At 41.0% G+C, this 144,179-nt stretch overlaps 1 protein-coding gene across 4 annotated transcripts; it reads right to left on the bottom strand.

Annotated features, from left to right (window-relative positions):
• Positions 1 to 34,418: 34,418 nt before the first annotated feature.
• DCLK1 (doublecortin like kinase 1) lies at positions 34,419 to 116,635 on the bottom strand. 4 transcript variants are annotated; one of them, XM_061628415.1, is made up of 4 exons: positions 115,754 to 116,635; positions 107,726 to 108,114; positions 90,543 to 90,889; positions 34,419 to 35,963 (listed from the first exon to the last, which is right to left on the bottom strand). In XM_061628415.1, the coding sequence occupies exons 2-4, from the start codon at positions 108,099 to 108,101 to the stop codon at positions 35,886 to 35,888; spliced, it is 801 nt and encodes a 266-aa protein (XP_061484399.1). In that variant the 5' UTR covers positions 108,102 to 108,114; positions 115,754 to 116,635; the 3' UTR covers positions 34,419 to 35,885. The 4 variants fall into 4 exon arrangements, with proteins under 4 accessions (XP_061484399.1, XP_061484401.1, XP_061484402.1 ...); XM_061628417.1 differs by lacking the exon at positions 34,419 to 35,963 and adding an exon at positions 44,405 to 44,431; XM_061628418.1 differs by lacking the exon at positions 34,419 to 35,963 and adding an exon at positions 87,414 to 88,964 and having other exon boundaries at positions 115,754 to 115,857.
• Positions 116,636 to 144,179: the final 27,544 nt, after the last annotated feature.

Here is a 144,179-nt window from a genome sequence, read left to right as displayed (position 1 = left end):
ATTTATCTTTAAAATTTTTTGCATCATCCTACCTATCTGTGCCCAGAATGATTTTGCCTGTTTACACAACCACCACATATGATAAAATGATCCTTCTTGTTGTTTACATTTCCAACAAACATTAGGAACATTACTATACATTTTTGACAACTTTTCTGGAGTCATGTACCAACGGTACATCATTTTATAGAAATTTTCTTTAAGATTATAGCATAACGTAAATTTCAATCCTTTTTGCCACATATTTTCCCATTGATCCATTTGTATGTTGTAACCAAAAATTTTTGCCCATTTTACCATACACTCTTTTACTTGTTCTTCTTCCATTTCCATTTTTAACAAAAGTTTATACATTTTCGCAATTATACATTCATCATTTGTACACAGACCTATTTCAAAATCAGATTTACTTATTTCAAAACCATACATTTTCTTATCCATTTTATATCTTTCTAACAATTGTAAATAGGCAAACCATTGAGAACTATATCCTTCCTTTATTAGTTGTTCTCTCTCTTTCATTATATATTCTCCATGCACATTTTCTAATAGTTCTTGATAAGTTAACCATTTCTCTTTTCCGGCCATTTCTCTTCTATAAAACACTTCTTGACTTGAGACACATAATGGTGTTTTGGAATAAAACCTTGGTCTATATCTGTTCCATATTTTCAACAAAGGACGTCTTATAAAATGATTGTTAAAGTCCCCTTCCAGTTACTTGGAGAAAGCAGGGGAAGTCTGCTCTTGTGATTGGTGGGCAACAGACATGTGACTCACACTGGCCTTCTGCTGAGCTTGCTCTGTGTGATTAAGCGAGAGAGAGAGAAAAAAAATGACCAAAAATGAAGGGAGAAAGCAGCAGCAGATGGGAGGTGAGTGGGAAAGAGTTAAAAAATGGGGGAAGGACTTTCTTTCTGTTCTTCTCCAGTCCTGTTTTAAAGCAATTAGGCAGGGCTTACTTAGGTATTACAGTTTTTTATTATGTAGGAAACTAATACTGATTTGTTTAAAATTAATACTGATTTTTTGCAATGACCAAGTGGTTTAACAATAAAGTATTATATGGGCTGTATGTATTTATACATCTGCAGTGTGTGTGTGTAGTCTTTCTAACAACTCTGTGATTGGGTTGGTGATTGGAAACCAAGACAACTCACAAGAAATAAATCCCTTTAAAATGCAATAACCAAAAAGCAAGAATAAACAGTTGGAAAACAGCCTGAAGAGGCATGATTCTAAATTTTGGGTTGGGTGAATGAAGTTTATTTATTATTTGATTTATATCCTGCCCTTCCTCCCAGTAGGAGCCCAGGATGGGAAACAAAAGTACTAAAAGCACTTTAAAACATCATAAAAAACAGACTTTAAAATCTATTAAAACATCTTTGAAAACATTTTTAAAAAGCTTTAAAATATTTTTAATAATAATAATAATAATAATAAATTTTATTTGTTGGTCGCCTATCTGTCCAGGTTAGTGGACACTCTAGGCGATTTACAATAATAGAGAGCAGTACATAATACAAAATAAAATACAAGCAAACACAATCATAATCAATTTAAAACCAATTTCTATTTAAAACCTTATAAAATTAATCCTCCCCAATCCCATAGGCCCGCCTGAATAGCCAGGTTTTTAAGGCTTGGCGAAAACCCATCAGGGAGGGAGCATGTCGGAGATCAAAAGGAAGGGAATTCCAGAGGGTGGGGGCCACAATCGAAAATGCCCTCTCTCTGGTCCGCACCAGCCTAGCTGTTTTAACCGGTGGGACCGAGAGAAGGTCTTGTGAGGCTGATCTTGTCAGGCAGCATAATTGGTGATTCTGTAGGCGCTCCTTCAGATAGACTGGGCCGAAACCGTATAGGGTTTTAAAGGTCAGCACCAACACCTTGAATTGGGCCCGGTAAACAACTGGTAACCAGTGAAGATCTATTAACACTGGCGTGATATGGTCACGGCGACGGCTGTGCTTAATCAAGCGTGCCGCCGCATTCTGTACCAGCTGTAACTTCCGGACCGTGTTCAAGGGTAACCCCATGTAGAGCACATTACAGTAGTCTAAGCGAGAGGAGACCAGGGCATGTATCATGGGGTTACACTCCCCTTGAAGGAACAGGTGTGTAGCTTGGGAGTTCTTTTTGATCCTTCCTTGTCACTTGAGGCCCAGGTGGCCTCGGTGGCACGGAATGCTTTTTACCATCTTCGATTGGTAGCCCAGCTATGTCCCTATCTGGACAGTGACGACCTCGCCTCAGTTGTTCATGCTCTGATAACTTCTAGACTGGACTACCGCAATGCGCTCTACGTTGGGCTGCCCTTGAAGACTGTTCGGAAACTACAGCTAGTCCAGAATGCAGCGGCCAGACTGCTGACGCGGACCAGAAGGTCCGCTCATATAACACCTGTTCTGGCCCGTCTGCACTGGCTTCCTATTTGTTTCCGGGCTAGATTCAAAGTGCTGGTTTTGACCTATAAAGCCCTACGTGGCATGGGACCGCAATACCTGGTGGAACGCCTCTCCCAATATGAACCTACCTGGACACTGCGCTCAACATCCAAGGCCCTCCTCCGGGTGCCATCCCATCGAGAAGCTCAGAGGGTGGTGACTAGAACCAGGGCCTTTTCTGTGGTGGCCCCCGAACTGTGGAACAGCCTTCCCGATGAGGTGCGCCTGGCGCCGACGCTACTATCTTTTCGGCGCCAGGTGAAAACCTTTTTATACTCCCAGGCATTTTAAAGTGTGTTTTAATAGCATTTTCATTATTATTTTGTATCCTGGATGTTGTTTGGTTTCTTTATTATTTGTTTGTTTTGTTTTTTGATTTATTGTATTTATTGTATTTATACATTGCTTGTTTTTATCTTTTTGTACACCGCCCAGAGAGCCTTCGGGCTTAGGGCGGTATATAAATTAAATTAAATTAAATAAATAAATAAATAAATAAATAAATCACCCGTGGGAGCAGATGAACAGGAAGGTAGGGTCGCAGCCTCCATATCAGATGTAACTGATACCAAGCTGCCCGGCTCACCGCCGAGACCTGAGCCTCCATGGACAGCCTGGAGTCAAGAATGACCCCGAGGCTGCGGACCTGGTCCTTCAGGGGTAATCTCACCCCATTAAGCATCAGGTCCGTAATACCCAGCCATCCTCTGTCTCCCACAAGCAACACCTCAGTCTTGTCGGGATTCAGTTTCAGCCTGTTCTCTCCCATCCATCCACTTACGGATTCCAGGCACTTGGACATGGTATCCACAGCCAACTCTGGTGAGGACTTAAATGAGAGATAGAGCTGAGTGTCATCCGCATATTGGTGACACTTCAGCCCAAAACTCCTGATGATGGCCCCCAGCGGTTTCACATAGATGTTAAACAGCATGGGAGAGAGGATAGAGCCCTGTGGCACCCCACAATTAAGAGGCCAAGGGTCTGATACCTCATCTCTCAAAGCTACCCGTTGGTGCCTATCTGAGAGATAGGAATGGAACCACTGTAAAACAGTGCCCCCTATTCCTAATCCCCCTAGGCGATCCAAAAAAGAAAAGGCTTAAAAAAGCAATTCCAACACCAGACTCAGACTGGGATAAGGTCTCAGCTTAAAAGGGTTGTTGAAAGAACAAGTTCCTTATCACTTGAGGCTGTAGTTCTCTGCACACTTCCCAGTTTAGTAAACCCCATTGAATACATTGGGACTTGCTTCTGAGTAAACAAACATTGGATTGCACTATAAATATATTTACAGATTGTGTAATTAATAAACATATTTGATAGTCATGTTTATATAAATATTTCTTCATACTGCGTCCCAATAAGTATTTGATTTCACACTATGGTTGTAGATGATTTTTTCTCTACATTTTAAGTGTGCCCTTCTTCCTTGGGGTGGTCATGGTACTCTGTTGTTTTCATCTTGAGGGGAGGATAGGTTGAGAGATGGTGAGTAGCACATGGTCACCCAGTATACTTTATAGCTCATTTCCATTTTGAAAAATTAATTAAAACGATTTACACGCAGGCAAAGTTGATTAAGTAGATCAACACATTTAAAGCACATCCAACTCACATTTAAAGCCCATGACTTCGCCTAAAGAATCCTGGGAAGTGTAGTTTCCTCCTCACAGTTATAGTTCTCACCACCCTTAACAAATGAAAATTCCCATGATTCTGTGGTGGAATTCATGTGCTTCAAATGGGTGTTGAATGTGCTATAAATAAATGTTGTAGGTATGATGTGCATTCAAGAGTGAATTTCAAAGAAATTTTTTAAAAGATACTTTTTTAAACGGGAAGGGTTGTAGCTCATCGTTAGGGCATATGCTTTGCATACAAGGTCCAAAATTCAATTCCTGGAAAAGACTATTGCCTGGAATCCTGGAGAACCAATGCTAGTCCATGTCATGAGTACTGAGTTAGATGGTACAAAATGGCCTGAGTCAGTATAAGGCAGATTCCTTGGTTCCTAAAAGTGAGAAGAGACTCAAGGGCCACAGTGACTCCAACATTTATTGATGTATTTTTATTTGCAACATTTATATACCGCTTTAGTGTAAAAAATCTCAAAGGTGTTTACAGAAAGACTTAAAACAATAAAATTATTGGCAAAAGCGTTAAGGATAGATATTTTAAAAAGTTCAAAATAATAAAACCAACAATGAGTTAAAACCAGATTTAAAAACACAATAGCTTCTACATGCCTGGAGAGGCTTGCCTCAAGAAAACTGATTTTAGCAGGTGCTGAAAAGAGGCGTCTGCCTAATGTCAGTAGGCAAGGAGTTCCAAAGCATAGGTGCTGCCACTTTACAGGACTGATTTCTTACAAGGGCAGAACAAGTACTATGTGGCACCCATAACATGGAAAGCACAGCTTGAACTTGGCCTGGTAGCAAATCAGCAACCAATGCCGATTTCAGAGCAGAGGTGTAATGTGCTGATAGGATCTCACTCATGTCAGCAATCGTGCTGCAGCATTCTGCGTTAACTGAAGTCCCCAGGTCAGGTTGTGCTGCATGGGGATTTCTGTGACCTTGGCTGACTGGCTGCTAGGATTTTTTTAGTTTTGGTTTTTGGTTATGAATCCTGACTGGTTGTGGGATGCGGAGTTTTCTGCCTTATTCATAGGAATCTTGTTGTGGTTGGTATGGTATTGCATTTAGGAAAGTGTTACTGGCTTTTGTGTTGTTGTTTTTTCTATTTGCATTTCACTTATCTTTAACCTCACTCTGTTACAGCCATAGAAGCAACAGCAGTGGTTCCATGTGCTCAGGACAACCCCCTTAAACCCACTGGTGATGCACCTTGTTGGTTGCATGACAGTTTGCCCAGTAGTGGTAAAAGAGAATTCATATATTTGGAAGTGTGGCTGCAACTGTTGTTCCCAAGCTGCTGCTTATGAAAGTAGACCAAACCATGTGTGTTTTCTCTCTGTCCATTATTGCTCACTGGAACTGGGTTGGCTGTCAAAGTGAGTTTATAGCAGTCCACAGGGTAGACAGAAAGGGTAGAGAACCTTCTTACTCTTACTCATTTCTCAGACCTCTTTCTGAAGGGTCAAATCTGTTAAGAATTTTGGAGCAGCCATGTTAAAAGATAAGGGCAGGGCACTGCAGGCAGGAGGTTGCCAACCCTGTTTGGATATGGATGTCTTTGCAGAGGATCCATAGTCAAGGTTTACCGACATCACAATCCATACTATATCTACTCAGAAGTAAGTCTTGTTGAGTTCTGTGGTGCTTAGTCCATTAGTAAGTGTGTTTAGAATTGCTGCCTTTGGGGACATCCATCTTTACTCCTGAGTGTTCCCATCTAACATCTCCACAACACTAGGCTCCTTTCTTCCTACAATGGCCTTCTGGTGACTGGCCTGGGGGCACTTAAACCCTTCTTGCTGAAAGCAAATGGGCTAGATTAAATGTTCCCTACCCGGGCTTCATATTTTAGCTAAGATTTCTGTCTTAATTTTCAATCAGAAAAATTTTTTTTTTCATTGTATGCTCTACACAACAGTGATTGGTGCTTAATGTATCATGCTTAACGGCAGCACTAGGGCCCATCCCTGTGACATCACTCAGGCGCACCCCCTGACATCACTCAGGGGTACCTCCTCTGGCCCACCCCTGAAATTTCAGGGTTTGGGATGCTTCTGACCTGGCAACCCTAATTCCCGCCTTCCATTGTTCTTAGCCAATGAGAGACACCACAGTTGTCCTGGAAAAATGAAGAATTTTAGTCTGCTTGCATGCTGCATCTGCAGAATCTAGTAGGTTAAAAAACTGCACATGCCCACTTGATCAACACATGCAGCTGCTCCACCCCTTACCTATACACTTTCTGGTTGCGTCAGCAAGGAGAAGCAGCTTTCATCTCAGTTGCCTGTTTCTCAGGATATGTGTCTTAAGTGGTGAATGCAATGGGTCTGCCTGTCATCATGGAGGGTGGAATAAAAGGGTTTGATTCCACTAAACACTCCCTCCCATGAACAGATACAAGATATAAAAGCAAACCTCTCTGTAGAAAAGGCAGTGATACTAGCATTTGCATTTTTCAGCCCTGTACCCACCTTGTTAAATGGTGGTTACTCCTAAGTAAAGTTGCATTGGAATGCAGCCTCACTCACCCTGTTGCGTGACAGAGCCATTGTTCAGCAATTCAGAAAAGGCTAAAAAGTATTTTTTGATACATACCCTTCTTCAAAATGACTGGCAGGCATCTCTCCACCAAAGATCACCCTACTTCCATCTCCCCAGGGATGGATATGTGTGTGTGTGTGTGCATGTACATGTATATACATGCACACAGAGGCGCTCCCTCACTCTGTGCATATATTCAATGCAGTGGGGGGTGTAACCTTCCCCCCCTTAAGGAATGGAACAGCTACCCTGTCTAATGCTACCACAGCTTGCCAGGTCTCTAGAATTCACTGCATTTTTATTTTCTTTTTTAAAAAAGGTGCCATCACCCAGGTCTCCACCATGCTCTAGCCTTTATCATAGAAGGCTCCATTTCCCCTCTCTCTGATCGGATATGTGAGAATCGGTGTACTAAAGACACTTCTTACATGCTCAGACATGCTCCCTTTAGATAAGATGATTGACAGAGCTGATAATATTGAAATCTTGATTTCTATTTGCGTTAAAAGTTGTATGATTTTTATAGTGCTGCATTGACTTGTTTTATGTTTGTTATGTTTGTAAGCTGCCCTGAACTCTGTTTTTAACAGTGGAAAGGCAGGATATAAATCCTCTTAATAAATAAATGTTCCATAATAGGCATTTAAGTTTGAAAATGAAGGATTTTTTTAAATCTTCAAATCCTCCCCCAGTTTTTGGTGGTAATTGCTAGGCACAAAACAAAACTGGACAATGCAACTTTTAATATGATTAATTTGCCTAATCAGGACATTATCTGCATACTGTGCAAATTATGCAACTAATTTAAAATTTGCATAATATGCAAATCAGCCTGCCCGAATTTGTGGAATTGGAATAAGCAGCCCTACATGTGACTCAACTGGCCTTCTGGTCAGCGTTGCTGTTCCCCCGTGCTTTGTGTAAGGAAGCACGAGGGAGGAAATGGACAGCCAGACAGTTAAGAGAGAGAGAAAGAGAAAAATGGATGGTGGAGGGAGAAAGGCACAGGGCAAGGATGATGGAGAAGGCAGCAGCAGAATGGAGGTGAGTGACAGTGATGTCTGTGTGTGTTCCCACCCACGCTGTCTCCCGCAGCCTGCTCTTTCCTCTGGCTCAATCGCCCCGCCACCCCCACCCCCTATCCTTAAATGGGTTTATAAATGACAAAAGCTCAAATACTTTTTGTTTGCAGTGTGTGTGGCTGTTTGACCTGTGCTCATAACATTGCTGTAGTTATTTTGAGATTGTATGAGACTCTTTGTTTGTAACACTTTAATCCTGAATTTGGCTCTTGGATCTTAAATCTCTCTCTCTCTCGCACGCACGCACGCACACATAGTGGAGCAGTGGCGAGGGGTGGATATAGTGCTGGAGAATGCATAGGTTGGGTTAGGTTTTATTATTGTTGTTGAGATTTTTAATGTTTTAATGTATTTGTATGTTTTTATTTTGTACATCGCCCAGAGTGGCTGGACAGCCAGCCAGATGGGCGACTAATAAATTTAATAAATAACTAAATAAATAGGTTACAGCAGCCATGTTACAGCAACCCTGCAAAGTAGCCTAGTATGGCTGTACAGATATTGGGGGGGGGCTGAGAGGGAGTTGTGTATGTCAACCCTGAAGTGTAGTCCAGTGTTGTTCAGTCTCTTGGTTTTGTGTTTTTTCTTTTTCTTTTTTGAAAAGAACTTTTAAATTGACTGTAGCAGCAGATTTATTTCTTTAATTTACTAAATTTATATCCCACCATTCCTCCTAGAAGGAGCCCAGGGCGGCAATGGGTGGAGGGATCATTGCTTTCCCACTCATGGGAGAAAAGTAGAGGCTTCATGTGTTTGGGTTGATGCTGGTGGTATAAATCCTTTAATGGGTTTATAAATGACAAATGCTCAAATGCTTTTTGTTTGAAGTGTGTGTGGCTGTTTGACCTGTGCTCATAACATTGCTGTAGTTATTTTGAGATTTGATGCTACTCTTTGTTTTTAACACTTTAATCTTGAATTTAGCTCTTGGTTGTTTAATCTTAAATCTCTTTCACTCACTCACTATCTGAAATTAGTCCTGTGTTGAAGCCCCCATCTGAAATTAGTGCTGTCTTGGCCACTGCTTTCCACTTTTGTGAAAGCCTTTGGTGTATAGGGAAGAGGCATTTTCATTTTCATGTTTTGCAGAGAATAATAAATAATAAATAATAATAATAATAATAAATTTAATTTCTGTGTCGCCTATCTGGCCAAAGGCCACTCTAGGCGACGTACAAAACAGTTAAAACACAATGAGATAAATACAATAATACAATAAAAAACAGTATGAGAATAATACAGCAGCAACAATATTAAAACAGGGTAGGAGGCATTTCAGTCACAGTAATTAACCCTCCCCGGAGATCCCAAAGGCCTGTTGAAAGAGCCAGGTCTTTAAGGCTTTACGGAATACATTTAGGGAAGAGGCATGCCGGAGATCTTGTGGGAGGGAATTCCAGAGAGTGGGGGCCGCCACTGAAAATGCCCTCTCTCTTGTACCCGCCAATCTAGCTGTTTTTGTCGGCGGGATTGAGAGAAGGCCTTGAGTGGCTGATCTTGTCGGGCGGCATAATTGGTGGCGTTGAAGGCGTTCTGTAAGATAAACTGGGCCGAGACCGTATAGGGATTTAAAGGTTAATACCAACACCTTGAATTGGGCCCGGAAAACAACTGGAAGCCAGTGTAGATCGAACAACACTGGTGTGATGTGATCCCGGCGGCGACTATTCGTAAGTAGTCGAGCCGCCGCATTTTGTATAAGTTGTAATTTCCGGACCGTTTTCAAGGGTAACCCCACGTAGAGCGCATTACAGTAGTCCAAACGAGAGGTGACCAGGGCGTGTACTACCAGGGGCAGCTGATGAGCAGGAAGGTAGGGTTGCAGCCTTCGTATGAGGTGTAGTTGATACCAGGCTGCCCGGCTCACCGCCGAAATCTGAGCCTCCATGGACAGCCTGGAGTCAAATACAACCCCAAGGCTGCGGACCTGGTCCTTCAGGGGTAAACTCACCCCACTGAACTTCAGGTCAACATCTCCCAACCTTCTTTTGTCCCCCACAGGTAGCACCTCGGTCTTATCGGGGTTCAGCTTCATCAAACATTTGCAGGGGCATCAAATATTTGCAGTTAGTGTAATACCATATTACACTAATGAGGTGGCCAAGTGGTTTTTCTGTTTGTGACCAGTAGTGCAGTAGCAAATTAAAAAGTGCAGGGTCTCTTCATGATAGTCACAGCCATGCCCCTCCTTCTTTTTTTGCTGCTGCGTTGAGAATAAGATCCTTTTTAATGCCTTTTCCTATAACAATAGACGTCCCTAGCTCAGTATTGACTGACAAGATTTCAGATAAGGATCTCTCCCAGCCCTAATTGGAGATGCTGGGTATTGAATGTGGGGACTTTTGCATGCAAAGCATGTTCTCTGCCACTAAGCCATGACCCTCTTGTAAAGGTAAAGGCATTCTTGATGGTAATATAACATTTAAAATACACTGCTGAACTATTTCTGTTACTGCTGGTGCTAATTTGCACAGGATCCCATCTCTTACCTCCCGGATTAAAAAGCAGGGAAATTCACTAATAGGCAAAAAACCTTGCGGTTTAAGAATGTACCTATAGCCCACAGCTATTTCTATCAAACTTTAAAAAGCAGGGAAATTGAGCAGCTATAGTGAATGCACCAGGGGAGCAGGAGACCTGAACTCCTCTCTGAGATATTGTACTGCCCTACAAATTGGTCAAAATGCAAACACCATTTGGGTTGGTCTTTCACAGTTCAATCCACTTCCTGTGTAGCTTGGAAGAATTTGGTAACATGTGCCTCTGAGCATATGGTGAGTGGTGGCAACACCTGCAATCAGCCCAAATAACAGAAACAAGATATGTGCTGTGCTGATCTTGTTTTAGCAGGGAGGAAGCAACATTATTCAGACAGTTGATATAGTTCAGATGGTCACTTTGAATATGTCTGATTTCCTTTGCAATTTTAGTGAAGTTTCCTATAGGAAATCATTTTCTTTTGTTTCTTTTTCTGCAAATATGTGAAGTACAGCCACACTTTGCAAAATTTACACTAAAAAAACTCCAAACATAATAATGGCACTGACTTCTGCAGAATAGTCTCCAGTGGACCTCAGGAGTGTGTCAATTTGCACAAGATAAAACAGTGGGAGGTGAAATATATTCTAACAAAATGCTAGGTGTGCTCTATGTTTTTAATTGACCGTGCCCACCTTGCCTTAAATGAAGTGGTTTAAACATAGCAGGCTGAAAACATGCATCCTCTTTTCCCCAACAGCTAGAGTCACTGCTGAAGTAGCAACATATTAGAATTAGTCTGATTTTACATCAAACTACAGTTTCAGATTCAACTGTTAAAGCACCCAAAATAGAAATAGAAATTAACCTCCAATTTGAAACACAAAAGGTGTCTTCACCATCATATGACACTGACCACTAAAAAGGCTTTGCAATTAATTTTTAAAAAATTGACACAGATTTCTGGGATGAATAATGAGGAAAATAAAATGTTCTAGTTTAGATTTTCTGTACAAATAGTAGTAACACAGAAAAGAAGCAAAGTAAGAAGAACAGCAACAAACATACAAAAATATCATTCTCTATCTTTGGAGATGGTAGGTGTTGCCACCACTCACCATATGCTCAGAGGCACATTACCAAATTCTTCCAAGCTACACAGGAAGTGGATTGAACTGTGAAAGACCAACCCAAATGGTGTTTGCATTTTGACCAATTTGTAGGGCAGTACAATATCTCAGAGAGGAGGTCAGGTCTCCTGCTCCCCTGGTGCATTCACTATAGCTGCTCAATTTCCCTGCTTTTTAAAGTTTGTTAGAAATAGCTGTGGGCTATAGGTACATTCTTAAACCGCAAGGTTTTTTGCCTATTAGTGAATTTCATCTAAATTCAACTCTAAACATATGTAACCAGACGCTGAATAAATGCTGTCAAGTGAAACAAGGAAAAACAGAGATAGGCATCTTCTTAACAGCACCTTACCTTTCCAAACTATACAGCTTATTTAAATGTTGTATTTAATGGGGGGGGATGAGGATGTTCAGAGAGGATAAAATCCACTGCTTAAGACCAAAGCTCCAAGTGTAGTTTTAATAGCAGGCCCCAAATACAACTGAAAAGAGGTGATTGTTTTAAGGTACTTTAATTGTGTTTGAAACCGCAGAGAAACAACCTACCCTACATCATTTCCCAGAAGCTAAAAGGCTGCAACTGGAAGGAAGTCAATGCCAAGATTTGGCAATCTGAAGGGCAAATGGTGGTTTCCTTCCAATTGGAGATGTTAGGATTGAACCTGACCAAAGCAAAGCACATTGCCTACCACTGAGCCATGTTACAACATGAGTGAAGCTACCAAGTGAATTCACAGCTGAGCTGATATTAGAAATGAGGACTAGTAGCCTTCACTACAAGCTGCACCTTTCAAACCAATGTGGTCTTGTAGTTTAAAGGGTATGGGGCTAGGTTCAGAAACTGTGTTCAAATGTGTTCAAGCTCACTGGGTGGCCTTGGGTCAATCTCTCACTATTTCTCACCATAACCTACCTCACAGGATTGTTGTCTGGATAAAAAAGGACAGAGGGGAGAACTATGAACATTGCCTTGAGCTTTTTAAGACAGGCAAAATTTTATAAAATGCAACAAATAAATAAAATATGTTCTACCATAAGTCATTTACTGTTATTTGCAATTTTATTCCTATGGTAAGTTTAAACATATGGGACCAAGCTGATAGCCCTCAATGCCAGCATGATATCATTGCTTTATTTAGTTCTTTTACTTCACTGAGAATGAACACACTTCACGTTCCTTCGTTCTGCCACATCACCTCATCAGTTTCCAGTATTTGCAATGAGGTGCTAAAAAGGCAGATGACCTGATGTTCATTTTCTTACAGCAATGCCTTTGCTTGGACTGTCAGGACCAACCTTATCAGTAGCTTATATATAGAAACCTCTTCCCCATCCCCACCATTCCCTTTCTTCCCTCCTTCCCACATCTTCTCCTCATCAGAATGACAGTTGGAACAACAGTCTGCGACAATGGCAGGTGCTCTTCCCACACATTCTCTCCAGAAAAGATTTCCTGACAACTTAGGAACTAGGCAGTCTTCATTAGAGATCTATAAGGAGTAACTGCTCATAGGAGATAGGTATCTTGATCAGAGATTCATTTTGGTCTGATGAAGGCAGGGAGAACATTATGTATTTAAATGCTATACAGGGTAAGATTAGGAGGAGGAAAGCCACAATTCTATAAAGATTTATTTTATTATTTATTTATTATTTGATTTATATCCCGCCGTTCCTCCCAGCAGGAGCCCAGGACAGAAAACAAAAGCACTAAAAACACATCAAAACATCATAAAACACCAAAACAAAACAACTTTAAAAACATTTTTTTAAAAAAATATTTAAAAACATCTTTTTAAAGGGTTAAAAAAACATTAAAAAGCAATTCCAACACAGATGCATGTCATGAACCTGTATATGTTCATGAGTTATTAAAATCCATAAATGTAAAATCTTGGCTCAAGCAAAGAACTCTGGGAGTTTTAACCGTTAAGAAAGACAGGCCTCTGACAGAATAACACATTAAGTTTCGGTTTCCAGCTGAGGACGGTTAAGAAGAAGCCTAAACAAGAAGCACCTGGCTATCTGTGCTGATTAGCAAGTGCCTGGCACTCAAGGCCATTCTTGGCCTGTGAAGTTTGAAACACCGTTTGGGAGGGGGGCCTGGAAGGCGCGAAAAAGTGAGAAACATCTAGAAAGGGGTTACATCAGAAATCTCCTGATTGGTTAATGAATCCTGGACCGTTAGGATTCTTTTCCTTAAGTATAGGGCTGGAGACCCATAGCCTTTGTTCCCTCAGGAAGGTTCTGAAAGGTTCCTTCTGAGTGTTGCCTATGGGAGGTAACCTATGCAGGGTTCCATTGCTTTGTGTTTAACATCAATCTCTCTTAGGAGAGACGCCACCTCAACCATCTACCTCATGTGTAAGTATTAGGTTAGAAAGGTTGTTATTTTCCTGTTGTGTGTATGAACTCTCTTGTATGTACCTAAACCCCTGTTTGGGTGTAGGGTCTTAAAGGATTACTTGCTGCTATATTTTGATGTGCACTTATATATTTTTAATAAAGCTACTTCTATTTAACCTGGTGTGTTCATTGAGAGAGAGGGTGGTTCTGAATTCAGCACCTTGACCATTTCAGTCACGTAACTACCGAAGAGGGAAAAAGAAGTTAAAAGCTTGATTCTACTTTGTGGGTTTTACCAGAGGTTTCCTGACAAGGAGTGTAAGTTTGGCTCTTGTCTTTTAGGACCTTGGTCTACCTATTGTTTGGGCTCAGAGGTCCCCTAACTCTGAGTGGAACCAGTACAGGGGTGGTGGCAGCCTACCTTCTACCTTGCAGGGTTGGTGTTGGACTACACAGCCTTGGCAAGGGTGAATTGGTATATTCCGTTCCAGATCAATTGCCCTAAGGGTGGGGAATTGGGTCTGACGCATGGTCCTTGTGCCTTGACGGCAGGGATTTATGACAATGCAGACTGGGATAGGTCTCAACCTAAAAGGCTTGTTGAAAGAGGAAAATCTTCAAAAGGCATCGAAAAGATAACAGAGATGGCGCCTGCCTAGTATTTAAAGGGAGGAAATTCCACAGGGTAGGTGATGCTACACTAAAGATCCTTTTCCTAGGTTGTGCAGAATGGATCTCCTGATAAGATGGTATCTGCAGGAGGCCATCACCTGCAGAGCGCAGTGATCGACTGGGTATATAAGGGGTAAGACGGTCTTTCAGGTATCCTGGTCCCAAGCTGTATAGGGCTTTGTACACCAAAACTAGAACCTTGAACTTGGCCCGGTAGCTAATAGGCTGCCAGTGCAGTTTTTTCAGCAGTAGGGTGACATGTTGGCGATACCCTGCCCCAGTGAGCAGTCTCGTCGCCGCATTTTGCACCAGTTGCAGCTTTCGGACCAACCTCAAGGGCAGCCCCACAAGATGAGAGAAGTTCTTATTTCCTTGCATTCTGGACTTTGTTTCTGAGGCAAAGTCTCTTGAACAGAAACCTAAGGACCATTTCAGACATTGTGAGGAGTACGCGGAAATAAAAGCAAGAATCACTTCTGACCTTGGAAAATACATACATAGGAAGCTGCCTTGTATCGAGCCAGATCATTGGTCCATCTAGCTCAGAGTTGTCTATACTGATTGGCGGTGCCTCTCCAGAATTTTAGACTGGGATTTCTCCCAGCCCTAACTGAAGATGCTGGAGATTGCCCTTTGCATGAAAAGTGTGTGCTCCACCACTGAGCTGTGGCCCTTTCCCCTCTCACCATAGTCCATGTCAGGTGTTTCTGTTTGTGCAATAGAGACCATATAGAGACACACAGCAGGGCTATATGCACTCTCCTTGCAGGGTCCACTGCTGTGCCCCTACATTACCCCTGAGCTCTCTACATGGCAGGGCAAGGTCTGAAGGAGAAAGGCTTGGCAAACATATGTAGATTCTCCCATGAGCTGGAACCATGTGCATACAGAATCCCAACTCATGGGGAGAGTCTATGCATCTTTGGCAGGCTTCCTGCCCTTCAGAATTTCCCTTGACCCCTGACTGATAGCATTAGAGGGACAGGGTGCCTGATGCACGACCCTGCAGAGAAACACTTGAAGAGAAGAGGCAGGGCCAGATTTAAACTTGTTGTGGCCCTAAGCTATAACATGAGTAAAGCCCTTCCCACTTCAACAAATAATAAAAAATTTAAAGGCAAAATACAGGCTGTACAATTAAATGGAATTTGATAGTCATGTACTACAGGTATTAAAAATGCAAGTTATATGTGTGCACATTCTTTATGTAGGAGTTTGTCAAACACAACACAATTACATAATATAATATAAGGTTATAATATATAAATTAGATACAATTTATATATACACGCAGGCTGTTTTCTGCAAGAATCCAAAAGGCTGCATGTGTACAACATTCTATAGAACTGTTTACTGTTGTTGGCAAGTGAGCCACAACAATGATATTCAATACCTACCAAACATTTTGTATGATGTTTATGGTTTCCCAGTGGCAATGTTGTAATCCCTCTCTCTCTCCCCACGAGGCCCCTCGTAATGTGAGGCCCTAAGCTGTACCTTGTTTAGCTTGTATGTAAATCCGGCCCTGTGAAGAGGGCTTCTCTCTTTACCAAATCTATTTCACAGGCTCACTGTGTGAATAAAATGGAGGGGGGAGCCATTTATGTCTTCCTCATAGAGAGGAAGAATAGAAACATCACTAATACTCTCTCTCTACATTGCTATTCATCCATACAAAGCTGCCTTACAGAAAAATCAGACCATTGGGTCCATTTTGCATAATATGCTGGATAGACAACAGCTCTCACACACAGATAACGTTCACCATCCCGCTGTTTGTGGTCCTTCTAAATAAGAGGTCAAATCCGGGAGTTTCTGAAGTAAAGTATGTGCTCCACCCATTATCATTCATCTGTAGCCTTCTCCATAAATGTGTCTTTTTTGCTCTCCAGTACGTAAAGGGAAGATGCTATCAAATCATGGAATTATATTTGTTAGTGGATGAAGTGATTCAGACAAAGCTCAGAAAAAATGGCAAGAAGTTGGAGCCACCTGTCTCTATCCCATACTACACCCCAATGCCAATAAACCCATGCGAACATCCAGGAATAAATTCAGCTATGTGAATGTTGCTTTCCACTCTGCAGTTGTTCCAGAAATTCTTGAGACTTAAAGAACAACTGGAAGAAAATTGTCTACCAGGTAGGGGAGGGGGCTGAGATGGCACTGTTAGCAAGAGCAAATAAGTATCTCCAGAGTCACTGCTAACTGTGTAAATGTTATTGATGAGAGTGGGAAACCTCATTGTAGTCAGAGTTACTGTCATCACCCAGAGTTAGAAATACACTTATAGGAGAAATTCCAATATGAAAACAAAATGCAAGTACAACATAAAACAGGACAGTATATAACCAAATAGAATGGGCCCATCCAGTTGGTCCCTTATGTAATATGCAGCTGTCTTAGGAGTGGAACTATCTGCCCAAAGGAGGGTTGCTAACAGGGAGAGGGGGGTCAACAACAGGAAATTCCTGGAAGCAAGGCAACACACACAGTTGGAAAAGAATGATATAAAGAATGACTGCATCAGGCCTGTAAGAGCTTCAGCAAATATTTTTTTTTAAATAATTTTTATTCAAATTTTTCCAAAAACAAACAAAACAAAGTCAAAAAAACATAACAATACATCAACAAAAAATGAAAATAAAATAGTTGACTTCCGATTTGTCGCAGATCAGCTATAAGTATATAATATACATCAAACCTGTCCCTTAATGTATACATACAGAGTCCCTTTTCTCCGTAGGCTGTCTTAATTAATCGTCAAATCCCAGTATCATCATTTTATTTTGATCTTTCAACAAAAAGTCTAAGAGAGGCTTCCATTCCTTAAGAAATGTATCTGTCGATTTTTCTCTAAGTAAACATGTCAATTTGTCCATTTCTACTAAATCCATTAATTTCAATAGCCATTCTTCCATTGTTGGTGTTGATTCCATTTTCCACTTTTGTGCATATAATAATCTTGCTGCCGTAATCATATATAATATTATTCTTCCATATTTCTTTTCTATTTGTTTATCCATAAAACCCAATAAAAAAAATTCTGGTTTTGACTGAATATTTATCTTTAGAATTTTTTGCATCTTCCTACCTATCTGTGCCCAAAATGATTTTGCCTTTTTACATAACCACCACATATGATAAAATGATCCTTCTTGTTGTTTACATTTCCAACAAACATTAGAAACATTACTATACATTTTTGACAACTTTTCTGGAGTCATGTACCAACGGTACATCATTTTATAAAAATTTTCTTTAAGATTATAGCATAACGTAAATTTCAAACCTTTTTTCCACATATTTTCCCATTGATCCATTTGTATGTTATGACCAAAATTTTTTGCCCACTTTACCATACACTCTTTTACTTGTTCTTCCTCCATATCCATTTTCAATAAGAGTTTATACATTTTCGCAATTATATTTTCATCATTTGTACACAATCCTATTTCAAAATCAGATTTACTTATTTCAAACCCATACATTTTCTTGTCCATTTTATATCTTTCTAACAATTGTAAATAGGCAAACCATTGAAAACTATATCCTTCCTTTGTCAGTTGTTCTCTCTCTTTCATTGTATATTCTCCATGTACATTTTCTAATAGTTCTTGATAAGTTAACCATTTCTCTTTTCCAGCCATTTCTCTTCTATAAAACGCTTCTTGACTTGAGACACATAATGGTATTTTCGAATAAAACCTTGGTTTATATCTATTCCATATTTTCAACAGAGGACGTCTTATAAAATGATTGTTAAAGTCTACATTTACTTTTACTTTGTCATACCATAGATATCCATGCCATCCCCACTTCAAATTATGGCCCTCCAAATCCAATAGTCTTTTATTCCTCAATAAAATCCATTCCTTTATCCAGACTAAACAGCAGGCAGCAAAATAAAGTCTCAGATTTGGTAATCCCAGTCCTCCTCTTTCTTTGGCATCTTGTAGTAGTTTAAATTTAACTCTTGGTTTTTTTCCTTGCCATACAAATTTAGAGATATCTTTTTGCCATTGTTTAAAAGGTAAATCAGAGGATATTACAGGTATTGTTTGAAACAAAAACATCATTCTCGGTAATACATTCATTTTTATCACAGATATTCTACCCATTAATGACAGTTGTAGTTTATCCCATCTTAGCAAGTCTTTCTTAATCTCTGTCCATAATTTTTCATAATTATTATGAAACAACTTTGAATTTTTATTTGTCATAATGATACCTAAATATTTCAACTTTTTCTCTATTGTAAAATCTGTCTTGTCCATTAACTCTTTCTGTTCCCTTAAAGTTAAATTTTTCACCGACATCTTTGTTTTTTGATTGTTGATCTTAAATCCTGCTAACGGTCCAAATTCTTTTAATTTGTCCATCAATACATTAATTCCTTCCAAAGGATTTTCTAGTACAATTATCAAATCATCAGCAAATGCTCTCAATTTATATTCTTCTTTTTTTATCTTTAATCCCGAAATTCTTTTATCTTGCCTTATATCTCTAAGCAGCACTTCTAAGACCAGAATAAATAAAAGGGGAGATAAAGGACATCCCTGTCTTGTACCCTTTTGTATTTCACATGAATCCGTTAAATCTCCGTTAACAATTATCTGAGCCTTCTGAGATGTATAAATCGATCTAATCCATTTTATAAAATTGTCTCCAAAATCCATTTGCTCCAAAACCTGGAACATAAATTTCCAATTCAAATTATCAAATGCTTTTTCAGCATCTAAAAAAATCAAAGCTGCTTGTTTATCATTTCGTTGTTCTAAATATTCCAAGACATTCAAGACATTCCTGACGTTGTCACGTAATTGTCTTTTAGGTAAAAACCCTGATTGATCTTCCTGAATAAATTGTTGCAATATTATTTTCAATCTTTCTGCCAAGATCATTGTAAATATTTTATAGTCATTATTCAATAGAGATATTGGTCGATAATTTTTTGTTTTAGTTAAATCTTGCTCCTCTTTAGGTATTAATGTTATATTAGCATTTTTCCAACTATCCGGTATCTTTCCCTCTTGCAGAATAAGATTCATTGTAGACTGTAAAGGTAGTAAGAGTTCTTCCTCCAAACATTTATAATACATTGCAGATAACCCATCTGGTCCTGGTGCCTTTCCTAATTTAATTTTGTTTATAGCTTCAGATATCTCTCTTGACGTAATAGGACCATTAATAGCTTGTCTCTGAAAGTCTGTAATTTTAGGCAAATTCTGTTTAGATATATACTCTTCTATTTTTTCAGATGGAATTTCCTGACATTTGTACAATGTTGAATAATATTGATGAAAAATCTTAATTTTTACATTATCTGTCAACGTCTCATCTCCTTCTTGTATCTTTAAAATGATATTTTTTGACGTTCTTTTCTTAATTTATATGCTAACCATTTCCCAGGTTTATTTGCAAATTCAAAAGTCCTTTGTTTAGCAAAATTTAGTTTTCTTTCAATTTCTCTAACTGTCAGCATTGATACTTGCTTCTGTAACATTTTGATTTGATTTACAATAGAAACTTTAGTTGGATTCTTTTTCAATTCTTCCTCTTTTTGTTTTATTTCTTCCAAAATTAATTGCATTTTCTGTTGTTTCTTTTTTTTTAATTCAGAGTTACATTTAATAAGATATCCCCTCATAAATGCCTTACTTGTATCCCAAACGATATTTTCACTTGTTCCTTTATGTAAATTATGTTCAAAAAACTCTTTTAATTTCTTCTTACATTCTTGTACTACTTTGTCATTCTGTAATAAAGATTCATTTAGTCTCCATCTAAATCCAAGATTTTTCTTTTTTAAAGTTAATATCACAGGGTTATGATCCGAAAAAGTTTTTGGTAATATATACATTTTAAAAGTGTCCTTCACTAAAATTTTAGACATCCAAATCATATCAATCCTCGAGAATGTTTTGTGTCTTTCTGAAAAATAAGTAAATTCCTTTGCATTATCATTTATATATCTCCAGGTATCCACCAATTCTAAATGTTCCATCAGTTCAAAGCAAATCTTTGGTAATTTACCCTGTGTCTCTGATATTTTTTTCAGAAAGCCTATCAATTTTTGGTGAGATTACCCCATTCCAGTCACCCATAACGCACCAATGGTCATATGAAAACTCTGACAATTTTTCCATAAGTCCTGTGTAAAACCTTGTTTTATCTTCATTGGGGGCATAGATACCCACTATCAAAATGTTTGTACCCTGTAGAGTAATTTCAACCCCCACAAATCTACCACTATCATCCAGTAATACCAATTTAGGAAGCAATTGTGGGTTAATGTAGAGAACAACTCCATTTTTTTTTTTGGTCCAGCCGAAATAAATTCTTCACCCAAATTTTTACAAATCAAATATTTGGAATCTTTCTTCTTAATATGAGTTTCTTGTAAACAAATTATATCCAATTTTAATTTTTTCAAATAATGAAACACTTTCTTTCTCTTCTGCACCGTATTGGCTCCATTTATATTCCAAGTTAGATATTTGTAGTCCATCTTTAAGCGTGTATTTTAAAATGTGCCTGATGCTCCTTTTAATCCATCATCTTCCTTCCCTTCCTCTGCATATCTTGTTGACTTTGTTCCCCAGGAATTATATCCATATCTTTGAGTTTATCTTCATCCATATCTTTTGAAGCTTTTCTCAAGAAGTCCCTTGCTTTTTGAACAGTATTCAATCTATATTTCTGTTGTCTGAATGTAAAGATCACTCCTTCTGGAACATCCCATCTAAATTGAATTTTGCGTTGCTTAAGTTTCTCTGTAAGGAAAGCATATTCTTTTCTCTTACGTAAAAGTCTAATAGGAATTTCTTTCATCACCAGTATTTCCTTACCATCAATTTTAAAGGTATTTTTAAAGTGTTGCTGTAATACCATATCTCTGGTCGTCTTCTTTATAAAATGAACAAGCACATCTCTTGGAATTTTATTCATTGTTGCATATCTGGAATTAATTCTATACACTTTGTCTATTTCAAATTCCATCCGATCTTCATTCAAATCCAGAAATTTTACTAGAGCATTAACAATTTTATCTCTGACGTCTTCACCTGTTTCCTCAGGAATTGCACGGAATCTCAAACAATGTTCTTTATTTCTCACTTCAGTCACAGCCATATAGTCCAAGTTTTTTTCTAATTCCAGATTTAATATATCTGTTCTATTCTCCAAGATTTGTACCTTTTCTTTAGTGTTTTTTGCATCCTCCTTTATTTGCCCAATTGTCCCTTTAATCTCATCCACTTGTGTTTTAATATATTTTTTTATATCTGTCAATTCAGTTTTCATATCCTGTTTTATATCATTAATCCCTTCCATTATTATTTGAAACATATCTGGGGGTATAGCCCCTTCCTGTGGATCAGTAGAACCTCTTCGCTCCCGGGCCTTAGTTGCTTTTTTAGTTGTCATTTTCAAGAAAAGCCTTTAATTTCTGATATTAATCACTGTTCCAAAACCTAGAGGCAGTCTATTTCTTTTTTTTTTCCTCCACCAACAAAAAAGTTAATATTCCAGGCCTGTTATTGAAATCCAGCCAGCACAGCACAGTTCTTATCTACATCCAAGAATGCAAAACAATTCTGGTTCCCAACACCAAGCAATTAGTAACATATACGAGCAGCAGATTCGTCCAAAAAGAAATAGTCCAAAGAGACTTCAGCAAATATTAAAATAGTTGTAAGTTCAGTGTGTAACTTTGTAAGTAGAAATATTTTATTTATTTTAACAACTTAGTCTGTTGAAGGATACAAAAGCTTTAGGTTCCAACCATGTCAAACCTCGACAGCTAGCTACAACTTCCAAGTTTCTTACATGATGTCACAGTCAATTACATTACAGCAGAGGTCCCCATACTGTGGTCCATGGATCACCAGTGGTCCCCAAGCTTCATTCAGGAGGTCTGCAGCATAACTGTGGATTTGTGACTAAAGATGGGAGGCGGCACATCCATTGCATTAAATATTCATATTGATTATTAATTGTATTTTAACTGCTTCTCTTATTTCTTGTATAGTGTTTTATTGAATTTGAATTCTATGGAATATAATAAAATACCATATGTAAGATATAAAAGAAGCAATCAAAACACAATTAAAATGTATCTAGCACAGTGCATTACTGTTGCTTCAAAAGGCAGAAAAACCATTAAGTGATCCAGTAAGACCCTCAGCAATTTTCAAGTGGTCCGGGGGGGGGAGTTTGGGAACCACTGCATTACACCATCCAGGAGAAACTATTATAGTACAGCACTCAGCAGGCAAAAAGAAGCCTGCTCTGATGATAATTGGGATACAACTTTGCTGGCATTTTCTTTTCAAAACTCTTCCAGCTTCCAGCAGTGCCAATTACAAATAAAATCTCCAATGGCAATTAGACAGAGGTGTCATATGCAAGTGCCTTGTACTGAGTCAGGCCATTGGGCTCTTCTTGCCCGGTATTCTGAAATAGTCACTGCCAATAAGGTCATCCTAGTGTTTCACTAGCTGCCTGATCCTTTTGACTGGGAGACTGATTTAATCTGGGCCCTTCTACATGCAAAGCATGTGATCTACCATTGAGCTATGATTGCTCCCATAAAGGGTGCACTTCCTGTTCTCCCCAAGGAGAAAGAACTTGAACAGTTGAGCATCCCAGGCAGGGTCATTAGCCAGCAGCCACATGTATGTGAAGCATTTTGAATTCTATTTAAATGATCATTATTATAATATTATTATCCCAATAAGACAACCATGATAAGTTGTAACATGGCTTTCTTGGCCACTTAACTGCCTGCATAGCAAAACTCTGAATTGGTTCAAGAAAGCATCTCCATGGATGGAATTCCTACCACATTTTGCATAGAATGCATTTAAACCGATACTCCTCTTTGACACCATGTTTGCTCTTGAACCTTATTAAGCAGTAACTGATATCACTGAACAATGAATTGACAAAATGGTGATCACTCACATCTCAATAGCTATCATGTCTATCTTTGTACTAGGATGTGTACTGGAAAAACAAAGAAGAGCAAATCACCATAGAAAGAAAGAGTCAAACCAGAAATCAATGTAACATATGCAATACACAGAAGTATGTTACTTGCCTGGAAATAAAATGAGGAGGTGGAGAACCATGTATGCCATGCTGAGCTTCTTAAAGGAAAGGTGGAATTATGATGATAATAATGCATATACATAAGGAGCCACAGTGCATATTATACAGTGAGCAAATTGATCACCCAGCAGCCTTTCCACAAGAGAAGGGCCACCTTCCCTTTATCATCATCATTGACAGTCTAGCACAGCCTTTTCCAACCTGGTGTTATCCAGATATTTTAGCCTAAAACTCCCATCAGCTTTGTTTATCTGTTACATATCAATAAAACATAGGAAGCTGATTTATACTTGGTCAAACTATTTGTCCATCTATTATATACCCTGACTAGAAACAGCTCCAGGGTCTCATGCAGACAACATTCCCATCTCTTATTACCTGATCCTTTTACCTGCAGATACTGCAGGGATTGAACCTAGGAACATATGCATACAGAGCTACCACTGAGCTGCTTTGCCTCCCCGAGAACAGTAAGCACTTATACCAACATTACACCATAGGAGACAATGGGTAGAGGTAAATTTGGCATTTTTTTATGCATCATCTTGATAATACAGAGTTAACAGTGGTATAGTGGTTAAAATATTGGACTTGGACTGAGGAGTTCCAGGTATGCATCTTCACTCAGCCATGAGGCTTAAAAGGTGAATTTGGGCCAGTCACCATTTAACCTAACTCACCTCATAGGGCTCTTATGAGGCTAAAATGAACAGGTGGAGAACCACATATGCAGTCCAGCTGGCTGGGGCTAATGGGGAGTTGTAGTTAGGTTGAGGAAGTGGGTATACATCAAGGGATCAGTGACTGCTTCAAAAAAGAATATTCTCCCCTTGGAGACTTGCCAAAATATCAATTTGACTATTTCTTAGAGTCGCAAAAAGACTTGGTATGGATTGTTTTGTTTGTTGGTGAGATTATGTAAATCTTGTTTTCTAGTGACTGATATTTAAAATTTGGAGAAGGTCCATAGCTCAGTGGAAGAGTATCTGCTCTGCATGTAGGTCTCAAGTTCAACCCCATCATCTCTAGGTACAGCTGGAAGAGACTCCTACCTGAAACTCTGGAGAGGCTGCTGCCAGAAGGTGTAGAGAAAACTGAGCTAGATTGACCAATGCTCTGTTTCAATATAAAGCAGCTTCCTATGTTCTATAGTAGTTGTGTTTGCAACTGTTTCAACTATATATGTAGTTCCCCAAGATGTAGGATGTCTACCAACTTGAAAGATTTGACATATTCATGGATCATAAAGCTATCAATGGCTACAAGTGATGATGGCTATGTACTGTTTCCGCTATTGAAGGCACTATGCCTCTGAGAATGAGTGGGGAGTATAGCACTATGTCCTATTTGCAGACTTCCCATAGGTATCCGGTTGGCCACTGTAAGAACAGGATGCTGAACTAGTGATGGGTTCCATTTTTGAAGGAATCAGAGATGCCATCAGATTAGTATTTCTTATATTCTCTATCTCTGCAGAGAGAATGTTGAAGTAGCAATTCTCCACGCCTGTCTTCCAATTCATTCTTCTTCATTGCTTCCAATTCATTTTTTAAATCACTTTGAAATAATTGATACTGTGAGTGATACTTCTATCAACTTACTTTCTATGTGAGCTCTTCAAATGTGTATTCCCTTTCACTGATGTCAATGAGGTGTTGATTGCAACTGACAGACAGAAAGCAGCAGGGGGGAATGAGGTGTTGATTGCAACTGACAGAAAGTGGCAGGGGGGAAGACACTAACTTGATTATCTGCCTTAATCTTTCTGCAGTGCACTTGAAAGGGAATGTAAACAGGCAATCATTACAGAGTTCAGAATAAAGATCAATGCCAGTGGAGACTCATGAATAAATAGTGATAATAATATCGATAATTCTCTGTAAAGAAAATAAATTGGATGAAAAATGAAAAGATACCATAGGAGAAAATAATTGAATCATTAACAACCACCAGGGGACCACAATTAACAGAACATTTCTGAGTAGACATGCATAGAATCAAGCTGCCTGTAAGTAAATGTTTACATGGATTTGTTTACTGAACATAGGTGGAATGGGGATCAGGGACACAGCTTTTCCCAAGCAAGTGAAATCAGAGTAAGTTGCAGCTGTATTTCATCACTAACTGCTAGAAGCAGACACATAAAAAGCAGATGAAAAATGTGAAAAGTGTGAGATGAATTAATTAGGTGCTATGAACATTCATCCAGGAGCTGTTTTGAGAACCTATTACCTTTTCGTTCCAAAGCCTCCTTCTACCATTTGTTTTGGACTACAGCAAATGAAATGCATTTAGTTCTAGACTAGTTTTCTCATGATAGTTATGACATTTCAGTGTATATTGCACTCATTTACCCTTTCCACTGTCTGCCTTGCCAGTCACCTCAGAGCACAGACTCTTTGGGGAATCTCTTTAGAATCAGGCCATGTCTCAACTGCTATTTTTTCAAATCCCACCTTCCATTACAGTGAACAATGTTCCACCCTCTCCCAAGGACTTGCCTCCTATTTCCATTCGCTCTTTGCTCTGAGTTCCTGCAAGAATTTTTGAGCTGATTTTTGAACACAGCTAAATAGATAACATCCAAAGAGAGTTCAACCATGCATACAAGGAGATTGAACTCTGAATGCAACTCATTTTAATTTCTAATCCCCTTTCACTGAGCATCATGTTGAAAGGTTGCACTAAGAGGAAATATTTTAACTGGTTCAGTTAGCACTGTGCATCCTTTTGCTGTTGCACTACCACAGGGCTTGGGAACTTTTGGCCCTTCAGATTTTGTTGGACTACAACTCCCATCATCCCTGATCACTGACCATGCTTGCTAGGCATGATGGGAGTTGGAGTCCAGTAACATCTAGAGGGTCAAAGTTTTCTAAGCCACCAGAACACACGTTACTAGGAAAGGCAGGCTCCCTGTTCCTCTGTGTGTCCCACTACAAAGACAACTATGTCCCATATAGAGTCCATTAGTGGAAACTAGGCCAAGTGCAGATTTAGCACCCACCACTGCCATACAACTCAGTGAAGCATTTAATTTCCCCCCCAGGGAATAAGCGGCAGGAAGAGAGGTTTACTGGGATGCTGCTACTGATAAGGATCAGGTATTACCCCCTCACTTCTATGTCTTCCATTGCAGCAAGTTAACTCAACTGAAGGAGCTCCTTTTTGCAGAGCCCTATCCCTTAATCTACATATCCATGCTTTGGCTTCCATTGTGACTGCATGACCAAACTCCTTTGTACATATTGATGATATCTACTTGAGGCTCTCGGAGCTAGTGAGAAGACTTCTATAAATGAGGCAAGGTTTGATTATATCAGAGGAAGCATTTATTATTACTGATATCTATACATTACACACAAATCTAATAAGGGCCTCCAAGGCAACTTGCAAATGAATCACATATTATACAGCTGGTATAATAAAAGTCCAAGAGCCGTCCTGGGCTCCCGCTGGGAGAAAGGGCGGGATAGAAAACAAATAATAAATAAATAATTTAAAAGACCCCCAATAAAACCATAACATACAGAAGAGAGTGAATGCATCCAGACATGTGAGCTGCAATGGGTGCTGTTTTGCAAACAACATAGCACAGGATCTCTCCCTCTGCCAAAGAGCCAGGGGAACAATCCTGGGGGATGCTGTTTTGCAAAGGGCTTTCCTGGGGACAAGCCCTTTGCAGAACAGCATCATGAAGGATAAATTAACCCTGCTGTCAGTCAGGGGATGGAAGAAGGGGACACAACATCTCCTTCCCCCTCCCTATCTATAATTTAATTAGGGATTTTACCCTAATTAAACATGACCCCCCCAAATTAATTTGGAAGTGGCTCTGAGCCAGGTTGGGTGGTCCCTAGATCAACCCATGGCGCATCATCCTGATGACCCCGTCCGGATTGGAGCCACAGGGTGGATAGAGAGGTCTATGCCCAGCCCTAAGAAATACAAGATTTCAGAACACAAAAGCTTTTTAGTTTAGGGAAAAGGCAAGTAAAAGATGATATCACAGAAGTGTATAAAATTTTGCATGGCATGGAGAAAGTAGATAGAGAACAGTTTTTCTTCCTCTCTCAGAATACTAGAACTCAGAGATATCCAACAAAACTGAATGCTGAAAGATTCAGGACAGGCAGAAGAAAGTACTTTTTACACAGTGCATAGTTAAACTATGGAACTAGAAGAGATACTGATGGTCACCAACTTGGATGGCTTTAAAGAGGATTAGACAAATTCATAGATGAAAAGGCTATCAATGGCTACTATCTACAATGGCTATGTTTTATCCCCACTGTTAAACGCAGTACACCTCTGAATAATAGCTGCTGGGAGTTGCAGGTGGGCTTCCCACAGGCATCTGGTTGGCCACTGTGAGAACAGAATGCTGGACTAGATGGGCCACTGGCTTGATCCAGCAGGGCTCTTATATTTTTTAAGCATCTTGGGTTTTTAGATGTGTTTTTCTTCTCTTTCTCTGCATGTGCCTGCACCTCAGGAAAAACAGAGACAATCACATACTCCAAGCAGTGGAACCTTTTCTTCTTTTTTTGCTGCTCAATAATATAGCACTAAATTAAGCACTCATGTGGAACTTTGATTTTAATTCTACTTCTAGGTAGTTGCCAAAAAGCAATGCCTCAGCTGTGCTAAAGGAATGCAGTGTGGAAGCAACCACAGCATACTTTGCACATTATATCTGCTATGTAAGAGCTATAACTCTGATACTCTCTCTTCCTTCTCACCCAAGTGCAATCTGTGTGCGCACGCGCACACACACAGTTATAATATGTGAAGGAAACTCTGCTTAGAGTCCCATCTGGGAAAGAAGAGAGACCTGTTTGTTATGTGCCTTCAAGTCAATTAATGCTTATGGCAACCCTATGAATCAGTGACCTCTAAGAGCATCTGTTATGAACCACCCTGTTCAGATCTTGTACGTTCAAGGTCTGTGGCTTCCTTTATGGAACCAATCCATCTCTTGTTTGGCCTTCCCCTTTTTCTACTCCCTTCTGCTTTTCCCAGCATTATTGTCTTTTCTAGTGAATCATGTCTTCTCATGATGTGTCCAAAGTATGATAACCTCAGTTTCATCATTTTAGCTTCTAGTGACAAGAGAGAGCTGTAGTGGGGCAAAAATAGGGACTCCCAGTGGAGTCTGCAGAATGATCCACCAAGGGAGGTGCACAAAGTGTGTACTGCTACTAGCTTTTCATAACCAACACAAGACACATCTGCTCTGCCAAATATTTTGCTGAGGTTTTATATGGCAGATGGTTTATGTCCTGTGCACTGTTTTCACTGCTAGGTTTTACAATTCTATTAGTGTTTTTAGATTAGGTTGCTAGCCTCTCTGGGTTTGGAAAGGGAAGGACTGGATTAAAATTAAATTAGATCTTAAATAATGTTTGGTTGATTAATTTCCCCCCATCTAACAAATTAAATGAACAACTGAGTAAATTAAAAATAAAATTGCACATTTAATAAAAACTGCACATTATCAAAATCTCAAACAGTTGCCTTTTGGGGAATACTGAAGTGTGATATATGGATGCAAAAAAACCACTAGGAAGAAGTTTACACCATTTTTACCTCATCTTTCACACACACACACCCAAAAAAATCAGCTTAAGAAAATCTGGTAGCTAGTGGTGTCAGAGAAGTTAACACAGCAGAACAGGGTTACAGGATGGGGGTTCCCAATATGATTGCTCTCTTTTTTTCTTTCATGAACAGTGCAGCATAGGAGCAGAGACCTAAGTCTCAGAAGACTGGAAGAACTTTTTTTCATAAGTCATAACAAATTTATGTTTATCAGGAAACATACCTTGGTGATAATCCTTATGCTGCTCAAGCTATGTATTATTAGCATGCACAGTATATTCTGTTTGCTTGTTTAGTTGCTGTTTTATTAAAAATAAAGATTTGTGTTCCCTGTTACAATAACATAACAGATCCAAAACAGTTTGAAGAAATATACAAGCGTGCTGTGAAATTACACATCCATTGATTAACATACACCCTCTCATTTGGCTGTCACTAAAGAATCAACTAAGAGCTCAATCCACTTGGAAATTCTCCTGCATACACGCCACAGAGATTAATGCATTCTCTTAATTTGGAATGTGAATGTGCCCTAAAAATGTATTAAATTAATCTAGCGATTGAGACCTACAGCCCCAAAATAAATAGAATTAAAATATTAAAAGAATCTGGAAATGTTATAATGTGTCCTCAAGGCACACTAGGCAGAACAAAAGCAAATCAAGTTATGAAAGAGGAAGTGGTTGCATTTAACATTCAAGCAATTGTGCTTCCCTCTCCAACTGCAGACTAACTTTCTGTTTCAGGATTGTACAGTTGCCCTTGTGGGAAACTAAAACTTCAGTGCTATGGCTAGAATACTTATACACATCCATTAACAAGAGAAAGTGAACTGCACCCACAGCATATTTCAGCTCTGACTTTGCACTCAAAACTAGCAGGCCCTGAGGTCAAGTGGAATAAGAGTAGGTTTGTCTGCAAAGTAGCCAGCAATACCCAGTGGGTAGATAGAGACTCAAAACATCAAAGAAAAATTAGCCCAGATCCACCAAGCTGGTTGCCAACCAAAATACTTCTCCCAAATTTTGATTTGCAGAAGCATCAACTGGGGGTGAGGGAGAGAAGAGATATTTTCTACCACCTGCTGTCATGGTAAAGCTTTTTTTAAAAAAAGATAAGCCATCCAACAATTTGATTTGGTATTTTCCTTTAGATACCAGAAATTAGAGTCCTCGCGTAATAGGCAGATTCCTTGCCTGCTTTTATCTTCCCAATATCCATCCCATCTTATCTCCATGGTTATAACTGTGTAGACAGCTAGAATGCTGCCTTATACAGAGTCAGACCATTGTTTCACCTAGCTTTCTGTTGAGGTGTGCCTGATTCCTGCCACATTTCATGCCATCAAGAATACTGCATATTAAAAGATGAGCAATATTACATACAGTATCTTAAATAAATTTAAGGACTGCACATAGGCTAGCATTTTTTTCCCATTTTTATTCTTGTGTTATATTTGGTGGAGGCCGAAAATGACAGGTCTGTTGGGGAAATATTAACCACACCTGTTAGAACTGCTACTAGTCTGTTACCAATTTTAAAATCCAATCATGAGAACTAGAAGTTTGCCCTGCAAGGGAAGGTGTTCCCAATTCAAATTTCACCTATTTCACAAACTCATTAGGTAGCCTTAGGCAGGCCACTCTCTCAACATCAATGTCAAACTAGGCAAGAATCACACAACTAACAACTGCATGATTACACTAACAAAAACAAAGAGCAGCCATGGAAGGAACATTGGGGATGCTGCAGGTGTAAAGGGTTAGAATCCCTCTCTCCTCTGTTGCAGCTGTGAAGCACCTTGGAAGCTCCTTGAATCTTCAGACTAAAACCTGGAGTGGATTCCACTGCCCCATGACATGGAGCCACCAGCCGCCACAGCCACTAAACTATGATGTCATGTGATGTCTGAATATGGCCACAAAGTTCTAATCAACTATAGTATTTTGAGGAGTTGCATTTTACCTTTCGGCATTGGGATTAATTTGGTATTTTACCACAAACATGTTATCTGTAAGAAAGCAGCTGTTAAAATGTCAGCCACTATACTGCCCTGTATGTGGTAAGGGCTTTCATTCAATCCTGTATTTTGTGTTTCATGACTTCTTTTAATTTAATTGCCGCATCATGTTTTATTTTTTATCCATCTTTGCAAAAAAAAAAACCCATTTATTCTTCGGTGCATTCTGCCTGATCATTAGTTGATAGCAAAATATCATCAAAAGCAGCAGCAACAGCCAGAATTCAGCTAAAACCAACATACCGTATATTCCGGCGTATAAGACGACTTTTTAACCCAGGAAAATCTTCACAAAAGTTGGGGGTCGTCTTATACGCCGGGTGTCGTCTTATACGCCGGAATATAGTACCGTATTTCTCCTGCTTGCAGCCTGGCCCGGCGTCCCCTCCCCTGAGGGGAATCCCCATTGCTCCTCCGTCCCTGCCATCTCCTGCGTGGCCTCCTCCGCCGCAAAATGGCGGCCGGGGCGGGGAGCAGCAGCAGCAGCCTCCCCGCGTCCTTCTCCTCCGTGGCGGCCTCGCCTGCGCCGCCTCCCGCCGCCGCCGCCGCCGCCGCCGCCGCCGCTGCTGCTCCTCCGCCCGCGGCTGCTCAGGCGAGCGACGGGGCCGCGGCGGCGGTGGCTGCTCCTCCTCAGGCGGCCAACGGCGGGCCGCTTTCGTTGTTCTCGCCGCCGCAGGCCGCGCCGGCGCCTCCGCTGACGCACAACCACCGGGCGGCAGCAGCAGCCTCCCCGCGTCCTTCTCCTCCGTGGCGGCCTCGCCTGCGCCGCCTCCCGCCGCTGCTGCTGCTCCTCCTCCACCCGCGGCTGCTCAGGCGAGCGACGGGGCCGCGGCCACGGCGGCTGCTCCTACTCGGGCAGCCAACGGCGGGCTGCTTTCGCTGCTCTTGCCGCCGCAGGCCGCGCCGGCACCTCCGCTGACGCACAACCACCGGGCGGCGGCAGCAGCAGCGGGAGGCGGCGGAGGGGGGAACCCGCTGCCGACAGCTGCCCCTCCGGCCTCCTCCTCGGCGGCCTCCACCGCCGCCGCTGCCTCCGGCCTGCTGGCGCCGCGGGAGCCGGCCTACAACTGGCAGGCGACGAAGCCGACGGTGCAGGAGCGCTTCGCCTTCCTCTTCAAGAACGAGGTGCTCAGCGACATCCACTTCTTGGTGGGCAAAGGTCGGTGCGGGCTATGGGGCGAGGGGGCGCTGGCCACGCAGGGAAGAAAGGGGAGAGGGACGCTGGCTTTTTAAACGGGGATCAGGGTCTTTCTTGCGGCTGGGGGCAGGTTGCTATGGGGGCAAGCGGGTTGAAGAGTTGTGGCTGTGGTTGGGGGGCTGTTATTCCGGCGTATAAGATGACTTTTTAACCCAGGAAAATCTTCTCAAAAGTTGGGGGTCGTCTTATACGCCCAGTCGTCTTATACGCCGGAATATACGGTAAATTGTCCATCATTAAATATGACTGCTATCAACACCATATAGCTAACGCAACTATCCAGCTGGCTTCACACTGCCATATCTAGTACTCTCTAATCATAGACAACTTCTTCCTGATCTGCCATCTTACTTACCTACTGTATAATTTGGGAAGTTGTGTGTCTGTTCACAATGCATGTGGATACCTCTTAAGATTGTTACCAAATTTTGTATGATAGCTCCTGAGATCAAGGAGCAGGTTTTCATCTATGTTTGGATACAATTAGATGCCATTCTGAATTAAGATCGCAAACTTTTCAAAACTGCACTGATTTAAACCACCAATTTCAAAACTGCACTGATTTTTTTTGTTTTGTTTCTTAAAAGTCCCGACTAATGCTGGGTATGAGACTGCTAGTATCAGAATAAAGGATGAAGAAGAGTATGTTTTTATTTGTTAAATTCTTCTCCAACCTAAAGCTTCAGAACAGCTTACATAATTTTTCAAACAGTTCTGTTCCCAAGGGCCTTACAATCCCTTCTGCCTAATTAAATGGCCTTTACAATAAAAAGAGGCTAAATGAAACAAACAAAAATTCTATAAAATACCAAGAACAAATGCTCATCCAGGTCTGCCTAGCAAACACAAAGTACTTCATTCCCAGGTTCTGAAATTTTATTTCTCTCTAGCAGCATCCCAAATTTTTACTGGCATCTTTCAGAAAAGGAATAACTGGGTGAGAACCACAGTTCAATCTCACATGTGGTAGTGATGGTGTGTATGGAGAAGAGTTGAGAAGGTAAGTAAAACTTCATTCCCAGGTCCTCAAATGCTCCTCCTCTGCAGCAGCAGTATGGAGATACTGGCCTCTGAATATGTGGTGAAGTCTGCTGTAGTCCAATCCAGGTATACCCGTGAGTGGCAGCTATATAAATGAATACTTGCATTCTGTCCTAATTGCATTGCTTACATTTTGTTCTGTGGGAATTCATAAATTGGCTTTGGGAAGCCCAAATTTTACTGCAGCCCATATTTGTATTCCACCACCACCCTGCCATCTATTACACCCCATTCATGCTTGCTTCTTCATATCTTTCCCTTCTAAGAATAGCTGCAAATTCCTGGGGGTGCATTGTTCTTTTCTGTACATCACATAAAATGCTACTGTTTACATTCAGTAATGACAGGGCAGGGCACTGCTCTACAACACCACAGGACATTCCATAAAACCATTCAGTAGCAATTTACCTTCCACCTAAATTGGAATTTTAACACACAAACATACATGATTGCTAACCAAGGGCACAATCTGTATTCACACCAGGCTGAGAGGAACTGGATGTGGCGTCTCTCCAGCTGAGCCTGCTGGGCCCCAGCTTAGCTGGGCTACGTCAATGTAAGTCCCTTAGCCCGGCTCAGCCAGCTCAGCTAAGACCGGTGTAAGTGAAGCTGGTGTAAGCTCTGAAAAGGGAGTATTCTGGGGGCAGGGCTGAGATTAGGGGACTTAGGCTACATCTAACTTGTGTTCAGAGCACTCCTGCAGGTGCCAATTCAGGCAAAAGTTATGCTAGCAAAAAGGTCAGTTTAAGAAAATAAATACAACAGAAGTCAATGGAGAGGGCTTACTCCCCAGTAGGGGTATTTGGGAGAGCAGGTTTTTATTTTCTGGTCTGTGCACACACCTCCCAGGTGAGCTGGCGTTCAGCCAACCCAAAGGCTCCTGAACAGCAGTTGGATGCAGTTGCTCTGGCACCACTTACGGTGGCTTGCCCTGAGTTGGAGTGCTCTGTGGGTCAATATAAAGCCCTTATCAGGATCTATAGATAATGTTCCCCTTCCACACTTTTTTTTTTTAAGTATCTGGGGGAAAATGGGGGGGGGACAAGAATAGATATGCCTTTAGTATTTCAATAAACACAAAAATTATTCTGACAGCCCTGAAAGCTATTTCTTTGGAATGAAATGTGGAGGCATTTTATTTTATTGGAACTTTTATATTAAGGTGACCTTCAAAACAAAACCAAAAAAAGAAAAGGGATGTCCAGTGAATAAATTCTTTAGAAAGCATAATCAGTATTCCTCAAGACCATGAACTTCCATACTCATGGATACACCTTCTTACTTATGCCACTTTTGCTTACTGCATTCTTCAAATTCAAATGCTACATCAGTTATGCCCAAATTGTGTGTCATGAAAGAACTGCTAGTACAGCACAAGGAGAAAAGGATTCCAATAATTCAGGGCTCTCTGCCAGTCCAGAGAACTCAGAGGAGATTGCCTCCTGGGTATCTGCATGACTAAGTCTTCTGGCGTTGCTGCCCTTTCCAATCATTCTTTGCTGTGGAGGAATTACTCATTAAACCATTCTCAAATTGAGCAAAAACAAAATTACCCGCTCTCCTGTTGCTCGGGTGTACAAGTGTCAGGAACTGCTCGTCCATGTGCAGTTGCCCAGTGTAGTCAACCCCTCAATTTCAATTGGCAGTAAATTTCTTTCAGGCCATAGACTGACTCTGTCCATTGAAGCTGGCTGTTGAATCTTCCTGGGCAGGGAGGAGTATAAAAGTCTTCCAGCCAAGACTTGCATGAGCAACAAGGTTGTCCTGGTGCATTCCTATGTCCTTGGTTATTCTTTGGTTCTGACTTTTGGTTTGGTCCTCAATCCTGCCTCCTAATTTGTCCTTTGGTCTTGACTACAGGCTGGTCCCATGGCTTCTGGCTTCTAGCTGACACTAGACTCTTGCCTATGGGCCAGCCCTGACAATGAGGCACTGGGTGCAGTGTCAAGGCCGGAAGAGTCAGGAGACATGCTCAGATCAAGTGATACGCACAGGAGTGGGTTCCTCCAAGAGGTAGTCTTAATTCTGCAATGACACATTGGGGCTGGATTGGATGATCTTAGATCACTTCCCTCCTGCATCATTAGATATTCCCACAGGGGCATAATGGTAGATGAGGAGCTATGTCCTTATAATTCACACCAACAGGTAGAAGTTTGGCTGGACAGTCAGGGACATCCCAGGCCTTTAAAAAGGTCTTCTCAGTGGCTTATGTTTATTGTGTAGTGTCCAATTTGTCACATCAAAACATGTGATGGCCCTTGCAGGAACACTTTTAAAATATTAGTCCTTGCCAGTAAACTCTGCTTAAACTTAATCTGGGTGTTTTACTCCCATACAAATGCAACAGAAGGTTTAAAAACATTCAAAAAGGGATGTATTAATTGATCAAGAGAAAACACGTCAAGTCACTGTTGCTGCTAAAGGCTAAGAGATGGCTTATCTGCAATATCACATACAAAACTCATTTGCAGAGTTACTCTCTCCTCCATTCAAATTAGGCTGATGGATGATTTTGAGACCTTTCAGTAGTGATGCAGACAAGCAATTATTCTAGTTGCACTCTCCCTTCTCAGTTTGCACAAAGTGTAATTAACCAGCTTAAAGATGAAAGCAACAGGTCATAAAGATCAATATCCACAGGTAGAAGCTGTTGGAAGAAAAGGCACACCTAGTTGAGAATTAGAACTAGCAGGAGCGATAAATGAGAATAGGATATTCATTCTAAAGCACAGTTCTGAAAATAATTATAGAATAAATACCACTGTCTAGACATGGAAGAGCACATAAAAAGGACTAATGAAAAATGTTATGTACCTACTCTGAAGCACTTGAAAGGAGAGGGGGATGTAACCAGTGGCAGCTGGTGGCTCTATGTCAGCTGGGTAGTGGAATCCGCTCCATGTTTTGGTCTGAACTTTCAGGCTGTCCAAGGTGCTGAAGCATGTTGCTGGATGTAACATGAACCAGATAGCTAAATCCAGTCTCCCCAGCTGATGCCCAGATAGAGCAGCATGTGGGATTTTTTTTCACCACCACCTCTATTCAATTCTACCTATGGTTATCAGTTCTACACACCCAGAGGTTCATGGGGTGCTGGGGTGCAAAACTACCTTCCATGGGGGCACCCAGGCTCTGAGACTCCCTGCCTTTAGATGTGCACCTGGTGCCATACATTTAGAAGGCTTGCTAAGATACACCTTTTCCCCAAAACATTTAGTAATTCAGATTGATTGTTTAACTTTCTGTTTAGTAATTTTATATTGTCTATGGTTTTAGTGACTTATTATTTTGATGCCTTTTTAATATATATATATATATATATATATATGAATTATGACATTGCTCTTAAATTTCAACAGCGGATCTATTTATGAGTAAATATAGATTTGTGATGCTTAATTACTTAAATTACAATGGGGTACAATTACTGTATAGAATGCATATTGATGGCCCCACTAAAGGATCTCATTTTTATACCACTGCCTTAAATTTAATTATGACATAATTAAACTCCTAATTTTACTGTAGCTTGTATGCTTTATTTCTGAGGAGGGAGTAATAATAATAATAATAATAATAATAATAATAATAATAATAATAATAATAAAATTTTATTTATTAGTCGCCCATCTGTCCGACTTAACGGACACTCTGGGCGACGTACACAATATAAAATACAATATCAACATATTCATAACAATCACAGTATTAATATCATATCATCTAAAAAACCATCCTACACTGATACAGTATAAAACCTAACCCATCCCAGAGATCCCATAGGCCTGCCTGAAAAGCCAGGTTTTTAAGGCGCGGCGAAAGGTCATCAGGGAGGGGGCATGCCGAAGGTCAAAGGGAAGCAAGTTCCAGAGGGTGGGGGCCACGATCGAAAAAGCCCTCTCCCTGGTCCGCACCAGCCTAGCTGTTTTCACCGGTGGGACCGAGAGAAGGTCTTGTGAGGCTGATCTCGTTTGGCGGCATATTCGGTGTATGGAAAGAACCTAGAAAGCCTGCCTAACACACACTCGATCTGAAGGAACATCCTAGCTGCACCAAATGATTCCGAAATACCCTAAGGTTCTGCAATAAGATCAGGAAACTTCACCTTAAGAAATAGATCTAAAGGCAAGAAGTCTAGATAACTGAGGCCCATGGTTTTACACATTACACAAACACAAACGCACAGTACAAGAATACTTTTTGTAAAACTGACAATAAAAATCAAACATTTTGAAATATATAAGAATAGGTGTTAGCAGTGTTCATTTTTTCTAAATGAATTTAAAAATTAAATTAATGCATTCCTATTAGTTTCTATGAAACAATAAATGAATATAGACAAATAGAAGAAATGAATGAAAATGCTTGCATTTCATTTTCGTCATAGAAAGGAAACCTAAACTGACAAGAGATGTTGCACTGCATAGTTTAGCAGGCTCATTCATCTGTAAGAAAGCAGGATTTTGGGAGGATCCTAAGAGTGAACCCTATTCAGACAGTTGGTACAGAGAAAAGAAAGGTCTTGCCAAAATACACATGCACTACTGAAGATAAATTCAAAGTGTTAACTACTCACTGCCAAATAAATGGAATTCAGGCATGATAACATCTAAATCCTTGTTACTATATATGTAAACTGAAATGTTGCATATCTTTGCTCAAGCGCAAAGTATACAAAGCTTCTGGATGCTACTGCTCTGGCACTGAGCACAATCAGAAAGACAACATAGGCCCTAGGACAATAAATGTGAAGTGCTTGGAACATTTTTTTGAAATGCCACATATATAATATTTGTTATGACAAATCTTGCCAAGAGGATTGTGAGTGGATCTACAAATGCTATGCCTTTCACCTCTATAGAACATGTGTTGGCACATTCTTAACCCAAAGTATACTCATTCATTTTTCAACCAAGGGAAGAGATGGGAAGAGAATAGAAGGAACAGAGCTACCCACATTGATATAGGAAGACATTATTAGTTAGGATTTCAACCCTGCATCCCCCAATGTAGTCAATGTTTCAGATGTTGTTGGACAATGTCTATTAATGCCAACCATCATGGTCAATGGTCAGGGATGGAAGCTGCAATCATAGAATCATAGAATCATAGAATAGTAGAGTTGGAAGGGGCCTACAAGGGCATCAAGTCCAACCCCGTGCAATTCAGGAATCCAAATCAAAGCATTCCTGGCAGATGGCTGTCCAGCTGCTTCTTGAATGCCTCCAGTGTCGGAGAGCCCATTACCTCTCTAGGTAATTGATTCCATTGTTGTATGGCTCTAACAGTTAGGAAGTTTTTCCTGATGTCCAGTCAAAATCTGGCTTCCTGCAACTTGAGCCCATTATTCCATGTCCTGCACTCTGGGACGATTGAGAAGAAATCCCGGCCCTCCTCTATGTGACAACCTTTCATGTACTTGAAGAGTGCTATCATATCTCCCCTCAGTCTTCTCTTATCCAGGCTAAACATGCCCAGTTCTTTCAGTCTGTCCTCACAGGGCTTTGTTTCCAAATGCAACAACATTTGGAGAGCACCATGTTGGCTACAGGAGAAGAGCCACGCCTCAGCAGCAGAATATCTGCTTGGCATGGAAGGTCACAGGTAGGGCTGGCAGAAGCTCCTTGACTACCACCCAGATGTGGAGAAGTACACATTTGTTGAGCTGGTTTGAATGTCATGATAAACCATGATCAATGGTGATGGGAATGAGTGATGGGAACTCTGGTTTCCTGTTTTGGTTTAATCACAGTTTATAATTTCTTCCAAACACAACTACAGTTAAGCTTAACTATGGTTTGTATGAAAAAAGCCAATTTCAAATCATGGTTGGCATCACCTATTCAGCAGAGATCTCTCTCCCATCATCTAGTGCGGTATCTGATGCTTTTAACTGAAAATGCCAGAGAGTGAACCTGGATCCTGAGTCTTATTTCACAGTTTCCATAGTGACATAGTATTATTTCAGTAAAATAGTTATATTACTGCTCTGCAGTTAAAAGGTAAATAGGACATTTTCTGATCTGACACCCAAACATTACGTAATGGGGGGAGGTGTGTGACAGCCAAGACAAAACAGTGTAATCTATGAAAAAAGATTGCAGATGAAACAAATCAAATACACGTTAATTTAGGAAGAGTCATTTAACTGTGAAAGAGAAAATCACTTTCTTCCCCATCAACCTTCCAAATGTTAATGAGAGATTGGGGGTGTATGTGACTGACTCAGAGCTCCTTGGAAGCATGAAAGACTTCTCAGTCTTTTATTAGTGATGCACAAGCTGCAACATTATGAAAACTGCCTGGCATGGTACATAGACCAAAATGGTCTTCCTTATCAAAAAGGATATATAGTATGGCATAGTCAGAAGAAAAGAATGATTGTGACTGGTGAAGCAACAGAGATTGCATCAGTAACTCATCTAATATTGATTTTATGAACTCCTCTCACTTTCATTACATACTGATAAAACCATTGGGCAGCAATTCCATTCAAGGATTCTGTATTTAATCAGCTACTATCCCAATGAAAAGAGCCTTCCTTCTCATTTTTCTGCATCCCTATCTATTTTGAAATCAAATTTAAGAACAGTCCTCAAGGTTTGCAAAGTTTTTTAGGATCCTGCTTTTGTCCTATCAAATTAGTCTTCCAGTTTCTGATGCTCACTAGGGCAGTGTCTTCCATGACATTACAATTCTCCCTCATCATAGAATGTGAGCAGAATATTATTTTGCTCACCCTTATAGTTCAATCCAGGCTTCTCCTTCAGCAAAACCCAGTACATCGCTGGATGTACTTTAGCTAGTGGGGGCGGGGGACTACTCTTTATCATGTTGGTTGTTTCTACAGTTTTTCAAAACTCTAAATTCAACTAGCATAGTTTTTCAGTTAGGAATGGGGAAGAAATTAGATTCCGTTCACATTTAAAAATGAACCTACCTAATTTGCACTTACCAATACAATATGCATACCTAAACGCAGCCATCCTTCGAAATTCACATTTCTCTAAATTTTGCAATGCAAATACTAGAGTAAAGTGTGCATATAAATGCATATATTAGTAAAAATAAATGCTGAATGTACAAGATTGTTCTTAGACTAAGGAAAACAGAAATTGTGAATATTAAAAGCCACTGGCCACAATTCAACAGAGATTTCAGTGTACTTGAAAATCAACAGATTTCAAGCACACCGAGGTCTGTTTTTGGATTGTGGCCCTGCCTGACAAAAAAATGGATGCTGAAACCATCATTTTTGCTGTTATGTGAACCAGGTAGTATCAAATTATTCATATAAATTATAGTGGGGAACTGCTGAAAATTTTATCCCAGAATGCTGCCTTCTTTAATTGTGTTCTGGTGTAACTATAGAAGACAATATAGTAAAAGCTGCCTAATACTTAAGCACATGCATAATTTTAAGCCTCCCTGTATAATATGGATCCTATAGAACATCATTTATTGTACCTCACTGAGCAAAAATATACTTCCCTAGCTTGAATATAGTATTGAATACTCTCTAAAGTCAGAAGAATTCATCTGCAGAGATAGCAGCAACAGTAGCTGAAAAGAATATTGAACCCCAGATATTATCTAAAGACCTACAATACTGCTGAACTCTCAGCATATCCCACATGCTTATTATTTTATCGAAATGCAGCAAGGGCTGTGTTATGGAACAACTGCTCATTCCAGTTTATATTTCTCCTGTGTTCCACACAGCATTTGAAATTTCACACTGGGAAATAATCTGAGAAGACTCTTTGCTTTGAAAATGTGATAGGGTCAGTTGTGCTACCAAGAGGCTCTTCCAGGCACCCTATTTATTCAGCATTCACCCTGATCTGCTTGCACAAAGCTTCCATGGAAGTTAGATTATATTCCGTTTTTAATCATTCTGATTAGTATGTAGGGAGGTTATACCACAATAAGCATTCATCCTCATTTGCTGGCTAGATGTTTATATGTCTTCCCATTAATCATTAATTCCACACTTTTCAATGCATTTCTGTCACTTTTCCTAACTGCAAAAAGTCAGTTCTTTTTTTTTAAAGTGGACCTGTTGCACTCGGACAGTGTGGGGAATTTTTGGATCTCCAGATGTTGCTAAACTACAACTCGCATAATCTCTAATCATTGGCCATATTTGCAGGGGGCCTGGGGCTGATGGGAGTTGTAGTTAGCAACATCTGAAGGGCCAAAATTTCCCCATCCCTGCCCTAAGTCAACAGAGTGCTTTAATCTGCTTTATGTGTGCAAATGTAAAGTTCTCAGCATCTGCTTGAATCCCTCCCACAAAATACTGAAAGTTTGGGGTTGCCCTAAGGAGAGCCTTCCAGCCTAAACATAGCAACGAGGGTAAAAACACATGTATTTTTCAATCCTTACAGGTAAGCAAGATCAAAATCATATACATATACATACACATACAAAGAAAAAAATTAAAAGGCAGATCAGGAAGAACCAGTTAAAACTAATTGCAACATGTGTCAGCTTCTACTGTTACCATAAAACTGGTCTACTAGTTGGCTTCTGGACCCAATTGAAAGTGTCAGTTCCCACCTTAAAGCCCTTCTTAGCTGGGGACCCACATTATCAAAGGGCACTTTGTCCTATGAGGTCAGCTGTGAAGACTCTGCCACAGAATTCCTCAATTCAGGATCAAAATATTCTCAGAAGTGATACTGGGATTGGGAACACATGTGCTATTATGCACTTTTCTCCTGGCTTTAGGGCAATCATGTAAAACTCCTGTGTTTAGGAAAGCCTTTAGAGATCGAGATAATCTGCCAATTTTTTTATGGTACATTACAATTAGGATTAGTGCTTGCTAGGAATGTTGTTTAAGTTGTTTTGGTTGTAATGAGCTTCTATTGTACTTTTGAATTTGGACTGAAAGCATACAATTTTGGAAACGTAGGATAAAAATATTTAGAGTAAGACTCATGCAGTTTTTTGTTCTACATGTGCTAAATACATATTGACCGTGCAAAAGAACAAAGAACACTTTGATAAGTACAAGTCGCTAGTACATGCAACATCATCCAGTCAAGTCCAGGCATGGGGCAGAAGCTGGAAGGATCTTAAAACTGTGGGTTCAAGTCCCTGGTGGTGCAATATCTTTTAGACGGAAGACCCATTATCCAGTGACAGAATCTGCTTTGCATGCAGAAAGTCCCTGGTTCAATCCCGGCATCTCCAGATAGGACTGAGAAAGATTTCTGTCTGAAACGCTGGAGAGCCAGTGCCAGTCAATGTAAATAATACTGAGCTAGATGGACTAATGGCCTGATTCAGTACAAATGCAGTTTCCTAGGTTCTTCAATATTGCTAGTAATGGACTTCTGCATTTCTAGGAAGAAGAGGCTAAAGGCGTGGTCGGTCATTGCCATTGTCGCTGCCCCGTCCCCCAGTGTTTTGGGAGAAATGAAGGGAGTGGGTAGCAAGAGCTTGCAAAGGACTTATATTTCTTCAGGCAAAAAATAATAGGAAGACAACAATAAGGATAACTCCTTTTGGAAGGGGAAATGAGGGGAGCAGCGTGACCATAAAGCACTTACTTTGTGGCATTTTAATAAGTATTACTCGACTGACTGGATCAATACTGGATCAATGTGTTTTTAAATTGTTTTTAAATTGTTTTTAAAGTTTTTAAATTGTGTTTTTATTATTTTTTTTAAGTTTCTATATATTTTTTAATGTTTTTAATTGCTGTAAACCACCCAGAGAGCTTCGGTTATGGGGCGGTATATAAATGTAATAAATAAATAAATGAAGGAAAACTAGGTTGAAAAAATGAACAAGCTTTGTACAAAAAACAAAACCTCTGTGGGTGAACTGAAAGGTTAGTCTGAAATGGAGACTGACATGATCAAGCAACCTGCCGTGCGGGGGCATTCTTTATTTGGTTCAGTCTCAGGCTTCAAATTTCACAATCATGTGGTAGACATCAGCTTGCCACGTCCTGGTGCAGTCTGCTTTTAGAAAGAGGAGGTGAGCTGCTGTCCCACGTGCCTATTGACCAGAGCTTGGAAACGTTACTTTTTTGAACTACAACTCCCATCAGCCCCAGCCAGCATGGCCACTGGATTGGGCTGATGGGAGTTGTAGTTCAAAAAAGTAACTTTTCCAAGCTCTGCTATTGACATACCAGAGCGTTCAGAAAAACAGTTGCCCTGCCAACTGCATCCAACAGATCGCAGGCTTCTTTACATCAGTCACAACCATAAAGAGCACAACACTGCGCCACCTGAGGTGGGCTGCCACCACCACCACCTACTACTACAATTTACTCTTCCCGCTCCATCTTCTACCACCAGCCTTTTCTGCTGCCCTTCCTCCTCTCCTGCAGCCTCCCAGAAGTTCCTATGAGTGATGTATTGTGCTTGGAGTTGGCTCTGGAGACCACCTGCACTACCACCACTTTGCTGCAACAATAGCAAATACAGGCTCTGTTAAAACCACTGCGAGAAAGCATCACCAGCACAGGCACTCTGCGTGGCTACCTCAACCACAATGCTTCACTCCAAGGAAGGACCTCTCCTTGAGGGTGAGTAGTGGTGGGCCTGTGAATCTCTGGTGGTGCCCCAACAAGGATCTTCAACATCAGCAGCACTTCATAGTAGGCCAGCAGGCTAGCAGCACCACAATAGCTGGAGGATGCTCCAGAGCTGATGGGGGGGCATGCAGAGGAAAGCAAACTTTATTTGGGCAAGTGCTAACTACAACTACACTAACTACTCAAGGGAAAAACACCAGACTAGAGGCAGCTCCACACTTAATGTAGCATGTGTGTTTGCTTTCCAGGGCTGACCCAAGACATTTTGCTGCCAGAAGCAAAGGACAATATGGCATCTCCCCATTTCATGTACATAAGCTGACCAGATTGGCAGGTACCTCTTACTCCAATACTGACCACATCCTCCAATACAGGTAAAGGTAGCAGGTTAGCTTGGAGGTCCATGCACAGGCTGTGTGGCACACACAGCACTATCATTTAACACTTTGCTGACACTTGCTGTCCTCAGTATTTGTCCCCCAAGATGTCCATAACACTCATTTCCAAAGGGAAAAAAAGTCAATAGGTAGCTGGAATGGGGCTTTTCATAAAGGTTCCTGCAGAAACAATTAGTGGTCCATCAGTTAAAACATTTAGCACAAAGTCAAGGAAGCAAATACTCTACAACAACCCTTTATTTCTTCTCCATGACTGAAATAATTACAAGTGCTTCAGAAGTAAGAGCATGTGCTTGCATACTATCTGAAATAGTCCCACAACTGCCTACCTTATAAGTGCCTTCAGAACTCGAGCATGCTCCAAGTGGATCCTTTTACCTTCCATTTCAGGACCTCACATATCTTTCCCCTGAATTAAGTAAAGCTCACTATTTACAGGCCTGATACCACAGCAAGACAAAGCTGATACAGGTTTGTATTGTTTCATAAACCTTTAGGCAGCCTGGAACTAGTGTTCTATGCTTGATACATTCTGCCCAATTTTTGTGAGATGCCAAATGATTTTAGCTCATGTTGTTTGACTCTTTTTGCTTTTCCTGGAGGCAATGAATGCACACACGTTCTCTCTGCATTATGAATCTGTTCTTTTTAATTATGTAAACTTTGCTGGAGAGCAAGCCTCCTCATTTGTTTTTAATTTACAGCTCACCCATCACAGAGGACGTTTGTTCACAGGAAAGGTATTAAAGCCATTCTTCTTGAAAGCCAGTATCCGGATGTTATTGAAGACAGTCTGTTTCAACACTAGTTTGGCCTTTCTTATGAAAGTATAGCTGTGACTATCCATCACAGGACACCACAAGTAACACAGAAGAAAATCCTATTTAATTAAATGTGGCTTACTCTCAGGTAAGTAGGGTTAGGATTGCAGCCTTACTATCCTTTGAACTGAGAGGCACATTCTTCTTAAACATCTAATCTACCTCTAAGAACATTCAGAATGACCCATCTAGCTTTAATAACAACCCTGAATATTATTGTTTTGTTTTTAACAGTTTAGGACATATGTAATCTCATCTTTCCTCCCAGAAGATCAGGGGTTATCCCATTTTTATGTGACAACAGCTCTTTGAGACCAATTAGGATGAGAGAAGGTGACAGGCCCAAGATCAACCAATGGAAGGAATGTACATTGTGGTCTCCTTACACGTGGTCTCCTTACAAAATCCAAACTCTATTCTCTACCACAACTTCTCTCCCCAATGAAGCTGGACTTAAATGCATCACAATGAATTTCTGCACCACATGGAATTTCAAATAAGACAAAGCAATGATACAAAAATAATTAGAAAATAACTTTTTTTTAGCTTGTTACATATTTATGTTACACAACAGATACATTTTCAGGCACTGGTTTTCCCTGGCTTTAGAGATGTTGCCTTGGAAACTAGCATGATCTAAATGCAACAGGGCACAGCTTCCCAACTGTTACCCAGTTGGAAAAAAATTGCACATCCCTTGTCACAAAAATATCTGCTAAATAATTCCACACTGAGTGTTCTGGCCACACATGTGCAAATTAAATTCTGAAGTTGGTGTTGCCAGACAAATATACATAAGGTATATGTGTTTTATTTATTTATTAGCATATTCAGTTGAATTGTCACAAACACACTGGCAATTGAAAGGCTTGAAAGCGGGGGTGGGGAAGGGTAAAAAATAGGAAAATGGAAACAAGATGCTCTTGTCTTTCCTGTATATGTAGAAAACATATTTAAAATAGTAAGAGATAGAGGGTTGCATTTAACAGGATTTGCCCTTCCCGTTCTCTCCCCACGTGCCCCCAAAATCTAGTCTTCAGATGGTCTTCCAACCATCTGAAGCAGATTTTGAGAATGCACAGGGGGCTGGAGAGGAGAGGATAAAGTTCCATTGCACATCAGATCTGCTGTCTGAGCAAAATGGCAGCACTGACTACAACCCGTTAATATATTTGTTTATTTGCAGCTTGCTCAAAAAGATTCAGCTGGATTATAATAAGGGCTACAAGGGTCAAAGACTGAAGTATCAGTTTTTGCACACAGTGTGCAAACATAAAGTATATGCAGTTTAAAAGGGTTGAATCTAGACTCAGTCATTCTTAGAGTAAGCCCACTGAAAACAATGGGGCTTAATGGGTCTACTCCAAGGATTATCAACTACTAAACAACCTGTACTTAAACATGTTTGTTATATAGCATAAATGTATGTGTTCAAGTGTATTCAAGCTGAGGTTTTGGCGGGAGCCCAAAGATCTTTGTTCAAGGAAAAGAGATTCCTTTACCTCCACCTGGATTAAGTACTATTTTGTATGGGACTTGTGGAAAAGAAGTGTAGAGTTAGGGCCTTTTTACAGATTGGCTTGGATCCTAACATGCAAACTCAGGGCGAGGGGTTGTGTTGTTTACCAGTTCTGAACAGGGTTGCACTCCCTCTGATGGAACAGGTATGTAGTTTAGGGGTGCTCCTAGATCTATCTTCATCACTAGAGGTCTAGGTAACCTCTATGGCAAAAATAATAATAATGACTTCTAAGAAAAGCTTGTGCAAAAGTAACAGAAAACCGTTATACTCCCAAATGAAGCAAAAGAACAAGCAAGGAGTTAAACACAATCCTCTATCCCTGTGTCTAATGGCATACCCTGAAGCTATAACCACACATTGCTCCCCCCACCCCCTGCCTCCTAGTAGGAACCCTGTATGCTCTCAAAAGCTTCTGAAGTCTCCCGAGTTCCTTCTTGAACTTCCTGCCTCCAGGCCAGCTACCAGAAGCTACCTGTTTACCGGCACCCTGCCAATAAAAGGCTTTGCTCAGCAAGTTATAGGCACCAGGAAACTTGTAACTTTTAATTTTCCTGCCCTCAGATAAGAGATGTGCCATCTCTCCTACATCCAATGGAGTTCTACTGCCTTCTCATTTGAGCCCCAGGGCAGGGTAGGTGGAGGAAATTAACCCTAGATTCCCCAAACAAATAGACAAGTAAGATATTCATTCCCATATAATACACAAAAGTCCATAAAAGTAAGGCCCACACAAGGGCTGGCGCCAGAGGGCAGCCAGGTCGGGCCCTGGTGGGAGGATAGCGCTCCCATGCTGTGATCTGAGCACCCTTGACTCCTGACCCTGATGCAGATCACAGAGAGGGTGCTCCCAGGCACCCCTCCTATACAGACCATTTGGGATTCGACAAGCTGGCATGCATGCCCCACCTACCTCTCCCATTGCTGGGAATGATTTGTGCATAGTGCGCGCATGCATGCCATCTACCAAGATGGTGGCAGAGGCTTCCCTAAGGGACTGACGCCCCTGCTGCCATCTTAGTTGATGGCAGGCATGTGTGCATGCATAGCATAGTGTGCCATCAACTAAGATGGCAGCGGGAGCATCAGCCCCCTTAGGGAAGCTCCTACCCCCATCTTGGTTGATGCCATGCATGCGCGCACAGCATGCGTGCAGTTAACATGAGGCAATGGGAGAGGTAGGTGAGGTGTGCAGGCGGGCACTGCGGGTCCTGGGCAGGCTGGTGCCCAAGGGCCCAGTCCTGCCTAGCGCCAACCCTGGTCCACACAAACAGTCCATTTAAGCAAAGTCTAACTCCTCTGCAGATCCATAAGATTGGCCCCTGTTATTGCTGAATTCCTGTTTATACTTGTTTTTATAATACTGTTTTACAGGTTCTTATAGCTGTTTTTATGATACCATTTTATTGTATTTTTGTATACTGATTAGGTATTTTACATACTAAGCAGTTTAGAAATACTTTTAAATAAATAATATATGTAGATAAAAGGAAATTCATGGATGGTAAGTTTCCCATCTTTTCTTTGCCCTGTGGCCACCTGTACCCCTCAAAAAGCAACTCTGGAAGCTTAGCACAGGGGGGCCCTTGGGGAGGGAACACACTCTAACTAGCCCATAAGTGTTTTAATTAAAAGCCTCTTGCAAGAGGAGGATGCTACCAGCCATAGCAATAATTACAGGTAATATTCTAATTCAGAGAGACTGAAATATCAAATTGCCTCTTCTTTTGAAGCAGTGGAAAGGGTAGTCTAGGTAACGTCTGGCTAAGACTAAAGCATCTGAAAACAGCAGAGAGTATGAAAGTACATTCTGGAAACATTAAAGACATTCAGGATATGTTCAGACCTATGTATGTGAAGGGAGTCTAGATATACCTGAAAAAGGCAAAGTTTTGCAAAAGGCTAATAGATGACTGTGAGCCACTTTGACAGCTCACACAGAGGGAGCAGGGTGAGCATAGTCAGAGAGTAATCATCAGGCATTTGGGAAGATTAGGATATAAGAAAAGACACAATAGCTAAGAGCCCTCTACTCAAGACATCTAGCATGGATGACCAGCTGGCATTACAGGGTGACACATCAGAGACAAAGCTAGCAGCTGCCTTGTTAGGGAGTCTCAGACAGCACCAACTGCATTTTCTGGTAAAACACTGTCCGAAACAGAAAGACAGGATGTACAATTTGAGATACAACCATTGGCCATTCTCTTTGGGATAGAACTATCCAATCAGCTCACATTTGACCAGACAGAACAACTTGCCAAAACTGTTGTTGTAGACTGAAGTTACCACCTTGTTATTCCCTCAGATCAGTGTCTTTTCCAGTTTCAATGAGCTGTTCCCCCATCTGCTTTCATAGTTCTCCTACCCAGTTCAATCCACACTGACTGTGAAACTTTACCTGCCACTGGTTTGCCTTGACACACATTCACTTCCCCAACATATGTCCTCTGGAAGTACATTTGCCAACTGGAATATTAAGCTGAGAGGTATTTCCCAGAGTTGCAAGACAAACTGAATTATTTTACAGAGACAGCAAAAAACATTTTCTGCCTGTGGTGTAACAGCAAATGCTGTTCCACCCACCATGCTACCGTATACAGCACCCAAGACTAGTCCAGTTATTTTGGCACCCAGGGCAAAAAATCCCACAAGAAAAAAATATAGCAATAATAAACTAAGTAATTTACAATTTGCTACCCTTTCATGACACCCAAATACAGCTGCCTGAAATGGCCACCTCACTTTTCTAAATGGCGGGCAAAAATATTTGGTGATTTATAGTCTGCTTTTAAAACTAATTTTCTCAAAGAAGCTTACATAGCCAGACTCACCCTCTCCCCAGAAAAAGGTGCTGCCAAGATTCTTGCGGACAGATACAAAGTAAAGCAAAAAAAATGCAGCAAGCAGCTGACATCATTGACCGTAATGTATTATTAAAATATCAGTAAATGCAAGAGCAGCAACAAATGTTCACTTGCTGATCTCAGTCTGTTGGGCTGCTAGTCAAACTCAGGAAATTTTTAAAGCTTTCAGTTCCTGATGAGTCTCTAGGGTTCTCTATGAATGAGTTTTCAAAAGTACATGTAGGAGGTGCAAAGAAGAAGAATAAAGGGAGTTTTAAAGAACTGGTGGTGGTATGAAGCACTTTGAGTTATTTAAGGAGTTATGGTCATGCCTCAGCACACAGCTCATAAAATACTTCCCTGATAACAAAGAAGGTCTTGCTCCTTGGCCATTCCATTTTATGTTCACTCCAAACTGAGAGCCATGCCTACTATGGAGCAGTATGTTCACAATTACATGACAAGAGTGTATGTTTTTAGCCACTGAATGGGCATAAGATGACCAGCTTACATATAAAAAACTGTACCACTGACTCCTTTCAACATACAGGCTGAGTGATGGATGATGCTCATTACCAAAAGTAAACACTTTAGTAACACTTGTGTGGTTTGACTTACACCTGGTTTGCAATATACTGAGGAAATACAAGTCTTCTGCAAAGATTGGCACAGGCACCACATTAGCTGAAAAAAAGGCAACAATGCTTGCTGGTTAGCAACAGAGTACAATGTAAATCTGCCACAGGTTGGAGGCAACTCTGCCATCTGAAACAGTCTGAAGCAGAGCTTTTTTTGTGACTTCTTCTTTTTTTTTTGCTGCCAGGGCCAGCACCAGGCAGACTGGGCCCGCAACACTGTATGTCCCACCCAGAGCTTGGAAAAGTTACTTTTTTGAACTACAACGCCCATCAGCCCAATCCAGTGGCCATGCTGGTTGGGCTGATGGGAGTTGTAAATTCAAAAGAAGTAACTTTTCCAGGCTGTGGTCCCACCACCCCCTCCCAGCACAGGGTTTACCAACCTCACCGACCTCTGGTGTTAGTGTGTACTCCTCTCACACATGCACACCTGCCATCCCCCAAGATGAGAGCAGGGGCATCAACCCCTTAGGGACGCCCCCATCGCCATTTTGGGGCACATACCCCATGTCGATGAGGCAGGTGGGCTTCTTTAAGCCCACACCACCTGTATTGGGGAGGTATCTGGGAGCTTTTGCTCTGTGCTCAGTGGCAGTGTCGGGTTACATGACCTGATGCTACTATAGATCATGGAATGGGCTCTATCCTCCCACCCTAAGGAGGGTCCCCTCCGGGCCCCTCAGCTAGGGCACAACCTGGCCGTGTGCTGGAGCCAGGCCTATTTGCTGCCCATGCCAACCATTTTGTGCTGGCACCCATGGTACTTTTATCATTATATGAGTACTGGCACTTCTCTTTTTACCAAAAAAGCACTGGTTTGAAGTATACACAGTTGTCATACTATCCTCTACAAAGCACCACTTGAGTACCTTCAGAAATCAGAGGCCCATTATCTGTCTGTTTTCATTAATCACATCTCAAGATTTTTTGTAGTGGAGACCCATCTTTGGAACATCCTTTCTAGAGTGGCCCACTTGGCACCAACTTTGCAATGCTTTTGGTGCCAGGTGTTTTTTTTAAGTGTTTTACACAGCCATTTTAATCTGTTGCAAATGATTTTCTTTAATCATATTTAATATTTTATTATCATATTTTTATTATGATTGTACCATATCCTGAAATCCTAAAAACAGTGAAGCGTGCTATAAAACTGTTCTAAATAAATAAATCTTACTATTCATACCCTGTAATCAGAGGTACGTTCTGCCTCTGCTCAAGGAGATTCAATTTAGTTAAATGGCTAATATCTATTGGCAAACCAAGACTATTTATCAACCATTTGTCTAATCCTTTTACAACCTCATTTAGTTACATACCTTTGGGTACTTCTGTAAGTTACCCAAAATTGTAAGACTGAAAGATTTCTGTAAGTTACAGTTATGCATTGTGCAAAGAAATGTCCTCCTTTGTCCAAAACACTGCCCATAATATTCCCTCACTCATTTATCTTCAGTCTTTTTGCTCAAGGAAGAGGCACAGCCTCATGATAATTTTACTTGCCTAGTTTGTACTTTGTCCTGCTCTAGGAGATTGATTCTGAGATGGGACTAGTCAGACACATTGCTGGTATCCAAGTCAGTGTTTCAGCCTCCATTTTTCTTTGACCCCGATTTGCCACCCTGGAACTGGTAATTGGAACTAAATTTGTTTTTATTTAGTCTTTGAAATGAATGAAAACAAAAGGTTAACTTTTTTTTTTACAATAAGCAAAACAATCTGATTTGGATCCTTAGCTTGCATCTTGTTCTATAAAGAGTGCACAGAAAAGCTTGATGCTGTTTATCTGTGGGAAAGCACTGCAACTGATACTTAGGAACAGTAGTGTTCTGTGTACAGTATAAGAGCAGAATTTCCACCAAATTATTCCTTTTTATTTTCACATCTCTGTGCTTGACAATCAGCACATGGGCGGGATCTTGATCAGTTTAGCAACAAGTTATTCTGGAATCTGATTTTAGAAATAATGAGTTCTACTTGTTGTCCACGCACTGGTAACCTCTAGGCTGGATTACTGTAATGCACTCTATGTGGGGCTGCCCTTGAGGTTGGTCCAGAAGCTGCAGCTGGTGCAAAATGTGGCGGCGAGACTGCTCACTGGAGCAGGGTATCACCAACATGTCACCCTGCTGCTGAAAGAATTGCACTGGCTGCCCATTTGCTTCCGGGCTAAGTTCAAGGTTCTAGTTTTGGCATACAAAGCCCTACACAGCTTGGGACCAGGATACCTGAAAGACTGTCTTACCTCTTATATACCCAGTTGATCACTGTGCTCTGCAGGTGAGGGCCTCCTGCAGATACCATCTTATCAGGAGGTTCATTCTGCACAATATAGGAAACGGACCTTTAGTGTGGCAGCACCTATCCTGTGGAATTCCCTCCCTTTGAATATTAGGCAAGCACTATCTCTGCTATCTTTTCGGTGCCTTTTGAAGACTTTCCTCTTTCAACAAGCCTTTTAGGTTGAGACCTATCCCAGTCTGCATCTGTGTCAGAACTGTTTAATATGTTTTTAAATAATGTTATAACCTTTTTTAAAAGTTGTTTTTTTTAAAATGTTTTTAATGCTGTTTTGTTTTAATGTATTTTAAGATCTGTTTTTATGATGTTTTAAAGTGTTGTAGTGCTTTGTTTGCTGCCCTGGGCTCCTGGCTGGGAGGAAGGGCAGGATACAAATTAAATAAATAATAAAAATACTTAGCCTCTTGTTCTGTTATATGAAATGAACTATTGCCACACTGGTTCAATGCTTACACCAGAAACCTCCATCGGTAGTTACACCTCCGGACTATACAGGAGAGAAGCCCTATTATTGTTGGAACTTGTTGCTTTTACGTTATTGTTAGTTTTTATTGTTAGTCTCTTAATGTTTTGATGTTTACATGTTCTGCTTTGTACGTCGCTTAGAGTAGCTGACAATTCAGCCAGATAAGCGACTAATAAGTCGAATAAATAAAATAAATAAATAATATAAATAAAATTTTTATCATTGTATGGAATCAATGCTTTTCCAGATGTCCAATTGTTTTAAGCATGTGCTTTCATTTTACTGTACAGCATTTTTATACTCAATTCTGGCCTAAGCCTTAATAGTGGAATATGCTCCTATTTTTACTTTCGGTGGCTGGTGGAGTAAAGTTTTGACTCTCACATTGCAAGAGAAAGTGACGCAACAGAGCAGACTTCGTAGATGCTTATTCAAGTCTAACTCATTTGAAGTCACTTGGTGGCATCTTCTTGAATTACCTTACTTGTCCTGACTATAATAGTTGACCTCCAAATACTCACCTGCCTTTTTGGTCTATCTTCCAGGATACTGATTTGAAAATGCAGTATTATATTTATATTTATAAATATTTATATTTATTATCTTTTCTTTCTATCTATCTTTCTATTTACATTTATTATATCCTTTCTTGCTTTCATGTATAATCTTTAACTAGTCCTCTTATGTGATCTTTGTATATGAATTTTTGAAACTGTTTTAATAAAAAATACAAATTAAAGAAATAGCGGAATGTGCTAGAAACCCAAATAAAAATACTCATCATTTTAACAAAAAATCATGTAGAACAAAAATTAGACTGTTCTAAAAGACTTTCAAGTCTATCAGTGATGAGAAAGGCGGGCAGCGCACAAGCTTCTCTGATTTAATTTACAATTTGCAAGGTTTCAAGTATACGAATGACAAATGAAAGAAAAATAGTGCTGTTGCCGAAGTTACAAATACAGATACTCTTGCAAGTTCTATGTAAGAGAATATACTTCTGGGGATATTGGGACCAGGGAGAAGGCACTCTCACTGTCTGTCCCCAGGCTCTAGAAATGCATCTTGCCCCCTCTGTAATGGCTTTCCACCAGTTGGTAAAACCTTCCTTTTAGACAAGCTTTTGGGCCATGAATGTTTATGAAAGTGTTTGAAATTGTTTATATATATATATTTAATTTGCTGGAAGTCGTCTCAGCAGCGATTAAAAGCAATCTATTCTTTAAAAAAATCTTCTTACTCATCCCAGAGTGCAGAACATGGAATTATGGGCTCAATTTACAGGAAACCAGATTTCAACTGGACATCAGCAAAAACCTCCTGTTAGAGTGGTACAATAATGGAACCAATTACCTAGAGAGGCAGTGAGCTCTCCAACACTGGAGGCATTCAAGAGGCAGCTGGACAGCCACCTGTCAGGTATGCTTTAATTTGGATTCCTGTACTGAGCAGGGGGTTGCATTTGATGGCCTTATAGGCCCCTTCCAACTGTTCTATTATACTATGTTAGCATTTTGATATTAAAATCATTTTAATTTTATTGTCATCATCTCATTCCTCCTCAATACAGCTCAATGCAAATACAAACAACTTAAATTTTAAAAGTGTGCATTTAAAAAAAATTATTAGTTAAATTTGTATCCCATCCTCCCGAAGGAGCCCAGGACAACAAACATAAAAATGATCAAACAATACAGTTTAAAATAAAATAAAAACATATTTAAAGCATTTAAAAGCAATTAAAGACCATCTGTTTTTCAAACTCTATAATACATAAGGTAGCAACACTTATTTCACCATGTGCTCACCACAAACATACACTGAGAGAAATGGGGGACAAGAATGGCTCTCTGCTAGGGTTAAAAGATCTGTCATTTTCAGTTCTCTCAGCTTCTCATTTTTCCATTCTTAAATGCAGTTCTCCACATTTCTGGATATGGATTCAATATCCAAATAAGATAAATTCTTCATCATTATTCTCAAAGCCCAGGCAGCCAGTCCTCCTCCAAGAGAAAAAGAATTGCCACAGCTTTCCCGTTCCCAGCCTCCACCACATTCTCTTCCATACTGTAAAGCAATAGGCTTAAAGGGTCATACCATATTCATCTACTGGAGCAGACAAACCCCACTAACCCCACTTAATCCCATAAAGCTCATTTCCCAAAGTCTTTATTAAGGGATACACCAAGGCCATCTGAATGCATGTTTCAATAAAATGCACTGTCTAACTTAATGCTTCTATCTTATGGGAAAAGCCAGATCATTGAATAATCAGATTTAGCTATCAGTACAGCAGAGGATATTTTAAAGCAATTTAAAGCCTGTAAATACCATATGCCAGCTGACAAAATAAAGCAGCATAATTGATTGTAATACTCACCTGCTATAAGCCCCAACATGACAAAACAAAAATGCCTGTGTCAAGTCTTAATGGAATAACAGCAAGTAATTTGCTTCAGGCCCCTATGCCGAGAACAACACATGATCGTTAGAAAAGCCATCCTCCTATTAACAGCATTTTGAAAGGATTTTGCCTATTTAAGTCTGCTTTTATATAATATTTTAAATACACACAAACACACACATACATAATAAATACACCCAGTGCTTTTTTGTGTGATTGTACTCACCAGTACCTCATTTTTTGCTGCCCATGGCACTTCTATCAAGATACAGCGCCTCATTTTGTTTTACCCCCCAAAAGCACTGCATACACTTTTAAAATATTAAACAATAGTTTTATTAATTCATCTTTCAGTTACTGGGCAACATATTGCTCTTGAGAATGACTATGTGGCATACCTGTTGAATACTACGCAATGGCAGTATTTGCATTAGCTCCAAATCTGTTATTGTAAAAAAAAAAAAGAGAGAGAGAGAGGGGCTAGTACTATTTTACAAAGCTCAAGTAAAGATGCCCGTCCTCTTTCATTCTACCTACACTCGAGCATATATCTATCTATCTATTGATCTATATATATATAAAAGCAACCTAAATACAAATGTAACTAGACCATCATGCAAAATTGGTAGCCCTACACCTCTCTTTATCAAGCTCATTTTGATATCCTAGGGTTGAAAATATATTTGTATATACCTTGAATATGGCAATACAGGAGCACCACCTTTTATTTACCACTTTCCTAAGATTACATAAAAAAGATACAGGCCCAATTTGCACACAAAGTTAAACAAAACCATGGCTTAGCATGAACAATCAAACATGAATGCTCCAGAGAGAAGATCATGGCAGCTTTGCTTCTCCTCCAGTCTTGCTGCTGCCACATTCCTGTAACCTAAGCTATGGTTTAGCTTAGTGTTAAACCACAAGCCTAGGTTCAGATGCATCTCCCCCAGACAAACCAGAAGCAGTAAGCCACAGAACAAACCTTGGTTGTAGGGTCATAGTGAAGAAACATAGCTCAGTGGTAAAGCATGTGTTTTGCACACAAAAGGTCCCAGGTTCAATCCCTGGCATCCCCAAATGGAGCTGGAAAAAAAATTCCTGTCTGAAATCCTAGAGGGCCATTACCAGTCAATGGAGACTATATTGAACTAGATGGGTTGAATGGTCCAATTTGGTACAAAGCAATTTCCTTTAATTATTACAGTAAAGACCACACATGCTTTAGCTAGGCTGAACTACATGGGACTGTTTAGTTAAGTTCCTCAGTGAGATAGATATATCTTGCTGTGTAGTTGAAAAATACTGGAAGCTGCAGGACACAAAGATTCAGATCACATAGGAAACCTAGCCCAGGCCTAGCAGAGACCAACTTTAAAAAGAATCATTGCTGGTTAATTACAATAAAACCTGGAACCAGAAGTTAAAGACTGTGATGTTCCTGCTTATATTGTAAATATGGTAAGTGCTGTTTATATAGAAGACATATGGTAAGTGGAGTGAAAGAGGAGGGGGGAGTACATGAGCAGTAGAATGCTGGATGATTGGCTGAGTGTTTGAATGGCTGGGAGTATAAATGGAAGAATGACAGTTGAATCTGGGAGGTGGTGAATTGGGTGGGGAGGTTGTGGTTGAGGTGGTGTCTTTGAGAGGTTGAGAGAGGGGTTGTGGTTGAGGTGGTGTCTTGGAGAGGTTGAGAGAGAGGTTGGAGGTTTGGAGGTGGTGGTGTTGAGAGTGAGTCGGAGTTCTGAGGCAATTAGTAAAAAGTCAAGTATCTAACAGAATATAGATGAAACCATATGCTTGTGAAACATTCCTTAAGTAATCTTGTTATTTCTGATATTTAATAAATACTTACTTGGTTTACCAAAGGCCTGATCCTTGGCTGGGGGATATACAGACCAGAAGGGAGGGCAAGGTAATTACCAAGGCTGAACAGAAACTGTATCTAATGGTGGCAGCGGTGAAGGGAGAGATTGTAACAAGTCACGTATCCAGAGCAACCCAGAGTTGTATGCTTTAAATATAAAGATACAAGGGGGTTGGGAACAGCATAGGCACACAGTCACAAAGTAACAAGCTATAGAGAGACTTAGGCAAAGTCTCTGGGAGTTTGGGTTACAGAAAGTGACTGGTGGTGCTGCCTAGCAGTGGGATCTAGTGAGATCTGTGCTAGAGCTGTAAAGGGTAAGAATAAACCTGACGTTCCTGTCTGCTGGTAGCCCCAAGTGAGAGCTTCACAGGTGGTGCTGGGGAAGGACGTCACAAAGACAGACATCAATTTGTTTCATTTTTGGTTCAATAAGTTGTACAGAGTTTTTTTTCTCATTATATTTGAGATGCTATCTCAAGTCATCCTTTTGTTTGGGGGAGGGTTGTAAAGTTAACAGCAAGATATGTCTTAGCATACTAGGAATGGAATCCTCTTCTTTTTTACATTTTGTTGTTTGCCCCTAGTGGTCGTTAATGATCCAATTCCTTTTTCCTCCGATATCTTTTCATTTTTCCAATCTCCTCTGAGATATATATATACACATTTGCAGAGAATTATTGATATTCTAATCACTATTTTTATGCGTCTCCACTGCTATCTTTGTTCTGAACTCTGTAATTTTGCCTGTTTACATTCCTTTTCAAATGCATTGCAGAGCAGATTAGATAATCAAGTGTCTTCTCATCTGCTGCTCCCAATCAACACCTCATTCCCCCTGCTGCTTTCTGTCTGTCAGTTACAGTCAACACTTCATTGACATCAATGAAAAGGAATACACATTTGAAGAGCTCACATAGAAAGTAGATCAATAAGTATCACTCACACTATCGATGATTTTAAAACTCTGGGAAAGAAGAAATCGGAAATCAGGCACAAAGAGTTGCTACTTCAGAATTCTTTCCACAAAGACAGAGAATATCAGAAATAATAATTAATCTGATGGCACATATCCAACTATTGCAGAAATGGAGCCCATCGCTATAGCATACATGCTGTATAACACCATTTTCATGTCTTCCCTATAGATTAACAGTAGCAGGGCCGCAGATAAATGGATAAACAGGGCCCATTTTTCCAGGGTCTGGGGCCACAGAGGCCACCTGACTCTTTAAAGAAAAAGTGCTCAGGGTCAATTGTCAGACTCGCTCAATGTTTGTTAAATGAGTTAGTAGCCAGCTGCTCCAATCACTGCTCTTTCAGGTTTTTAGCCAATAAGTGAAGTCAGGGTTGTAATTGATGAGGAATTTGTTGACCTTCAGGCAATAGCTAGAACCCTTTGCAAATCTGAAAACAGCTGTCTTTTCCTGCTTGTCTGCATATCACGTGAGCTGAATAAGTTTATAGCTCGCAGCAACAGCACATGTGCCTGCCCACACACTTTTACATACTTTATGTATTTGTGTGCATTGGCAAAGTTTGTGGATTTTTTTTGTATTTTCCTATAAAATATCAGAACTGTGGAATGTTGCAGTTAAAGCAATTTGGGGTGCTGCCTTTGTGTAAGTTTCCCCCCTTCACTGCATGGTTTGTGAATTTGATGTGATATATTTGTACCTTGCTTTTCTTTCTGGGTCCTCCCCTCTATTTTATCTTTCCAACAACCCTGTGAGGTTGGTTAGGCTGAGAGTTGGTTCAGTTGAGTTGCAATAGTTTTTTTAGCTGCTCCTATCTTTTTAATGTTATTTTAATATGTAAACGTTATTTAATAAAATTATGATTATGGTTTTTTAACTATTTATAACTTATAAAATGCCTTGTGAGGGCAAGAACTCTGAAAGGCAGGTTAAAATCTGTTAAATACATCTCAAATCAAGACTATGGATTCAAAATAACTATTCATGTTGATAATATCGATATTCAAGACTGGATTACTGCAATGCACCCTATGTGGGGCTTCCCTTGCACTTGACCTGGAAAATGCAATTAGTGCAGAATGCTGCAGCCAGATTGTTGACAGGAATCAGACCCTGTCAGCATAACACCTCTGCTCAGAGATCTGCACTGGTTGCCAATCTGATTTCAAGCCAAGTTCAATACGTTATTACTGGTATATAAAGCCCAGGACACCTTGGGAGCAGCCTACTTGCGAGATAGCAAGTATGTGCCCACTCAAGCACTTTGCTCTGCAGAACAGGCACTGTTACAGGTGCCACATAATACTTGTGCCGCACTCAGACAAAATCATTCTTTTGGTGCAGGAGTACCTACTCTTAGGAAGTCTCTGCCTATTGATATCAGGCAGGTGCCTTGTTTTTGGCACCTGATTTTAAATAAATTGTTTAGGCAAACCTATCCAGACACATGGATGTTGATCAGTTTTAATCTTTTTAGTTAGTGGCTATTTTCATTGTTTTAAATATGTTTTTAATTATTGGTTTTCAACTGTTTTATTTTAATGTGTTCTATGTGTTAAAATTAATGTGTTTTGTTAAGGTTTTTACACTCAGAGGTTTCTACATTCAAGCAGTATATATACATTTTGTTAACTATAAATAAATAAATAAAGCACCAGTTCTTGCCAGTAGATGGGGGGGATGTAGGGGGCCAAATCAACTTACAGTATACCAGGCCCAGGAAATCCTTTTGGCACCCATGAATATAAGACTGTGTATTGCTCTCTGTTTTATGCTGCCTGTCCCCAAAACTAGTACATACATATATGTTTCCCTACAGAATTCATGCCAAATAGTTTGGGAAGCTCTAAAGTTCAATAATAGTTTTCATACTTTGTAATGCATTTGAGATTTAATCCTAGGTATTTCCAGATATAGGGACTCAGGAAGCAAGGCTGGTAAAGACCATGAGAAGCCACTACCAATCAGAGTCAAATATCCTGGGCTAGGTTATTGGTCCAAAAAAGTACAATGCAGCTCCTTATATTACCCTTTTTTCTACAAGGAACCTTGCAGTTAATGACTCAGCAAATCTATCATATGCTTACCAAATGCATCATGACGTAAAACTATCCTATGACACACACACTTACTTTTATACATGTATGTACATACAAAACTGCCAGGAACATTTTTGGAATTTGTAAACAAAAAAAAATTAAAAAGTAATCCCCCATCTTAATTCATTGTCTCTGAATTTACACAATTAAAGCCTTTAATTAGGAAACAGTTTTCACAAAAGAGAGAAGTAGCTTTTTATAGAGCTAAAGAACTTTACAATAAGTAGATCTGCATTGTAAAGATCAGCTATTAATTTTGTGGGAACTGCTTGTCATTCTAACACCTGGAAGAATAGCTTTAAAGAATCCGGGGCTTAATTACAGAAACAATTCAGTCTCTCTCCTTTTGTGTGCTCATAAATTTAGGTGAGCACAACAGTCTACATAGCATATTGTTTGAAGATGTATATTGGCCAACTCAGTGAATCACTCCATGATGAGCATGAAACACTTACAGATTAACCACCCTTAACGGGAATCTTGTTTGAGTTCAATTGATTTTGCAGTGTCCATTCACAATAAGCACAGACTGAAGTGCAGAAAATGTCATTTGTTCATTTATTATTTGATTTATGTCCCACCCTTCCTCCCAGTAGGAGTCCAGGGTGGCAAACAAAAGCACTAAAACCACTTTAAAGTATCATAAAAACAGACTTTAAAATATATTACAACAAAACATCTTTAAAAACATTTTTTTAAAAACTTTAAAAACATCTTTAAAAAAGGCTTAAAAACATTTATTTTTTAAAAAAGAAAGTTTAAAAACATCTTAAAAAGCAATTCTAACACAGACACAGACTGGGATAAGGTCTCACCTTAAAAGGATTGTTGAAAGAGGAAGGTCTTCAGCAGAAGCCAAAAAGATAACAGAGATGATGCCTGTCTAATATTTGAGGGGAGGAAATTCCAAAATGTAGCTGCCACTACACTAAAGGTCGGTTTCCTATGTTGTGCAGAACGGACCTCCTGATAAGATGATATCTGCAGGAAGCCCTCACCTGCAGAGCAGTGATCGACTGGGTACATAAGGAATAAGACGGTCTTTCAGGTACCCTGGTCCCAAGTTGTACAGGGCTTTGTACACCAAAACTAGAATCTCGAACTTAGCCTGGTAGCTAATAGGTAGCCAGTGCAATTATTTCAGCAGTGGGGGGGGCATGTTGGTGACACCCTGCCCCAATGAGCAGTCTTGTTGCAGCGTTTTGCACCAGCTACAGCTTCCGGACCAACCTCAAGGGTACCCCCACATAGAGCGTGTTACAGCAATCCAGCCTAGAGGTTGGACAACCGGTGCATGGACAACAGTGGTCAGGCTATCCTGGTCCAGAAAGAGCTGCAGCTGTTTTACCAGCCAAAGCTGATAAAAGGCACTTCTAGCCACTGAGGTCACCTGGGCCTCTAGTGACAAAGATGCATCCAGGAGCACCCCCAGACTATGGACCTGCTCTTTCAGAGGGAGTACAACCCCATCCAAAGGAGGCAACTGACCAATTATCTCAACTCAGGAGCCACCAACCCACAGTGTCTCCGTCTTGCTACGATTCAGAGTCAGTTTATTGGCCCCCATCCAGCCCATCATAGAGTCCAGGCACCAGTCCAGGGCTTGCATGGCCTCTTCCGATTCAGATGTTACAGAGAAATAGAGCTGGGTATTGTCAGCGTACTGCTGACACCTCGTCCCAAATCTTCTTATGACCACTGCCAAGGGCTTCATATAGATGTTAAACAGCATTGGGGACAATATGGTACCCTGCATCACCCCACAGCACAACAGCCAGGGGGCCAAAAGACAAGAGAGCTTTGGCTATAGGGTGGTATATAAATGTAATAAATAAATAAATCACCCAATGCTATTCTATGAAAATGACCTTGGAGATAGGATCGGAACCACTGTAAAACAGTGCCTCCAATACCCATTGCACCAAGTCGGGCCAGAAGGATACCATGGTTGTCATGGAGACCATGAAGTCCTGAGTCAGAACACTAGAGGCAGCCTCAGCATGGACACTGAAATCACCCTGGACTATCATTCTGGGCTCCTTCAATACCAAGATGACCTCTGCCAGCTCAGTCAGAGGAGCTGCTGGACAGCAGGGTGGACGGTACACCAGCAGCAACCCTGTCTCCTTGGCCCGACACCTTGTCTTTACTGTCTCCTTTGCCCGACACCAAGTGCAGGTGCTCACAGCCAGCTCCAAGACAGAGTGGTTTCCTGGTGACAGAGATGGGAGTTCTGTAGACCACAGCAACTCCTCCCTCCTACTTCTGCAGCCTGTGCTGGTGTTGTACCAAGTAACCAGGTGGGCAAAGCTGAGTCAGATCAACTCCTCCCAGGTCTCAGTAAAGCACACCAAATCAGCATTGGCATGACTTATGTGCTGACAATTACATTAGTCAACATGAATAGAAACTAAACATTCGGAGAACATAATGCTTCATAATCGCTCTGAAAAGTGCAGTATAAATCTAACATTTAGTATTTATGTAGCACTTTAGAGTGGTTACATGTGAATCACACCAATGTATTATTTTTATTGTTGTTGTTATTGTTATTATTCAACAATTTATTTATATACCGCATTTTCCACAAATACACATGTGGTCAGAGCAGTTCACACAAACAGTCCAAATGCTGTAGCACAACAACACATAATAAAAAGTACAATCACTACAACATTATGAAAATATATTATACAACCACGAGAATCAAAATGGCATGGGGGTTATTTTCAATTTAACATTGTGGAATGTGAAAAATCCACGCTGGCTATAGTATACAGCCAGTGGCTGTATACTATAGCCAGCGTGGATTTTTCACATTCCACAATGTTAAATTGAAAATAACCCCCATGCCATTTTGATGCTTCCAATAAGCTCATTTCAAAACAAAACCTTACAAAACTTATAGTCCTGAACTCAGAAATGCTTGTTTAACAACCCTCTAAAACAGTCAGAGAGAATAGAGAGTTCAAAGTCTAAAAAGAGAAGGGGAAATCCAGATTCTTTTTGGACTATTTTCTCTCAGAGTTTTCATAATTTGTTGAAATTCATTAAAAATCAGCCATGTTCACAGAGTACCTGTACTCCTAATACTGACCTTGCCCCATACTCTGACCTTCATCTTCTGCAGATTAAAAGTTAAAAAAAGGCCTGGCTGATTTTTAATTAATTTAAGAAATTTTGCATTGAACTGAATGATAGCATCGGGCATGCTCAGTAAGAACCAAATGTCAGTGTTCTAAACACCAGACTCACAGCTGCTTGGCTTGGCTAATCAGGGGGCCACATCCACACCAGACTTTGATTTCACATGAGGCAGTCATGGCTTCCCCCAAAGAATCCTAGGAAGTGTAGTTTGTGAAAGGTGCTGAGAGGAGATTCCTATTCCCCTGACAGAGCTCCAGTGGCCAGAGTGGTTTAACAGTCAGCCAATCTGACTAAAGGTCTGTGAGGGGAACAAGGCGTCTCCTAGCAACTCTCAGCACTCTTCACTAACTACACTTTCCAGGTTTATTTGAGAGAAGCCATGACTGTCTAAAGTGAAAGAAAGGCCTGGTGTGGATGCAGCCAGGGACAACTTTGGTTGAAATTTGGGTGGGAGGCTACATGTGCCTGCTGTAGAATAAAAATGTGGGGGAAACCCTGAAAAAGAAATGATACTGTTCACGATGTTTACTTTCAGAAAGGAAAGGGGCTTCCCTTCTGCCCAGTGTTCGCCCATCCAATCTCCTCCCCTCCCCTCCTACCCTCCCTGTTCCTTCCCTGGGTCAGTGTTGGACTACAAACTTGGAGACCAGGGTTCGAATCCCCACACAGCCGTGAAACTCACTGGGTGACCTGGGGCCAGTCACTGCCTCTCAGCCTCAGAGGAAGGCAGTGGTAAAACCACCTCTGAATACCGGTTACCATGAAAACCCTATTCGTAGGGTTGCCATAAGTCAGGATCGACTTGAAAGTAATCCACTGCCATTTTTAAACATGACTGCACAGAAATAAACTGAACTCAAAAAGTATGCAAATGATCAAACCCACCCTCCCTTCTCCCTCCTATCCCCTCCATATTGCCCCTTTCCTTGCCCCTCCCTCCCCTTGCAATCCTCTCCTTCCCCTTCCCCCTCCCCTTCCTCCTCCCCATGGTCAGTTTTACCTTTCTTAAGCATGATTGCATAGGAGTAAATACCATTGAACTCTATAAGCATGCAAATGATCAAACCTGCCCTCCATCCTTCCTTTGCCCCCTCCAATCCGCTCCTTTCCCTTTCCCCTCCCCCTCCTCCTCCCCCATGGTCAGTTTTACCTATCCTAAACATGATTGCATAGGAGTAAATCCCATTTAACTCAATCATGTAAATGAGCAGACCTGTCTTTCCCCTCCTTCCCCTCTCCTCTCCCTTCCTCTTCCCCTCCCCTCTTCTTTCTTCCTTATCCCCTGCCCACTCCAGCCCTCCCCCCTCCCCCCTCCCCTCAGTTTTACCTATCCTAAGCATGATTGCACGCGAGTAAATCCCACTGAACTCAATAAACATGCAAATGATCAAACCTGTCCTCCTCCTCCCCTCCCTGCCTGCTGCCATCCCCCTCCTCCCCTCTGCCCTGTGCTGCCCTTCCTCTCCTCTCCTCCTCCTCCTCCCCTCCCTATCCCCTGTGGTCAGTTTCACCTATCCTAAGCATGATTGCAGGGGAGTAAATCCCACTGAACACAATAAGCATGCAAATGATCACTCCATCCATTCTCAGCAAGCTTGCACAGGATCCCATTTCTTACCTCCCAGATTAAAAAGCAAAGAAATTCACTGCACATGTCTTCTTTCTATTATTTGGACTGATTGCAGGTGTTGCCACCACTCACCATATGCTCAGAGGTACATGTTTCCAAATCCTTCCAAGCTATACAGCAACTGTATTGGACTGTGAAAGACCAACCCAAATGGTGTTTGCATTTTGACAAATGTGTAGGGCAGTACAATATCTCAGAGAGGGGGTCTAGGTCTCCTGCTTCCCTGGTGCACTCACTATAGCTGCCCAATTTCTCTGCTTTTTAAAGTTTGATAGAAATATCTGTGGGCTATAGGTACATTCTTATACCGCAAGGGTTTTTTGCCTATTAGTGAAAATATACACATCCACACATCAAAGTATAAATGAGCATAAAGCTCAACAAAGCCAAAGCAAAAATATTTAAAAACTAACCCTGATACAAGCTGATACAAAAATCTTTCATCACCCTGACCCCCATACTCAATCCAAACAGCCAGAAACTTTTCTGAAAGAAGCTGCATTTGAAGGCTTCCCAGGCTGGAGGGTGGGGCAAGGCAAGTGGAAATAGCCCTCCCCTGATGACAAACAGAGTCTCTAGTAGGTAAAGTAGGTAAAGCCATTGTCTGTTTTACTGAACCATTGTTAGTTTCTGCATCTAAACTCACCCCAGCTAACTATGGGTTTTATGTATTCAACAAACAAGAAAACTAAACCATGGGTTATAGAATCATGGAATAGTAGAGTTGGAAGGGGCGTATAAAGCCATCAAGTCCAACTCTCTGTTCAGTGCAGGAATCCAAGTTAAAGCTTACCCGGACTGAAGGTGGTTTATGAATCTCAGTTTGTGATAAGCACATTTTTCTTGATGTGTCCAATCCCATTTTCCTTGTTTAAATACTGGCTTGTTTTGGCACCCCACTCCAGTTACTTGCCTGACAACCGAGGCATGAGGCAAGAGCAGTTAAAGAATGAAACCAATGTTAGGTGAAATCAGCCAGTTACTCTTGTCCGCAAGGCCAATTCTGGTTTGTTCAACAAACCATGTTTAAAACAAAACATGGCTTAATGTTATGTGCAAATGCAGCCAGTATCTCAAACTTTACAAAACAACTTGGTGAGGAATATTATCCCCATATTGAAGATGGGAGAGGTGAGCTCATGGCAGAGGTACAGTCTGAACTTGGGACATCCCAATTCACAGTACAGTCTCTTAGGCACTATGCCAAAAGAGCTCAAATCAGAGCAAATACACTAGGGCAATGTTTCCCAATATGGGTACCAAGAGTGGCAGACAGACATAATTTTATAAAAGCAGTCAGCACTCAAGGAATCCCACGTTGTGGCTTGCAGTCTATTGCAGCTGCTGTGTAGGAGTATTGTACATAACAAGTCCCTAATTCAGGGATGAAGAACTTGCAGGCCTCCACCTCCCATCAGCTCCAGCCTACATGACCAATGGCCAGGGATGACGGGAGTTGTAGTCCAACAACATGTGGAGGGTCCAAGTTTCCCTATCTTTGTTCTAATTGCTGTTGATGCAGTTACCTGAGACTGGAGCAGAAGATGTAGAACAGTGTGAATTCAAGTGCTCACTGGGTAACTTCACTCAACAAAGATGAGAGGGCGAGCGATCAAGCACATGTAAGTCCTCTAAGTTTAAGAATGGAAGAGTTAGGTTTTTATGAAGCCTGAGAATCACCAAGTTATGCAGCTGACATAATGCGGTTGTGATTACTCTGTACAATGCTTTTATTTTATAAGAGTTAAATCTCTGTTCCAGGCCCTTTTCTTGTTGGAACCACCACATGAAACAGTGGCAAGTTTCAAGAGATGTGTGTATTATATTTAAAACATCTCAACTGAAGTTTTGTTGGGCACCCCTCTTTTGTTGTTGAATCTATACTGTTCAGTTATTGTTGGAACAGTGTTATTGTTAGCTTGTTTTTGTAACAGTAACAAATTTGTTTTTATAACTGTATGGTAATATATAGTTCTAATATCATACAGACATGACACCTGTGAATGCCTTCAGTGGTACACCCAGCAGGTAGCCCAGAATCTAAGCTTTCATTTTTTTAAAAAGTCTCTAGCCCTCCTAGGAAGAAAGTTATGGAACAAAATGTTCAGGTACCCTTCTAAGTTATTTGTGTGAAATTAGCCAGCCTGGTTGCTCCTGGTATCAGTGTTATTAGCCAATGAGGGAAGTCAGAGCTGTGGCTGATAAAGAGAGTTCCTTAGCAGCCTAGGCTTTGGTTTAGGGTTAACAGCTGTGTGGCTGGCAGAAATTCAACAGGTTCATCCATCTCTAGTATGGAAATACAATTATAGGAATAGCTTCACAATGACTACTCTCTAATTTTGTGTTATGCCACACCTCAAGGCACCATTTTGTGTTATAGCATGTCCCCATGGCAGCCATGTTTTGACTGGTGCCCCCAGCGATCTCTCAAAATTTGAAATGTGTTCTCTGGTCTAAAAAGGTTAGTGACCCCTGAATTATGTAGTTGTAATTGGCCCTGGACACTCATGGTGAAGGGCAAGAAATAAATCTTATAAATAAATAAAATAAGAATTTATTGTAACTGTGAACTCTAGAATAAGGTCTCTAGACATGACCTCAAACCAATATTAAATAATAGAAATCATAAACAATAGTCAGCAAAAGACTGAGAACTGGACTTAGGTCCAGGGAGACCCAGTTAATGCGGAACTATCTGCTTTCTTCACAGTCTTGGGTAAGCCACATTCAGCACTGCCATTTTCTACCTGTAAAGTTATCCTAATTACTATCAGGCAATCTTGAACTAACCTTTCCCCCATCCCCCAAAAAACTCCAACAACTACAAGCCAACTACGTTGTATTTAAATACAGAACTGACAGGGTTAGAGCAAAACAAAACGAAATGCTATGCTTAAGAGGCAGGAACCTGGATGCTAACCTGGGACTTCCTCTCCCTATTTCCATTAAAGCTAGTCATAAGATGTTTGTAACTTCTTAGCAATTGGTTCCTAAGTTTGTTTTCCTCTTCCCTTTTAATCTCATTTTCCTTTTTTGTCGTGTGTTTTAGAATGTAAGCCTAAGGGCAGGGACTGTATTTTATGAAAGCCTTTTCCACTAAAGAACTAGGTAAACCCTCTTTAAAATACCTTGCTGCATGGAGACAGTGGTGAACCTTGCCCAGTGGTACGTCTTCATAGAATCTAGCATTGGACGGAAGCAGTGAAAGTGCCAGAGAACACAATAATGGGGACCTGAAAGATCCCTGGCATTATGTGATTATTTTTTCCAGAAAGTAATGATTTCAGGACATTGGACATCAGGATTTTTTCCATCCACATTTTTTCTAACAGCCATTGTCCATATAAGTGGCAAAATGAAAATCGAACAGAGAATGCCTAAATACACACTGAACAAATATTAGCTCATCACTACAAATGCTAACTCAAATACTGCAACATGCATTTTGTGACATAGCAATCTTCCTTATGGCAGTTGACAAGACTGTAAAAACTATATTTTACATTTTTTTAAAAAACAGGCCTAAAATGGGAACTAGTTAAACATAGTTTAACTATGGAATTCACTCCCACAAGAGATAGTGATGACCACCAACCTGGATTAGACAAATTCACTGAGGAAAGGCTCTCAATATCTACTAGCCATGATGGCTATGTACTATCTCTACTGTCAGAGATACTATGCCTCTGGGGAGAGCATTGATGCGCACAGGTTCTGCTTGCGGGCTTCCCACAGGCATCTGTTTGGCCACTGTGAGAACAAAATGCTTGACTAGATGGCCCTTTGGTCCAATCCTGCAAGGCTTTTCTTACATATCCTCATCAGGTGGTTTGTGAGTACATGATACTAAAGCATTAGTAAAGCTAAACTTAAGTATGGATCTGGTTAAGCCTTGGATGGAAAACCACTGCAAACCCTATAAATAGGATGGAATAGGATAGTTTAAAAAACAATTTTAAAAAATGCAGCATCACAGCAGAACTGCACTGCTATCAAATGGTAACTGACAATTCAGAAACGGAAACCTCATTTTCAACATGTCTATATATTACTGATATTTTGTGGCACTCTACAAGAGATTTTCTTTTAAAAGTACCTATGCAAACTTGTAGCAATCAAAACTACATCTAAGAATTTGCTTGATTCTATTTATGGGCTGGTGGATTTACAAACAGATGTTTAATAGAATCACTACATCAAACCCGCTATGGTCTAAATAGCGTATGTTGAATCTCTGATCAATTTTTTTAAAAGGTGGAGGAAGATATGTAATATTGGTATCACATTAAATTTGATTTTACACTGATGGGATAGGATTTGCCTTATTTTCACTCTATTTTTCATGTTTCAAAGAAATCTGAGCAGTTTACAACATAAAAATCACAAATACAAAAATCACAAATTTTAAAATCCACATTGTAATGCAGCACAAACAAATGCACTAACAAACAGTCAACATATAGAAGAAAAAGTATTATATATTCCCATTGTTGCAGAAGGCAGAAAAGCATCCAGTCTAGGCCTTTAAATACAACAAATCAAATAAAATGAGCAAATGAACTGGGCTTCTACCAGACGGTACTCAGAGTTTTAGAGAACATCATTTCCTGAATACTTCGCTCTTTTCTTTCCTTGAAAGAGTGAAAATAATTATGCTAATGGGGTGCCTATTTCCATAGCTTTAACCACCATTAAGTACATTAAAGCTGAAGAATTTCCCACAAGGGATTTCTTCAAAATCATAACACACAAATTTTGCCCTTGCTCATCAGAAATGTGCCATTTAGAGTTTAGCATTCGAGATTGTTTTGCCATTCCCTGATTCCAACCTCTATCATGAAAATGAAATGGACTGCCTTCAAGTCAATTCTGAGTTATGGGCAACCCTATGAATAGGGTTTTCATGGTAAACCTCTATCACCTACTTAAAAAGAATTCAAAACTTACATTCTTTCAGCAACTTCTTGAAAGTTTTATCCTTTTTTTAGTTACCTTGTCTACTCTCCTGATTCAGCCATGGATATTCAAAAAGGGTATTCATTGTGGGATCTCTGCTCCTTATGCATGCAAGTTTTTTGCAGTGTCCACACAAAGTTGCTGGCATCAAAATTACAGCCCATATTTTCCCATTTTATCTTTCCAGTAAGTTAAAAAAACTGTTGCCAATGACGCATTTGCAACATTAAGCCCCTGTCCGGAAGTACCCCATCTGTAATAAGGATAGCAAAAAACCTGAAGAGAGGTAGACCACAGTTAACAGAGGATGAAGAATTGTTTTCCTGTTATGAATAGGGCTGTTCTGAGCTCTCCTAGTAAGTCTCAATTATATGAAAATACGGACATCCATAAAAAAACTACAGTGCTGTAGAAAATCAAACTTTTGAGAGTTATAATAGAATCGGTAAGATACAATCACTGTATCAACCTGTAACGCTGAGCAACCAGGGCTTTATGTAAAGTCTCTGTGCCAAACCTAGACTAACTGAAATGGGCCTGAATCATACTATCAGCAAACACATTCTCTGAGTGCCAGTTCTTATATAGCCAAATCACTTTTTGAAATTGTTTAATACCATTTAATCTACAAAGAGAATTGCAATTTTGACAGTGCCTTTCCTCAAGATGGTATGTATAAAAAGGAAGCAGCTATTTAACAGGGATGAGACAGAAAAATAACTCTAGGACTGGATACTGCTCACAATGAACATTTTGTCAAGACAGTCTGGCTCCTTTCTACATACTAATCCTGAATACAAATTTGCACAATAAAACATAGCTGCTGCCTTTAGCCAATTACTCTGAAAATCCAAGCACTGCTTACACATATAACACTTTAGTGTATACTTCAACATTGCCTCATCAAAAGATTCTGCCAATTATGCTCCCCATGGGCAATTTTCTTCTTTTTCTGTAGACATGGCAGATTGCGTTTATTAACTGAGAAAGGGACAGCCAGGGACAGCCCAGTAATGAGTCACAGTGAGCTCAGGTAGCAGAACAAGAGGGGGTGGCAGATTACACCCCATCTGCCACCCATGGTGGGGTCTGCTGCTGCCACCACTATTGCAGCTGCCCAGGTGATCACCTCTCTGCTGCAGCTGCCACTAACTACTACTACAGGTCCACCTCAGAGTGCAACACTGAGAGAGGAGGATAGCCCCTCAAATCCAGGGAAGTGGTGGAGGAAAAGGAAGGAGGGAAGAGCAGAAAAGCAGCAACAGAAGAGGTAACAACCTGCCTCAGACAGCACAATATGTTGCTCCAGGCTGGGGATGGGTGCTGTAACCGGCACATCACTTTCCATTTATTTATTTAAAAGCATGTATAAACAGCTTAATATTTTAAAATATCTAAGCAGTATGCAATATTAAAATAACGCAACCTAAAACCAAAAAATGCATGTAAAAGCAAATAAAACAAACATTCAGGGGATTCAAGCACATAAAATAGGGGTCACTCTTATGGGAAAGTCTAGGCAAAAAAAGTAAGTCTTGACACGATGTCTAAAGCAACTAATGGCCGTTGCGTCACGCATGACAGAGGGAAGGGTATTCCATAGTATAGGGCTAACAGCAGAAAATGCTAATTTTCAGGTTACTGCCCAGTGGTATTCTGTACGGTATAGTACCATGAATAGAATTTCACCCAGATGATCTAAGTGATTTTACAGGCCTATACAGTGACAGGCAGTGTTTCAGACAATCTAGCCTGAGTTGTTTGGGGCTTCATATGTTTACAACAAGATCTTGAACTTGGCTCACTAACTGGCAGCCAGAGCAGTTCCCTCAGCATTGGTGTAATATTTGCACATCCAAGGTGCTCCACTCAACGATCTGGCCACAACATTCTGCACTAGCTGCAGTTTTCAGACCAATCCCAAGGGAAGCCCACCTTCCATACGGCACATCACAGTCAGTCCTTGGAATGCACTAGTTCAGTTGATCAAAGTTCACTGAACTACTTCAAAAAAATCTGTGAACTACACCTGAATGTAGATCCCATAATTGCTGGGTGAACAAAAGGTAAATTAAGTTCATTTTTATTTTTAGGTAGAACTCTGAATAATTTCTAGGTCATCTTGACATTCATTCCCTTTCTCCCTCCTCCCTGAAGCAGGAGGCCCAGACTCTTCCATTAAAAAAAGTCAATTGAAAATCTATCAAAAAAATTAGAAAGCAAAATGTGGAGGCAACATTGTAAGGCTTATTAGGCAGACACTGAAGCACTGCTGTTGCTAAGGACATTTAGTCATTTAATCACTGTTGTGAGGCAATTAGAAGGAAGGAATATGAGGAATTTCCTGTATTTTCCCTGCTGAAGAGATTCAATATTCCAGGAAGAAAAAAGCGAACAATATCTTGTGCCTTTAATTTCTGCCTGCCACACGGGATAAGTCTTTTCTAGTATGGCAATACAATTATGGGGAAAGCTCCACCAGTTGACATTCTGTCCATCAGACATCTTATTACTTGTGTATGGCCCCTGATTTACTTTTGGACCCTATACTTCAGCTCAGAAGCTTCTAATATTCTGAATACTTGAGGGGGGAAAGTGCCAAGGCTGAATGTTTTATGAACTAAAAAGTTCATTTGGATGAACTAGAATTAGTTCCTTTGAACTTTCCAAGCACTGATCACAGTAGTCCAATTTGCACAAGTGAATGAACAAAGGTAAGCTTGCTGATCAGTCACCTCTTTTGAACACAGTTACATACACACTTCTTCTACAATGAAACAAAAATATCTAATACACCATAAACCAAGTGAAGTGCTTATTTACTCTGCAGTGCTGCAGTTGTCTGTAAGAGAGATAAGTTTGAGAGACAAGGATCTCTTCCAGAAGCATTCAAATCAAGTGCCTAGCAATCATTTCCTAAACACATCCAATGGACTATCATATCCATTATAGAAATATCTAGCCACAATAATAAATTAGTTTCCTGCTGTATCCCTTTTGTCAGGCTTCTGAAGTTCTTGAACTGAACAGGGACTCCTTCCTTTTTGTTTAGTGTTCAAAATTAAGTATTTACAAAATGTAGCTTTCAACTGAATGTAGTTTTCTTTTAAATTACCAACTATCCATCACAAACTCTAGAGCTTCTGGTGTAAGACTCGGACATTCTTTGCCTCCTCTGTTCCATTTGCAGAAGATTTTCGGAAGCAGTGTAAATTTCCTTACAAAGAAACAAGTAAGCAAGTGCTAGATTTCTTGACTGGTATAGTGCAATGAACCTTTGTATACTTCCTTCTTTGTTAGGAAAGGGAAAAACCAATATCACCACAGTCCAGTAACTCACTCAACATCTCTCAAACTGCCTTGTTAATGCTTCACAGTAATTAGGCTACCCTCATCTCAGCAATCTGCTGAGCCACAAACAGCACTGCTAACCTGAAAAAGGCCAAATTAAAAGAACCAAACTAGATGTCCATAAATTGGGATCTTCTAGAGGTATTTTTTAATGTAGGGGCGGAGATGGGATAAATCTATTTGGAAATGCTTAATTCCTCTCCCTGCCCCATGTTTCTAGTTTAAAACCTCCCCTCATAGTTAGTAATTTATTAGATGAGGAAAAACACAAATGCTATCCTGATTTTTTCTGAATACTAGCTTTCTTTGGAAACGGTCAAGGGTTGTGGATACAAAGAGGGATAGCAAACTCATCTAGGGATTTGAGGAAGTGCATCATGTGATGTAGGAGACAAGAAAGATGAATGACGCTTGTGATGATAAGGCTTCTATAAGGTCCCATCTGCACTATACATCTCATTCATTCATTGGCGATCACTCGTGGCCGAGTAAGATTGTCTTCCAGGGTAAGGTCTTTAACAGTGGGTCCATAAGTGACTGTGGAGGCCAATTCTGGATCCACACAGCCGCCCACAGTGAGGACATAGGTTTCTAGATGGAAGATGGTCACGATGAGGATTTGCTTGATGTGCCTTCCGCTTAGCTCATTTGTCCCTTTCACCCTGTACTCATGCTTCTTAAAAGTCCATAGCACCTTTGATAATGACCAACCTCCAATTGGGATGCTCATGGGCCAAGGCTTTCCAGTTCTCAATGCTCATGTTACATTTTTTTAGATTTGCTTTGAGAACATCTTTAAACCTCTTTCGCTGTCCACCGATATTCCGTTTTCCATCCTTAAGTTGGGAGTAAAGTAGCTGCTTTGGAAGACGGTGATCAGGCATTCAAACAACATGTCCGGTCCAGCAAAGTTGATGTTGGAGGATCATTGTTTCAACACGGGTGGTCTTTGCTTCTTCCAATATGCTAACATTAGTCCGCCTATCTTCCCAAGTAATTTGCAGAATTTTCCAGAGGCAGCGTTGGTGGAATCTTTCAAGAAGTTGGGAGTGGCGTTTATAGATGGTCCATGTTTCACAGGCGTACAGTAAGGTCGGTAGTACAATGGCTTTGTAAATAAGCATTTTGGTCTCCCTGCGAATGTCCCAATCCTCAAACACTCTATGCTTCATTTGGGAGAATGCGGCACTTGCAGAGCTCAGACGATGCTGAATTTTCATGGAGGACAGGGCTATCAATGGCAGCTAGCCATGATGGCTGTGCTCTGCCACCCTAGTCAGAGGCAGCATGCTTCTGAAAACCAGTTGTCAGAAGCCTCAGAAGGGGAGAGTGTTCTTGCACTCAGGTCCTGCTTGCGGGCTTCCCCCAGGCACCTGGTTGGCCACTGTGAGAACAGGATGCTGGACTAGATGGGCCACTGGCCTGATCCAGCAGGCTCTTCTTATGTTCTTATGTTCAGCGTCGATGTCAGCTTTTACAGAGAGATGGCTGCCAAGGTAAGAAACGTGATCAACATTCTCCAGCATCACACCATTAAGCTGGATTGATGGTGCTACAGAGGGATTGGTTCACACTTGCTGATGAAGCACTTTGGTTTTTTTGATGTTAAGCGAGAGGCCAAGCTTTTCATATGCTTCTGCAAAGACATTTAGGATAGTTTGAAGATCTTCCTCTGAATGTGTGGAGACTACATTGTCATTGGCATATTGAAGTTCTACGACAGAGATTGTAATTACCTTACTTTTTGCTTTCAGCCTACTGAGATTAAAAAGCTTTCCATCTGTTCGATATGCGATTTCCACGCCAGTGGGAAGTTTCCCCTCAACAAGGTGTAGAATCATGGCAATGAAAATAGCAAATAAGGTCGCAGCAATGACACATCCCTGTTTGACACCTGATCACTGAGAGCCACTGTTATCCAAAATTGTCACCGTCATGTTATCATGGAGGAGTCGCAAAATATTCACAAATTTATCAGGGCATCCAATTTTCAGAAGGATGGTCCAGAGAGCAGTTTCATTTACAGTATCAAAGGCCTTAGTCAGATCAATGAACACCATATACAGAGGTCGGTTTTGCTCCCTGAATTTTTCTTGAAGCTGTTGTGCAGTGAAGATCATGTCCACTGTCCCCCTGGAAGAGCGGAAACCATTTTGGGATTCAGGGAGGATGTCTTCTGAGATAGGTAGGAGGTGATTTGCAAGGATCCTTGCAAGGATTTTACCAGTGGTAGCTAGAAGAGACATGCGTCGGTAGTTCCCACAATGTGTTCTATCGCTCTTCTTGAAAAGAGTAATAATTACGGCATCCCGAAAGTCTTCTGGGATCTCCTCCCTCATCCAGATTCTTTTGATAAGCTTATGAAGTTGTGTAAGTTCAGGCCCACCTTCTTTAAAGACTTCAGCAGGAATCCCATCAGGTCCACTAGCTTTGTTATTTTTCATTTGATTAATGGCTTTACTGACTTCATCCAAATTAGGGGATACTGCAAGCTCATCTCTAATTTGTTGTTGTGGGATTTGCAAGAAGACCTCATCAGCCACAATAGAGTTACGATTAAGGAGGTTGTGGTAATGCTCTTTCCAACACAGTGCAATAGACTCTTTGTCCTTTAGAAGTCTGGTACCATCTATTGAACGTAAGCGATTTGTACCATAATTTGTTGGTCCGTAGATGGCCTTTGTGGCATTAAAAAAGCCTGTACATATATACATCTAAAGCACTATCATACCACTTCAAACAGCTTCGCCAAAAGAATCCTGGGAACTATAGTTTGTTAAGGGTTCTGTGGGTTGTTAGGAGACCTCAAGTTCCCTCACAAAGCAACAGTTCCCAGATTCTGAGACTGTGGCTGAAAACAGAATAAAATTTAACAGGAATAAATGTGAAGTTCTACACCTAAGAAAAATAAATCAAAAGCACAGTTATAAGATGGGAGATACTTGGTTCAGCAATACTGCATGTGAGAAGGATCTTGGAATTGTCATTGATCACAAGCTGAATATGAGCCAACAGTGCGATGTGGCTGCAAAAAAAGGCAAATGCTATTTTAGGCTGCATTAACAGAAGTATAGTTTACAAATCATGTGAAGAATTACTTCCCCTCTGTTCAGCACTGGTTAGGCCTCATCTTGAGTACTGCTTCCAGTTTTGGACACCGCACTTTAAGAAGGATGCAGACAAACTAGAACAGGTCCAGAGAAGGGCAACAAGGGTGATCAAGTGACAAAGCCCTATGAAGAGATACTGAAAGCACTGGGCATGTTTAGCCTGGAGAAGAGAAGACTGAGGGAAGATATGATAGTATTCTTCCAGTACTTGAAAGGTTACCACACAGAGAAGGGATAGGATCTCTTCTCGACCATCCCAGAGAAAGGACATGTAATAAGAGGCTCAAGTTGCAAGAAGCCAGATATCGACTGAACATCAGGAAAAACATCCTAACTGCTAGAGTGGTATGACAATGGAATCAATTACTTAGGGAGGTGGTGAGCACTTCAGCACTGAAGGCATTCAAGAGACAGCTGGACAGCCACCTGTTGGGTATGCTTTAATTTGGATTCCTGCATTGAGCAGGGGTTGGACTTGATGGCCTTATAGGTCCCTTCCAACTCGTTGATTCTATCAACTTCAAAACAGCAGAACAAATCAAGGAAGCTGAGGTCAGTGGAGCTTTCACTACCTATTTAGAGGTGCAAGTAAACAATAACTTTCATTTTACAAGCAAACTATTTCCAAGATCTGTGTTAGCCACAACACAGATTCATTTTCTTTCCCCCTGTGACTATGCTTCAGTGATAGCCAAAAAGAACACTGTCTAACAAAATGGTTAAAAGGGTTGACTGCCAAATGCATTTGTGTTGTCAGGACATGGCTACAGAACATCAGTACAGATAGTGGAAAAATCAGGGCAGATATGTTTTGCATACCAAAAGATTTATTCTTCATGGGAGAAAGCCAGCTCCATCCTCACTGTTTCATTTATTTATTATTTAATTTATATCCCACCCTTCCTCCCAGCAGATGCCCAGGGTGGCAAACAAAAGCACTAAAAACTTTAAAACATCATAAAAAACAAACTTTAAAATTAAGCATTAAGCCACCTTGGGTTTCATGAAAAGAAAGTGGGGGTATAAATGTAATAATTAATTAAAACAAAACATCTTTAAAATGGTTTCTTAAAAAAAGCTTTCAAAACTTCTAAGATTAAAAACATTTTTAAAAAGAAGGTTTAAGAACATATTAAAAAGCAATTCCAACACAGACACAGACTTCATGTAGAAGCAGACACATCTATTTCATGTAGATGGACACCCACTGAAAATGGCTTCTTCAACTAAACTGCTTCAGTAGTGACAAAATACTGACATTTTATTCCAGACAGTCAAAAAATTTTAAAAAAATCTTGACAGGATACATTGACTATTCTTCACAAAACTTTAGTTGTATTCCAGTAAACTTGTTTTTTATTATTCTGATAGAAAATGGCAGAAATTGGCTTTAATTGTCTTCTTTCCTTTATTTATTTACTTAGTTATTAAATTTATACCCCGCCCTTCCTCCCAGTAGGAGCACAGGGCAGCAAACAAAAACACTAAAAACACTCTAAAACATCATAAAAACAGTTGAAATATATCATAAAATATATTAAAGCAGTTGAACCCTAGAACAAAGTTAAATCACTGAAAATAGTGACATGTATGGCTCACAGCCACAATGTAACATATCTGTATAATATGATGACACAGAATATTGCATCTCCCCCCCTCCAGTTTATCATACTTTCAATAAGAGGTGAATTTCATAGCCATACCTAGTGATATCAACAAACCAAGATTTCATTCCGAAATAGTCCATTATACATGATCCCAAAACTATATATTTTAAATATTGTGTTAGTTTTCAGGCTGTCAAATATAGGGACCTCATCCAATATGATAAAGATCTTTCACTGTTTGGAAGAGGGTATTATTTTTAAAAAATGTTAATCAGCCCCAAATAATTTTGCCTCATTTAGAGACACAATGCTTTACTTACTTCCAAAGAAAGAAAGGGCAAATTAATGTGAATGCTAGCAAGCATGCTTCTTTTGACACTAATTTACAATAGAATCTGAGGTATGCTTGTTATATGCCATGTATTATATTTTTTTAAAAAATGCTATGCTACTTCAGCATTTGCTCAGAAATGAGATTCTCTCAAGTGCTGTCAGCCTCCTCCACCGCATAGACACAGCCATTGTTGGCCACAGAATTTCTTTCTATTCTATAACTACCACTTGTTATGTAAGTTAGATACATTTGGGGCATGATTAACTTGTGACAAATTGTTTACACCTTAAACTTTTAAAGGAATGGTAGTGATTTCATGGTTTTTTTAAAAGCCTATTTGTTAATATGAAATATTATTAAAATCTTCCACTGTCTATCAGTGCCAGGAATCAAATCCTTGGGTAGCAGCAGCAACCTTGCAGTCCTTTGTGCTAAAGAAGCTAGTTCCTTAGCAACCAATGAAGACAATTGTGTTGCCAAGGAAATGTGAAAGACATTTATAAAAAGTATGAAAGAAAGCAACAGCAGAAGAAGCCACACACAAACTAGGTTTTAATATTGGATGTAGTTTAATTTCATTTTAATGTAGATTCTGTATGTTTTAATTATATGTGCTTTTATCTGGAAGCTGCCACGAGTTCCAGTACTGGAAGGATGGCGGGATATAAATAAAGAATAATTAACTAACACTCCTTCTAGTCATTTTTATACCAAATGCAATAGAATATTTCCCTTCTTAAATGGGGCTAATGCTGGAACTATGGAAAGTCCTTTACATTACTGAGAGCATTTTTTTGGTAATGACAAATATGTATACAAATATTTGTACACAGAAAACAGAACTTTCTTCTATACCATCCTATTTCAAGTATCAGCTAGAATCCCAAAAGGTACTTTAGGTGCAGGGCTGTGGCTTAGTAGGAGAGTACAGCCTTTGCATGCAAAAGGTCCCAGATTCCATTCCCGGCATTTCCATGTAGGACTAGAAAAGACCATCATCTAAAAGCCTGGGGAGCTTCTGCCAGTCAGTGTAGACAATACTGAGCTAGATGGAACAATGATATGACTCAATATAAAGCAGTTTCCTAGGTTTCTATGTTACGGTCAGGTGTGCCCAGTGGTTTGGGTGCACACAACTGGTGGGATTTCCTGTTTTTCTCCCCTTAATAGTACCACATCATTGTGCTTTTGAAAGTGCCCTTGTGGGGCATGAGTTGCTGCTGAAGAAACACAAGGCCAATCCACCACCAGCCATTTGGACACACAGATTTAGCTTCCTAGTTCTTTGGGCTGTGGCCATAATTGCCCTTTAGGTTTTCCAATTCTCAGGTGCATTGAATCAATGTTCCCAAGCCCGAAATACCTCACTGCCAACCTTGAAAATCCGCTGCTCTAGGTGGGTGAACAGTGGGTTTCAAACATGCAAACACAGTCTATAAAGAACAACATTGTTCAAAACTTTAACAAAGAAAGAGAGGCACACAGACAATTTTTTAAAAGCCCTGGTCTTGTACTTCATTTACACACTCCTTCAGAATAGTATAACTGTTGGCAGTCTTCTCATTTAAAGGGTGAGTAATGAGTATGTGTTGATGGTACTGGCACAGGGTGTCCTAATCTTTATAACAATATTTTGAGCTCTAGCATAACTCCTCTCCTTCCACTTCACCAAGGATAGGCTACTAGAGTATCTGCAAGTTCCTATTCAACTCAGGATACATTATATGAACGGTCTCAGCATTTAAAAAGAATAGCAAGTTGGCTCCAGAGAGGATGTGAATGAAGCTCTATTCACAGAACTTCTTATGAGTGGAAGGGAGAGGCTATTTTTGCCAGTTCCCGCTGAAGATCTGATTCAGAGGCTTGGGAGGACCCTCCAGAATCTAGGTTGTGGTACAAAAAGATGCAGGGGGGCAGAGAATCAGTAAAAAAAATCATTCCCCAGGCCCTTCCATTCACTTTGGAATGGAATGTGGAACCTATTCCACTGGAATGCCAGCCCTTCCACAAAACAGAAGGAACCCTTCCATTTGCAGAAGGGCTACTCTGGATCCAAGTCATTTGATTCCTCCCCCCCCCAGCCACCCCAAAAAGCCCTCTCATAATATGTGAAGACAGAAATGTGGGCTTTGAGACTATCCATATTCAGGTACTGCCTGAATAAAGTAAGGAGAACTCAACCATCACATACAGAATCATTCAGACCAGTTAATTGCTAAGTCCAATTGCTAATCTTACTTTTAAAATCTCATTATTAATATAATGGGGGGAAACATGTAACTTACAGAAAAGGCCTCCTAACTAAGGCATCTAAGGGGTATTTTAGCAAACCTTACCCTGTCCATCCCAGATATAAGCAATCTCTGGTACTGCTAAAGATATGCACAGAAAAGACAATACACTGTAAAACAATATATGCAGAAAACAATTTTGGGAAGGAAATAATAGATTGCAATTAGGATAGATTTGATATTTTCTTCTATAGAGACTATAGTGATATTTTGGTTCTTTAAATATATAAGTGAATAAACTGATATCAGACTATGTACATCTTCTGTTGCACTGATCTACTACCTATGGAATCCATTAAAATTCTCATTTTTGGAGAGACAGAATGGTGAACTACTAACAGAAACAGAGTAACATTTCGTACTCAAAGAACAGATACATATATGGTATTCAGGGCACAGCAAGCAACAAGTTTCCATTTTTTCAATATAATGGAAGAATTCACTGATCTTATTAGAATATACTAAGCAACTAACATAATTTACCCTTTGATTAATACGACAACATACTCCTCAAAATTACTGTATTGGCTACAAAGAAGCATGAACGGAAGGAAAATAGACACTAGCACTGTTCCACAAATGCTTGTATGCAAGAGTTTGCGCAAGAGTCTCCAAACTACATCAGCTCTATACAAGTCCTCATGTTTGTGCAAGAGATCTTACGCAAATGGAATAATCTACTTAAAATTTAATCTTTCCCCTCACAAAATAGCCCTTCAATGTCCACAAGACACCTTATGTATATTGAATGGCAACTTTGGATCCCACCTTATGCTTATGGCAATCTAAAGAGACCCATACAAATGTTTAAGATGGTAACAAATAGGGTGAGGACAGACAGGAGCAAAGGTTCTGCAGAAATCGAGTTGGAGCTGGCCTTGTAGGTGATCTAATACAGCCCCCTCCTCTAAGCAGTAAATTCAGAATTAGACCATCCCCAACAGATGGCTGACCTCTGGCAATGGAGAATCCACTCCTAGGGCAGGATCCAACTAAACAATTCCACTAGAGAGCAAGAAGGTTTAGCTGCGTCATAGAACTTCCCTGCCCTCTCTTTCCTGGCATGTCCTGTTTGTGCCACCCCTAAATCTGTTTCTGGGTTTCCCCCAAACTCTTCGAGCAAATGTATAGGGTGCACAGGGAAGTTCCATTGCACAGCTAAAACTCCTAAAACTCCTCGATCTAATGGAACTGTTAGTTGGATACCACCACAGCAATTTGCTCCTTTGTTGAACTTCTCTTATCATTAAGATGTTTCTCTTAACATTCAAACAAAATCTACCCTCCAGTAACTTAGCTCTGCCTTTCTGGGGCAGCAGAGAACAATTATTTACCCTCTTCAATGCAATAGCCCTTCAGGTATTTGAAGGATGCCATCATATCCCCCCCCCCAGTCTTCTCTTCTGCAGGCTAACCATAACTGTTCCTTCAACCTTCCCTCACAATAATTGTTTTCCATACCCGTGATCATTTTCATGGCCCTCCTAAACCTGTTCCAAGTTATCAACATCCTTCTTAAAGTGCAGTGCCTAGAAAAGGACGCAATGGACCAGATGGAGGTCCAGCTACTGCAGAATAGTAACTAATACTTCTTATGACTTGGAAACTACCATTCTTTTAATGCAGCCTAAATCACACTAGCCTTTTTCGCAAACTGACCACAGCCTCCCCCCAACTGATTGTAGCCATTTATTCCATAATTATCTCAGCAAAAGAAACAATTTAAGTGATTGTGTTGTTTCTTCATGGGAGATGTCCAAGATGAAACAAAACAGCCAGAGTAATAAGGAATTCTTGAAGCACTCTAAAGTTCAGACTTTCAGGCAAGTTGGGAAAAGCAGCAATATCAAGCTGACAAAGTAAAATCACCTTTTAATTGACCTCCATCTCTTAGCAATTACCATGTCAGATTGCTTTCATCAAGCATGTCCAAGCCATAAACTCCTGCTGACGCTGGGAATATAAGCCTCCAGGGGAACACAAATCACATACATTTGAGTTTTCATGCTTTGGAGCTGACTAAACATTTCTACCAATATTGAGAAGTGGGAACATAGGAAGCTGCCTCATACAGAAGCAGACCATCGGTCCATGTAGCTCGGTATTGTCTACACTGATTGACAGTGATTCTCCAGAGTTTAAGACAGAGGTCTCTTCCAGCCTTACTGGAGATAATAGGGATTGAACCTGGAATCTTTTGCATTCATTCATTCATTCGATTTATATCCTGCCCTTCCTCCCAGTAGGAGCCCAGGGCAGCATGCAAATCATGGGCTCTACCACTGAGCTATGGCCCTTATCCTGAAATTCTTCTATGTGAACATGAAGGCTATTTCCAAGATGTGTGTTATGTCTATGCCATTCACATGGAAGGGAACACAATAAACTAGCCTTTATTTCAGTTCAAGGTCCAGTTTTACTAAATGGGCCAAAAGCCCCATTCTAGACAAGACTACATTGGTCCAGATCAGGTTTATAGTTTAGGGGGACACAGGATTGTTTCTGGGTGCCCATGCTGCCACTGTTATCAGATTCAGCAGCTTCACAGGTTACATCCACTTCTAGAAGACCCAGCCATGAATTCCTATGTGTGCCTATCTCAGAAACCTCAGCTGGTACAAAATCCTACTGATTGCATCTTGATGGGGTCAAGTACACACAACTTTTGCCCATTCTGAATCAGCTGCACTAGCCAACAGTTTGTTTCCAAACCCATTCAAAGCCCTAAATGGCTTGGGACTCTGCACCTAACATCTACAAGTAAGACTCTGGTTCAGATGCCATCTTGCATAGAGGTTAGGTTGGCCTCCTTTAGAAGCATGGCCTTTTCCATCACAGCCCCAGTACTATGGCATCCACACATGACACCTCCTTACTGTTTTTGCTAACAAAATCTCTTGTTCAAATAAACAAACAAAGGGCTTTTGACTGCTGATTCATTTCTGTGGCTATTCTGTCCAGTTTAAGGAGGCATATTTTAACTGGTTCTCTAGACAGGGACTCTTGTAATCAAGTGACAGGACACAAGCTTTCTAAATAAAATTATACAAACAGAGAGACCTATATTGTATATCACTTAGGAATTATTCCACTTCAAAAAAAAACATTTAAAAAAAGAAATTGCTCTAAAAACTAACTACATGTTATTAAAAAGCTACAAACATGATTAAGAGTAATAGGTTATAGTCTTTGCACCACCTAACATTACATTTTCCAATCACAGGATAGTCCCTGTGAATTATCTCAAGAGATTCATGGATTGTTTCCCTAACTGCAAAAGTCTAGCTCCACCAGTTTGGAAGCTCGATAGAACACTTACTTATTTGACAGAAAGTCTGTGCAGTATAAATTCAAGGAATAGAAGTAACACAGATATGAACAGCTACGGAATGGCTTTGCTTCTGAAAAAAATAGTTTCCTGGTGAACACACTGGTTATTCAGTGTTGTGTTCTAAAGCAACTATGGTAATACCTCAGTTATGGAATCCTCCAGGAAGAAAGCTCCTTTTAAGGAAGGCTTTTCTAACATTTTTCTAAAACTAAGGCTTTTCTAAACTGACCAGATTTGCTTTGCTATGGATAAACTTTCGAGCCTGTGCCTTTAGTTTGCTAGGGTGAAATTGACAAGCCTGTGTGTTTGCTTTGCATTAAAGAGATCTCTTGCTTTCTCTCAAGGCTGGGGAAGGAAGGATCCAATATGATTCAGAGGAGGAGAAGGAGGGGAAGGGAAAGAGGTAGGCACTCTTTACAGCTCCTGTTGAAGCAGCCCCCGATGAATGGGTGTAGGAACCCATCCCTATTCTTTCCATGATATTCCTACCTCTGGTACCAAAATCTGTTAAAGATTTTATGGCTGCTGCTTTTAACATTTTTATATAATATATAATATATCTCAACTTCAGCAAAGCTTTTGACAAAGTGCCCCATGATTAGCAAACTAGCTAAATGTGGGCTGGATGGAACAACTGTCAAGTGGATTCACAGTTGGCTCCAGAATCATACTCAAAGAGTGCTTATCAATGGTTCCTTCTCAAACTGGGCAGAAGTAATGAGTGGGGTACCACAGGGCTCGGTCCTGGTCCCAGTGCTCTTCAACATTTTTATTAACGACTTGGATGAGGAAGTACAGAGCATGCTTATCAAATTTGCAGATGATACAAAATTGGGGGGCACAGCTAAATCAATAAATGCAGTTCTACACCTAGGAAAAAGAAACCAAATGCAGAGTTATAAGATGGGAGATACTTGGTTCAGCAATACAACATGCGAGAAGGATCTTTGAATTGTCGTTGATCACAAGCTGAATATGAGCCAACAGTGTGATGTGGCTGCAAAAAAGGCAAATGCTGTATTAGGCTGCATTAACAGAAGTATAGTTTCCAAATTGCATGAAGTATTAGTTCCCCTCTATTCAGCACTGGTTAGCCCTCATTTTAAATACTGTGTCAAGTTCTGGTCTCCGCACTTGAAGAAGCATGCAGACAAACTGGAACGGGTTCAGAGGAGGGCAACAAGGATGATCGGGGGACTGGAAACAAAGCCCTATGAGGACAGACTGAAAGAACTGGGCATGTTTAGCCTTGAGAAGAGAAGACTATATGATAGCACTCTTCAAGTACATGAAAGGTGGTCACACAGAGGAGGGCCGGGATCTCTTCTCAATCGTCCCAGAGTGCAGGATACGGAATAATGGGCTCAAGTTGCAGGAAGCCAGATTTCGACTGGACATCGGGAAAAACTTCGTAACTGTTAGAGCCATACGACAATGGTACCAATTACCTAGAGAGGTAGTGGGCTCTCCGACTCTGGAAACATTCAAAAGGCAGCTGGACAGCCATCTGCCAGGAATGCTTTGATTTGGATTCCTGCATTGAGCAGGGGGTTGGACTTGATGGCCTTGTAGGCCCCTTCCAACTCTGTTCTATGATTCTATATCATTTTTGTTCTGTTTCTTATATTGATCTTCAATTATATATTACACTGTCCTGAAGAGCAACCAATAACATGAATGATTGACTGATAGTAGAAAGCTATTTCAATTGGACCTGAAAAGAAGATCACAGAAATTAAATGTGCCCCAATTTAATCCAAATAAGGGAGGTCTGCTATTTCCGTGGTGAGGATCTGGGCCAGATGCATTTGTAAATCAATCAATAATGCATCCTACCCTTTTAATCAAAGACATGACTTACCGTTCCATTATTGCCTCTACGTCCTTCCAGTCTGTCAGCTTTAAGAAAAATGATTGCTTAACCCAAGTCAAAAGATAATTAAGACTAGTTCAAATTGAGGTTTGACTCTCACTTGATGAGTAAATAACTTTATACTGTTAAGCCCTAAAGCCTTAAAGGAATTTTGCATAGTGGAGCTTCCAAGATGCAGCACTTAAAACAGAAAGAACAAATCCTCCATAACAAGACAGGGAAAGTTGGGAAGGCCAGCTTATCCCAAGAAACATACATTGAACTCTGCTTTCAAAGTCTTATTCTCCTCCATCAGTCTTGAAAATGCTATGACCTGCCACGTTCTCCAAACTTATGAACTTCCCCCATCTGAAGGGCTGTAAAACCACTGTCCTCAAGGAATATTTCCTCTGGTATCTGAACTTCAAGGATTCATTCCTGCTGAAAATCCCAATTAAAAGTCTCAGAACCCGAAATTTCATCAAGGAAGAAAAGTATCCCTGTAGCAAATGCGTTAATCTTCAAAGAGGCTTACGAGGACTTGGTAGTAGAAGCAAATGGAAAAAAATGTGTGCCATTTGTAAAAACATTAATCCGAATAAATTATGTTAGGAAGAGAGAAGCATACACAGGTACAAAAGAGAGACACTCTTAGCACACATTAGTTTGAGCAAATATGGAAAATGGAAATGGACTGCCTTCAAGTCGATTTCAACTTACAGCGACCCTATGAATAGGGTTTTCATGGTAAGCGGTATTCCGAGGTGGTTTACCATTGCCTTCCTCTGAGGCTGAGAGGCAGTGACTGACCCAAGGTCACCCAGTGAGAACCCTGGTCTCCCAGGTCATAATCCAACATCTTAACCACTACACCACACTGGGTCTCTTAGAAATATGAAAAAGTGTATTTTATAACTTCTCTATTGTTACTAATATTGAAGCAGGCCCCTTTTAAGGGGTGGGACAGGGAGCAATTGCACCATGTCTCACAAATGGAAGGGGCCACATCAACATCAGCAGAGCGTTGTGAACTTTTCCCCCCAGACTCTCATGAACATGGGCTTCATAAAGCTAACTGGAGAATATAAAACAAATCAATAACAAACAAAACAATCAAAATGCATATAAAGAGAAATGCAGGGTGCATCCTGCTTACTCAATATCCATCACTACTATTTCGAGGTATGATTACTTGTATTATTATTGATTAGATTTCTTACCCACCTTTCACCATGAGGTCTCAGGGTGGGTTACATTAGTTAAAAATGCAGGGTTACATCTATCCAAACTCAGAAGAGACCTACTGAAATTAATGGATCTTAGTTAGTAAAACTATCATTGGATGCAGCCCATAATATTAAAATCAGTTAAAGTACTTTAAAATCAAGAGAATATGGTGGGTCCATATGTATCCCTGGTGTCAAAAGCATATAACAAAAACTACATAACAAAGGTGACACCAGACACTTCCTAACCCCTACCCTCAAGAACACTCCAAGACAGCCTGATGGGATCTCATGAGCTAGCGGGACAGCAACAGAACAAGATCAAACACAGTTCTGCCAGTATCATTTTAGAAAATAATAAGACTATCACACTGTGAAAGTATTGCCTAGGGAGGGTTGGAGGAGGGTGTTGTTCTCAGTAAGACTAAACAAAATACTGCATTGACTTCCATATGACCTGTAGCTAAAAAGGAGTGTCAGTATTTTAATACTTACACTAAAAAAGTTGTCACACAAATCTGTATTTAAAAGAATAACTGTACTAGAAATCTTTATCCTCTGATCCTCAAAATACAAAATTACATTTTCTAGTCAAGAGGGTGTTAAAAACTTTAAAGTTCAATCTAAGAAACCTCCAATTAAGGCTTAACCACTCACAGCAGGGAATTTGGAATTTTCTACATGCCCTGCAAGAGGCACAGATTGGAATTTAACTGCATGCGAAAGTAGAACAAACTTTTGGATTTACCATGGATTTCTTCCCATTAATCACAACATGGAACTTAGTAAGCAACCAAAAACAAAACAAAACACCAACATCCACTACCCTTCAAATGCTGCTAAGAAAAAAAGACTCTGGCAAAGTAAATGGAACATCAATTGCTTAAGTCAGATAGAAATCAATGACTTCCCTGAGAGAGAGAGAGAGAGAGAGCGCTGACCAACAGGTTACACCTGCTGAGTGCAAAATCACCGCCTGACGTTTCTGCTTGCTAGGCAGCTTTGTTTAGTCACCAAGCATAATAGTCTCTGTTCAAGACAAAGGGGTACAACTTTCCCACTTCCCTTGCTTGCTAAAGTTCTGCAATAGACTCTGCCACTTCAATAGAATACAATTAGCAAGAAGGAAAACGTGCATTGGGAGAATTATCTCGCAACAGCTCTAGCAGACACAAAGTTCCCAAAGCTCTTAAAAATCAAAATATTGTTATTACATTGACCTGAAGTCATTCCCTTGGAATTACTGAAGCCTGCTGTCTTGTCTGCAAATAAACTCTGGTTATTTCTCCCTCAGTGAGAGATGGGAAAGTGTGAGGCTACTTCCAATTCACAATCATTAGGTAATCAGGGCCATAATCACATGGCTATTTTGTTGGAACTGGTGGGAAATATTGCAGAAATCTCGGTGCAAGTTATGGGGACTGTTGCAGGAAGCTTCCAGGGGCTACTTCCAGTTTAACACCACTGGCCAGTAGCATAGGAAACTTCAATGTGTACATGCCCTGAAGAGGTTTGTTTGAAGCTTCTGAGGTGGGAAATGGCAACATTTCAATTTCATTTTCAGACAGTTGGAAAGGATGGATTAGCTTGCTCTTCAGCTGCTGTGGCTGTCTAAATCCCAAGTAAGCTAAGGCCATAAAGAATCAAAATTTCTCATTTCAGTTGAGTGGAGCCCCTGGCTCTATGTTGAAAGCAACTCAGCACAACCCCATCCTCTGTGGAACACTGGGGTTTGCAAGTGTGTCAAGAACAGAGCCCTCCGATTGCAAGTTCTCATGAGAGTTTGTTGTTTTAGTCATGGTGCTAAGTGTTGCCACTCCATATGACTGGGCTGTTGTAGTAGTCTTCTTGGTCTCCACATCTTGATCAAAGAGCCTGGACTGGTCCTCAACACCCATGCCAGTTGCTCCATAACAACTCTAACAAACCAAAATCAACAGTAGATGGACAAAGACAACCCTTACATGGTCATAATTATCACATCAAAGTTTGGCCATTTGGAATTTCCAAGCCATATTAGGCAGAAAGCTTTTTAGTGATCTGCAAGTGGAGAGGAAGAAAAAGTACAAGTCCAACACTGCATGTACTAGTAAATGGAGATCTGAGGTTGTAACTGCCCTAGCGTACATCTGAAGAGCCATACTATCTGCACAACTGCTGCAGATCAGTTGTACATCAACTCTTATGACAATGCTTACTCTAAGAAGGAATACAGGGAGCCACTGCCACAGTAATTGGTTTGATTGGCCTACGTGGGGTCCAGAAGGGCTAGCCAGTTGCAAAAGTAATTTGGGTTAGAGTAATTACTGTTCTTGACACATTTAAAAACTTGGGCTCATCTGCACTATACCTTCAAAAGAATATCATACCATAGCTTCTCCCAAAGAATCCTGCAAACTGTGATTTGTGAAGTGTGCTGACAGTTCTTAGGAGACCCCTATTCCCCTCACAGAGCTACAATCCCAAGAGTGGTTCATCAGTCAAACCCTCTTCCCAGGGAACTCTCAGAATTATACCTCTCTGAGGGGAATAGGGATGTCCTAACAACTCTCAGCACCCTTAACAAACTACAATTCCCAGGATTCTTTGGGAGAAGCCATGACTGTTTAAAGTGGTATAGTGCTCCTTTAAATGTATAGTGCAGACAGTGTGTACATAAGAGCAAGAAGAAGAAAAAAGCAGGTAGGGGAGCTATTCCCTGCAAACAGTCTGTAAATCCTGTTATCCCAAGTAGAAAGTTTATTCTGGATTTTGCTTGGGGATCCATGCTGCTGTAGTAATCAAAGAAAAAAATTCAGTACTGCAATAGAAGTTAAATCAATCAAATCTGCATTTAGAATCTCTCTATAGTTCAAGAATGTTTTGCTTGTGCTTTCGCACAAGCTACATTTTTCTCCTATCCACTGCTGGACAGAGGAACGGCCAACAGTGTGGACATCATTGTCAGTATGGACAATTGTCTTATAGATTACATTGTGCTAATAAGATAGTTGACAAACTTGCTGCTTAAACAGTTCTTGAAATATAAGTTAAGCTTATATTGTATTGCATAACTTTCTTAAAATCGTGTTTTTTTAAAAAAAAAATATTAAAACAGTTCAACTTATTCTGAAATTCAGTTAGTGAATATAGCAAAGACAACTTGTTTTTTTTAATGTTTTGAACTTGAAAATACACCATCATATAAGACTTGTTATGGAAAAAAATCAGGGTATGTTTCAGAAGTGTTTATGTATTTGTTGTTTATGTATTTAAATTATGAAAAGTAAATATAACTAAATGAAAGCAGTTAAAACTAAAAATAATTCAACTAATTTGTGAGGTATGAAATCTTGTGAGACGTTAAATATGGCTTTGTTTCTTATTACATTGCATTTTACTACATCAGTGTTATAAGATCTTTGGCCAGATAAAAGATAGCTTGCATCAAAATAGCCAACAGATCTAGTTAGGCTTTGGTGTAATTCTTTATAAGGCAGCTTAAACATTCCTCTTACCTGTTTTCCATCCAGTGTGTACAGGCGTTTAACTACTCCGGAATCAAGCTTGATGGCATCGGTAATATCAGTGAGAACCTGCTCAAATGAATGTGCTGTCTTCTTGTTAAGCAGAATCCGGACTGCTTTACGTGGCTTCACACCACTCCTGATGATTGTGACCAGTTTAGGCCTAATGAAATCCTTGTTCTCCTTTGGATCTGAAGGGCTTCCTTTGGCTGTGGCAAGGGAGGCCACTGTGCGGGAAGTGGCGGTGGTTTTCACATTTACTGACCAATTAGGATTTACATTCTTTGTGTACTCCAGCTTCTTGAAGGGCTCTATTGAACCACACACATAGCTCTCTCCTAAGAAAAAGAAATTCAAAATCATTAGCTCAGATGTCATCATTTTCCACTGCTGCCATTTACATCACTTCCTGTAAGTACCCACAGTTTTGCTTATGACAACCTAAGATGATGATGTAGGCACACTACTACTTTCTATCTCCTGGTCACATATCCTTAAAAAAAAACTAGAAGTGTTGTTTTAAAACCACTGGAAGATTTAAAAAAGAAAATAAGGAGCATCTACCACATATCTAAAATCAGTGGAATCCTGAAATTACAGGGGAAGATGGAAGTCTGGGACAGAACTAGAAGTCTTCTGAAACCTCTTTACTGATTCCATAAAACATGCAATCCTGGAATAGCTATATATAGCATACATCTCACAGTATTAAGCATTGCATTCTCATGTTATGGTAAGCTGCAGCTAATGCTTTACAACTGGAGTGAGGAATCTTTGGCCCTCCAGATGTTGCTTAACTACAGCTCCCATCAGCCTCAGTAAGCATAGCCAATGGCCTGGAATGATGGGAGTTGTAGCTAAACAACATCTGGAGGGCTAAATATTCCCCACACCTGGTTTACCATGAAAAAGCAGCTCACTCCTGCTTTACTCCTCATTAGCGAACAGGAGGAACAAACTAGGATCCTTGACTTAGTGTCACATGCAAACCAGGGATTACAATACGTTTTGCTCCAAACAAACCACAATCTGAAGCCAAGGTTTGTCTGTGGCTTATCTATCATGGTTTGCTTTGGAGCGAAACAAACCACAGCTCCTGATTTAGGTGTAATACTAAGCCAAACCGTTGTGACATGAGTTAACCTGGCTTCCAAGTGGGATGCTGGGGAGCTGCATCTGTGCTGACAGCATGAATGCAGCTCACAAATACATATCCAGTGTAAGTGGTGGGTATTCTTGTGATTTTGCTATTTAATATTGTTTTGATGATGTTGCATTTATTATATCTTTCTTTGGATTAATATGCTGTTCACCACTTTGATGGTCTTAGGGCCAAAAAGGAGCATAACCTTAACCATGGCTTACCATGATGTGTGAATGTAGCCAACATTACCAAACAAGCAGTTAAATGACTCCTTTACATATACTTTTTTAGTTATTTCTCTTAAGATGAAAGACGATTGTTTTAAAAAAAGAGTAGCAAAACAAACATTAAACTAAATAAAGATAAGTATGAACAAACAAAAGGTACTATGGTCTTTTTTAGAGCATACCCTAGTATTTGCAAAGAGAAACAGCAGTACTTATTTTTCACTGGTAGCATACACTTGAATACATCTTCCTGTTGAGAAAGTGGTGTAAGTTGTTAACGTTTAGAAGCTCACTGGGTGACCTTGGGCCAGTCAATGCCTCTCAGCCTCATGAAAACCCTATTCATAGGGTCGCCATAAGTCGGAATCGACTTGAAGGCAGTACACTAAAGAATGGACATGAGGAGAAGAGTGGAACCATTGGAAAATCTTCCAAACTCTACTATAGAAATACCAGAAAAAGTAGGACAAGGAAAATAAATCTTAACAGAAGACACACCTTTGTAATGAATTTCTAATTCATGTAGGATAGAAATAAAAATTTACCCCCAATATTTTTAGTTCTAACACAGACATTAACAGCTCTATTTACAAAAGACAACGTTAAACTACTTTTTGAGTCCAGTTTACTCTTGTAAAAGCCTTGTATGACATGAAGGCCAAGTGATGAACTGTGATAATGATCCAAGAATGATCAAACAGGACATAGTCTCTTTTATCTATATCTCCATCCCATATTTTTAGCCCCAACTGTTCAATTGTCACAAGGTCAAAACCACGTAAGTGCTCCTTTCTTTATATATAAAATGAGTCATCCATGGATTGCATTGATTTAAAAGTACTAATATAGTGCAATAAAACTGTCAGTGTACTGCTGCAGAGGGGGGGGGAACCCTTCTTGACCCATTATATGTTAATAACCTGAAAGTTCATTTCTTACTGATCATTGACAAATAATATAGCTGCACCTAAAGTTTCATTAGATAATTCGCAAAATCCCTTAAAAGACAGACTGACTTTTTGCAATTGTCTAATTAGTGTTGTTGAAGTTACCAAACAATAGTATTCACATGTCACTAGAAAAGGAGTGCCAATATATTTTAAATGAACAAATCACCTAGGTATGTGCTGGTATCTAAGTACTGTGGGTTCTTACAGTCCAACCCTACTGTTGTTTCTCTGATACTGTGTGCTGCCTTGGTCCCCTATGCCGAAGCAGCAGCCACCTTTAAAGAAACCTAGATAAACACCACACCAGCAGTTGAGCCTAGCTTGATGTTAGCCCACCTGTAAGTCTTGGATAAAAGACAGCTTGTGCGTCTCCTTTGGAAAGAAGTTCCATCACTTTGGTGCCATCACTAAAAATGTTTTATTGCACACCTCTTCCCGAACTTCACTGACACCCAAATGATATTTATAGTAGGCCATTCCCTCTCAATCTTAATGGGCTCATGTAAGCAGTAGTTTTCCTCTAACATATGTAGGGCCAAAGCTGTTTAGGGCATTCAGATATCAACAATGTCACCTTGAATCATGCCTGTCATGCCTAGCTCTGACCCGTTACCAGATCCTGAGTCCTCAGAGGATGAAAGAGAAACCCCAGAGGACAGGGACCTTGAGGTGCAGGTCAGGCCCCCTGAATCCAATATCAAGTATCCCTTTGAGGGGCCCTCTGGGTCAATACCTGAGGAAGAACATCTGGAAATCTCCTCAGCAATCTTATGCTGGTAAGTACTTTGGTGAGAAGGTGATATTTCTGGGACTGGGACCATAGCCCCTGAAGGGACCCCCTGGAATGTGACAACTAGAAGCAAACTGTATGTGACTTATATATTGCAGCATGTAAATGCTTCACTTCCAGACAAGCTGTGTTTGATATCAAAGAAAGAACATGCAGTCATCTAAAAGACAACTCAGGAGAAGAAAAATCTTAATTGATGAAAAGAAAAAACTGGCAATAATATCCGTGGCGCAGAGTGGTAAGCGGCGGTAACACAGCTGAAGCTCTGCTCATGGCCAAAGTTCGATTCCAACGGAAGGAGGAAGTTGAATCTCCAGTAAAAGGGGTCGAGGTCCACTCAGCCTTCCATCCATCCATGGTTGGTAAAATGAGTACACAGCATATGCTGGGGGGCAAAGAAAGGCCAGCGAAGGAATTGGCAATCCCACCCCATATATACAGTCTGCCTAGTAAACGTCGCAAGACATCACCCTAAGAGTCGGAAACAACTTGCACTATAAGTGCGGGGACCAGAGCTTGGAAAAGTTACTTTTTTTGAACTACAACTCCCATCAGACCCAGCCAGCATGGCCACTGGATTGGGCTGATGGGCGCTGTAGTTCAAAAAAGTAACTTTTCCAAGCTCGCCGGGGACACCTTTACCTTTAGTTGTACTACTAATCAACAGTTGCATAAAGGATCCTCCCAATGTAGGAGGAAACAAACCAGTTCTCAGTTGCATATCAAGCATTTTTTTATTAGATATTTAGTAGAGTCTTCTATCTACCTTTCACTCATAATGGTCATGCAGTAGGATAAAGACAACACTTTGCAGCAGAAAATTCACCCAATAAAAAGAATGGGAGCGTGAGCTCACATGGAATGGGCTAATGCAAATTGTATTTTCAGAACATATTGGCTTACTGTTTGTCATCCTTTTACTGTTGAAGATCAAATCGTGAATAGTAAAATCCAACTGTGTCCATTTGCTAGCAAAACACACACCATTGGTGGAATGGATTGAGCCCTAGGGACCAGATTTAGGCAGAGGTGGAAAGGGAAAAGGTGTTCATACAGTGTGAAGATATCATCCAAAGTGTATTTACACCTTAATTGTACATTTATATTACTGACAAGTTGTTTAAAAATATTGGGATTCTTATTCTTTAGTGTATGGCTTTTATTGTAAAGGTTGGTTTTTTACACAACAGGTTGCTTATTATTTCTAATTCTATGTTCAGCCAATTTGTCTGGGTTAAAAAAAATAAGTCTGAACACCTGCAACCACAATCTCCTGAGAACTATTAATTAATAATTACATCTATGGGACTAGCACTGAGGCATGCTCACCAAACCATGGAAGAGCAAACATTTTCAAACCTTTTCAGCAGTATCTCTAAATAGCTGTCCAGTAGGTTCACTCTTGTTTGGAAGGAATCTGATACCATCCAAAAGATATCAGTAGTCTCTTGTGTTTCTTTAATAGCGCAATGATGTGGCAGCTTTTAGAATTCCTCGTTGATCAATATTTAATGGAACATCACTCCTTCCTGCTCTCTAAAGGAGGTTTTTTTGTCCTTTTCGTTTAGCATCTATTATATTTTCTATCAATCAAAAGATTTCCTTAGGAAACATGCAAAGAGGATAGGTCCTATTTAAGTAAGAACAGCAGCTGCACCATGTCCAATACCAGATTCTGACTGTGCAGAAGAAGCGACACTCCCTTGAACTGAGAAGCAAACCAGATCAAACAATGTCACAAGTTCTGTTGTTATGTGCCTCCAAGTCGACTACGACTTATAGCGACCCTATGAAGCAGTGACCTCCAAGAGCATCTGTCATGAACCACCCTGTTCAGATCTTGTAAGTTCAGGTCTGTGGCTTCCTTTATGGAATCAATCCATCTTTTGTTTGGCCTTCCTCTTTTTCTACTTCCTTCTGCTTTTCCCAGCATTATTGTCTTTTCTAGTGAAACACGTCTTCTCATGATGTGTCCAAAGTATGATCACCTTAGTTTCATCATTTTAGCTTCTAGTGATAGTTCTGGTTTAATTTGTTCTAAAACCCAATTATTTGTCTTTTTCTCAGTCCATGGTATGCACAAAGCTCTCCTCCAACACCACATTTCAAATGAGTTGATTTTTCTCTTATCTGCTTTTTTCACTGTCCAACTTTCACGTTCATACATAGAGATGGGAAATATCATGGTCTGAATGATCCTGACTTTAGTGTTTAGTGATACATCTTTGCATTTGAGGACCTTTTCTAGTTCTCTCACGGCTGCCCTCCCCAGTCCTAGCCTTCTTCTGATTTCTTGACTATTATTTCCATTTTGGTTAATGACTGTGCCAAGGTATTGATAATCCTTGACATGTTCAGTGTCCTCATTGTCAACTGTAAAGTTACATAAATATTCTGTTGTCATTACTTTAGTCTTTTTGATGTTCAGCTGTAGTCCTGCTTTTGTGCTTTCCTCTTTAACTTTCATCAGCATTCATGTCAAATCATTACTGGTTTCTGCTAGTAGTATGGTATCATCTGCATATCTTAAATTATTGATATTTCTCCCTCCAATTTTCACACCTCCTTCATCTTGGTCCAGTCTTGCTTTCTGTATGTTCTGCGTATAGAATGTTCTGAGTATAGAATGTGACAAGACTTTATGATAATAGCTAGAAAGCTATAAATGGCCTTTCAAAATTTACGATTGCACAACAGAGTGATTAATCCAGATCATCTTCCTTTAAAAGAAATGTGAAGAGATCTCACATTTTCCCAGCACTCAATCTATAAAGATATAATTACCAGAAAAATTTGGAATATAGTTACACATCATACGCACATCCAGAGCCATGTCCATAAAGTTACCAATGACAAATCCTCTAACGTCGTCACAAAGTATCTTTAACACCACTGTTCAGTCTACAAAAAGGGAATGTCAATACAAAACCTAATGCCTTTGAGGTGCAATAAAAGGTACCACTTTCCTGTTTCACTTCAGCAGAATATTTTGTTTTTGGCTCAATGCATATGTTATGTGATTTGGTAGAGTTGCCATCCCAACTGTGGCTGTTCCCTCACACTCTAGGAACTTACTGTTATAGAACTGGAGGATGGGGGATCTGGGGCTGCATTCAGACATGGGCTTTATTGCACTAGTTTTCCTGTTTATAATGGTAGCGCATCTGTCCTGATTTCTAACTTTCCTTTCACTCTACAGCGCCTGTTCCCTTATGGAACTGTGGCTTTTTGACTGGTATACTGCCACATGGCACAAAATTTCATTCACATCAGTGGGCGTGATGTAGGGATGTGCTAGAATACCACCCAATTCACAATTGGTACCAAATTTTCCATTAATTTACTATAGTTGCAGATCAGATTTTTATGTAGTAAATTTCTGTGGCTATTTTTAGAAAGTTTTTTTAAAATGCAGTCTAAAATACTGATATTAATATTAATATTTTTATCAGCATTTCCATCAATTTATTAACATTTACTTTGAAAATACCGATATTTCCTTTCAAAATATCAATATTAATATCAATATTTTTTCCAAGGTGGGGGAAAGGATTGGTAAAGGCAGTAGCTTGCAAAGACTGAATGCAGATCAATACCAGCCTGTAAGGTCGACTGAATGTTTTTGAACCGGCACTGGGAAACGGATCCCATGCTTGGCATGGTGTGACACAACAATGAGCATGTTGTTACTCCTGCACACATTCCACACATGGAAACTTCTATTCCTCCATGTATGCCAGTATACCACCCCAAATTTCATCACTTTACTCATGCAATTTTCTGGGTTAATAATAGACTTTTTCTGGAAGCTATTAATAAGGAAACTTATAAAGTGCTAAACTTCCACTATATTCCACTAGATTTCCGGTAGTGGCTTGTACGCCATGTGAAAGATAAAATAAAATGTGGAAATTATCAGGTAAAGACACATTGGGAAAACAGATTCAACTGCTGTTTGAATGTGGCCAAGATGTCATCTGTGGTTCCCCTCTGAGCATGTAGTTTTATATCTGTAAGATGGGCTTCTGTGGAGAGGCTGCTTACATAGTCGAACCAGTCTTTGTTAAGTTAATGGCTCTAGCCAAGTCTGTTAAGTATCTCTTTGCATGCCTAAGTATTACAGGGGATTGATGGTCACAAGTACTAGCAGGAGATGCTTGAGAAAGGCAGGCTTCCCTCAACCTCCAGCCAGGAGAAAGGAGGGAGATGTCACCAGGGAGCATAAGAGAGCAATAGAGTTTAGGCCAGCCTCATCTGGAGCTGGGGCTGGGAAGGCAAGCTTCACTTGTTCTGTGCCAAATCCAAAGCTATGACTTTTTTGGAGGGTCTCCCTAGAAACCTAATGGAGGAGCAAGATCTGTTGGAGAGTTCATGCTGTTAACCCTTCTCTCTTACGCTCAGCCTACATATATGTGTAAATAAAACCAGATATCAAAAAGACACCACCATCTTCAGTGACCTTAATTCTAAGGGAACCAAACATGAGGTGTGTGCTGGAACCCCTGAAATCTCTCACTGCTCAAAGATTTGGGTGTACATAATATAACACTTCTGTCACAAGGTTTTGCTGTATTTTCATGTTGACATAACATCCCAATGATGTCCAGAATTAGTGTTGGAGAGTACATAAGAGATCTCTACTGCATCCTTTTGCAATGGAAGGATTCCTTAGACTAAAACCATTCCTAAAGGTTGAACCAGTGTCAGAACAACAACAAAAGCTAAGAGGCAGACAAACAACCATTGTCCATTGCCAATATTTCTTAAGGCCAAGGCGTTTCTGTCCAATATCCATACAAAATCTACTTTACCAGAGTCAAAGAACCACTGGTCAGATCCAGCATTATAGACATTATGAGCCAGACCCCCAAGATCCCACCCAGACAGGTCCTACAGAGAGCGAGAGAGAGTCATTCATTCCCCTCTTCTCAAAATATATCAGTGAGTTAAAATGCATGAAAACAACTGCTTTAGGCAACAGGGGAAGAGGAGCGCAGCAGAAAGACTAATTTAGGGTGGATCACATTGGAGGAGTTAACCTTTTCAAAAAGCCAGATTCCACCCCCAATTCTCTGAAACCTATTGGTTTCAATAGAAATGCAACTGGAAGTATAGGGAATCACTTCATTTTTATAGCTATTTGGATGCAATACACAGCTGCAAGGTAATCGTATCTATAATAAGATAGATAAGCTGCCTTGTGGTGGGCTGGATGAGGGCCAATAAACTGAGCCTGAATCCTAGCAAGACAGAGGTACTGTGGGTTGGTGGTTCCCAAGTTTGGATAATTGGTCAGTTGCCTGCTTTGGATGGGGTCATACTCCCTGTGAAGGAGCAGGTTCGTGGTCTGGAAGTATTCCTGGATCCATCTTTGTTGCTAGAGGCCCAGGTGACCTCCATGGCTAGGAGTGCCTTTTACCAGCTTTGGCTGGTAAGACAGCTGCAGCCATTTCTGGACCGGGATAGCCTGACCACTGTTGTCCATGCACTGGTAACCTCCAGGCTGGATTACTGTAATGCGCTCTATGTAGGGCTGCCCTTGAGGTTGCTCCAGAAGCTGCGGCTAGTGCAAAATGCAGCAGCAAGACTGCTCACTGGGGCAGGGTATCACCAACACGTCATCACACTGCTGAAAGAATTGCACTGGCTACCCATTTGCTACTGGGCCAAGTTCAAGGTTCTAGTTTTGGTGTACAAAGCCCTATACAGCTTGGGACCAGGATACCTGAAAGACTGTCTTACCCCTTATATATTCAGTCAATCACTATGCTCTGCAGATGAGGGCCTCCTGCAGATACCATCTTATCAGGAGGTCCGTCTGCACAACATAGGAGACCAACCTGTAGTGCAGCGGCACCTACCCTGTGGAATTTCCTCCCCTTAAATATTAGGCAGGCATTATCTCTGTTATCTTTTCGGTGCCTTTTGAAGACTTTCCTCTTTCAACAAGCCTTTTAAGTTGAGACCTACCCCAGTCTGTGTTAGAATTGCTTTTTAATATGTTTTTTTAAAACAAGATGTTTTTTAACCCTTTTTAAAAGATGTTTTAAAAGCTTTTTTAAATGTTTTTAAAGTTGTTTTGTTTTGGTGTGTTTTAAGGTCTGTTTTTATGATGTTTTGATGTGTTTTTGGCATTTCTGTTTGCCGCTCTGGATCCTGCTGGGAGGCAGGGCAGGATATAAATCAAATAAATCAAATAATAAATCAAATAATAAATCAAATAAACTTACAGCATCAGTTAAAAAAACACAAAAAGTAAAATAAGAATGTGGAAGGAGAAAGAACATTACCATGAACTGCCAGCTTGTGAAATGTACTCAGAAAAATCCATTTCATTTTTTTTAAATATATGTTCCATTTGAGTAGCCCAAAAATTGACTTCTAGTTTTGTAGAACTTGTTCCTTTAAATTCTAATAGACTATTGACAAACAGCATTAAAGCTGGGGACAGTTAAAAGTTAAAGCTTTAGGACAGTTTCTCCTTACATATTTAGAAAAATCAAACATAAACGTGACAAAGAGGCACAGACAGTGTCAGAGCTTTGCATGGAAAACGTCTCAGGAATCACCTGTTAAAGGTGGTCTCAGGCAGTTACTAGGAAACAAGACCCTTGCCTAAAACCTTGCAGAGTAGACAATAGTGGACAAAGAAAGAAAGAACAGTCTGACTCAGGATAAAGCAGATTTATGCTTTGCTGTCTAAAACAATAGAATTCTCAAGATAAGTTACAAATTAATAAATATTTATATTTTCACAGCTGGCTCATTTATGGTACTCTTATTTCTCAAGGTGATGACTGACCAAGTACTGCTGTGGATCAGTTTCACAATTATTATATTCTAATTTGATTACCATACCCTGTTGCACTTAGTTTTTTCCTCTGAACACCAGGATTTTAAATTGATTTTGGCAGCTAGTCAACAAGAACAGAAAAGATTCTATCACAGGTTTCAAAAATTAACTTAATTTTTTTTAAAAGAATTTTGCGGTCTAGCCCCATTAACTCTAATTGCACAATTAAATGTTAAAAGGGTGAAACTCTATTGAACTTTTGATATTAAGAATAAAAACAAAAACTGCAATACCCAAACTATTTCCTCCCTGAGCAGTTGTGAGTTTAATTATTTCGCAACAGTGATTTTCCCCCATGACTTGTTTTCCACCTTTGGGCCTGACAAAGGTCTTCAAGGTAGCTTACAATAAAAAAAAAATGTATTTCATGTTACAAAAGAACAAGAATTTCCAATAATTTGGGGGGAGTTACTGCAATTATGGACATTCTGTTGTACCATTCAACTGCCTGTGCTTATTTTAATTAGTATGTACATAAATATGTGCATGTTTTAGCATTTTGAGACTGAAGACCTAGTGTCGCTCTTTCAGTACTATGGAAGTCAGACTTATGGTGTGCGTTCACTGGAGCGAAACAGAAAACACCCTAAGAATAACCAAAATTAAGTGGAGCCAGCAGAAGAGCAACATGACAACTAGAAACATACGTATGAATGTTGGAAAAAGGCTTTTCTCTGGAACCCATTTGATCTGTCCACAGATCCAAGCATAATAATCAGCAAGAAGAGTCATTACATCTTCCAGGGATTTTAGAGAGAATCATTACACTGATGCATGTTTTAAAACCTTAAACCTTGGCTTTGTGACTGTAAAATAAGTATTGGTTTTATCAGAATCTAAATCACTTCTAAGAAGCCAGCAGCCTAACTTGAATAAGGTACTATCAAAGGGAGAGGGCCAAAGAAAGCAAAATCTTTGAGTTGGGGGTTGAACGTTCAAGAGTTTTCCTGAAGGTTCAGAGAGGCAGTTTCATCTTTGCTTATAAGCCCAAGTGTGGAGAAACCCAGTTTCACCTTCAAAAACTTTGGTTCAGAAAAGTTTTGGGGAAGGCCAAGCTAACACTCATTTTGAGATGCAGCCAGCAATGATTTTCCTTACAGATTAAAAATCCCCAACATGTTTAAAGCTGTGGAGAAAACAGACACACACCAACCCAGCCTCCCCATCTAAAGTGTATGAAGAAAACAGACCTCATGTCGTATTTTAAACATACATATTTCTCTTTTGACTTAATAATCCCAAATACTATGTATTTCTATTCAGAAGTTAAGTCACACACGTTCAATGGGGCTTACATCCAGATAAGCTCATCTGAAGTGTACAGAGAGACTTAAATATCTGTCATTTTTATATCCTCCCGTTTCTGTCAAAAGAGAGTACTGGGGGGGGACTTCCGGGAAGGGTGACTTCGCTTGTGCCTGCTTTTGAGACGGACTCCTGCCTCAAAAGAAGCTTATTCAGATATAAATCAGTCAGAACATTTTTTTTTGACTGATGAAATTTCTCCCGGGCAGGGAGAAACGTAGAGATCAACCTCAAAAGCCTGTTTTTGTTGGGAGGACTGGATTTCATTAATTTATGAGAAAAGGTCCAGCCAGCAATGCCGGACGGACTTCCGAACAAGCTCTATCTGATTAATGCGATACGTTTATCTTTTCTTCAAAGAGAAAACGGACTAACAGGCAAGCACCCTTCTTTCTATTATTTTTTTTACTTGGTTTAAATTGTTGCAGCAAAAAGAGATTTGTCAAATGAATCAGCTTTAAAGAACTTCTGGGTGAGCTATAACTCGTCTCTGTTATTCACGAAATTAACAGCTTATCTCTGTTTCTATTGCAAAAAGCTGTCCTGGAAGTGCATTCTAAAGATATAAACAGAAGAGGGATTTCTATTCCGAGGAACATTATATTGTCTGGGACTATTCTCTTTTTGGTCTATTTTATTTTGACGAATCTGCTTCTTCACGACGCCACTAACTGTTTTGATGCTGAGAACTAAATTTGTTTTGTGTTCTTGAACATAGAGAGATAAGGCAGGCTGCTCTGTTTATACTGTGATGTCATCAAGCCTAGAATATTAACCCAATTGTTGCTGAAATAAGAAGTGGTTCTTCTTTATTTTTGTTTTGTTTTCGTGGTTTTAAAAATGGCAATCAAGAAAGTGGCTGAGAATCTGGAAGTAATTATGTTTCAGAAAATAATGGATGAGATTGAGATAATGAAACAAACCCTGCGACAGGGCAGTAAGGAGCTGAAAATTGAACTGAGCAAAATGACGCAGGAGCTTAAAGAAATAGGGGATCCTGTGAGAGAGGAGAATGAGATCAGAGATGAGAAAAGAAAAAATAAAGGGAAGATACAAGCCCTGGAGATTGGAACAAATGTGGAATTGGAAAAAGATCTGGAGTTTATGGATATTAGAAATAAAATCTACTGTTTGGAATTTAACGTTATCTCTGAAGAAATTAATGAAGATATTAGAGATAAAGTTATCAATGGCTTGGATAATCTTCTGGACTGGAATGACGTGATGGAGCTTGATATAGAGAAAATCTATGGAATTAACTGCAGCCATGTGACAATGGAAAAACTCTCAAGAGATGAGCCAGTGCATTTTGTAAAAAAGAAGAACACAGATATGACTTTACAACAATATTTCAGCAACTTATTCAGAATTGATGGCAAGAAAATATTTGGGATAGAGGAAATTCCCATCAGACTCTTATTATATGACTATGGCTATGACAGCAAGATTATTATGGAATACTGATAATGGAAGATTGGACACTGAAATTACTGGACTTAACAGGACTATTGAAGATGGAAGATGGAATTAATATGGATAATGGAATAATGGCTATTGAAATTATTGGACCTAACAGATTTTGATGAGATGGATTAATCGATATGTTTATTTGGACTATGGTTATGACAATAAGATTATTATTATTATTAACGAGATGGATTAATCGACATGTTTATTAGGAGAAAAATTGATAGATATATTTCTTAAAGAATTGAAACCTCTTTGACTTTTTGTGGAAAGAATAAAGTAATGTTTATGAGATTTGATGATTAATTAAGATAACTACTGGAGGAAAGTGATTTTATAATATAATTTAAGAGACAGGATTGTTATATATTGTAGACCTATAACTGATTTGATCTGCGACAAATGGGAAGTCAACATTTTATTTTTTTGTTTAATCATTTTTGTTTTGTTTTGTTTTTTGTCTTTGAATGTTTTATGATTTTGTTTTGTATGTTTTATGAAAATTTGAATAAAAATTATTGTAAAAAAAAAAAAAAGAGAGTACTGGGGGGGGAGGTAATAAATAGATTACCCCCAGCACATGTTGGGACTGAACATCTGCAGCGAGGACCCAGCTCAGCTCACAGAGGCTTCCTCCTCCCCAGTTTAAGAACCTGTGCAATCAGAGCTCTAAAATGTACAAGTAGCTTCCACAAGTAGAGCTGCCTCTGAACATTCAGCCCCGACATGTGCAGGGCAGGTTTGGGGAGGAGCATGGGAACACGATGGGGGGCAGCAAGAATACCCAACTCCCCCCTCACATGTTGGGAACACAGCAGATGGAATGGCTAATAGGGCTATGATGCCCATGCATTATTTACTTACTTGCTGCATTTATATCCCACCTTTTCTCCAAGACCCACCTAGGCAGCCCACAGCAGGTGTGGGGAGCTTTTGCCCCTCCAGATGTTGCTGAACTACAACTGCCATCATCTCTGGCCAATGGCCATGCTGGCTGGGGCTGAAATAGTAGTTCAGCAACATCTGGAGGGCCAAAGGTTTGCCACACTTGGCCTACAGGGTCATACTAGTTTAGCTTCACCAGTAGAACTGCATCATGTACCTCCGAGCCCTTTCTGGACCTTTTCGTGTTTTGGCCTGCTTATTTCCAAAGCACCCCCCCCAACCCATTATTTTCCAGTTCAAAAAGAAAAGTTTGCCTTTTCATGGAATGCACAATTTTACAGGATGTTCTTCTTTATTACTGTTCTATCTCACCTTTCTCCTATCAGAAAACTCAAGGTGAAATGCATAGGGTGCCCAGGCCATGTCTCACTCAGGCACGGACTGGACCTCTTTCACTTCAGCCTAGCTGCTGTATCATGTAGCTTGAAGGCCATACCTTGGGAAGCAAATGGAGCTGGGACTATCAGTTGCTTGTCCCAGAAAGCTTGATAATATGGTTTGCTACTTACCTGCTGTTAGTGTATTTCTTACCCTACAAATACACAAGCTGCCCTTTCTACAAAACACCTGCATTCATGCAACTTGTATTCTGTCTTCCTCTAAAGTGACTTGGAAAATTGACCTGCATACAAAGAAAGAACTCAAGGGGTAGTCCAGGCAATACCTTGGCAGTAGCTCTGCACTTTGAAAATGCCAGCAAGCATTTAAGAACAAAATTAAATCCCAGTCTAACAATTAGCCCCAGGGAACAAAGTGCCCATGAAGACAAGTGCTTTTATTCATGTTATACCAAGGGATCTTAATTAGCAGCAAATACAGAGTCTCAATAAGGGCACAGAATGAGACTCCCAAAAAAGCTCAGCTTTTATAGTTGAAAGCAAGTTTCTAACCCTCACAAAGAATGAAAGCAGTATCTGACAAAGCAGGGATGGGGAAAAGCTGTGGCCCTCCAGATGTTGCTCCCATCATCCCTGCCCATTGGCCATGCTGACTGGGGAAAGTGGGATTTGGAGTCCAACAAAATCTTGAGGGCCACAAGTTCTCTACCCCCTGTACTAAAGGACTGGGCACAAATTGTCAGAATATGATCAAATGAAATTCTACTACTGAAGCCAAATTGCTCAGTGTACTATAGTGGTTAGAGTGCTGGACTAGGACCTGGGAGACCAAGGTTCAGATCCTGGCTCAGCCATGAAGCTCACTGGATGACCTTGGGCCAGGCACTGCCTCTCAGCCTGACCTACCTTGCAGGGTTGTTGTGGGGATTAAATGAGGAGGCGAGAGAATCATGTATACCATCTTGAGCTCCTTGGATAAAAGATGGGATATAAATGCAATAAATAAATAAATCTTGAATACTAGATGGATGGAAGGTGACCTGGGAGCTATGTGCAAAGTGTTCTGGCCTCTTCTGAATAAGAGTGGGGAACAAATAAAATATGAGCGAATCTCAATCCTCATGGCTTTTGTTCTCCAACATCTACTCCTTAGCCAGACCTTTTCCTTCTCTTTTCTATCCACTGGTCAAGAAATTCTGAACCTGAACAAATTGACATAACACATCCTGTGCAAACAATTAAACATGTTTGTACAGATGAGGAGCCTTAGCATTGTGGTAGAATATAGTCCTTGCCACATCCAGGTTAAAGTGATCACATGCAGCAGATCTGGGGAAACATCAACACACCTCCTTGGAGAGCCACTGATTGTCAGGAGGAGAGAGACTACTCAGTTGGCACAATTAACAGTCTGACTCAATATAAAACAGGACATAGCATGAACCCTGACTACCTGAATAGTATCAGGCTGTGTACACACCATACATTAAAAGCACATTTCCCCACTTCAAAGAATCCTGGGACTGTAGTTTGTTAATGGTGCTGGGAATTGTAGTTCTGTGAGGGGAAAACTGCAGTTCCCAGGATTTTTAGGGGGCTGCTTTAAAACTCAAGTCAAATTGTTTTCCAGTTCCAACACTATACCAATATCAGGAGGGACAGCCTACTTTAACTCCTGCAGAATCAACAGTCAGATGCTTTGCCTCATCCTCTCCTTGCCCTAAGTAAGCCGTACAGATAAATCAACTGAGGTATGTAGAATACTGGTGCCATTGTGCTACACCTAGGAATAGTTCCTGAAGAAAAGGGACCAGTGGTGTCATTCACTGGGATTCACAAGCCTGATGAACTGCCTCAGCACAATAGAAGGTAAAGCCAAGGTAAGGTTCCAGGGAACAATTTATCATTTAAATCATTGGGGAAAAATCTGTTTACCTATTTCAGCAAGGTAATCACCTTCGAAATACCTATTGATGGGTAATCTATAAATTCATTGATGTGTGACCGATCAATTCAGTGAAATTTTAGTGTGCGTGCGTGCATCCGTGCGTGTGAGCGAGCGAGCGAGACAGAGAGAGAGTGAGTGAGTACACAAAATCAGAAACTTATTGATGAGAGATAAAGGTATTTTAAAAACATGAGAAAAATCAAAATAGACCAAGGCAAGAGAGAAAGAAATTGTATGAACGAACATTCAAATACAGTTATATTTCATTTTGTTTTTTAAAAACCTGGATGGTTTTCTTCATCATACTAATACGTAAAGGATGCCAAACACCAATACGTTGCAAGAACCTTTACCTCACAATCCAAGCCATGTCTACTCAGAAGTAAGCCCTATTGAACTGAATGGGGCTTACTCCCAGATTGCAGCCTTAAGAAGGCTATTATGTGAAAGCTGAAGTTATTATTTGAATCATTCTTTAAGAGGATGTTGGGAAGATTACTATACCTAGCCTATTCCTAAATCTAACTCTCAAATTTAAGTACTGAAATATTCTAAAGCCCACAAGAAGACAGACGGATCTGATCCTGTGCATATCCTCTGTATCTTTGCAGACCAATGTGAGAGCAAGGACACCTTAAGCTATAACCTTGCTTAAGCTAACCTTAAGCAATAAAAGACTATTTTAGGACACTTCTAGATTAAGCAGAGTTTATGGGTGACCAGCAGGCTAATTCAGCATGCCAGACATCCAAAATCCATTATTTAAAAACACTCTTAACTCACACCTCACTTTTATCTTTTCATTTCAATATCTCCTACAATTTCTCCAAACTGAACATGTTTTCTCCCACTTGCTCCTCCCATTTCTGATGTTCAGGCAAGAGGGTCGAGCCAAAATGGCGCATGCACACACACACACATACACACAAGCAGAAGGTATCAGCAGACTTGGAAGAATCCCAAGGTTTGCAGAAACAGGCAGGGAAAGCCCTCCTAAGTGGAAGGTAGCTACAAAGCAGCCCAGTGAGGACCAAGCATGCTTAGTGGGCACAGAATGCTAACTGCCTGTTGCCAGGGAGAGGGGTGGGAGGAGAAGAGAATGGAAAATCAAATGAGTGCATGGCTAGCTAACTGGAACAGGAGCACTCGACGCTGCAACATTTTTTTTGCTGGTACCACTTGTCTGTCCCACTTGTTTAATACTGACCTTCCACCAGTTGGTCTAAGGTGGTGATCTTCTTTACTCCATCAATAGTGTAGATAGTTCTTACACCCTGGGGCAGATTGACATTATCAGAGAGAGTCCGGGTCAGATCAGCCAGCAGGGCCTCAAAAGATCTAAACCGGTCGGGAGAGATGGCATATACAATCCCTTTGAAATACCGGTCCCCATTGCGATAGAAGCGGACTTTCTTGGCTTTCTTCTCAGAGCTGAGGGTCTGCAGTGTGCGGGTTCGGTAGAAGCTGCAATGGGCACTGTGGGTGGGGCTAGGCAGGCCATTCACCCGTGACCCTCGGCTGTACCGCTGTGCTTTATCACGCTCATCAAAGTGTTCCAGCTCCATATCTCTCCCAAAGGACATCTTGAAAGTTAATCTGTAAGGGGAAAGAGAACACACACAGGAAAAACTGATCAACATGCATTATAATTATGCAGCTGTCATATTAGAACACCAGTGGTTTGGTGCTCTGCTACAACCAACTTAAATTCACTCAATTCTTTCAATGAATTATTTAACAAGATTTAGATACTGCTTAATAATAACAAATATATCTCTACGTGGTGTAAATAAAATGTTATAAAATATTCATTAAAAATAACAGTACAAACAGATTTTTAAAACAGATATAACAAAATTACTGAAATACAGATGAAATTGACACATTTTTAAATGTACATAATAAAATTACAGGTTATATTTAACATAGCACTAAGGCAATTGTTTCATCAGCACAAGGTTTTTTCTTTGAGCAACAGAACATTCTCCTCCTCTCCTCCCCGGCATGTCCTCCAGTTCTGTTTTGGAGGTTCCCCCAACCCTTCAGAGCAGATTTGGGGATGGTAAAGAGCATGTGTGGGAGGTAACACTTTTCCAGTAGTACTAACTCTAGTACTAGCACAGAAAGTTAGTTGAATACCATCCTACATATCTGGGTAGGGTTGCCTAAACAAAGGCATCAAATAACACAAAGGTGGATGCCTAATATCAAAAGGCAGAGCATTCCAGAGAATAGGTGCTATCACATTAAGAGATCAATTTCTTGCAAGTGCAGAATGAACATTATGTAGCCCATGTAAGAGACTTTTGCTTACTATAAAAAGGTATGGGCAAAAGATACCAGCTAATCAGTAGGCTAGCATAACACATTTTAGATAGTTTGCACGTATAAACAGAGTGGATGGTCATTCTTTAACTATGGATTAACAACCAACATCTTGTTCTTGTTTTCAAAAATAATTCTGCCCTGCCTCCCAAACACATGCACATGTCTTTTTTGTTGGATTATCTCTGCATCGGTGGTGGAGATTCTTGCTAAATGAGACTATCAAGCATACTACAAAGGACATAAGCTCCTCACTGTTAGCTAAGGATCCACAGAAGTAATCAATTTGTAGCACAATCAAACCATAGGTTTTACTCATGTGTTATGTGGCCCCAGACTTATTTCCCGGGGTAATGATTTTGTTAAGGGGATGTCACACTTTCCCAAACTTCCAAGCATAACTTCATCACCAAGAAAGTGTGAGTTTTTCAAGTCTTTCTCAAGCTAGTGCATTCAATGCTCTTACACATGCAGCATCTTACGAATGGGGATGGGAAGAGCACCCCCCACAGATAATGCTACATACTCACCTTGCAATAATGTCCCACCATTTTCTGAAGCTCCTTTTTTCAACTTAATTTGAAAAAATGTGTGCTGTCCTTCTCAGGCATATTATACTCTCTGCCACTTTCAATTATTCCCCTCCTCCCCCAGCAAGGTTAGGCAACCCAGTCCATTATATGTGGGCATATTTAGAGTAACATGCTTTTGCCATGTGATCAGAAGTACAGCAAACTAAATGGAACGTCTTTTGTTCAGTTTTTTCAATTGTGTGGAAAACCCCAAATCTGACCACAATCAAGTTCAACAATCAACAATCAGGTTGTCATTTGGTGAACTGCGAGTGCTGTTGCCTGCCGAAGAGCCAACACTTCAGAATATTTACAAACACTTTAGAGTAAGAGTCCTGTGTTTCCTCTCCATAACTGCTTTACACAAGTGGTATTAATAAAATGGGGTACAATCTAGCAGTGAGGTTTCCTGCCATAGTCCCACAAAACATGCACAAGAGCAGTGAAATCATGTGCAGAAGAAGAGTAATGGATTTTACCCATGGACAGATTGAACCATTCTTCCTATTTGCTGGCATTCTTTTACAATAGGCCTACAGTGCAGTCCTATGCATGTCCACTCAGAAGGAAACTAGTTATTGAGGGAAAACTGTGACCCTCTAGATGCCATTGGACTCCAACTCCCATCAGCCCCTGTCAGTATGGCCAATGGTCAGGTAGCTCAGTGGTAGAGCATCTGCTTTGCATCTAGGAATGGATTGGAGAGTTCCCTGTCTGAAAGAGCCACTGCCAGTTAGCGTATAGACAACACTGAGCTAGATAGACCAGTGGTTCGACTGTGCATAAGGCAGCTTCCTATATTCCTATGACAGGAGTTGTAGTCCAACATCTGAAAGGCCACAGGTTCCCCACACCAAAATATAGAATTGAAGGAAACAGTGGGATGTGTATATGTACCATGAACCTCCTATAGCCTACTGTTGTTCTATGACTGTCTTTTTCTTTAAACCAGGGATGGGGAACCATTTTCTGCCTGAGGGCTGCATTCCTTTCTCAGGACCATATGCCAGTGATGGATGCGGCCAGAGGCAGAAATGGGCAGAACAATGAATGTAATTTTTATCTTTGTACAGTAGGGTAATAGCTAAATGTACTTGCCCACCCTCATTATCCAGGCAAGCAAAAAGCATGATCAGAATTTATGGATGCATTCTAGTCAAACCAAACCCTGCCCCTCAATTCGCAAGCAGGGCTGGGGAGGGTGCATGGTCTCATGAGAACCCCAATGGCCAGTTAGAGAGGCCTGGATGACCCCCTGGGCCTGAGATTTCCCATCCCTGCTTTAAATCAGCACCCATAGCACAATCTAATTTGATTAATGGCGGAGATCTAAGAGAGCAAACATGAGATGGTCAAATTTACATGGACTGCTACTTATCCCAAGTCAGACCTTTGATCCATCTAACCCAATATTGTCTATGCCGAGTGGGAGCAGTTCTCCAGGATTTCAGACTAGAGGCATTCCCAGTCCTACCTGGAGATGCCAGGGGTTGAACTTGGGGCCTTCTGCATGCAAAGCAGATGCTGTACCTCTGACTTATGGCCTTTCATCTTGGATTTAGAATCTACATGAGTTTAATTTGCTTTTATTTTACATTTTATGTTTTGCTCTTCCCCAGGGATTCCAGGGCAGTTTACAAAAGCAAGTTAAAATACCCCCCCCCCAAAAAAACCCAAGGTAAAATATAACAATATGCCAATAAGGGAACGTTTTCAATTATAGCATCTCTGCTATGGAACAGCTCTCTAGAGAGGCTCATATAGTTTTATGTTCTTTTCAATGATGGATGAAGACCTTTTTATTCACCTAGCCTTTTAAGTTGTGTTTTAAATCTGGGCTTTAATATTTTTTTAAAAAAGCTGCCTCTGTGCAAGGAAGTTTTTCTTATCGATTTTTTAAATTATTATTGTGTATTATCTTTTAAATATTTCTGCAGTAAGCTGCCCTAGAAATATTTATTGATGGGCAGCTATATACATCTAATTAACTATAAGAACAATAACAATAAAATACATTTTTTATTTCTTCATTTGGAAAAGAAAGAAAGCATTGGTTGCAGGTCAACTTCTTTAGTGAAGGAGTTCCACAAATGAGTGAGGTGGACCAATAGTCAGATTTGGTGTAAGATCATAGCTATCTTCTATAGTCACCCATACACTTTGAGCTCATTGGAGGAAAGATAGGATATAAATGTAATAAATAAACAAACCTATTGTTCTAGGAAGTTGAGCCCAGCTACATATGCAACAGTGTCAAGTGCTAAATCTTTTTCTGGACTGTACCACTTGAGGCAACAGGTGGGGAAGTCATGTCACCTCCACAGAAAAAACACCATCTGCAAAAATACCATGCCAGGGTAAAGTCTAAGCTGAATCCTTCTCCCTGGTGCACTGAATGCTCTATACAGTAGGGACCCACTCATAACGCGAGTTACGTTCCGGACCCCCATGGAAAAGCAAAAACCGCCGAAAAGCGGAACTCATTGAATAGAATGGCATGCGACGCCTGAAAACCGCCATAAAAGCGGAACAAGCACCATATGACTGGGGCTTTTGTCTAATTGCATCTAATTGAGACTGCCACATTAGTGAAGCACTGTAAAGTGGGGCCCTACTGTATTTATTTTTAGGAGGTGTGTGGGAATTCATTCAGACATGGAGTTCCTCACCTGCAACCTGAAGTGGTATAATCCAGAAAAATCTCAGCACTTGATTCTGCTGCATAAATACATAGGGCCTAAATCCAATGAATTTACTGTTGAGTAGACAAACACAGGATAAAGCTGGAGGATGCAAAAGAGGCACTAGAGGATCATGTTTATAATAAAAAGGCCTGTATATTGGCTAATATTTTATTTTTAAATCTCAAAAAAATGTTAGCCTGTCTTGGTACTTTTACTTTGGAAAGAGAAGCAATTGTAATAACTCAGATTGGTATAAACTGCAGCCCAATGGACAAATTCAGAATCATAATACGAGTTAACTCATGCAAAACATACAGGACAATTATAAAGCAAAAATAATGTGAAAATTTTTAAACATTCTGTGAAACTGAAACATTCACATTCCTAATATAGTACCTTTCTTAAAACGATGCAACTGCTTTATATCCTGGGGGAAAGTTTAATGTGTAATAAAGAATACATGTTGAGAATGCCATCTTTACAACTGCATAAAGCCTTGCTTTTAAAAACTAAAATAAATAAATCTAGGGATATAATTTCATTTACAGTCTAGATTTGCAGCTTTTTTAAAAAGTTGCAAAAACAAAACACAGCAAATGTTATTTATAGCAGAACGATACAAAACTAATTTAAAAGTGGCTTCTGCATCACATTGATTTCCCATAAAGAAGGGAAAATAGCCAAACCCGGCAGCCTAATCACTAATCATTAGGTGACAGCTCTTCATTGGTGGGGCAAGGGGGTGGAGACAGAACAGAAGGAATCACTATTTGGGGAACCTCCATTTCAACAGGACATGCTTCCACATCATTCTGCTCAAAACTACTTTTTTAAACATTGAAAATGTACCAACAGTGCCTTGGGCCCAGGTTTAAAGCTATGTATGCCTTATTCATTTGGAGTATTTTCACCTTGCTCTTTAACCCAAAAGGCTCCCAGTGACTGATATACAATCAGTTAAAACAAGACAGTCCCTACCCACAGGCTTACAACCTAAAAACATGGCACACAAGGGGAAAGGGACATAGAGGGAAGACAAAAAAAGCAAGCTCAGGCACCAGTTCTTAAATTGTAGTTCTGATCATGGCCAACTGTCACAGAAACAGTTCAGGGGTATGAGGTGCCTGATGGAGTGGTCTTGTGGCAAAGGTGATGTCAGCCCTGTTTCCCATCTCTCCCATTGAGACAAACTGATGGAATAGAATGGTGCATGTATTCCACCTGAACTTTTAGCATACGGGTAAATTAGGAGCACAAGTATAGCACTGCTGGATCAGATCACAGCCCCACCTAAGCCATGTTTATCATTATCCACATGAAGGGGGGATATATACACTCAAGAGACGGGGATGCCACTGGCCTCACCCTCCAATAGCTATGTATGTAACAACATGGATGTCTGCAGCATGGAAGCTGCATGCAAATATCTGCGTGTGTAGTCTTGCCCACTACAGACGTCCATGCTCAATGTTTGGACACTGAGTAGTGGGGTTGGGGAGCTGAGCAACATTAAGTGTGGATCCAACATCATGACCCCACCGTCCTTTCAACACATAGACCCTTTCTTGGGTATAATGCATGGAGAAGGCTCAAGTCTAGCATTTGGTAGTGACTAGCCAGGTGCTTCTGGGAAACTTTCAAGCAAGACATGAAAGCAACAGCTCTCCCCTGCTGGAGCTCCCCAGCATGTTACATCCAAAGGTACACTGCTCCTGAACATGTAGGTTCCATTTACCTATTATGACTAATAGCTACCAATAGGCCTATCCTCCATGAATTTGCTAGAGACTTTTTAAAGCCACTTAAAACTAGCAGCCATCACTGCATGGCGGTCTTCAAATGTGTGCTTATGGGCTTCAGAGCTGAACATACGCCTCCTGAAAACTTTGTACAGAATAGGCAGGGCTGTTATTCAAGACTTCTTACAAAGTAGCTTGCTGTTCATGACTGCTTGGCATGGATATCCCATGATTGTCAAATGAGCAAATTTGCAAGTTATTGAACACATTTGTTTACAAAAATAGAGCTACAAGTCCAAGATCCTATCTAATCACAGATGATTATGTCTAGTAGCAACCATGACATGGCATTTGTGAAGACCAATTTAGGCCCAAGATCAGACACCTGAATTTTCAAAGGAAAGTTGATTTTAAATCCAATCTGCAGATTTATGCAGAACAACCCAACACCATCCAAGTATTTACATGTAAGGCCAAACAGCCTTGCATTTGAAAATGTGTGCTTGATTGCATTGTTTAAATGTGGTGGGGTAAGTAGCAGGATACTGCAGAGGATTAGAGTTTAGGTTCAATCAAAAAATTACAAAAAAACAAAGAAGAAAATTTAGGAGGTACTCTCTCCCAATAATTTAATTTGAATAGGAACCTTTAAAATAGAAATGAGGTTCTTTTCTATGACAACATGGCCGTGTCACTCCTAAATCAGTGGGCCCATCATGAGAAATAGGCCACAGCCCTCCAGCCATTTAATCCATAGAAGATCCATAGACCACAACAAATCTAGCCCAGAGTAAGTGGTTTAAAGGTGACAGTGCAAGAATTAAAATCTGTAGGCAATAAATCACATTGGAGACTCTAATCACAGGCTGCTGTATAATTGAACACGCCCAGCTAAGACCTTCATGCCCTACAGTTCATACCATATACATCTAATACAGGAAAAGTGCACATATTGCAAACATGGGAGGATAGTTCCACAAAGCAATCAAGCACAGCCCCAAATACATATCACAAATCAGTAACAAACCTTTCAGAGAAAACTGAACAATAGGCTCAGTTTAGGCAGCCACTAGAAAAGCCACCATACTCAAGTTACATAATGGCTTTTTTAAAGCACCTTTTAAAATGTAGTGCAAGCAATTAATATATTATAATAAAGCCACGTGGACCACCAAGATGCACAAATGACAGACTTTATGGCCAAAAGAGAATCACCCTGGCCATCTTTCGCCTATTTTTTTTTCTCCAGAAGAGAGGTGTCACCATCTGCCCCCACATTAGCAGATGGGCACGTTTTCCTCAGCCTGCACGTTTTTTAAAAATGCTGCAGCTATCAATGCATAAAATAACACTCTCTCCTCCAGCATGGCTCGACGGAGCTGGGCATACATATCAGGATTATCATTTATTTATTTTTAAGTAGAATATAGAGTGGCCCTTGTACATGGGTGCTTGTGGCCGAACGAGGCAAATTAAAAGAGAAAGCGAAGAGAAAAAGGGGTTTTTTTAAAAAAAAAAATGTGGCCATTTGCTTCACGCAGGAGGCTTTGCTTTCACACAATGACAGGCACCTTCTCCCCTTGGCAGAGAGGGAACCTCCCCCTCACCGTCTCCGCTGTCGCTAAGCAGCCCAAAATGATGCAAAAATTGCCGAGCACCGGCCCCACATTTGACGAGGCAGGAAGGAAAGCGTCCAGGAGTAGCCCATCTGCCTAGCCCAAACCGCATCCCTAGACAAGACAATGGGGACAGGTATGAGGAGAAGGGACGGGCGCGCGCAAGCGCGCCCCTTGACAGCTAGAAATCTTTTACATTAGAGGCACACAGCTTGGGGGTGAAGAAAATGCCGCCGCCGCCGCCGCCTCCTGCTCCTGAGAAAGGCTGGCGAGGAACTGCTTCATTCAAAACCGCTTACCTGTGCCTTGGAAAATGCAAAGCGTCTCCCTTCTTCCCCACAACTGCAGGCTCTTTGGCTGGCTTGATGCAAAGGGGGTGGATATCGTCGCTGCCGGCTCTCAACAGACAAAGCTCAGCTCAGCTCAGCTCAGCTCCGCTGCCGCCACCAGCCCCGTCCTACCCTACTACCCCACCCGGCTTGGCTTGGCAACTGTGACTGCCTAAGAGAAGGGCTCGGCTGGCTTTGTTGAGAGTTGAGACTCTCCTCCCGTTACCCTTCCTCGGCTGGCTGGCTGGCTGGCGAGTCGCTCCCGCAACTGGGTTCGCCTTTCTTCTCCTCCACCCACTTACGGGAGTGATTTGCATTAGCCCGTCCCGATTTGCATTAGCCCGTCCCTCATTGAAATGCGGTTCTTCTCACACCAGGCTGAGCTAATCTAGCACTCTGCCTCTGCTCAGACGGCGGTGCCGGTGCCGATGCCGCCGCCGTGACGCTCGCCTTTCCGCCTCACTCAGGGGGAATCGTTAGAGAGCCTGAAAACCCCACCAGAAGAAGAGCCAGAGAGAGGGAGAAGTGGGCAGGGCATGCACCCCGGAGTCCTTTTTATCCCCTCAAGGCTCAAGAAGGCATGGTCCTCTTCAAAACCTGTTTTCAGTCCCATCTGCGATGTGTAAAATAATAATAAAATAATGCCTCTGAGCATGTAAACAGAGGGAAAGGCCTTTTTTAAAATAACGTGTGAACGATAGAGCAAAATGCAGAGCCACGTGTCAGCAAAGTCTTCTTCCTTTTCTCTCTTTGTGTCTTTCTTTTTCAAGATCAACTCCACAGCATGGGAAATATGGGTGTGAACTAGGATTGCCAGGCTCAGGGTCTGAGACTGATCCTGTATCCTTAGGAGAAGAGAATATCAGCCAAGTGCAGGTGTTCTTGCAACTCTGTAATGAGAAAAACCACAAGGTGGAATTCTCCCTCCCCCCTGCACAACTTTTAAAGATACAGAAGACCTCTTGGAGGCCGGGCCTGGCAACCAAGAGGTCTTCTGTATCTTTAAAAGTTGTGCAGGGCGAAAGGAGAATTCCACCTTGTGGTTTTTCTCATTACAGAGTTGCAAGAACACCTGCACTTGGCTGGCTTTCTCTTCTCCTAAAGATGCAGGATCAGTTTCAGGCCAAGAACCTGGCAACCCTAGTGTGAACATATGCAAAGGGCCTTTTCTTCCCCTGTGGGGAATCCTGACCAACCCATGAGGGTTTGGGGGCTTCCCATTGGCATTGGCATCTGGTTGGCCACTGAGAATAGGATGCTTGACTAGGTGAGCCTTTGGTCAGATCCAGTAGGGCTTTTCTGACATTCTTAGGGATACAGTCTTCCAGGCAGGCCTCAGCCTAGCATTGCCATAGAAACAGATACCCAAATGCTAATTAATACAAGCCCTGTTTTGGGTGAATTATTGTATGTGCTTAAACCTTTTGCTCTGGTTTAAATATCGGCACCTTCCCATCTATTAACCTCACACTTCTTAGGGCCGGCCTGCTCAAGACATTTTACTGCCTGAGGTAAAAGGCAAAATGGTGTCTTCTTTCTCCTTTCCATGTACAGAAGCCAACTGGATAGCAGCTGAATACTGCTTCATCACTGGTGAGAGGATAGTGTCTTTCATTGCACCACAGGTAGCTGACCAGATTAGGGAGCCCAGGAGAGGCTCAGGAGAAACAGTTGGGGGCTGTGGCTGTGGCTGCCTGACTCTGGCAAACGGTAGGGCCACCCCTGTCTAAATGCATACAATAGGGTTAAAGTGTAATGATTTATCTTATTTTATTTATTTTATTTAATATCCTGCTCTTCCTTCCAGCAGGAGCCCAGGACGGCAAATGATTGAGTTTCTTCAGAGCATGCCATTACTCTGTTGTGGGTAGTACTCAATGCTAGACATATTCAAAGTAGATCTGTTGAAGATAATGGGCATGACTAGCTTAGGTTCATTAATTTCAGTGGGTCTACTCTGAGTAGGCTTAGTTACAACCAACTTGAGCGCCGGTGGTGGAAATCCTGCACTGAAGGCAATCGAACACAGGTTAGAGCAGCAATAGCTGCCTACCAGGTGGCAACAAAGGCAGCAAAGAGATATTTCTTTGCTGCCTCTATTGCGTTGGCAGAGTGCTGTCCCAGGAGATTGTTCCAAGTGGTCCAAAGCCTGGTCAGTCCAGTTGCTCAGGAACCCATGGAACATTCTAAAATCTCCTGTGGTACTTTTGCTAAACACTTTGCCGACAAAATCGAGCGTCTGAAGAGCACGCTTCCGCTCGCCGTGGAGACAGGAAGTGGGCCAGAGTCAGCCAGTTGCATTCCGGTCTGTTGGAATCGGTTTCAGCCTCTTCTCTCTGAGGAAGTGGACAAGGTGCTCTGTACTGCGAAGCCAACCACCTGTCTGGTTGATCCTTGCCCTTCATGGCTCATCATGAGCTGTAAAGAGAGACTGGGCGAAGGGATCAAGGCTGTGGTGAATGCATCCTTGCAAGAGGGTGCAATGCCATCAGCCCTCAAGGAAGCGGTAATAAAGCCCATCTTAAAAAAACCGTCCTTGGATCCCCAAGAGTTAAACAACTTTCACCCAGTCTCTAATTTACCATTCTTGGGCAAGATGATTGAGAGGGTGGTGGCTGCGCAATTACAGACACACTTGGAGGAAATGGATTATTTAGATCCATACCAATCGGGTTTTAGGACTGGTCATGGAACGGAAACAGCCTTGGTCGCTCTGGTAGATGATATGCGGAGGGCATTGGATAGGGGTGAATACACCTTCCTTGTCCTCCTGGACCTCTCAGCGGCTTTCGATACTGTTGACCACAGTATCCTTTTAAATCGCCTAGAGGGATTAGGAATAGGAGGCACTGTCCTGCAGTGGTTCCATTCCTATCTCTCGGATAGGCAGCAACGGGTGGCATTGGGAGATGAGGTTTCAGACCCTTGGCCTCTTCATTGTGGAGTGCCACAGGGTTCTATCCTCTCTCCCATGCTATTCAACATCTGTGTGAAACCGCTGGGAGCAATCATCAGGAGTTTTGGGTTGCAGTGCCATCAGTACACCGATGACACTCAGCTCTATCTCTCCTTTAAGTCCTCACCGGAGTTGGCTGTGAACACCATGTCCAAGTGCCTGAAATCCGTAAATGGATGGATGGGAGAGAATAGGCTGAAGCTGAACCCCGATAAGACTGAGGTACTACTTGTGGGAGATAAAAGGAAACTAGGAATTACTGACCTGATGCTTGATGGAGTAAGTTTCCCCCTGAAGGACCAGGTCTGCAGTCTTGGGGTCATACTTGACTCCCAGCTGTCCATGGAGGCTCAGATTACAGCAGTGAGCCAGGCAGCCTGGTATCAGTTACATCTGATACGGAGATTGCGACCCTACCTTCCTGTTCATCTGCTCCCTCAGGTGATACATGCCCTGGTCTCCTCTCGCCTAGACTATTGCAATGCGCTCTACGTGGGGTTACCCTTGAAAACGGTCCAGAAATTACAGCTGGTACAGAATGCGGCGGCACGCTTGATCACACATAGCCGTCGCTGACATCATATCACCCCAGTGTTATTAGATCTTCACTGGTTACCAGTTGTCTACTGGGCCCAATTCAAGGTGTTGGTGTTGACCTTTAAAACCCTATACGGTTTCGGCCCAGTATATCTGAAGGAATGCCTCCAGAATCACCGATTATGCCGCCTGATGAGATCAGCCTCGCAAGACCTTCTCTCGGTCCCACCGGTGAGAACAGCTAGGCTGGTACGGACCAGAGAGAGGGCATTCTCTGTTGTGGCCCCCACCCTCTGGAACTCCCTCCCTTTTGATCTCAGACATGCTCCCTCCCTGTCCAGCTATCGCCGAGCCTTGAAGACCTGGCTGTTCAGGCAGGCCTACAAGATTGGGACAGATTAATTTTATGTTATAACTGAATTAACGGATGGTTTCTTTAGCTTAAAATTTGATTATGTTGATGTATATGGATTGTTTTTATTCTTGTTGTTCGTCGCCTAGAGTGTCCCTAACCCGGACAGATAGGCGGCTGAAAAATAAAATTTATTATTATTATTAAATTTGCAACTGTCCCACAGACTGTATAATTCACATGGCAAAAGTGAGCTAGTGAATTTGGCTGCAATCCAATACACACTTACCTGGGAATAAGTAACTTTAAATCCAATGGAGCTCACTCCTGAGTAGATATGTATTGGACTGCAGCCTTACAGTACAATCCCATACATGTCTACTCAGAAGTAAGCTCCACTGGGTTCAATGGGACTTACTCCTAGGTAAGTGTGTATTGGATTGCAGCTTTAATTGTTAAATTCAATATGGTAATTATTCAGCTACTTTGCAGCATAAGGAACAAGTTGGGCCTGCAACAAAGTGTTGTGGTGTAGCCTCCCTTCTAAAAGGCATGCTCCTGGCCACGGTTGTAGTTAGCCCTTTCCTCCAAATAGAGTTGGGTCAGGGAACTTCTGGTCCTGGGCCCAGATTTGGCCCAGCAACAGTCCCAGTTTGGCTGCTTTTGGCTGATGTGAGGCAGGTAGGGACATGGCTGAATTGACTGAGTTCCCAAATCCCTCCAGAAGGCAGGGTTGGAGTAACTGTCCATCAGTTGATCCCCCTTGAGGAACTCAATCGCACAGCTGATCCCTGCAGAAAGCAACTTTGCCAGCCATGTGCTCAGTGCTGGCAAAGCCCCTTGCACTGTAGTTCCTAAGCTGTGCAAGGGACTTTGAGAAGTGGGCGGGACAGCCCACCTGTCAGTCAACTGACATCATAATATTATTGGGATTAACATGTGGGTTCCCCTGCTCCCCTGTCAAAGATGGTGGGGGTGAGGAGGACAGATAAGGATCTGGTACACCAAGTCAAAAAGGTTCCCCACCACTGAAGTAAAGCATTCTACTCCCCCTACTCCCCCCCATGTTACAGTTTTCTTTTCCAGCCGTCACAATACATTCTGTTGCTCTGACCCAGTTGTTGTTTTTCAATGGGTTGCCCCCATGGGTGTTTTTAAAAAGTCTTTTTGCACTTGTACAAATCCTGGGGTTTCCCAAAGCAGGCTGATATTTGTTTCTCCTTGGCCCTGTTTTGGCTACAGTCCTAGTAGTGCTCACCACCAGTGTTTATTCACTTTTGGAAAGAATAATGATGTTCTGCTAAGGGAGAAGGCAGACAAGTGCACTGAAGGTGGATTCCAACCAACATTTGCTGCATTCTGAGACATTTGTTTTTAGAGCAGAGAACATGTGTTCAAACCACTTTTGACACCATCTGTCTTGACCCTAAGGCTCAAATCTTTCCTATACTTATTTGGTAGTGAACACCATTAAATCCAGTGGGATACTTCTAAGTAAATGTATTTTGGATTGGTTTATTCAATGAGTAAAAGTACTTGAGTCCATACCACAGTTTCCCAAACCAGAAACAGAATTATTTAATAGAATTAGCTTAACATGCCGAGCCTGTTCCTATGCATAGTTACTTGGCTTATTCCCAAAATTGCAGATAGACTTTACTTCTCTGAGAGCATCCTAAAAAGAGAGAATGAACACAGTTCTAAGATAGCAAGAGTCAACTTTACTTGAGCCTTGCTCCAGAATCTAGATAGCCTCCCCACCAACCTGATGCCCTCCAGATGTTTTGCACTACAACGTCCATCAATCCCATCCAGCACGGCCAACAGTAAGGGATGATGACAGTTATAGTACAAAACATCCAGAGGACTAGTGCTGGTGTAGACTGTAAAGGACTCTTGTACCTTTAAGAGTTTCAAAACAAGGAGAATTCCTATTGGTACAGCTTCTCCAGGCTTTGTAACACTATGAGGGTGAAAACTACACCTAGTAAAATTCAAATTTCTGTGCTACTATTCCAAATACAGGAACCAGATCAAGGTTTGGTCCTGAGGACCATACTTTTTTGTTTGCAAATATGTCCTCTCACAGTCAGACCCTCTCAGAAATCCAGAGTCTCAGGCCACTTCCAGCTTTTGACGTCCCTAGCCATAATAAAAATAAAAATGACAATACCCAAAAACAGAATCAGGCACCAAAAATAAAGTGAGACACAATCTGAATATTTGTTCAGAAAATGGTTTCCTTGCTGAGACAGTGTATCACATTTAGTCCAATGTTCATAAAAACAAGCTGAGAAACTTATCAAATGCCCCCCAAATTAACAAGTGTCCAAATTTGAGCTCCCCCCTGCTTTGAGCTTGGGGCCCTGGGCCAAATGGCCCTCCTGACACACACACACACACACACACACACACACATCTTTCTGATTGGCTCTGCTCACATTCTGAGGATAATTGTGTCCCAACTCCAGGGCCAGCCTACAGCCCACATGTGGAAGCAACTTGAAAAGAACAGACTCCATACAGCATGGCAGCTAATCCATATGGAAGTTGATCGTATAGGAACATGGCTTACACCAAGTTATGCCATTGGTCCAATACTGTTTTCATTTGTAGCAGCTCTCCAGGGTCTGTCTCAGCTACACCTGCAGTTGTCGGAGATTGAAAATGGGAGCTTCTGTATGCAAAACATGTGCTTTCCCACTGACCTATGGCCCTTCCCAAACCACACCACCATGCCATGAGGAGAAAGTTTCTACTCCAATATGTTCATAGCCTTCAGAAATAGCTGCTAGTGATATAGGGAATAATTTATTTATTTAAATATATATTTTATACTGCTTATTATTACAAATAAATCTTGAAGCAGTCTATCCACAGCAACGGGTTATTAATTGCACTTCAGGGTAGACATGGAAGATAACCTGTTTTGTGACTATATTCCCTACTTTGAGTTAATTCAAAGAAGGAATCTGCCATGTGCAAAAGTGTGGTCTCACAGCCTGTGGTAAATGTTTGGACTCAGAGGGAACTTTCAGATTGTTGCTATGTGGGAGCTGGATTCAATCATACCCAAGCAAATTCAGTTGTGCAATTAAAGCTGATTTAGAGCTCTTGCACAACAAACCTGCTTCGCCAAAAGATCGGACTTCTTTGTGCAATAAGGAAAATGATGGGAAAATGCTGTGGGAGAGTATGGGGTAGCACGTGCTTTGACACAATCTCCTTGCAAACAAATGAGAATAAACCAGTCATCTGGAAGCACCCTAAGTAAGCTCGAACATAACTGTTAGCATTTCTCGTTTGAAGTAAGTACTCACAGGCTAATTCCATTGCAAGGCCTGGTGCCAGTGGGCGAACAGGTTGAGCCCTGGCTGAGGGCCCTGCAGCCCAGAGGGAGCCCTCCTTAGGATGGGAGGATGAAGTTCCCACTCAGCGATCCACGGCAATGACAAGTTACAGAATGCTGTGACCTGATGCTGTCACGGATCTCAAAGCAGGAGCTCACAGGAGGCTTGCGGGAGCTCACAGGCAACCCCAGCCCTGAATTGGATGGCATTGGCCTTAAATAAGCCCACCCACCCCACCTACCTGTTGTGTCATCATCAGGGTAGATTCTAAAGGGCGGCCAGGTGGGGCACTGGCCCGAGGGCCCCTGGAGCTACAGGGGCCCCTACGGGACCCCTCCGCTCCCCTTCCACGATCCGTGGCAGGAGCCATGGATTGCAGGACAGGAGGAGCATCCGAGCCACCTGCCATCCCCCCGCTTCACCTACCTTTCTCTCTGCTGTTTTTTTGCAGTGCATGCAGGGTTGCCATCAATCAAGATGGCATCCGAGGTTTTCGTAAGGGGCTGAAGCCTCTGCCGTCATCTTGGTTGATGGCAGCAATGTGCGCGCCTTACAGAAACCTCGGATGCCATCTTGATTTATGGCAACACTGTGCGGGCTGTGCGCACAGCTGCAAAAAACAGCAGAGAAAGGGAGGTGAAGCGGCGGGATAGCAGGGGGATGGCTCCTGCTGCGGATCATGGAAGGGGAGCAGAGGGGCCTGGGGCAGGCTGGTGCCCAAGGGCCCCGGCATACCTGGAGCCGGCCCTGGTCATCATGTAAGGCTGCGTGTGCATGCCTGCCATCACCCAAGAGGGCGGCAGAGTCGTTGCTAAGGGGTTGATGCCCCTGGCGCCCTCTTGGGTGATGGCAGGTGTGCGCACACAGCATGCGGGCCATGATGTGACAAGTAGGTGAGGCAGGCAGGCCTATTTAAGCTCCATGTCACCTGTATAGGGCAGGGGTGCTCAGCCAAACAGTTCTGTAGACTTAGAGCAAGCCAAGGGCCCAGTCATGCCTGGTGCCGGCTCTGAACATAAGAAAAGTCCTACTGGATCAGGCCAATGGCTCATCTAGTCCAGCATGCTGCTCTCACAGTGGCCAAGCAGATGCCTATGAGAAGCCCACAAGCAAGACCTGAGCCCAAAACTCTCCCTTCCTGCAATTTCCTGCAATTTCCAGCAACTGGTATTCAGAAGCATACTGCCTCCAACAGTGGAGGTTGACAGAGCCATCGGGGTTAACAGCCACTGATAGCCTTATCCTCCATTAATTTGTCTAATCCTCTTTTAAAGCCAGTGTGGACACTTTTCTCTAATATATACAGTGCACATGATGGAAAAGACACCTTCCTGAGACACTGAATAGCCATAGCCCTTGGGCTAGACAGATAAATGTTTTGACTTGGTATAAAGCAGCTTCCTATGTGTATGCTGCTTTATGAAGAAATAGGCTACCCCAGACTAAAATGAACTACACATAGTACTATATATCTGCCTAATACGTTGTTGTAAGACTTCCAGGACTTAGGTTGCAATCCTACCCTACTTAACTAGAAGTAAGCCCCATTGCATTCAATATTACTTACTTCTCAGTAGTTATGGTTGGGCTTGTTCCATTAGATATGTTTGTTTCTCGTTGAAGTCTTGGTTCTTTCTTGAAAACGTTACTCAGTGTAATTTCACATACCCCAACATTTTCAAATTCTCCAAATTCATCTTATCTGGTCTGAATGCAAACTATATAATTACTAGATTTAATACAGGAAAACAGGGAAGCAGCTATCCCCATCAGGTTTGAGGTAGGAGAAGAAGCTGTACCTGCATAAGTTCTATCTTTAAAGCAACTAAAGACTAGAGTCCCATCTCTTATCCAGTTTGGTATCCCTGTTCTGCTGAAACTGGATAAGTGTAATATACTGTCATGTTTCTCTATACTTCTGCTCTCTGCCTACTCAGGAACTTTTGTGTTTCATTTCAGATATGGGATATATCTGGGTTACAAGTCAGAGTTGAATTTCTCAAAAATGGAGACCAGCTACTGTGTCTTCATCCCAGTACCGTAGGTGTGTAACCTGGTATCTGTAGCACACAGGAGAGACTTATTCAGCCTGCAAGTTCCATTTGGAAGTCTACAAGCTGGCCTCATGACTACAACATCCAGTCAATTTTTGTACTTTTGTGCTTTAAAAAAATAATAATCCTCATCTCCTCACTCTGCCCCCTAATATCTTTCCTGATGAAATATTCTTGAGAAATCTTGCCGCAACTTGTGACATTTTGGTTGGTCCTCCTGATAAAAGTATTGGCCAACTGTGGATTTTGGAGATTTTTCTTAGGGACTAACATAACTACCTTCGCCTTTTATATATTAACATGATTGAGGTGTTTCATATGAGGCATATCTACAGTACAAATTTATATCAGTTGTATATTACACAAATCGGCATGTCCTTCCAAAAGAATATTGGGAACTATAGTCTGATGCAGTGCAGAAACTCATCTGTTAGGGAGCCTTAGCCTTCTTGCAGAAATACAGAGTTGTATCCAATATCAGTTCTACTCAAAATAGACCCATTGAAATTAATGGATATGACTAACTTAGGTCCATTAATTTCAATGGGTCTATTCTGAGTACAACTTAGGGTGCAATCCAACTCACCTTTCCACCAGACTGAGGTGAGTTGGATGCCATGGAGTCCTGGCTGTGCCAGGAGGCTCCTGGCTGCGCTGGGCTCTGCCGGGTTCTGCCGGCAGCAGCCCTCTGCCACGGCAGATATGTGGCTCTGTCAGGAGCCTGCTGGTGCTGCTGGAGGCCCACTGGGGACAGGCAGCCCAGTGGATGTAGGGCTGGTGGAAGCCAGGAAGCCCTGAAAATGGGGTGTTCTGTAGGCTTGATATGGCAGAGCTGCAGGGGGACTTAAGCAAGATTCTTCTCGTGTTCAGACCCCTCCCCCAGGTCCCAACCCCTCTTGAAACTCCACCAGCCAAAAGGCCGGTGGAGTAAAAAAATAATAATTAAATTCCCATTCAGGCTTGTGTGCATGACTCCCGACGGAGCCCGTGTTTAGCTCAGCTGGCAGCTCCCGAGCAAGAGAAGGATACTTGCAGAGCTTTCCACTGGCTTCTTCTCCGCCGACACCCCCCCCCTGGCTTCCTGGCAGTTGGATTACTCTGTTAGTTGGATACAACCTATCTATTGCAGATATGGCCCTTTCTCAAAGTGTGTCTGAACCAACTCTTTGAGAGGGGAAGGGTCGCAACTAGGGTTGCCAGGCTCAGAGCCTGAGAATGATTCTGTATCTTTAGGAGAAGAGAAAGTCAGCCAAATGCAGGTGTTCTTACAACTCTGTAATGGGAAAAACCACAAGGTGAAATTCTCCCTTCCCCCTCCACAACTTTTAAAGATACAGAATTATTTATTTATTATTTATTATTTTTATTTATTTATTATCATTATTTTTACCCCGCCCTTTTTCCAAAACTGGAACTCACGGCGGCTTCCAGATAAAAGCACACATATAATTAAAAACATACAAAAGTCTAGATTAAAATCAAATTAAACAATTTACAGTATTAAAACCATTCATACATACAGTTAAAATAATTCAAACTCAGTTTAAAATAATACAATTAGGCTGGGCCTGGCAACCAAGAGGTCTTCTGTATCTTTAAAAGTTTGCAGGGGGAAGGGAGAATTCCACCTTGTGGTTTTTCCCGTTACAGGGTTGCAAGAACACCTGCACTTGGCTGAATTTTCTCTTCTCTTAAAGATACAGAATCGTTCTCAGGCCCTGAGCCTGGCAATCCTAGTCGCAACTCAATAACAGAGTGCATGCTTTGCATTCAAAAGGTCCCTGGTGCAATGTCTGGCATCTCCTGGCTGGATGGGGAAAGACTGTCTGAAACCCTGGAGAGCGGCTGCCAGCTGGGAAGCAGCTTATCCCCGCTGAATGTGCTGTGATGACAACTGACCTCCACAAAGTACACTGTGGGCCTTTTCAGCTCATGCTGGTCTGTGTGCATTGGCAGGAGCACCAATGATGGAACCAGTCTTCACATAAGAAGGATTAATACTTGTGTGACTTCTATTTTTATTTATTTATTATTTGATTTATATCCCGCCTTCCTCCCAGCAGGAGCCCAGGGAGACTTTTCTACATAATTCCATTTCTCAGAGATGAACATCATGCTTCTTATATCTCTTTAGCCCTCCAAACGTTCTTATTATTATTATGAGCACCTTTTGTAATTACTAGATCCTGGAAGTGAGGAGTTACATGAGCCACAACGAAGAAATTGTCAAGCAGGATGTCCTGAATGCACTGTTTCCTGGCTTTTGGAATCTGTGCTATTTTTTGAAGATATGATTTCAGCAATATAGGAAAGCTGAAACAAACAACCAAAAAAGACGTGCGTTATCCAGTAAAGCACCTTTTCGTACTTACATATCGTGATTTGCTTCAAGGCCCAAGATACTAAAAAAACAAAAAACAAAATAAAGTCATGCATATTTATCTGGGATTTTTAAGTGAACCACGTGGAAATTTATTCTGAGTATATACAAACAGGATCAGAATGCACAATACATTTATTTTCACTACTTAAGTGTTAATTCAGATGGCAGTATTCTCTGTTGAGAATGCAGGCACTAAACTGAATCTGCAAAAGGCATTTTCAGGGCCTGTGTTGGCATAGCAGTCAGGCACGTGGAGAGTACGGATTTCAGGCACCATCATGTGTGGAAGGCAGGGGACAGATGCTGACAGAGTACACACTTGTTCTTCAAAAGTGCCTGGCTATATTTTTGTATATAATCTTTAAAAAAAAAATTATGGAAAAAAATCGCATTAAGGCTATGGCTTAGTTTTTACAGGAGATCCCATGTCTCAGTGGTAGAGCACATGCTTTGCAGCAGAAGGTCCCAGATTCAATCCCTGGCATCTCCAGTTAAACGGATCAAGTAGGAGATGATGCGAAGGAGCCTTTCCTTGAGACCCTAGGAAGCCACTGCCAGTTAGAGAGGAGAGCAGACAATACAAGGCTAGGTGGACAAACATCTTGATCTTGTATAAGGCAGTTTCCTGTGTGTTTATTTCTGGATTTTTCTACTATTGATGATGGGCAGTTGAACATGTGAACAAACAACCTTGAAAAGCAATGGTGATAGGGAAAAGCTCTACATATTAATGAGTTTGTATTTGTGTACTGACCATACACATATACCCAGAGCTTGGAAAAGTTACTTTTTTGAACTACAACTTCCATCAGCCCAATTCAGTAGCCATGCTGGCTGGGGCTGATGGGAGTTGTAGTTCAAAACAGTAACTTTTCCAAGCTCTGCATATACCACATAACTTATGAAGAGCATACATGTGCATAATTGGTGGCTTTCCCCTTTAAAATCGATGCAAGCATACTTGGGAAAGATCAAGCCATTGCTTGTAAGGATTGGGGGGGGACACTGAATGAATTATATATGTGTGCACTTGCCATAAGCGATGCAGTGCATGTCTATTTTGTACTTGGGTGTTGAAGCTGCAGCTAAACTTTTTGTGTGTGGTTGGCTTGCAGGGCCCTTACCACCTTTGTTTTGGCTGTCTGCATTTTTAACAGCTGCTGAATAAGTGAGCATTGTTTTATGCAGCAGACAGCTACTCTGTGTCCAAAACATGGTTCTAAAGCTTTGTCACCATTGCTTTCTTCCCAAATTCTTTTGGCAGCATATTTGTTTGTCTGTCATCCTTATACAGTGTTCTCTCTCTCTCTCTCTCTCTTTCATTGTAAACATTTAAAAGAAGAAGTACAGCATTATAAAGGACAACTGAAGTAACCCATGTTCCCTGAGAACCAGAAAGAAAATTGGCTTGCCTTTGCATGTTTTATTTTTGAGTATCAGGAAGAACGAGGAATAGTAAGGAACATGACTGACCAAACTGGGGAAAATGTTCAGCAACTCTTATGGCCAACCAAAGGCTAGCTCATATTACTGTATCTACATATTTATATAATGTGTTAAATGCTATTATTATTTATTTATTTATTTATTTATTTGTTTATTTAATTTATTAGTCGCCCATCTGGCTGGTTGTCCAGCCACTCTGGGCGACGTACAAGATAAAACAATACATTAAAACATTAAAATTTAAAACCATAACAGTAAGAAACCTAACCCACCCCAAAAGCCTGCCTGAAGAGCCAGGTCTTCAAGGCCCGGCGGAAGCTTATCATAGAAGGGGCATGGCGGAGATCATTTGGAAGAGAGTTCCACAGGGTGGGGGCCACTATTGAAAAAGCCCTCTCTCTAGTCCTCACCAGTCTAGCTGTTTTAACCGGTGGGATCGAGAGAAGGTCTTCTGAGGCTGATCTTGTTGAGTGGCATCCCTGACGATGCTGGAGGCGCTCATTCAGATAGACTGGGCTAAAACCGTATAGGGTTTTAAAGGTCAAAACCGACACCTTGAATTGGGCCCGGTAAACAACCGGTAGCCAGTGCAACTCCTTCAGCACTGGAGTGATGTGATCTTGCCGGCGGCTGCCTTTAATCAGACGAGCCGCTGCATTCTGTACCAGTTGCAGCTTCCGGACCATTTTCAAGGGTAACCCCACGTAGAGCGCATTACAGTAGTCTAGGCGAGAGGTGACCAGGGCATGTACTACCGGTGGGAGCAGATGGTTGGGAAGGTAGGGGCGCAGCCTCCGTATCAGATGGAGTTGATACAGCGCCGCCCGGCTCACAGCCGAGACTTGAGCCTCCATGGTCAGCTGGGAGTCAAGAATGACCCCCAGGCTGCGGACCTGGTCTTTCAGGGGCAAACGTACCCCATTAAGCACCAGGTCCACATCCCCCAGCCTTCCCTTGTCTCCCACAAACAGTACCTCGGTTTTGTCAGGGTTCAGCTTCAGCTTATTCCTTCCCATCCAGCCACTCACCGACTCCAGGCACTTGGACAGGGTTTCTACAGCCAACCTCGGTGAAGATTTAAATGAGAGATAGAGCTGCGTGTCATCCGCATACTGATGACATTGCAGCCCAAATCTCCTGATGATTGCCCCCAGCGGCTTTATATAGATGTTGAACAGCATCGGGGAGAGGATGGAACCCTGTGGCACCCCACAAGTGAGAGGCCAAGGATCCGAAACCTCATCCTTCAATGCCACTCTTTTGTACCTACCAGAGAGGAAGGAATTGAACCACTGCAATACAGTGCCCCCCATGCCTAACCTCTTCAGGCGGTCCAGGAGGATAACATGGTCAACGGTATCGAAAGCCGCTGAGAGATCAAGGAGGACAAGGAAGGTGCTACAAAGCACTTCTGCCTCTTAAAGCATCACAACTTGAACCATGTAAATCAAGGTTGGGGAACTGCCAGCCCATGGGCCAGGTGTGGCCCCTATGGCTGCCCCATCCATTCTGTAGCTTCCCCTCCTGACCCCTCTCCTTTGCATCAATTTGGCTTGGGGGAAGTGCCACCTCAGTGGTACAGCATCTGCTTTGCATGCAGAAGGTCCCAGACTAGATCCTCAGCACCTCCAGGTAGGTCTGGGAGGGAACCCTGTCTGAAATCCTGGAGAGCCACTGTCAGTCAGTGTACAACAGGGACAGTGCCAGGCATGACTGGGCCCTTGGGCACCAGCCTGCCCTTGGGTTCGCGGCATCATAGCCCAACACCCCCCCTCCTCCCATACAGGCAGTGCAGGGCTAATAAGCCCACCTGCTTGCCCCACCTACCTCTCCTGTTGTGTGAATGATGTGTGTGTGTAGTGCATATACCTGCCATCAATCAAGATGGCATTGGCAGCATCAACCCTTAGGCAAGACCCTGCCACCATTTTGGGTGATGGCAGGCATGCGCGCACAGCATGCACAGCATTCACACTGACAGGAATGGTAGGTGGGGTGTGCAGGCAAGCTTATCTGTATTGGGGGGATGCCTGGGAGCTCCCTCTTTGCAATAGGGTTGGATTGCAGGACCTGGTGCTGCTGCAGATCACGAATGGGAGCGCCATCTTCCCTTCCTAAGGAGAGGCTCTTCAGAGGCCTCTCTGGCCACAGAAGCCTTTGGTCAGGGCCCAACCTGGCTGCCCTCTGGCACCAGCCCTGGTAGAAAATACTGAGCTAAATGGACCAGTGGTCTGACTTAATGTAAGGCAGATTCCTATGTTCCTAATAGAATAAATTAAAATTAGAATAAATGTATTGCTGTTTTCAAGCCTCATTGTCACATGGGGGAACGTTTTCAGGAAAGGGTTGTTGCACACAGAGAGGACAGGGTTACTCTTCCCTCCACAGCAGCAACTCTCCACAGATGCCTCTAGCATGTCATTTGGACTTGAAAACAGCCCTCTTTGGAAGGCTGTTTTCAAGCTTAATTGCTGCCCTGGGGTGGTGGTGGGGAAGGAGATCTTAATGGAGATTACAGGGTCAGAAAAGAGAGAGTCTGCATGGATATTGAGAGCCAGTGTGTGGTGTAGTGGTTACAGTGTCACACTAGGACCTTGGAAGGCAAAAGTTCAAATCCCCTCTCAGCCATAAAGCTTACTGGGTGACCTTGGGCCAGTCACTGTTTCTCAGCCTAACTTACCTCTCAGGGTTGTTGTGAGCATAACGTTAGGAGGAAGATCGCCATGTTTGCACGCCACCTTGACCTCCTTGGAGGAATGGTGGGATAAATGTAATAAATAAATAAATAAATAGATAGATAATAAAGTGTTCCTGTGAGAGAGAACGAATGTGTGTTCATATGTTAATGTGTAGGAATGGCTTGTGTGGGTGCATATGTGTGGTGGCCCTGCCAACTTTTTTGCCATTAGTCCCACCCACTGCTAACACATGCCTCCCAGAAGGAATGGAATGTAGCTCCCAGGCTAAAACTAGTCTCCCAGTGTTAGTGTAAGTGCTTCTTCCAGCATTGCTGACATTTTCAGACATTACCTGTATAGGTGCTATTAGGTGGTTGAAAAGACAGAGAAGAAAGTCCTTGGAAAAATCATATACTAATGTTTATTTTTTATTTTATTTATTTATTATTTGATTTATATCCCGCCCTTCCACCCAATAGGAGCCCAGGGCGGCAAACAAAAGCACTAAAAACACGTTAAAATATAATAAGAACAGACCTTAAAATACATTAGAACAAAACAACTTTAAAAACATTTTTTTAAAAAAAGCTTTAAAAACATCTTAAATAAAAATAAAAAGGGTTAAAACATATTGTTTAGGGAAAAAAGGTTTAAAAAAACATATTAAAAAGCAATTCCAACTTAGACGCAGACTGGGATAGGTCTCAGCTTAAAAGGCTTGTTGAAAGAGGAAAGTCTTCAATAGGCGCTGAAAAGATAACAGAGATGGTGCCTGCCTAATATTCAAGGGGAGGGAATTCCACAGGGTAGGTGCTGCCACACTAAAGATCCTTTTCCTATGTTGTGCGGAACGGATCTCCTGATAAGATGGTATCTACAGGAGGCCCTCAAGTGCAGAGCACAGTGATCGACTGGGTCTATAAGGGGTAAGACGGTCTTTCAGGTATCCTGTTCTCTCTCTTATTCATTTATTTATTTATTACATTTATATACCGCCCCATAGCCAAAGCTCTCTGGGCGGTTTACAGCAATTAAAAACAAATATACAAATGTTAAAACACAAAAACAATTTAAAAACACAATTTAAAAATCTATTTTTTTTTAAAAAAACATGCTAAAATACCTGGGAGGTGATAAATACCTGTACAGGTGATAAATGCTATGAGAACTGAACGACTCAATCAGTATATGCGAATGTATCAGCGATAAGTATATATTGTCAGATGTTGTGTGCTAAGTGTTTCCTACTAAACAGCACCCTCCTTTTGCCTTCGCTTTAAGGGAGATCTGTGAGAGGCAGTGTGGTGTAGTGGTTAAGTGTTGGACTACGACCTGGGAGGCTTGGATCCCCAACACAGCCATGAAGCTCACTGGGTGACCTGGGGCCAGTCACTGCCTCTCAGCCTCAGAGGAAGGAAAGGTAAACCACCTCTGAATACCACTTACCATGAAAACCCTATTCATAGAGTTGCCGTAAGTCGGAATTGACATGAAGGTAGTCCATTTCCATTTTCACCTGCTGAAATCAGTTTGTACTAGACAATCTTCCTTGCTTTATCTAGGTACAGCCCAAAAGGCTATCTCCCCTTTGTCTAAGTGTTTTTCCCCCAAATTTTTATCCCACCCTTCCTCCCAAAGGAGCCCGGGGTGACAAACATAACAAAACAGTGTTGGGTCTCCCATTATAAATTTGTTATGTTTGTCACCCTGGGCTCCTTTGGGAGGAATGGTAGGATATAAATTAAAAAAACACACACTTAGACAAACATGTGCAAATAAACTGCTTAGATTAGTGGTTTATGCATGTGAGCTGTATAACATTGGGAAAGCATAAAAGGTACAGTGGTAGCAACTTTGACTGTGTCCTATTGCAGGTGATTAATTTTTGCTGATGGAAACTGCCACAGTGTCTTCTGTGAATATGTTTCACAGAAGCTTACGTTACTCTTGCAAGCAGGTCATTTGTGTCAGTCATTATTTGTGCATGTCACAGCAAAGCCACAATGCCTATGATATTAAAAACTGACAGGCTGTGGATATCCTCATCAGCAAATGGCTGATCTGCTCTGATGTATCTGTGGATTACTATTGGCTAGGCTCGTGCCCCTCTGCTTGTCATTGGTTTGTGCCAAGGGGAATCAGAAAGACCTCAACTTGCACACTCTAAGGTCCATGAACAACATTAGTTCAATGTAACTATATCTATTATTAGAGACTATAGGCCATGAGTTTTCAAAGGACATATTCGTGGTGCAAACTGGGACAGTACTGTAGAGTGTTTTCAGAGACTTTAATGAAAATGGACAGACGACATGCTGTTATTTGTTCACATGGCCCAGTATTTTCCCTCTAAACCACATCAGAAAGAGCCAAACCTTTTTTAAAGTTTAGTCAGCTACATAAATAATAGCTGAAGTTGACTGCCAAACAGTGAACTATAGCTTCTGCCTGGCATGTGCTTTCCATGGTCATATATGGGAGAGACCCAGTGTTTATTAAACAAGCTCTCTATTGATATGCTGCCACATTAGGATAGAAAAAATGGGAAGGGCCAGGATTTGAAGCTTCTGCTGTAATCTAGAACTCCTGTTAGGCAGATGTAGTTTATTACTGGTATATTCAGGGTTCACAATAGTTTAATCTTCCTTAATATGTTAGGCGTATAATAATTTGATAGCCATATCCAAATTAATATTTCTCCTACATACTTAATTGGGAGAAACCCATTTTTGTCTGCTTCGTGAACAAGACATTGACCCTTTGTGATCAATCAATAATCACATTTTGCAGGATGGATGAAAATGTATTATAACAAAAAGGAAAGGCCCTTAAAGGAAAATAGAGCTGTTAGCATCGATGGATGACATAAATTTGATTGAAACAAATGAGGCAAATCTGAAAAGTTTCCTTTTCCGAGATGGCAAGGAGTTTAATGGACAATGGCCACACATTGGACAGTAAAGAACCATAAGTCTGAATGAAAATGTCTTTAGGATATCCTGATCTAGCCTTGCAAAATACATAGGAATTAACTCCATAAGAATAAACATTAGGGTTTAAAAGAGGATTTAGACAAACTCCTGGAGGATAAGGCCATCAATGGCTACTACTCATGATGCCTGTATCAGAGCTTGGAAAAGTTACTTTTTAAAACTACAACTCCCATCAGCCCCAGCCAGCATGGCCACTGGATTGGGCTGACGGGAGTTGTAGTTCAAAAAAGTAACTTTTCCAAGCTGTGCTTATGTTCAGAATCTGAGACAGTATGCTTCTGAAAGCCGGTGGCTGGAGGAGAGAGCTATTGCGTTCATGTCCTGACTGTGAATCCCCACAGAAATCTGGTTGGCCACTCAGGGAAACAGGATGCTTGACTTAACAGGCCTTTGAACTGATCCAGCAGGGCTTTTCTTATGTTCTTATTACAGAGTCCAGATACTATCCATATATAATTGTAACCCTTTGCTATCTATGGTATGACTGTCAAATACATCTCTTGTTTACACAACCTATGACTTAATGAGGAGTCTATTTAACCCAGCTCTAGAAGAACTACTTTGGGGGAGACAAGGGGGATTCAATTCCTGCTATATAGGACTTAAATATGTATGATGGAAAGCTAGAGGAGCAAATAATGCAATGTGAAATGTTTTCAAGGGGGGGCACCCATTGTTCCTTGCAATCTCCACCCCAGAATCATCCCTGATTTAACCCAAATAACAGATTAATAAAGTGCTGTGGAAATGTAGGGGGTGGGTGAGGATCAAAAATTAATTAGAGATAACCAACTGCAGATCTGGTTGCAAATCCCTAAGTGGATTTTTCTCGCAGATAGCTTGCCTTCTGACTGCAGATGAAAGCTAACAGAGCATCTCAGCACCATTGTGAATGGACAGAGCCCAGCTGCAGCAGCACTGCAAAGAAGGTCTACGCCCAGCATTGAGAAGCAGCAGCCAAATCTGACAGCCAGAATTCTCAGAATTGCTGAGCTGGTAACAGCATTGACAGCCGCAGGATGGAGAGTCGAAAAACAGAAGCTGGGAAATTGGCTTGCAAATTTGTAACGGTTGGAGAACAATGGACAGCATACTAACCATCACTAAGAAATGTAGGACAGCTGAGAAAGTGTGGAAGGCAAGAGAAAATGTCCTGCAGTTGGGTTTCACAATTAATCATGAAGGTTAAAGGCTGAAATGTTCACACACTATTGTATTTATATACCACTTTTTATCCAAGAAATTCAAAAGCAGCACACTCCCTATTCCAGGGCCAGCCCTACCATTAAGCAGAATGAGGCAACCACCTCAGGCAGCAGATACTCAGGGGCAGCAATAGCAGCCCCTGGCTACTCCTTCTGAGCCCCCTATTCTGGCCTGTTGCCTCGGGTGTGGTGGAGGAAGCTAGCTCATCAACAGTGTTGAAATAAGATTCAACTAACAGTCCAGTCAGCATCTGCATGTATGTGGAATTGCGAGGAGGTACTATCTTATCCATTGCCCTAAACAGCAAAATGTCTTGGTCCGGCCTTGCCCCCCTGCCATTTATCCTCACAACTCTATCAGGGGGGTTAAGCTGAGATATAGTGCCTGGCTCAAGGTCACCCTGTGAACTTCAAGGTTGGGTGTGGATTTGAACCCAGGTTTCCAAGGCTGCTCCAGGTCTTCTAGTCCAGCATTTGTAGTCTGGGAGTACTCCTGGGTTCCAGTATGTCACTGGAATCGCAAGTGGCTTTTGTGGCTAGGAGTGCTTATGCCCAGCTTAGGCTTGTTCACCAGCTACAGCCGTTCCAAGACCAGGATACCCTGGCCACTGTTGTCCATGCTCTGGTGACCTCTGATCATGGACTACTGTAGTGTACGCTATGTGGGGCTGACCATGAAGACAGTGCAGAGGCTGCAGCTAATCTAGCGAAGAATACAGTTGCTACATTGATAAGTGGGGCAGCCCAGTGGGACCATGTGTCACTAGTCCTGAAAGCACTTTACTGGCTTTTGGTGAGCTACCAGGCTTAGTTCAATATGTTAGTACTAGAATACAAAGCCTGAAACAGCTTGGGATGCAAATACCTAAAAGAGCATTTCCACCAATGTCAACCATCTCGGGCCTTACAATTAGCAAGGGAGGCCCTGTTGGTGGTGCTACCACTGGTCTCTGCTCAATTGGCATTAACCCCGGACAGCAACTCAGGGGCATCACTAGGGTGGTGCGGCAGGTGCGGGCTGCACCGGGTGATACCTCCAGACGGGGGTGACACCCAGAGCCGCCCCCCCCAGGCACCGCCTAGGCACCAACGAGAGTCTTTGCGTGGCGTGCCGGCTGCCTTCCTTGGCTGTTAGAAGGAGGAAGTGGCGGCAGACGAGGCGGCGGCACGCTCCCGGGCCTTGTCGTTCGGCCACACTTGCGCTCGGGTGCACACTCCTAGAGGCCGTGCACGTGCTCCACTGCACATGCGATCACTCGGAGTCTGAGAGATAAGGCACTGTGGGCCGCACCGGGTGACACCAACCCTAGTGCAGCAACTCCTTGGTGGTGGCTCACTGTTTGTGGAATGCCCTCCCTGGTGACATCTGTCTCCCTCATTATTAAATTTCAGACGGAATTTTAAAATGTTTCTGCTTACCCAAACAGTTGATGGTTGAAAGATACCGTTCCTGGTGACTTTGGCTCCTTTGAAAGGAAGGCTGAGGTTGAAATTTAATGAATAACTAAAATTCTAACCACTATATCACACTTGCTGTCAAATGAAATTAAAGTAATGAAGTGAAGCAGCAGTTTGATGTGGCTGTAGATAAAGTTTTTTAAAATGCTGATTTTCCTTAAGAAACTTTCATACAAATTCAGTGTGGCAGCCCAGATTATACTGACCAGAAGTACATCCCCAGCTAGCCAACATAGTGCCCTCCAAGTGTTGCTGGATGACAGCTCTCATCATCCTTGACCATTGGCCATGTTGATGAGGGCTGTAGTCCAGCAACATCTGTAGGGCACCGTGTTGGCAATCCCAAGCAACATTAACCATGCAGATAGGGAATTAAGGCTCCTGCCTTTATTGCAACAAAGAAAGAAAGAAAGAAAGAAAGAAAGAAAGAAAGAAAGAAAGAAAGAAAGAAAGAAAGAAAGAAAGAAAGAAAGAAAGAAAGAAAGAAAGAAAGAAAGGCTTTCTTTCTTTCTTTCTTTGTCATGTATGGGAAATACAGTCACTAAATCCACATAATAGAAGAAAAATGAATGCATTTATCAGTGCCAACAAACAAAACAGTGTCACTCACTGTGGCATGATAAAATGGGGGGGGTACTATCTTGGGAGAGATGGATGGTACCAAAAATGCACATGCTTATGTGAAGTAAAAGAAGTGAGAGAAACATGTTCTGTTTTTGGAACAGCATTTAACCATGGGCAGAATGATGACTTTGAGAGTCTGCTCAGGCTCTAGTTGTTGAACACTTGGCACTTCTGTAAAGGATTTGTGAACCAACTCCTAGTAGAACAAATTTAATTCACATTTTCAAAGGTTAATCTATTACCCACCGTAAGCCCTTCATATGCTCCCATTGGATGTTTCAGCAATTGCTGGATTGTAGAAGAGAGATTTCCTTTGTTAAGGGGATTTTCTGCCCCTGTCATTATACAAAGCTAAGAACAAAACAACACATCAGACCATTTGGTTTAGCAAAAAGGCAAGTGCTTTGCAAAACCATTTATAATGATCGACTTGTCCCAGTAGCAGCCTAAATTAAGTTGCCCTACATCAAACATTTTTATTGTCCAAGATAAATTACATTAAACACTTTGTACAGTATATGTTACTTTAAATAATCTGTGAAGTACTGCTATTAATTGTTGTTGTTTTTTAAAAAAACTCTTTTATAGGTTACTTCTTTAGGCAACTAAATTATCTGCTTGAACAACTTTTTTTGAAAAGAAGTGATTTGTTCTGTAATGTTCAATGTAGATGCTCAATGAAATGGAAAGCCTTTATTTGTTTTATAGAAAGCTTTTGAAGTTATTATAGCAGCCTGCAAACCAAGAATTTGGTAGTGATTAAAAAGGTGAAGAAGGAAGATAATAAGGATTTACATCTGCGTGTTTCCTAGTCTGGCTGCCTCCAGCCTACACTCTTGCGATAAAAATAATGTTAGGCTTGTTCATATGTTACAGTGAACTAAGGCTGGAAGGATCTGCCATTTTCAGTTCTCTCCATTTCTCATTTTTCCAATCTTAAATTTGGTTGTCCACATTTCTGCAGCAATTGGTAATTTTTTCAGAAAAAATCCTCATGAAAATTCTTCAACATTTCAGTGCGAATTTCTCCTACTAAACAGATTTTGTATGCAGTTTGCCTCATCTACACATTTTTGCAAAGCAATTTCCTCTTACATTTTTGTTTGTTTTTTCCACGAATATATGCATTTTTATGCACACTTTACCCTATATATTTCATTTTTAATACATTACTTAGCTAGAGAACTGCATTGCAAAATTCTGAAAAGTGTGAGTTTCAACAGATGGCCATGTGTGGATCTCGTATTGTTTCAGAAAGTGCAAATTTGATAGATTCAGCTTTAAATGTGAACTGAATTGAATTTTTCCTCCATCCCTACACTGAACACATATACAGGTTCAAGTGTTTGTGTGACAAAGTGTACACTTGTTGATCTATACACTTCAGCTATTGTATACACAGGCAAGTAGATAGGAACGGCTGTCTGGAAGGGCCACAGTCATGCACTTGGTCTCCTGCCAGTGATGTTGCTGCTGATTACCAGGAGAGGGGAAAGGAGATGGGGAAGGTGAAGTCAGCAAAACCAGTCCAGTGCTCCCGCCAGTCTACCCACACAGTGCCGATCTCCCCACTGCCTTGTCCCTCTCCCTCCAGGTAACCTGATGCTAGGGGTACACTAACTACTCCTATACACAGAGTGTATACTCTGTAAATAGCTCAACTATTTGTGCACACCAATTGTATACTTGCTGAATGTAATGTGCAAACACTCCTATTAGCAGCACATCATCCTTCAACTAAATCCTACTAGCAGAAAAACAGCAAATGAAACAGGCTGCAGGAACACAGGAAGCTCCCTTGCACCAGGTCCTTGTAACTTTGTCAGTCTAGCCCAGTATTGTCTGCTCTGACTTGTAGCTGCTCTCCAGAGTCGCCAGAAGAAAGAGGTCTTCCTCATTACATGGTACCTGATCCTTTTAAATCAGCTGTGGGGAACCTTTGGTCCTCCAGACGATACTGAACGATGCCAAACCACAATTCACATCATCCCTGGTTACTGGCCATGCTTCCTGGGGCTGTTGAGAATTGTAGTTCAGCAACATCTAGAGGATCAAAGCTTCCTTACACCTGTTTTGAAATAGTGATGCCATAAACTGAACCTGGGGCCTTCTGCACAGAAAACAGATGATCCACCTTTGAGCTATGGATTCATTTCCATACCATATCCATACTGAAGAAAAGATTGGTGGAAATATTTCAATTATCCCCCCCTTGCTGTAGTGTGGCGTAGTGGTTAAGGTGCTGGACTACTACCTGGGAGACCAAGGTTCGAATCCCCACACAGCCATGAAGCTCACTGGGTGACCTTGGACCAGTCACTGCCTCTCAGCCTCAGAAGATGGCAATGGTAAACTACCTCTGAATACCACTTACCATGAAAACCCTATTCATAGGGTCGCCATAAGTCGGAATCGACTTGAAGGCAGTCCATTTCCATTTCCATTTTGCTGTTCAAATGATTGTGCTATATAAATATAAATTCCTTATTTGTTCAAATTGTAGCTTTTTTCTTAAGTCAATATTTTAAAAGAAAAAAAGTTGCTGCTTACCCATTGTTAGATGAAAATGCAATCTGTTTATGTATGAAGTTCAAATTCCAACTATTGCAATTGAATTAAAATATATTATTTGTTGTTAGTGGACCATAAATAAATTATATTTGAATTACCATATATTAAAATAGTGGGTGTGTTCTGAATTTCAGAAACAGCTTACAATGGAGTATCGAGGTATATCTGAAACTTTTTTTGAGACTCACTGTTTGTAAAATATCTCTTACACAATTCTTTGGATCATGCTCCGTGTATTGTATTCTTCCCAATCGATAAGTGTTTGGCTTAACTCCCATCTCTGTTGGTCAGCAGGGAAATGTGAATATAAAGTTTCTCTGCTCCTGCCTTTATCTATCATTGATGCTTATGAACTTGTAAAAATAGCAGAACAATTAAGAAAAGCAGTGACAAATATAACAGACTTGTGCCAGAAGTTTTCTGTGTTGCAGCTGATGTCAAGAGCTGTAACTGAGGGTTTTCCAAATTCCTGTAAACGCTGCAAGTATCACATGGTGCACATAAAGAATTGGGTGTACACCATATACCAAAGCACAGCACACACAACCGACTTTCAAATATGTTTGTTGCATCTGCAGGATGAACACACCCGCACACAATCTGCCATGTAATTACTGGCAAATTAATAGTGTGACAGGAGATTAAGCCCAGAGTAAGAACTCCCTACAGTAATAAAAGCATTTCAAATGGTTTCAGTTATCTTCTGTGTCTCACCCAATAGCCTAAACTGTAACTATTTGAACTTGCCAATTAATTAACCACTTAAACGAGATGAAATCTGACAAAAATATTTTATAATAATTTAATATTATCATATATATGGATTTCAGTCATGGGTATGTGGATAAATAAACTGCTTCTGATAGTTTTAAAAAAAGAAAATTCTCCCTTCAAACCTTCATTTTCACACTAAACTATCAGTAAATTGCTACTCTATTCTTTCTATAAAATGTTCAAACATGCAAATTCCAATGTCTTTAGTCACTGAGCAGGGAAGAGAGTGAAATCTTTTACTCAAGGGGAGAGCTGGCTGAACCTTGCTTTTCATCATATATACTTTTTTTTTGCTGTTCTTATATGATTTTGAGGTGCTGAATCCAAATCTGAAGAGTACCACCTCTAAACCTTGGGGAAATTTCATGATATTACATTTAAACCTGAGGCAATGCAAATAACAGAAATAAGTGATCACAACTGAACTATCTTAACAACTGATCAACAACTTTTATCACACTGTTATCTTTTCGGCACCAGGTCAAGACTTTCCTCTTCTCCCAGGCATTTTAGCATGTTTTTTAAATTGTTTTAAACTGTGTTATAAATTGTTTTTAAAAGATGTGTTTTTAAATTTGTATATTTAGAAACACAGTCAGAACCCTAAATACAACAATACAGCGACTAGTACATAGGGACAAAGAGAACTATTACAATAGTTATTGTGTAAAAATAGAAGAGGGCAACAAAAAGGGAAGAACAAAAGCCCTATTCCAAAAGGTTAGAGAAATTAAAGGGAAATTTAAACCAAGAGTAGGGATGTTGAATAATCAACAGGGGAACACACTGACTGACAGAGATGAAATAAAAGGAAAGTGGAAGCAATACACTGCAGAACTGTGTAAAAGAAATGCCAGGATGACAGATTCATTCATGGAGGAACCGTCTGATGAAGAACCAGAAATGTTAGAATGCGAGGTGAAAGCTGCTCTTAAAATACTCGGAAGAAACAAATCAGCAGGAACAGATGGCATACCAATAAAGTTGCCACAAGCTACTGAGACTGAATCTCTCCAAATATGACAAAAATCTGTCAAGAAATATGGAAAACTAAACAATGGCCCACAGACTGGAAGCGTTCAATATACATCTCAATTCCAAAGAAAGGGGATCCCAGGGAATGCAGTAATTATCAAACTATTGCCTTAACATCCCATGCAAATAAAGTAATGCTCAAAATTATACAACAAAGGCTCTTACCATATATGGAGTGAGAAATGCCAGACATCCAAGCTGGATTTAGAAAGAGAAGTGTACCAGAGATCATATCGCAAACATATGTTGGATAATGGAACGGACCAAGTAATTTCAGAAGAAAATCACCCTGTGCTTTATAGATTACGGCAAAGCCTTAGATTGTGTAGATCATGAAAAACTGTGGAATGCTTGAAAAGAAATGGGGGTGCTACAGCATCTGATTGTCCTGATGTGCAACCTATACTCTGGACAAGAGGCTACTGTAAGGACAGAATATGGAGAAGCCGATTGGTTCCCCATCGGAAAAGGTGTGAGACAGGGGTGTATTTTATCACCCTATTTGTTTAATCTATATGCAGAACATATCATACTTATGATGCACCTTTTTGTTTGCATGATGGGTTGTTTCTTGCCCAATAGTGTTAAAAGAGAATTCACATACTGGGAAGTGTGGCTTTAGTTGCTGTTGTTCCCAAGCTACTGCCTGTGAAGGTAGACCAACCAAGTGTGTTTACTCTCTGTTAGTTATTATTCACTGGAATTGGGTTGGCAGTCAAAGTGAATTTATAGCAGCCCACAGGGTAGGCAGAAAAGGGTAGAGAATCTTTTTCTCTTACTCCTTTCTCAAGCATCTCTCTGCAGTGAAGGGTCAAGTCTGTAAGGAGGTTTGCAGCAGCCACGTTAAAAGACAGACAGGGCATTCAGTTACCAACCCTGCTTTCATATTGATATCTTTGCAGAGGATCCCTAGTCAAGCCTCACCAACAGCACAATCCTAACCATATCTACTCAGAAATAAGTCCTGCCAAGTTCTATGGGGCTTAGTTCTTTAATAAGTGTGCTTAGAATTGCAGCCTTCAGGGGCATCGATCTTTACTCCTGAGTGCTCCCATCTAATATCTCCACAACACAAGGCTCCCTTCTTCCTGCAATGGCCTTCTGGTGACTGGCCTGGCCCGAGGGCACTTAAACCCTTCTTGCCAGGAGCAAGTAGGCTAGATTAAATGTTCTCTACCCAGGCTCCCTAAGCAAGTGAGAAGGAATTATCCTGTCACATCAGTTGGACCTGGGAACACCCTCATTTAGCTAAGATTTCTTTCTTATTTTCCAATCAGATTTCTTTTGTTTGAGTGGTATGCTCCAAGCAACTGTAGTTGATGCTTAATGTGCCATGCTTAATGACATCACTAGGCCCTGCCCTATGACATCACTACGGCCAGCCCCTGAAATCTTAGGGTTTTGGATGCTTCTGACCTAGCAGCCCTAAAGTAGACACTGATGGCAAGAAAAGTATGCAAGACCCATGCCAAGTACAGCTGTCTATAGAAGACTATGGGCCTGACAGCTACAGCTAGCTTTTTTGAACTTCATGAAATTAACTAAAAACTTTTCTGGTCAACAACCTCCATCATCCATGACTATGGCAATGTTGGCTGGGGTTGATGAGAGTTGGAGTCCAACAACGTCTGAAGGGCGACAGGTTCCCCATGCCTTTTTTTAGTTGTGTGTATGCTTGTATGTAGATATTTCCTCTACATCACCTCTTTTCAATTAGTTTTGCATTATTCATTGTACTTATATGCATCAGTCTGGAGGCCTTTGGCCATGTTTCAGAAATCTAAATAACAAAACCAGAACACATTATGGAATCAAATTTGGGTAAAGATGATGTTCATACTCTAGAATACTAATGTGTTCATATCAAATCAAGATAGGCATAAACCAGGCTACCATATCAAAGTAAATGAATCATGGCACAGCCTGTATTAAAAGCAACTCCCTCCAAATTTAAGAGACTTATGGGCAGCCTACTGTAAC

Source organism: Rhineura floridana, chromosome 5 (assembly GCF_030035675.1).
Source record: "Rhineura floridana isolate rRhiFlo1 chromosome 5, rRhiFlo1.hap2, whole genome shotgun sequence".
Classification (NCBI taxonomy): domain Eukaryota; kingdom Metazoa; phylum Chordata; class Lepidosauria; order Squamata; family Rhineuridae; genus Rhineura; species Rhineura floridana.
This window is presented reverse-complemented; position numbering and strand designations above follow the sequence as displayed.

Bases quoted from the DNA above. Each gene is read 5' to 3' on its own strand.
- DCLK1 (XM_061628418.1), bottom strand. From the start codon at position 108,101: ATGTCCTTTGGGAGAGATATGGAGCTGGAACACTTTGATGAGCGTGAT. The intron at 90,890-107,725 runs GTCAGTATTAAA...TCTTTTTCTTAG, and splicing joins CTTAGACCAACTGGTGGAAG to GAGAGAGCTATGTGTGTGGT. The intron at 88,965-90,542 runs GTAAGAGGAATG...TTGGTTTGTTAG, and splicing joins ACACACTGGATGGAAAACAG to AGTTGTTATGGAGCAACTGG.